General features: G+C 47.5%; 8 protein-coding genes and 1 long non-coding RNA gene across 12 annotated transcripts; 4 read left to right on the top strand and 5 right to left on the bottom strand.

Moving 5' to 3' along the window:
- Positions 1 to 10875: 10875 nt before the first annotated feature.
- Caly (calcyon neuron specific vesicular protein) lies at positions 10876 to 24293 on the bottom strand. 2 transcript variants are annotated; one of them, XM_048455313.3, is made up of 6 exons: positions 24149 to 24293; positions 15788 to 15946; positions 14142 to 14255; positions 13154 to 13267; positions 11299 to 11661; positions 10876 to 11028 (listed from the first exon to the last, which is right to left on the bottom strand). In XM_048455313.3, the coding sequence occupies exons 2-5, from the start codon at positions 15920 to 15922 to the stop codon at positions 11347 to 11349; spliced, it is 678 nt and encodes a 225-aa protein (XP_048311270.3). In that variant the 5' UTR covers positions 15923 to 15946; positions 24149 to 24293; the 3' UTR covers positions 10876 to 11028; positions 11299 to 11346. The 2 variants fall into 2 exon arrangements, with proteins under 2 accessions (XP_048311270.3, XP_048311272.3); XM_048455315.3 differs by lacking the exon at positions 24149 to 24293 and adding an exon at positions 23780 to 23956.
- Positions 11567 to 20708, top strand: LOC148121452 (uncharacterized). The gene is made up of 3 exons (XR_015738410.1): positions 11567 to 11684; positions 19734 to 19812; positions 20493 to 20708. It is a non-coding gene; the product is annotated as an uncharacterized LOC148121452 (long non-coding RNA).
- A 13699-nt stretch (positions 24294 to 37992) lies between the features above and the next one.
- Positions 37993 to 42638, top strand: Prap1 (proline rich acidic protein 1). Its single transcript, XM_048455346.3, has 5 exons — positions 37993 to 38146; positions 39976 to 40042; positions 41182 to 41234; positions 42105 to 42211; positions 42319 to 42638. Exons 1-5 carry the CDS (start codon positions 38139 to 38141, stop codon positions 42540 to 42542), a joined length of 459 nt encoding a protein of 152 aa, XP_048311303.3. The 5' UTR covers positions 37993 to 38138; the 3' UTR covers positions 42543 to 42638.
- Positions 42639 to 45348: 2710 nt separating this feature from the next.
- Positions 45349 to 48050, bottom strand: Fuom (fucose mutarotase). Of its 2 annotated transcripts, none has more exons than XM_085693321.2 (6): positions 47907 to 48050; positions 47227 to 47295; positions 46990 to 47060; positions 46747 to 46845; positions 45779 to 45852; positions 45349 to 45693 (listed from the first exon to the last, which is right to left on the bottom strand). In XM_085693321.2, the coding sequence occupies exons 1-6, from the start codon at positions 47989 to 47991 to the stop codon at positions 45663 to 45665; spliced, it is 429 nt and encodes a 142-aa protein (XP_085549447.1). In that variant the 5' UTR covers positions 47992 to 48050; the 3' UTR covers positions 45349 to 45662. The 2 variants fall into 2 exon arrangements, with proteins under 2 accessions (XP_085549447.1, XP_048311273.1); XM_048455316.2 differs by having other exon boundaries at positions 45349 to 45590; positions 47907 to 48049.
- A 3393-nt stretch (positions 48051 to 51443) lies between these two features.
- On the bottom strand, positions 51444 to 61648 carry Echs1 (enoyl-CoA hydratase, short chain 1). The gene is made up of 8 exons (XM_048455317.3): positions 61488 to 61648; positions 58938 to 59135; positions 58405 to 58532; positions 57605 to 57704; positions 56613 to 56717; positions 55871 to 55990; positions 53537 to 53604; positions 51444 to 51922 (listed from the first exon to the last, which is right to left on the bottom strand). The coding sequence occupies exons 1-8, from the start codon at positions 61573 to 61575 to the stop codon at positions 51857 to 51859; spliced, it is 873 nt and encodes a 290-aa protein (XP_048311274.1). The 5' UTR covers positions 61576 to 61648; the 3' UTR covers positions 51444 to 51856.
- A 6069-nt stretch (positions 61649 to 67717) lies between these two features.
- On the top strand, positions 67718 to 75702 carry Paox (polyamine oxidase). Its single transcript, XM_048455318.3, has 7 exons — positions 67718 to 67925; positions 68363 to 68849; positions 69532 to 69731; positions 71005 to 71257; positions 73993 to 74105; positions 74502 to 74659; positions 75343 to 75702. Exons 1-7 carry the CDS (start codon positions 67769 to 67771, stop codon positions 75484 to 75486), a joined length of 1512 nt encoding a protein of 503 aa, XP_048311275.3. The 5' UTR covers positions 67718 to 67768; the 3' UTR covers positions 75487 to 75702.
- Positions 75703 to 78402: 2700 nt separating this feature from the next.
- Positions 78403 to 92045, top strand: Mtg1 (mitochondrial ribosome associated GTPase 1). 2 transcript variants are annotated; one of them, XM_087908303.1, is made up of 11 exons: positions 78403 to 78561; positions 79129 to 79195; positions 80892 to 80994; positions 84178 to 84258; positions 84706 to 84762; positions 85023 to 85113; positions 85668 to 85729; positions 86130 to 86226; positions 86573 to 86654; positions 91160 to 91272; positions 91590 to 92045. In XM_087908303.1, the coding sequence occupies exons 1-11, from the start codon at positions 78453 to 78455 to the stop codon at positions 91706 to 91708; spliced, it is 981 nt and encodes a 326-aa protein (XP_087764429.1). In that variant the 5' UTR covers positions 78403 to 78452; the 3' UTR covers positions 91709 to 92045. The 2 variants fall into 2 exon arrangements, with proteins under 2 accessions (XP_087764429.1, XP_087764430.1); XM_087908304.1 differs by having other exon boundaries at positions 78561 to 78700.
- A 332-nt stretch (positions 92046 to 92377) lies between these two features.
- On the bottom strand, positions 92378 to 96436 carry Sprn (shadow of prion protein). Its single transcript, XM_048455322.3, has 2 exons — positions 95997 to 96436; positions 92378 to 95109 (listed from the first exon to the last, which is right to left on the bottom strand). Exon 2 carries the CDS (start codon positions 95092 to 95094, stop codon positions 94651 to 94653), a length of 444 nt encoding a protein of 147 aa, XP_048311279.1. The 5' UTR covers positions 95095 to 95109; positions 95997 to 96436; the 3' UTR covers positions 92378 to 94650.
- Positions 96437 to 102942: 6506 nt separating this feature from the next.
- Positions 102943 to 103896, bottom strand: LOC125413491 (olfactory receptor 226-like). The gene has a single exon (XM_048454899.3). The coding sequence runs from the start codon at positions 103876 to 103878 to the stop codon at positions 102943 to 102945; it is 936 nt and encodes a 311-aa protein (XP_048310856.1). The 5' UTR covers positions 103879 to 103896.
- Positions 103897 to 119462: the final 15566 nt, after the last annotated feature.

The following is a 119462-nucleotide window of genomic DNA, read 5'->3' as shown; positions in this document are numbered from 1 at the left end:
TAAGGCCCTGCCCACCTCTCCATTTCTTGGACCTGGGCAGGGAGTTATGGTATGCAGAAAAGCAAGGGCCAATGGGTTACACACATTCACCTTCTCCTGCTTCCTCTATGCTAAACCTCATCAGTGTGGGCCAGCCAATGCAGAGAGGCTTCAGCCCACTGGGGACATGTAATCCGGTTTAATCCTATCAGCAGCCCAACCCCATCTCTGCAGGAACTGGGAGGCCACACACAGTGGGTTTAGCTCAGAACCTGCAGACACTAAGCCCTAAGGGACCTGGGGCTCCTGGGGCTCCAGCACACAGGTCTGGTGCACAGTATGCCTGCTGATAGGCAAGTGTACGGCCTTGCCTACTTCATCTGGATTAGGACTGAATACAAAAGGCAACACTACCGTGACTGAGGTTGAGCTTTATTTAATAAAGCAGAGGCCTCTCTAGTTATCTCTAGTTGAGAGGTCAGCATCAACAGGAAGACCAAACTGAATACAAGTCCTGTCTTGAAAATAAGGACATTTTCAAGGACATTAAAGGGTGACATACTCCTTTAATCCTCGCACTTGGGAGGCAGAGAGAGAGACAGATCTCTGAGGTCCAAGATAGCCTGGTCGAGAGGGTGAGTTCCAAGACAGCCAGGACAACACAGAGAAACACTGTCTTGAAAAAGAAAACAAGGCGATGGTGGCCTCTAGGGCCATAGCCTACAATTCTAAGAATGGCTAAATTGGAGTCATTCAGATAAGAGCTGAATGAAAGGCAGGTATCTTGCTTGTACCCACCCTAGCCAGCCTGTGAAGCCAGATGTTGGGAAAGGTGATTGCAAGGTCAAGTGAGGCCCACTGTCTCAACAGAGGCCTCAGGGCAAGTTCCTTGACTTCAAGAACAGTAAAGTGAGGGCAGAGTGGGAGACCACCCTCAAAAGCTGCTTGGCAATGACAGCAAAGAAAACCTGGGGAGAAGGCAAGGCAAGATGTGTGGTGTGGTCAAGGATTACCTGAGGAGGAGAGATCCCTGCAGATTTGCATGCTAGCTACAACTGCTGGAGATAGATGAGGCCAGTGAGTGGGGGCAAGGACGGAAGCAGGACCATGTCCTGGGTGAAAACAAAGTTTTACATTGTCTTCAAGGGGACACATGAAACTTTGGACAGCCATGGCAGAGGCCTATTCGAGTTGGGCTATAGCAGCTATATGCCCCCCTGGCCTGACCCAAAAGACTTAACCCAAATCTTTGTAACTGAAAACATTGGTCTTTTAGAGCTCGCCAACTTGGAGGGTCGGACCCAGGACTGCTCAGCAAGATGGATCTGGCTTAGGTTCTTCCTGGTTTTCCTAGCAGGGTGTGGAGGCCCAGAGTGAAGGGAGCGCCTAGGATACAGGACGCCTGCAGTAGAGCCCCGCGGGCTGGCAATTGCCAGGCTTTCGCGCCGGCGCTTTTGTCATGCACATGAGGGCTCAGAGGCTGAGAAAGGGTCCCCTTCACTGCTGAGACACACGAAGGGCACTTTTCTTCCCTAGTCTGCGGCTTGGCACATGCCTGCTGCTTCCAAGTGGCCTCTCATTCAAAGGGCCCGGCCCCCATTCTTTGTCCCCCTAGGTGCCCGGCCCGCGGCCCCTGGCAGCTGCTGCGCGTTCAGAGGCTCTATAAAGCCGACTCTGCAGGTGAGCTGCCGGTCAAAGGAGCTTTCAGGCGTCACCAGGGAGCGGACTTCGAGCGTGTCGCCACTCGCAGCGCTGGCACAATGGCAGCTCCACTCAATGGCCACCGCCCCGCCCCTCACGCGCGTGCTGAAGGGCCGAGCCACAGATCGGGAGGAACGCGCCAGCCGGCCGGGTCTCCCGGACTCTCCTACTTATTCTCCAATACCCGCTCCTCCCTCCCCCGCCGCCCGCCCCATCTCTCTTCTCTTCTCTCCCCCCCAACCCCTTCATTTCCCTTGATGGCCTCCCATTCATCCTCCCTCCTCCGCCTCTTCTCTTTTCTCCCTCCCTCCTCTACCCCCTAATTGCCCCTTGGAGGCGGCACCCTCCGCGCCCTGCCCCGCCCCGCTGAGGGTTGCAGTTGTTTCACCTGCTTTTCGCCCAATCCTTTCAGCTTGGTTGAGTTCAACTCAGTAGCTATGCCAGATAGGGCAGACGGCTGGAGGTGGGGGGCTCAAGGCTAGGGAAAGACCTCCTGCACGATTCTCCTCTAGCCCAGCAGGGACCCCAGAATATGCTCCCCTCCTCTTTTTACGATCTTTGGGATGTAAAATTTGTTGGAGTAATGAGGAGATCAAAATCCTAATGGGACCTAAGAAGTTGGGAGCTGTTGTGGAAACCTTAGGGGTTCCTCTAGGAATCAAAGGTCCTGTCCTAAGAACAGAGGTGGTGCCCAGGAAGGGGCCCTTGGGATCAGGGCCTCTTCCCTAACTGATCCTCTTTTATCATCTGCTCCACCGGATGCCTCTCAAGAGGGCAGCCATGAATGTATACCAGGAGATACTAGGTGTGAAACAGAGGTAGACAGGGTTGGGCAAATATTTGTCAAAGTTGCTGTGGACAGTGCAGGCTCAGCGCATGCTAGCTGGAATTTCTGCTCCCTGTCCAGGCTTCTAGGGAAAAGATGGGCAGAGATGGCCAGAAAGGCACACACTACTCACTACGAGTGTCCAGATGCCTATACACCTAGAGCTGGGTGGCAACCATGCAGGTATGGTATGTCTGTCTTGTGTTATGTGGCCACCTAGGATGGAACCTCCTTAGGAAGGTGCATTGTGGTTTGCAGACCTCTTGAAACTAGCCGCTGCGCTTGGACTCTTGTGGGGGAAACCTCAGTACTGGAAGCACTCTTGGGGGTGGTGGGGCTTGCTAACCCTGATATCTCCTTCAGATGCAGTAGGCAGCAAATCCCATCGATCCCCTTTTCCCTGTTCTGTGGTCCATTATTCCTGACAGTTCCCTTTTTATTCCAGGTTCCTTCTCAGGACACCTCCCCACCAAGTCCTGGCTACTGGACTTGTTCCAGGGCACACATGGCTCAGTTCCTCTATAATCTGTCCTCTTGCCATGCCCCTCCTCCGGTCCCGCCTCCAGGCAACAGTGGGCAGGTGCTGGGAGCACAGGCAGAGCACTGTGACACACTTAGCAGCTAGGATGTCCACGCGAGATCTGCCTTTCGAATAGGCTTGCTTTACTCACACAAACCTTCCTCACTATACCATGCTATTATCAAGGTTACAGTAACCTCATGTAAACAGACATCTCATTGAGGTGGGGCAAGTCCAAGAGGGTGTGCTCTATCCTCCAGAAGAGAGCAGAGTAAATAAGATCTGCTATATGCAAGTAGGAATGGAGGACAGTGGTGATCTGCCTCCCAAGCATGTGGACGAAGTCAAAAGACAAGGCTGACCCACTGTGTCTATTCTAGCTTCATCTTGCAAGGTTAGTATTAACCTGCCACCATGTCATGTTGCTCTCACCTGACATCCTGGGGTTCCCAGTCCTAGTATTAAGTGATTAAGCACCTTCTCAGCCCCAGGCTGGTCTCTACCCACAATTCTCAGGCTGTCTGAACAGGGCGTCCTGGCCATGGGTCTGAGCCAGTATAAAGAGAGCCCTGATGGTCCAAGAGCTGTGGGGAAGCCTATTGACCAGTATCTGCATGAGTTACTTCAAAAAAGAAAAGCTTAGACAGAACAATCTCCATATACCCCTCCCCCCTTTTAAATGCAAGACTTTCAAAGATGCCTCATGGCAATGGAGTGGGCCTTGCTTGCCCTGGAAGCCACAGGGCCAGTTGCAGGGTATCAGAGGATGATACAGGCACGATAAGTTAAGGTCTTTGGTCTGGGAGGCAGGACATTCACAGGTTCTATGGGGCATGCTTTCTCAGGTTGGTCCAAAGTTGGAAATGGAGATAGAAACTAGGGAAACTGGCAGCTTTTGGTGAAGTCCTGGTGCCCCTGGGAGCGCTGCTGTGTCCAGGGTTCTCTTCATCCAGGACCTCACAACTGTGGGTGCTTTTTCGAGAAGGCTTTCTTTCAGGAAACAAGAAGCAAACTGAAGGCAGTTCCCACAACCACACGGGTAGATAGGTTAACTTTGCCCACCTTAATGAGGAAGCGAACAGTCCTCACGAGTTACAGTAATGTGAACCCAAAATGACTTTCCAGCTCACCAGAGCTGGATTCTGACCAAGGGGACTGAGACTGGCTTTGTAACTAGGACTTTCTCCTTCAGTAGTGTGTCCTGGCATCCTGGTCTGAATCTCCTCAGAGTCTGACAGGACAGGAAGCCCACCATTCTCTGGTCCAGCTAATGGCCTGCAAGTCCCCTGCACATTGGAACCCGAGGGTGGTCCACTTTGCTTCCTTGCAAGATAGGACATGGCCTCAGCAGCCCAAACACACCTGTGCCTCTGATCTTTATTGACAGGGACATGCCCTGTAGAGAGAGTAACGTATATAGCATTCTGGATGTCCAGGCTTCTGGATGTGTTAGTACCCCAGTGTTTAGAAGTACCATGTACTCTGAGTGGGTACCTGCCTCCAATCTTGGGTATTTGTTTATTGTTTCTCCTTAGTGTTCCTTTCCTTAGTTGGGGAGCTTTGGGAGCACCCATGTTGGCAGATGTCTGCGGTTGCTGCCAATATGTTTCTCTGCCCTTTGCAATGGTCCTTAGACGTGACATCCTGGGCAGGCTCTGAGGATTTCCTGGAAAGAAAATGAAGACACTGGTCCTCAAAAGGGTGTTGCCAGCAGGAAGGTGTGTGTGTGTGTGTGTGTGTGTCTGTATGTGTATTTGTGTGTCCTGCGTCTTCCCTCTGAGACCATGAGCAAGTTCTCCATGTACAAGTTCTCCTTTTGAAGGAGAGTGGGCTATAAGTGGCCAGCTAAGTTCTCTATCTGGCTTGACCCAAAAGTACCTCCCTGAGACTCAGAGATGCCCAGTGAGGCCTGTGCTTCCCTCCAATCCTGTGACTCAATAGATGGTGGCTGAGAAACAGTGTGTGTGTGTGGGGGGGGGGGGGATGTGTCCCAGGAGCAGATCTTTGCTCTGGCCTTGCCTTTTGTTGACTTCTGTGTGTCCAAGGCTAGTCATTGGTCAAAGATACAGATGAAGTCAGAATGATGAACACCAACCTCTCTATTCCCTTAAACCCGTGTTCCTGTTATGAGATGACTTCTGGACTCTGCCAGAGGGTTTAGCCTCGTGCATTGTAACCCTTATACATTGAGAGCCTGCATAGAGCTGGCCACAGCCATACATCCTTTGAAGATAGGAGGGGGTTTGGGGGAGGCTGACTTTGTTCTCAGCTGAGTACTCCTACTGGGTCAGACAGGTCAGGCTTTCTCACACAGAAGCAAGCCTGGCGCGTTCTTTCCAGGTCGTCATTCACTGCCCAGGATCCCTCACTTCTCAACTCTTCTAGCCCAGCAAGTGAGACCTCAGTAAAGGAGCATCACTTCCTAGAGGTCTGGCTGCAGTGCCACCTCCTGGACGTGGATAAAATTGCGCTTCCTCAGTGGGGTGCTTCTGCCTGAACATTCTGTTGTGTTAAGCCTGTGTGTGTATGTCTGTGTCCTTATAACAGCATCAGACAAGGGTGTGAGGAGCAGAAGCAGAGGGGAGACTGCATTAGGCGACAGCTGTGGCCTGGCATGTTCTTGTGTGTAAGCGGAGCTCCTGTAAAGTATGGCTGGGCCGGATTAAGATCAACATGACTAGGAGCCCTCCTGATGCTCCTCACAGGCCAAGCTGAGCTTTCCCAGGGACTCCAGTCCCTGGTCACCGAGATGTCTAGAGCAAGTCCTCCACCCAAAAACCCAACAAGAAGGACCTCCAAGGAGGTATGAGGCATCTTCCAACTTCACAGTCTTCTAGGGCAGCCTAGATGCCATCGGGCTCCACCTGGTCGTTAGACCTGCCTCTCTCTCCAGCAGCCATAGCTTGTGGCAAGGACCTCAGAGGCCACATTCTTGAGTGTTGGCCTCTGCACAGAGCTGGCCTTCCATTTACACCAGGGCCAGAGCAGGCCAGGCACCCAGGACACTGAGGAGCAGATCCCATACTGTGTAGGCAGCATCTGCCATGGCCATAGTTCCACTCCAAAGTGCAGGAGTTCCATGGCCTTCTGGAACTCTGAGCCTGGAACTCAGCACCAAGATATGTCAGGCCTGAAGGAAGAAAGAGGTTTGGCTGCCTCTGTGCTACATACCCAAGCGCAGGCATACTCTAACGTATGGACACACATAGGGAGGTGCTTACCTGCATACACGTACATATATGTACACACACACAAACATGCCCATACATGCCTCTGCAACCCTTCTGGGTAGTCACGGACTAAATGACATTCCTATCCCTGCAGCCAAAGCCTCGTAGCCAGGAGCCAGGAGTCAGACAACAAAAAGGACACAACAAAGGTCTGTCACTTCAAAGGACCAAGATTTTTTTTAAGTCATGAAATAACACATTTGTACACACAATTAGAGGGGGAACATGTAAAACGAGCCATTTTACGCTGCCATTGATCTTTCAAATGGGCTGTGAGAAGCTTTAAGAGGCACTGCCTCTTTCTGTTGGTGACAAGGACACCAATGTGCCCTGTCTCTGCAGCAGAGTCCTGCCTGGCTCTGCCTCTACTCCAGTTGTCACCTCCTCCCAGGGCCATAGTCTGCAGCTCCAGAACCTTGGATTCATGGATCCACTGCACAGCCCTGGACGACCCCCATGTGATTCTGGGTGCACCATACATGGAGCATGTGGAAAGGATGCTGAGGAAGGGACATAGACTTCTCGGACCCACCCCACCCCCTGGAGCCCCACCACACCGAGTTTCTGGAGAGTATCTCTTGCTGCTGGGTCTCGCCAGGCTGCTAGCCACCAGGTTCTCCTGCATGGTCAAGGCCAGCTAATGGGTCATGGTGTACCTTTCTGCTGTTCTGGTAAGGTGAGGGCCAAGACCTCTGCAGTGAGTCCTCCTCTGTCTAGTAGGTTTTTCACAATACAGAGACGGAGGTACTCTCGGCTGAGGCTAACTGTGTCATAATGATGCTCGCATTATCAGACTATAGGCTTGACTCTGGTAGAGCTATTTGAACCCAATATACAGGAGTCAAGGCCTTGTTGGATGTCCCCACACTCTTCAGTCACAGGATCGCCAAGTTCTGTCTAACTGGCTGGGCCTTGCTCATCCTCTATGATGAATGGAGTTTTACCCTGAATGGGAAGGATAGACCAGGCCTTCCTAGTCACACTCTTCCCTGAGGCCGACAGGGAACTTGTCCAGGCAATGGATCTAAGTTTCAGAACTGGTGGGGCCCTTCACTGGGTCTGAAAGACCTTTGAAACTCTGTAAAAAAATACTCTCCAGCCCTAGAAGGGCTGCAGACAGTTCCACCTTCTGATCCATCAGGTGACAGGGGCTACAAAGTGTGTACCCTTAGCGTGCAGAGCCCAAGTGACATCAGGGGCTCAACAGAATTGTTCTGTGGCAAGTGACTCACTATTCACAAGAAGGTCCCAGACCTGGTGCCTGCTTCTGCAGCCACCAACTTACAAAGAAATGAGGTCTCCAGGTCAGGCCCTGAAGGGCTATATAGTTCTTATAGATAACACAGCTGGTCAAGTCAGTCCCTGTCTATCTGCTCTCCAACTGATGACAAGGAGTGAGGTGAGACCCCTATTGCTGGTTTAGGAGATTCTCCTGGGTCCAGAACCATGGTTCTGTGGTATGTTTTGAGTGCAGCCCCGACTATGGCATCAGACCAATTCTCACCATTCAGGAAGCCCCTCGTATGTCCCCAGGACTGCTGTTGCTTTTTGCTCCTCTCCAAAGGTTCCCAATCTCAGGGGAACGTGGACTCACGGAGACTGGAGGAGAGAGGGGCAGGGCATTGGATCACACAATTCCTGGGAGAAGAGTATGTCCCAGTTTTAGCTTTTTTGTGTACAAATGTTCTGCCTACATGTAGGTCTCTGCACGATGTATGCACCTAGTGCCTGCAGAGGTCAGAAGAGGATATCAGATCCCTTGGGACTAGAGTTACAGATGGTTGTGAGACAACATGTGGGTGCTAGGAATAGAACCTGGATCCTATAGAAGAACAGCCAGTGCTCCGAACCATGAAGGTAGCTTTCCAGCCCATGGCTTTAGCTTTTTATGCCTGCATGAAGCCAAGCACTATGGAATCATAGGAGTAGTTACAGGGTGCAGGCTATTTTAGGATCACAAGTGTTGGAAGCGCAAACGTCCTTTGCACACAAATCACCAGGGAAACAAGGAGTGTAAGCATGCAGGATTGCCTTTTCAGTAGAAAATATGTAAAACCTGTTCTTCCATTTGGAAAGCCTAGAACTGGGCGGTGGTTAATAGCCTGATGACCTTCAATATCTGTTGGGCCAGGTAGTATCAATCTTCTAGCACCAGGACCAGAGGTGACTCGTAGTCTAAATGACCATTATATTACCCATATAGCCATAGGCTCCACCAAGCTCCCGCAACCAGGACCAGAAGTGGCTCGTAGTCTAAATGACCATTATATTACCCATATAGCCAAAGGCTTCCCCAAGCTCCCACAACCAGGACCAAAGGTGGCTAAAATAGCCCAAATGATCTCTTTGCTATCTGTGTGACTGAAACCCATGCAGATCCTTCTTTAGACCCTTAAACTAGCACAGGTAGCCTCTCTCTAGAACCCATCTTCTTGGGAGAAATGACATGTACCTTGAGTTGAGTTTTGGTGTAATTATGCTTCCTAATGCACCAGGGATTGTATTACACCAGGAAACTTTCCCCCCCAAATTATACGGTATTGAAATTTGTTGGCAATAAACAGCCTGGCATCAGACTCCTAGAGGTTTGATCCAGGTTGACGAAGTCAGTTTGAATCAAGTTTGCATTCTCACTTCTTTGAGGATCACTGCTGACCTTGACACCTGAAGGGGCCCCTCACACAAGGAATACCATTCAAGTGCCACAGGTAATTGAAAGTCCACAGTGTAGATGCTAAAATCAATGAGGCCTTGTGGTGTGACCTGGGAAGGTCACCCCCAAATCATTCCCCCTAAAGTATCCCATTTGGAGGAAGCTGCCATACTATAACATGGCACCCAAGGTATGAGAGTGTTATAGCCGCTGTGTGAGAATCTGAGTTGTGTGTGGGTAGGGGCAAGTGGGGCCGAGCCTGACTCTCATGGAGGGGTGGCCAGCTTCAGGGGCTGAGCTTCCATCTGCCCTGGCCTCTTTACTTACCTAGGTGGGGTCTGTGCCAAGGTTAAGAATGAAGGATAGGAGTTGGAGAGATGGCTCAGTGGTTAAAAGCACCAGCTGTTCTTCCAGAGGTCCTGAGTTCAATTCCCAGCAACCACATAGTGACTCACAACAATCTATAGTGGGATCAGATGCCCTTTTCTGGCATAAAGGTGTGCATGAAGATAGAGCAGATAAAATAAATAAGTCTTAGAATGAAGGATAAACTGGTATTTTCTCAATGATGAAGGAATTATAAATATGGGAAAGGAGACTGGAATAACTCAGAGGTTATGCATTGAATTGGAGGTGTCACTATGAACCTATGAAGATCTGGGGGGAGGCTTTTTTATGTGCATGTATTTGTGTGTGTAGCCCAGTATCTTCCTCAACTCCCCTCCACATACATACATACATACAAACATACATACATACATACAATTAATCGTCAAGACAGGTTCTCTCCCTGAACATGGAGTCCATTAATTTGGCCAGACTGCCTAACCAACAAGCTCCAGGAATCTTCTTATCTCTGTCTCAAATACTGCTGCACCCCTCCCCCCACCCTTTTTTGATTAGGGGATCAAAGTTAGGATCTCACGCTTGCGTGGCAGTCACTTTACCTGTGCTGTCTCCCCAGGCCCCAGGGAGAATTTTACGTGTGCGTGTGCTTGTGTATGCACAGAAGCAAGAAGACACAGGGTGTGTGTTTCTCTACTGAGCTCCTGGAAGCAACAAACCCAGTGTCCAGATTTTCCAGCATCCAAGTTTTTGAGATCTCCCAATGTCGTGGACATAAGCTCCAGCTCTCATCCAGGTTTTTAGGGTTCTTTCTATTAGAATAGAGGGGCTCCTCCACAGTCTCTGGCCCTGACGTGGGGGCATACCACTCAAGACTAAGAACCCTTTATGCTTCATGCAGATAGCACTGAACCTTCTGCTTAGAGTCTCTGGCCCCCTGAGCAACCCAAGCTCTGTCATGACCCTCATCCCGCAGTGATCCCCTCTCCAGGTGATGAGGGGTCAAAGCCCAAGAAAGAAGTGATCAGAAAAGATGTGCTAGAGTGAGTGACTGAGTCAGAGTCACCTAGAACCGTGGGCTAGTTGTGTGGGGAAGAGGAAGGGACAAGGGACACTGGGCAGCTCCCCTGGAACCTTTAGACAAGGGAGATGTCAATGCTAGAGAAGAGATCAAGGGGGCCCTCCAACTCACAGGAGACTATCACAAAGTCCTGAAAAGTCACATTCCCGACTCAGGCCAGTATTCAGTCCCTTCTTCGTCATTCATGCTGTAGGTGTCTTATCTAGGAAAGAACTCACCGCGAGAGTTTCTAAAACCCAAGAGCCCCTCCCAGTGGAGGACAATCCTATTGCAAGGAGAGGATCCAGAACCAGACCCAGCACCAAGTAGATGATAGCTAGGTGCAGCGGAATACAGGTAGACTCTGGGGCAGACAGAAGTCACCCCAATTCCCCTGAGTGGTTTATTCCATTGTGGCCAGTGGTCCCTAGGCTGGGTTGGAGTGGAGAAGGGTAGGAACTACTTCTCTTCCTCAAAAGCAGGCATCATTAGGTGTCCTCTTGAGTTCAGAGGCTAATGAAAATGCTCACACAAGGCTGCGACCCAAAGAGGAACCAAGGCTCAGGTAGATGTGAATCTTTACTTACAGAAAAGCAACAGAGTCAGAGGCTCACCAGGGGCAGGGGCTTCAGCGGGGTGCTTTGGGGCAGGAGCACAATCACTGGGTGGAGAAGCTTCAGGAGGTGCGCAGATCAAAGAAGCTGGTGGGGGACGCTGTGAAAACAGAAGGGTCAGGGTGAAAGGGACAGAGGGCTGGTGTGCTGGACAGGAAGGCAAGCCCTGCGCGCAGACCTGGAGGTAGCCTCAAGAGAGGGTGCGCAGCTGGAACTGGCGGGAACTGAGGGATGTGGGGAAATGGGGGAAGGGTGGCGTGGGGTCAGGGAAAGGTGGGAGAGATGGGCAAGGTAGGGCAGGGCAGGGCAGGGCAGAGCAAGCCTGTGAACTGCGAGCTAGCCAGTCCTTGTTTGGGCGGAACACACTTACCCCAGTCAGTGGCGGGAGTGTGTGTGTGTGAGGGGGTCGGGACGACAGTCACTGGGGGGGCTGGGACGGCACGCCCTCCGCCTTTTGTGGGTCTTCTTTCTCTCTTATGGTCAAAGGCTTCCCTGATGGCTCTGGGCCCGCTGCTGCCGTTGCAGCTGCAGTGGACACAACCACTGCCGCTGGGGTGGGGCCCTTATGCTCCTCCTTGGAGGCCCGGTAGTTGTTCCCCCAGACAGCGGGCATCTCGGTGCCATGCTTGCGGTTCATCGGGTAGGCGCCGATGGCTGCCAGGATGCTGCGGTGGCGCTCGGGGTCCATCTCCGTGTAGTACATCTCCAGGGTCAACGGGGTGCAGATCTTGTGCTGTAGAGGCGTATTCCGGACCGGTAAGGGGACCGGGGTTCATAGTGAAAGGAGGAGTAAGAGGAGGAGGAGTAAGAGGAGGAGGAGGAGGAGAAAGGCCATAATTAAAAACCCACAAAGGCGACTTTGGCTTCGGGTCAGAGGGTCAGAGCCTGAGGCTCTTTGGAGAAGCGGAGGTGTGGTGTGGGACCTTTGCCCGTGAGGTGTCTCTTAGAACCATGCTGTGTGGGAAAGGCAGAAAGCACAGACTGATGTGGGGACCATGTTTGTAATGCCGGCACTGGAAAGGCTGAGTCAGGAGGATTGAAGTGAATCAGAGGCTAGTGTGGGCTCCATAGTGAATTCCAGAACAGCTGAAGCTAAAACTTTGTCTCTTCTTCCCCCCCACAAAAAAGCCAGCCAGACTTCTGTGCCCCCCCCCCCCACGAACTCCATCCCAGAGACCAGAGGATTAAGAGGAAAAAAAGGAGGCATTACTTCTAAAGTATGAAACACTTTTTAAAAAATGCTATAAATTTTAACTAATTAATGGGGTTGAGATTTTAAAGTAGAAGGAAATATTTGCTAAATATGCAGGAAGCATTAATGCTCATAATACATTTGAAAGCCTCTTGCACCCAGCAGGGGTGGCGCACGCCTTTAATTTCAGCACTTGGGAAGCAGACGCAGGCGGATCTCTGTGAGTTTGAGGCCAGTATGGTCTACAAGAGCTAGTTCCAGGACAGTTAGGGCTGTTACACAGAGAAACCCCGTCTCGAAAAAACAAAACAACCCCCCCCAAAAAATAATAAAAAAGAAAAAAGATAAAAAAAAGGCCTCTCATATGGGCTACATGTCTTTAATCCCAGCACTTAAGAGGTAAGATATTTCTGTGAGTTCCAGGTCAGCCAGGGCTACATAGTCAGATCCTGTCTTAGGAAAAAAACCCAAAAAACAAAAAACAAACAAACCAAAGAAACAAATCTCATGAAGTCTAGGGAAACGACTAAGGGCTAAAGGGCTCAGTAGAGAAACCTGACAAATGCAGGCGGTCTCCTCCCCAGGAGTTGGAGGGCCCCAGGGCACTGAAGAGTGCTAGCACCTCCTACTTCAGTTTAGATTAAAAAAAAAAAAAACCTTCTCTCTTTTCTGTTTTTGAGTTTCGTTTTGTGTGTCTGTGATTGTGCTTGAGTTGACCAGAGAAGGTCTCCTTGAGACAGGGTCTCTCACTGAACCTGGAGCAGGCCTTAGCAACTGTTCTGTTTCTGTCACCCCACAGTGCTGGGGTGCAGGCAGTCACATCTGGCCTTCTCTTTGGGTCCTCATGCTTAGACGGCATGTGCTTTTCCCTACTGGGCCACTTCTGCCGCCCTAAAACAACCTTTGCCTGGAAAGTTTCAAAAGACGGGATCTTGGTATATTCTAGGAAGTAAGGGGATCAATCACACAGGGTCAGCCTTGTCATTTAGAAAAAAACCTAGTGGTGCCCTGGTCCTTGGTCCCTCAGGCTTACCCGAAGCAGGAAGCCATCAGGGCAGGAGAACTGGTCATACCAAATGGCCTTGTACATGATCAGCACACAGCCCATGAGAGCCATGACAAAGGCGATCATCCTTGCAGTCGGCACCTGGCAGAGGGAAAGGAGCAGAACTTAGTGCAGTGAGCTATGGCCGGGCCAGCCTCCCTGAGGGATAGTCCCTAAGAACTGGGGCTAGGCACAGTACCGCTGCCCCACCTACATCTTGTCTCCTTCCTGGAGGTCAGCTCTGGGACCAAAGCTGTTTTTTGCAGACCCAGATTTGCTGGGATTCTGGAAACATCTATGATCAAGTAAACTGCTTTGGCCAGTTAAATTGCATGCAGCCAATTGACCCAGAAGTTGCTATTGGTTTGCCCTGCCCATGTGGCCTACAGAAGTTGGTGGTTGTCACAGCAGGAGGACTGGATGCAGGAAGTTGTGTGTGTGTATATGTGTGTGTGTGTGTGTGTGTGACATCTAGTGAGGTAGGAACATTAGGACCACCCCGGGTGGATACAAACAAAGGCCTCGGCACCTTTGATGGGCACAACCACTGAAGAAACTATGGGAAAGCGCAGGTGTTGCTTCTGAAAATGAAAAAAGCACTAGAAATAGCTAAAAGTGATTATTAAAACCATCATTGACGTGGTTAAAAGAAGACAAAGAGGAGGCATTTTCCAGATAAAAGGTAAAGCTCATATCTGTTCCATAAAAAGCCTGCACAGAGGTAGACAATGACGGGCTGGGAAACAGGTAATTCCCATGGGAAATGTCTCCCGGGAGCTCAGGCTGCTCAGAAGAAGGCTGGGTAAGGAGGGACAGCTAGTGGCCAGCCAGCACGAAAGGCGACATCTGAGTAGGATTGATCCCTTTTGTCCCTAGGAGACCCAAGTGGGACTCAGTCAGGACAAAACAAGACCCGAATTGCTCATCTGGCCTCTCCCCTGCTCTAACTTCCCTCAGGGAGGGATGATATACTTACTTTGCGTCCTTCTTCTGGGTGGCCACAGGCCAGCCTTTGACCCTCCAAGTCTGCAAACTTCTTTGTCTGGTCTGAGGAGGAAAGCTGATATTCTGTCTGTGTTTTGATGAGCACCTAAAGGAAGAGAGGGTCATGACATTGTAGGACAGCTGGCCAGGACCCAGGAGAGCCCTGAACTGAGGGGGTTGGGAGCTGGGGAGACAGCACTGGCTATCTATCTGCACTGTTTGGTGGCCAGTAAGCTGCAGCATCTCAAAGTTGAAGCTAGAAGGTGAACACTGAAGGTCTGATGGCGACCATCGCTGTTCAAGGCCTCGCCAGGCTGTGGACGGAGTTCCTCACTCTACAGCTGCCTTCTGCTCAGGGTGCTGGCTCTCTGGCAGGAACTTCTCCTCCTACTGCTCCATAATCTGCTTCCTCTCCTTCAGGAGGTCTGACCCGACTCCTCTGACAGCTTCCAGAGTCTGGAGTCCCCAGCCACATGGGACTCAGACATGGGCAACTCTAGGCTGTTTGTATTCTTGAGGGGCGAAGGATAGATCTGTCCTCAGCATTCAGTGCTAGAGGAAGTGCAGCTAAAACCGACCCAGATCACTGGGGAGCTGCCCTGGGCACCTGAAGGGTCAGACTAGGCCAGCCTTGGGCTACTTTTTGCTTCTCATTGACGTCTACTGAAAGTCCCCAACCCCCTCAGTCACCTGCCTAAGAAGCCATTTTGGTTTTTTTTTTGTGCCCTAACCTAGAGTCCTGTCCAGAAAAGAATGATGTTCTATTAAGGGTCATTATTGCTGTGATGAAACACCAAGACCAAAAACCAGATGGGGAAGAGTTTACTTGGATTACACTTCCCCATCATTGTTGTCATTGTAGGAAGTCAGCACAGAAACTCAAACAACTGGAACCTGGAGGCAGGAGCTGATGCAGAGGCCACGGAGGAGTGCTGCTTACTGGCTTGCTCCTCATGCTTTCTTATTAGAACCCAGGACCAGAAGCCCAGGGATGGGACCACGCACAATGGGCTTGATCAGCCTCATCAGTTGTGAATTAAGAAAACGCTCTGTAAATCAGGCAGTGGTGGCGCACGCCTTTAATCCCAGCACTCGGGAGGCAGAGGCAGGCTGATCTCTGTGAATTCGAGGCTAACCTGGTCTACAAGAGCTAGCTACAGGACAGGCTCCAAAGCTACAGAGAAAGCCTGTCTCAAAAAAACCAAAATAAATAAATAAATAAATAAATAAATAAATAAATAAATAAAAATGTAGGCTTGCCTACAGCCAGATCTTAGGAAAGCACTTTCTCAGTTGAGGTTTTCTCTTCTCAGTTAACTAAGGCTGATGCCAACGTGACAGAAAACTAGCCAGCACAACTGGTAACTGCAACTTGCTGGTCCTGTTAGATTACATCACAGTCCGAGTGTTTAAATTCCGAGGAATCCAGTGATCAGTTTACCCTGGTTCAGATGGGTAGGGGCTCTGGATGTGAGAGCCCTAAGCGGGAGGTCCCGCTTGCCCACGGTCAGTTTGGATTTCTGCCCAGCTCAGCCTATCCTCAGGGCACTTTGGGGGCAGTAACATTGACATAAACCTTACCCATACCTTTCGTCCCTAGGCAAGCTGAGAAGGCCTGCACTGTCTCAGGCTACTCACCTGGTCAGAGAATGAGGGCTGAAGCTGGCTGACATCTAGGGGGCTGATCAGAGGGACACTGTCCATGGCAGCCCCTTCGTGGCCTCCCATTTCCTTGCCTGACTTCCCAGAGAAGCTGCAGCCCAGCTTCACCATGGCGGTGGCGGTCCTTGTCCCAGCCTAGAAACAGAGTTAGAGTCACCGCTTACCAGTCATGCAATGGACAATCATATAGCTAGTTCTGGAGGAAAGGCCAGGAATGCCCCAAGGCTTCTCATGTAAAATCCAGGGATGTGCTGTAAGAGGTCCAGTTCTTGGTTTCACATTCCCTCCTGGCCCCTCAGCAGTGCAGAATGGTGCCTCTGGCCAGAGAATATTTCAAAATAGAACTGCGATACCATCCTCTGGCCAGCCTGCTCGGGCATGTGCTTGAAGACACATATTCCACCAGAAGGAAAGGATTCAGGGAGTAGGTGGGAGAACTGGACTTAGCAGGAGGCCCAGAGCAATGTGACTCTGTTAACTGTTAATACTTTAAAGCAAAACACAACAAAAATGTCTATCCCATGCAATATGGGACATGTCACTGCTAATTGCCATTGGTTCTCTATGTGAACTTCCAAGGAAGGTGACAAAAGTACATAGTTCTGGTGGTGCAGGAAGACCAGCTCTTTGGGGGACTGAGAGCCCATCCTGCCAGTCAGGCAGCCATTGCAGTCTGGAGGAGGGTGCAATTCCCACTGACTCCAGTAACTCAAGAGTGAACATGTTCAAGGGTAGAGAGATGGCTCAGCAGTTAAGAGTGCTTAATGCTCTTGTGGAGAATCAAGGTTGGACTTCCAGGATCCATATAAAATGCCTTCACAGGCTCCTGTAACTCTGGTTCCAGGGGTATCTGCTGCCCTCTTCTGGCCTCCACAGGTTCTGCATACATGTGGTGCACACACATACACAGATATATAAATGTAAACATAATAAATAACTTTTTAAGAAAAGAAGTATATGCTCTGTAGTGGCATTTTATTTTTATTTTAATAGATAAAGCTTGCCTGAATATCAGAAAAGTAAAACAGCCACATTGGCCAGCCTTACAGAACAGGCAGCAATGACACACACCTTTAATCCCAGTAGGTACAGTATCTTGCCATAGAAACCAGGAGGTAGCAGTGCACACCCTTAATCCCAGAACTAGAGAGGATTATAAAATGGGAAGAGACTCAGTCACGTTCTGAGGTTTCCTGGAGGCAGGGTCGTCATTTTCAGATTGAAGTTGAGGTAAGTGTCAGTGGCTGGCTGTTTTGCTTTCCTGACCTTCAGGTTGAACACCAATTTCTGTTTCTGAGTTTTTATTAATCATGCTTCACACTCTCATCTTGCGGCTGCTCTCAGAGGGGAAGGGACCTCTAAGATGACATATGGAAAGCAAAATATACTATTATTAAAACCATCTTGGAGCTGTGTGTGCTGGTGCTTGCTCTTAATCCTGGCTTTTGGAAGGCAAAGGCAGGAATATCTCTGAGTTTGAGACCAGCCTGCTCTATACAGTGAGTTCCAGGCCAGCTACTGATGCACAGTGAGACCCTATCTCAAAAAATAAAATAAAATACTACAAAACCAAACAACTCCCCCATCTCACATAGAACTTCAATCTCAGACAAAATCATGCCAATATAACCAATTTAAAAAGGAAATACTGCCAATGTGTTGCAAAATTTCCCGAGAAAGAACAAAAGAGCTCTCATCAGCTCCTGAGGCTACCCCCTTGCCTCCCGCCTACAGCTCTCAAGCACATTAGGAGGAAGGAACTCCCAGATCAGTCCCACCCACGGACAGCAGAGACCTTAAGTGAAACTTCAGCAAAACATAGGAAGATCACCAAGGTTGTGTTTATTCTGGGTGTGAAACTTTGAAAGCAATTCCACGAGGCTGGGAGATGGCTCAGCAGGGAAAGTGCTTGCTGTGAGAGTCTGAGGACCTGGTTCAGATCCCAGCACCCACACAGAGCTGGGCCAGTGGCTTGCATCTGTAACCACAGGGCTGGAGGAAATGGAATTTGGTGGCTCAGTCGGTTGCCAGCAGAGCTGAAATGGAGAGCATGAAGCTCCGTGAGAGATCCTGTCTCAAAGCAAGGTACAGACTCACAGAGGAAACACCCAAAGTGAGCTACGTTTATACAGGTGAATGTACCTGAACACACATGCATACATTACACACACACCACACCACACACACACATACCACACACACACACACCACACTGCATACATACATACATACCACACACACACCACATACACACACACCACACACATACCACACACACACCACACACACATACACACCACATACCCTGTACACTCCCCATATACAAACATATACCACACACAGCACACATACATACACTACATACACAACACATATCACATATATACACACGTACACACATATACCACAAACACACTGCATACACCATACACACACACACACACACACACACACACACACACACACACACGCTGGCGCTGGAGAAATGGTTTTTAATAGTTAAGAGCACTTGTTGTTCTTGCAGAAGACTAGCTTCAGTTCCCCAGCACCAGATTGGTGGCTCTAAATTAAACAAAATAAGAAGGGACTGAAGAGATGGCTCAGAAGTTAAAAGTACTTGCTGCTTTTACAGAGGACCTGGGTTCAGTTCCTAGCACCCACGTAGTGACTCACAACCATCCATAATTCCAGTTTGAGAGGATCTGATGTCCTCTTCTGACCTCCATAAGCATGAGGCACACACATGGTACTCAGACATACATTTAGGCAAAGTGCCTATGCAAATAAAATAAAGTTTTTAAAAATAAGAAAAGCTAGCCGGGTGGTTGTGGCACACCCCTTTAATTCCAGCACCCAGAAGGCAGAGGCAGGTGGATCTCTGAGTTTGAGGCCAGCCTGGTTTATAGAGTGAGTTCCAGGACAGCCAGGACTACAAATCTTGTCTCATAAGTAAATGAATGAATGAATGAATAAATAAATAAATAGGCAAGCCACACAGTGGTGATGTATGTCTTTAATCCCAGCACTTGGGATGCAGAGGCAGGCAGAACTCTGAGTTGGAGGCCAGTTTAGTCTACAGAGTGAGTACCAGGGCAGTCAAGGCTACACAGAGAAACCATTTTAAAAAAAGGAAAAAAAGAAAAAAGAAAGAAAAAAGGAAAAGAAAGAAAAAGAGAAAAAGAAGCATTATCTATACATTAACAGCATAAAGAAGAAAAATCATCTGGGCAATTTTATCAGGAGTCTTTATTTGGTAAGATTTGAAGTTCACTCAAAATTTAAAAAATTTGCTTGCAAACTGAGGACAGGGGAAGAAGGAATGTTCCTAAATCCTATGAAGGACACACACACACACACACACACACACACACACACACCCCAAGAGATTAATGAACATAAGTTTTTGTTTTGTTTTGTTTTGTCTTTTGAGACAGGTCTCGCCGCATAGCCCAGGTTGGCTTTGAATTCCTGATCCTCCTGCCTCAGATTCCTGAGTCCAGGATTACAGGTGTGCATCATCACCTTAAATCTGGGTCTTCTGTTTTGGCGACCTTGGAGATGTAGATGGCCTTGACTGATGTGGTGGTTTGCTCAGGAATGGCCTGCATAAGCTCATATATTTGAATGCTTAGTCACTAAGCAGTGTCATAATATAAAGGGATTAGAAGGGTTAGGAGGTGTGACCTTGTTAATGAGAAAGTGTGTCACTGGGGGTGGGCTTTGAGCTCTCTCTCTCTCTCTCTCTCTCTCTCTCTCTCTCTGCCTATGGATCAGGATGTAGCTCTCAGCTACTTTTCTAGTACCATGTCTGCCATGCCAGGCTCCCCTTTATGATGATAACAGACTAAGCCTCTTAACTGTAAGTAAGCCCTCCATTGGTTTATTTTATAAGAGTTGCCTTGGTCATGGTGCTTCTTCACAGCCGTAGAAGAGTGGTTAACCCAGCTGATGAAGTTCCAGAAACTGCGATCCTGAGTACTCAGCCAGCACAGTTTCACCAGGTAAAGAAACCAGAACAGAGATTCAGAGAGTAATACAGATTATTCGCGGATGAAATAGCTTTTGTATTTAAACGCAAAAACAAATCCTCCACATAGAAAGTATAAAAATTCAAAGCGTCCAGGGTCAGTGAGATGGCTCGGTGGGTAAGAACACCTGCTGCCAAGCCTGAAAACCCGAGTTCAATCCCCAGGACTCACATGGTGGAAGGAGAAACTGCCTCGTGCGGGTGTGCTGTGACCTCACCTATGCTGTGACTTAAGGGCACTCACTCACACACAGTCAGTGCGATAAAGACCTTGAAGGGTTCAGCGGTTAAGAGCACTGGCTGCGCTTGCACGGGACCTCTGTTCAGTTCTCAGCACCCACACGGCAGCTCACAGCTATCTGTGACTCCAGGTCCAGGGGCTCCAATGGTCTGTTTTTGAACTCCAAGGGCACCAGAAATACATGTGGCACACACACAAATGTACATGTAAAACATTCATACACACAGAAATTTTTAAAAGTCCAGTTAAATTTGAGTTCTTAGAAAGCAGATATAGTTCTATATGATGGTGGCAAAAATATTTTTGAGAAAAAAAAAAGTGTGTTAAAAATTTTTATTTTTAATGATATGTTTCTATGTGTGTAATTTCTTCTATTATGTTTTGCCTGCACGTATGTCTGTGCCCACTTGCAGAGGTCAGAAGAAGGTGCCACATCCCCCGGAACTGGAGTTTTCTGTGTGTCTGTTCATGCAGCTGTCCTCAGACGTCAGAGGTATCAGATCCTCTGAAGCTGAAGTTACAGGGAGCTGGGAGCTGCTTGGCGTGGATACTCAGAATACAACTTTGATCCTCTCTGCTCTCAACCCCTGAATCATCTCCCCAATCCAGTTTTTTTATTTTTTAATAAAGTTGGGTCTCACTTACAGCCCTCTATAGTTCAAGGCTGGCCTTGAACTTAAGATCATCCTGCCACAACCTCTCCAGGTGTGAGCCAGGAAGGTTCTATTTAAACAGTTTCAAAGCCCAGGACTGAGATGATGGGCAGGTGCTCCATATGGAAGGTCACGGAATAGTGACCGGGGCCCAAGGAACATCTGAAATCCTTTATCAGGTAGGGAAGCCTCCATAGTGCAGATTTGTGGAGGTCTTAATGCTTAAATCCCCTGACTGTATTTGTAGAATTAACAACTTCCAATCACAATTCTAACAAATTTATGAACTTGAAACATCAAAATTGTATGTACAAGGTAGACAGACAGGAACACACAAGATGTCTTGACAAAGGAAGTCTGTCTGCTGGGTGGGTGTCTGCCTTGAACACAGCAGTGTGCACTGGTGGTCTTGATGCCTTGCGGAGAGAAACCCATTTGACACATTCTATCCATTCAGACCTCAGTTAATAGCAGAGAGGCTGGTTGTGTCTTAATAATTAAGGCCACTCGGAGTGAAGCAGATCCCATCACTACAGGCATATCTGAATACACAATATGAGCACACACGGGTGTACACCCAATGCACACATGTTCACAAGAACAATAAAGCACTTCAGAGGCAATGCAGGAGAATATTTCCAACTCCAGGAAGAGAAAGATTTTACCAGCAATGCTCAGATTTCCTTTTATAGAAGAAAATCTCAACAAATTACCTTCCATGTTGAAATAAAAAACCCTTGCCTATCAAGACAAGACCTTCAAACAGGAGAAACAGAAACTCTGAGGGATATTTGCAACACACAAGTGACAACAGGTTGTTATGGGTTAACTGATGACCCCACAAAAAGGACACTGAGTTTTAACTCTTAGTACCTGTGAAAGATTTTATTTGAAACAGTTCTCATCGTTGTAATGGAGTTAAGATAAGGTCATATTAGAAGAGATAGGGGGCGGGTTTATTCCACTGTGGGCATCCCTATAAGAGGGCTTGGACCTCAGAGAAATGCCTTCTGCGTATGGAGGCAGGCTGTAATTATACAGCTGCTACCCAAACACTGCTCAGGACAGCAGAGACTGGAAGGAGAAAAGAAAAACCTTCTCCTTGAAGCTTCATCTAAAGCATGGCTCTGCTGAAATCTGATTATGGACTTCTTGCCTCCAGGATGGTAAAAGTTGGGGTTCGTTTGGACAGTCACCCTTGGAAAGCCAGCTGACCTTTACAGACCTGCAGATGACCACTGCTTCCCCCTCCCTACTGGCTGGGCCCCATAGATGTGACAGGCCCTGAGGAACACAGAGGAGATGGTATTTCAAAGCTGTCCAGTGTTAGGGACAGCTGGGAGCAGAACTTCCCAGGGCAAGAAAGTCGAGAAGAAAGGCTGGATAGGTGGTGAGGGAGGTACGGCTATTTGGAGGAGGACAGGAAGCAGCATCAACACTCCCTCCCCCATCTCAGGCAGACCCTCGAAGACCCTGCTCCCTTTGACGTGTGTTACACCTGTGACCTTCTGCCTGGTCCGGCCTTTACAGAAACCAAGCAGTTGCCAACAAAGAGTCTCTTTAAGAGGTGGATTCGGCCCTAGAGAGGAAGCTGGCTCTACATTAGCCCGAGAATGTGGGCAATCAGATGGTTTGGCGGCAACCTGTTAGGCACTGCGATAGAGACGGAACGGAAATTATTATGAAGAATATAAACGGCGGGCCAGGTGATACGTGGAGGTAAAATAGCCAGGGAGACGGGAATCGACAGAAGATGGCGTCCTCCCCACGCATCCAAGTCTCTACTACGGTCCACAAGACTCCCCTCCCTCCCCACGAGCTCCGCCTTCGGTTGCCACGGTGACACAGCTGCGGGCTATTTACGTCACCGCGGGTTCCCATAGCAACAGAGGCAGCCCCCGCCCCCGCCCCCGAGTTCCATGTCAAGTTTCTAGTCCTCCTTCGCCACAGTCAGAACATCGCCAACGAAGGGTTCTGTGTGGAAAACTCTCCCCTCTTCTCAGCACACAAGAAGAGTCCGCCCTGGATCTTGGGGGGCACCTCTGGGAAGATGGCAGGGATCATAAAGCTTTAGAATTGAGAAGGCGCCCCAACGCCATTCACCGGTCCTTCTCTATCCTACTCTGTCATTTCGTCTCCTGAGGGTTTGCTACTCATTCGCAGTGCCCTCCTGGGGGTGGGGCTGGGCATCTCTGGTCACGATCTGGGGGTTGTGCACCGACAAGATGTTGACGGACAAATAAATGAAAGCGGATGCGGACTCTTAATTGAAAGCCCATAAAAGCTGGGCCAGAGGTCACAAGACTCGCTTTCACGCGCACTCTTTCATGCTGCGTCACGAGAAGTGCACACTGGTGCGGACTCGTGCCCTCCCTCCCCCACCTCACCACCATGGCCCTGCGGCAGAGCCCACCCTGGTCTGCTTGCATCCCAGCCCTATGGGTAGTGGTTTGCCTCTAGTTTTAAGGGTTGTTGTTCTACGGGGCCCAAGCAAAGGGGGACGAAGAGGAGGTGCACGGTTGATTTTGGCTTCCTACACTCACCAGCCACCTGTGGCCCAGCATCCGGAACAGAGCCGCGGCAGGTGGTTTGAGACAAGTGGCTGCCCTATCTCCTACCCTCCTCGAACCTTCAAGCAGCGACCCCCATCATGCCCTCCCATGCGCAGACAGCTAAACACTCAATTCTCTGGTCAACGCCCCTTCTGCTGACCCCTCTCTCCACATCTGGCTGTTTTCCCCTTTTCTTCACCCCGCCCCCACAGACAACCCGAACAGGAGCTAGGATTTGTGCCCCTGGACCAGCTTGACGATGTACAGCTCCCACTGGCTCTTCCGGACCTGCAGAGGTGGAGCCAGACCACAGGGAGGGGGTTTGCAGTCACCTTGGACTGGGTGGGCTGAGGTTCAGCTGTCCCACTGCCTCTGCTACCCCACTATGCCCACGACTGGGAATTCCAGCCTCGTATGAGGTTTGTGCTGGCTGAGCAGCCATAATTCTTTCTAATGTCCAGGCTGCCATTGGCCTGTAGGGGATTCTCGACATACCTGGAGGTCTAGGGACCACTCCACCTCAAGGCAGCAGAGCTTCCCCCAACTGTCCTGAGAGGTCTAATGACCATCCTCCACCTGAGCTAGCAGGGCCAGCCTGACTTCTAGTGGAGGCCTCAGGGAGGAGATGGTTGTGCTCCACCGCTCTGGCAGCCATCAGGTTAGCCAAATTACTCCCACATAGCCTCTCAACCCCTACACCTATATCCTTGCACATACATCCCACACGCGCACACTCGCACACTCTTGCACCCGCCCCCCCCCCCCATCCTCGCACCTCTCACATCCCTGCACCCTTGAACACCCACGCACACATTCTGGCCCCCTAGTCCCCATTCCAAAAGAAGAAACGTGGAAATGGCTCACAGGCAGTTGCTGCAGGACGCAGTCGCGGGAGGACAGGGATGCGGTGTGGATGCGGAGGATGCAGTTCCAGACGCTTCGCCACCAGGCGGGGCTGGCAAGGGGCTGGAGCCTGAGAACGAGGCTGTGGTTGCCATGGAGATGCAGGCTGGAGGAGGGACCACTGTGGCTCAGGTGGCTTCACACCCCCTCCCATAGCAGACCTCTGCACTGTCTCTCATCGGCCACACACCTGACACACACACTTCACATACCCCTGACATACATTTCACATACCTGATACATACTTCACCCCTCCCCGTATGACATACGGCTAAGGCACTTCACATACATTTTTCACCCCTGACACGCACAGCATGTAAAGTCATACACCACGCCAACTCTCGTACTTCATCACTTCACTGCGGGGTACAGACACCAAACCAGAGGAGCCCTGGCTGCTCCTCCAGCAAGGGTTCCCAGGTTTAAGGAGGAGCCAGATCCTTTCCCTGACATCTCACAGTAGAACCTGGGGTCAGGATAGCTGAGGTTGGCTTCTTGCCTAGAGGGTACTTAGCTAGGTGCTGGCGTCTGAATTCCTGGGTTGGAAGCTTTCCCAGGACTGGCTCTGTCTATCTTGGTCACCGTTGTTTGTGGCATGCCAATATGCAGGTGGTACGGACAGACGTTTAGTAGAGTGTTTGCCATGCTTCCCACAGGCCACCTCTAGTGGACATGTGCCTCCAGGTCTTACACTCAGCGTTGCTGGTGAACAGTGATGAGTCACGGCATGGATAGGTGTCTGGGTTGTTCTCCTTTGTGTCTGTTGCGCGAAAAGTAACAACATTCCTGGCCAAGTCTTTGTTAGACCTGTGATTTTTTGTTTGTTTGTTTTTTCGAGGCAGGGTTTCCCTGTAGCTTTGGAACCTGTTCCGGAACTCGCTCTGTAGACCAGGCTGGCCTCGAACTCACAGAGATCCACCTGACTCTGCCTCCCGAGTGCTGGGATTAAAGGCGTGCGCCACCACTGCCCCGCTAGACCTGTGCTTTTATTGCTCTTGAGTAGATGCTGGGAAGTGTGACTGTTGTGAACTGCCAATGTGGATGCTGGCAACTGAATTCTGACTCTCTCCATGAGCATCAAGTTCCATCTCTCCAGGCCCAACACTATTTTACCTTCCTGTCAGCAGCAAAGAGGAGCCCTAGTCACCAGCATTTGTTGTTATCTGGTAATAGATATTGGCACCAGCCTGCCAGATGGCCATAACAAACTACCACGGATGGTTAGTCTTACCATTCTGGAGGCCAAAGCTCCGAGATCCAGGTGCTGGTGCAGGTCCTGCCGATACCCTGCTCCTTGGCTTGTGTAGACAGTGTCTCTGTCAGTGTCTTCGAATTTCTTCTAAATAGGACACCAATCAGACTGAAGTAGGGCCTACCCAAATTACCCCCTTTTAAATTGACTACTTATTCACCCCCACCTTCTCCTCTTCATCTTCCTGTTCCTCTTGCCCTTCTCCTCCTTCTTGAGACAGCATCTCATGCAGCCTTGGTTGCCCTTGAATTCTCTGTAGCCTAGAATGACAATGAATTCCTGGTCTTTTTGACTCTGCTTCTTGAGTGCTGGGATTAGAGATGTGCACCACCGTACCCATTTATGTGGTCCTCAGAAAGGGGCTCAGGGCTCTGTGCATGCTTGGCAAGCACTCTACCAACCGAGCTACATCCTTGTACTGGTCAGCGTTCTCTAAAGGAACAGAACGGAGAGAATGAATGAATACACATGTATATATGTGATCTCTTACATTGTCTTAGAGTATGTGATCCTGGTCGTCCAACAATGACTGTCTCACATTGGAGGCTGAGAAGCCAGTGATTTTTCAATCCATAAGGCTGGATGTCCCAGCAGTCCCAAGTTGGCCCTGGAAGCCTGGAGGATTCCTGAAGAGATGCTGATGTCCAGTCTATGTTGGAATCCAGAAGTTGATGCCAAAGCAATGGGATAAATGAACTTGTCAGTGAGAGTGAGAGAAAACAAGCGAAAGGCAAGCTTCTCTCTTCCATGCCCTTTTATCTGGATTGCCAGCAAGATTTAGGATTTTTCTTCTTGTACTCAGTAGCTTGGGTAATAATCGATCCCAGATGGAGTCAAGTTGACAACAAAGATTATTCATCGTAATTCTCAACTCTTATGCTGGCTAAATTTATGTCAATTTGAGACAAACTATAGTCATCTGAGAGGAGGAAACCTCAACTGAGAAAATGCCTCCATAAGATTGGGCTGTGGCCAGCATGTAGGACATTTTCTTAATTAGTGATTGATTGGAGGTTTGCCCAGCACATTGTGGAATCACCCCTGTGCTGGTGGTCCCGGATTTTAAAAGTAAATAGACTGAGCAAGCCATGTGGAGTAAGCCAGTAAGCAGCACCCCTCCACGGCCTCTGCTTCAGTTCCTGCCTCCAGGTTCCTGTCCTGTTTGAGTTTCTGTCCTGACTTCCTTCTGTGATGGAAGCATAAGTTCAATAAACCCTTTCTGTTGGAGCCTTTGATGAGTCAGTCAATCTGGGTACCAGGAGGGGGGTGCGAGGATTGGGGAAACGGCAGGTGAAAGAAACCAAAGCAGAGACACAGGATAGATCCGGGAGGTCTTTTGGCCAATACCAAACAGCCCAGACTTTATTTCAGAACTTGCTTTTCAGAAAGCAGAACAAAGAGCAGTACAGTCAGTTAACCACCTCCCTGTACTGTCCTTGGGAGAAAGCACAAGCAGGCTCGTTGTCTATCGGGTGAGTCCTGCTAGCAGCAAGCACTTTCCTTTTCTATCTATATGTGCCTTTGGCTGGCATACACCAACCTGTGTCTTAATAGATAATGTATTCCCCCCTCCCCAGTGGGCTCAACCAGAACTTTCTCCCAGCCCTGAAGGAGACTGAAACAAGCAGACTTGAACTCAAAGGATTCATAAGCAGAATAGACTCCAGATGGAAACCGAGTCCTTTGTGGGCCACCACACTTTTCCTCCCCATCTTGTTTCTTGGTCATGGTGTTTCATCACAGCGAGAGAAACCCTAACTAAGACAGCCCTTAACAGCCTTTTAAAAAGATCCTGTCTACAACTACAGTCACACTCTAAATGATTAGAACTTCAGTGTAGGACTTTAGGGGAGACCCAATCCACCAGGCGCAGTGTCCCAACAGGCATGCACGGTGCACTTTGCTCCTTGTACTTATTACCCTGGTGACTGAAGCTTGGCATCTTTTCATGGGACCATTAGTCATTTGTGTGTCTTTAGTGAAAGATCAATTGAGATATTCTAAATGTTTTTCAGTCAGGCTATTTGTCTTCTTGTTATTGAGTTCTTAAGAGTTTTTTTTTTTAAACAGTTTTATTGACCATTGTTAGGCTATGAAAAAAATCTAGAAATAATTTTGGACACAAAAAAATACCCACCAAATAAATAGTAAGTGGGAATGTAGCAACAATATGTAAATTTGATATTTTTTTTCCATAATATGAGGTTAGCAACGTTTCAAAGGGCATGTCTGGTGTCAGGATAGGTTTTGCTCACTGGCAAAAGCCCTTTGAACCTTCAGAGTGCCTGGCAGCTCCATAGGCTCTGGCCAAAAACCTTTGAGATTGTCAAGGGAGGTGTTCTGATGGCAGTCCAGGGCTATGCTGCGCCCCATCCATTTCAGCTGTGAAAGCAATGTCCAGCTCGTAGCCTGCAAGGAAGGCTATGAAGTGATGGAGGGGGCTCAGCTGAAGGGCTCTCTATCGAGTGTGTGTATCTTAGTATTCCTCCATTCAGAGCCACCAGAGGCCTAAAAGCTAACTTCTCTCATAGAGAAAATATTTGCACAGCTTCTGCCCAACCTCAGTCTACAAGTTCAAGACCCCAGGACATGTTTACAGAACAGTTGTGGACCAATCAATCACCCTATCTGCCTTCACACTTACCACCCCTAACTTAGGGGAGGAAACTCTCCAGAGACTTTAAAAATCCCAGTCCTAGAGAAAAGACTGATTATTTGGCTTCCTAAGGAGGGTCTTGTTTTCTGTGTCTGCTGCGTGTGCGTGCATCTCCTCTTCCTCAAGCATTTTTCTTCAGCTGATGCTTCTGTCTGCTGCTATCTGTGATGTTTGAGATCGCTCAGCTGCTATCTGCTATCTGGTGTGCTCAGTTTTTCCTGCCTTTTTTCTTTTGGTTTTTCACGACAGGGTTTTTCTGTATGTCGCCTGGTTGTCCTAGCATTCTCTCTGTAGACTAGGCTGGCCTCCAACTCAGAGATCTGCCTGTCTGTCTTTCTAGTGCTGGGACTAAAGGCATGCACCACCACACTCAGCTGCCTTTCAATTCTTTAACCGACAGACAAGACCCCTAGACCTTTCAGCTGTGACAGTGGTACAAGGGTCATCCTGCCCTCGTTCTTTTCTACTACAGTCATGACGTTGGACATTGGTCTTCGACCAAGTTCTTGGGCTTCAACCCTCTATCCTGGTGAGGGCTTCCTGATCATCAAATGTTGACGGGATATTAATGTTGTTAACTATTAATTATTACGAGCAGCTACTAATGTTGAAAGCAAAGGTGACCCTTTTCCCCAACCGCTGTACTAATTTTGTTTCTGTCTTTTTTACTTCAGCTCTCTGCTTCTGACATCTCGGCAGGGAACTCAAGCTTCTGGATTTTATTTTCTTCGTTTCAGGAGTCAGGAGCTCATCGAAAGCCTTGTCCTTCTCTTCCTTTTATGGATAGATATCTTGCTTGCACAACAATTTTGACCCCTCCAAAAGTTACATTTTTAAGAAACTAAGGATAAAGATGCCTTGGGGGTATAATCTTATCTCCCTTCTGCCTATATAGACCTCTTTTCCTAGGCTCCTGGATGTTGGATTTACAAGTATTCTCTACCATGCTCAGCTCTTTTTCTTCTTTTTTTTCTTATATTTATTTATTTTTATGTAGTTGGAATTTTCTTTGGGCTGCCAACCAGCTCCTAAATAAAGACAGGGAGACTTGCTAATTATGAATGCTCAGTCTTAACTTAGGCTTGTCCCACTAGCTCTTTTAACTTAATTTAACCTATTTCTATTCATCTACATTCTGCCTTGGAACTTTTTACCTTTCTTTCATTCTGTAAGTCCACCTTTCCTACTTTCTCTATGTATGTCTGACTGGCCCTTGGTGTCTCCCTGTCATCTCCTTTTCTTTCTTCTTTTTCAAGCTTAAATTCCTCCTCCTACTTACTCTCCCTGCCCGGAATTTCCACCTAGACCTCCTCCCTCACTATTGGTCATTCAGCTTTTTATTAGAACATTCAGGTGCCTTAGGTAGACAAGGCAGAACAGCAACACATCTTTACGTAGCCAAATGCAACACATTTTTACATAGTTAAACAAATATTCCACAACATTTATTTATTTATTTGTTATTTTATTACCGTGTAGTCCCAGCTGTTCTAGAACTTGCTATGTAGTGCTAATCCCACCAATCAAGAATAAGATCACCACCACAGTTTAAAGTTAATTTGAAGCAAACTTAAGTTCAGTATTGGCCAGGTGGATGGGCTCGGGCCAGGTCCATACCCAGATTTCTGGGAAATGGCCCCAAATCAACTTTTGCAGAGATTAAAGTATTTCCCATCAGACCTAATCAAGGGCAAGCATACTTCCGACTGTATCTCCAGCCTATATCCAATCAGGGGCAAGTGTACATCCTGGCATATTTCCTGCCTATGAAACTCCTGCCCACATATGATCAAGCACATTGGGTGCAGGTGGGTCAAACAAACTTCTTAGGGGAGTGAAAAGCACAAAGCTTGTTATCTCCCATAAACGATAGCCTCCAGCATTTCAGGAACTATCTGTCCTTGGGCAAGGGGCTTGCAGATCAGAGGCATTTTTGTTTCATGGCTCTCGAAGGCATAGTCATTAAAACTTAAAAATGTAACTTTGGCTCTTACAGTAGGCCAGGCTGGCCTCAAACTCAGATCCACCTGTCTCTGTCTCCCCAGTGCTGGGTTTAAAGGCGTGTACCACCATGCCTGACTCTTTATTTTAAAATAACTGGTTGAAAGAGGTGAAAATGCAGCTTGGTGGTAGAAAGCTTGTCTAGAAAGTCTCTAAGTCTATCATAAACAAGTTGATGAAGACTGCACGCATTCAGATACAAGCATCACATTTTATATGTACGTACACTGTGTAATGATCACCGGAGTCATACGAACTAATGCATAATCCCTGCCCACATTGCTCATTGGCTCCCCCATCATAATAGTTCATCTTTCCCCTTGTAGTTAATGGCTTTGACAATACCCTCCTATCCCACAACCCTGACAAGCACCCTTCCACTATCTCCCTGAGTTCAACATTCTCCATTCCAAATTAAATTATGCTTTTCTTGGATGCCTCTTCTGGAGCCTTTGTTATTTAATTTGGTACAATGTTCTTGAGATTCATCCCTGAAGCTCCTGCACACAGAGTGGAGGGAAAGTAGGTGATGTCGTCTTGCTCCCAGTCTAAGGTGAGCTCTGCTAGTCTTTCACCACGAAGTTCCATGTTTTCAGCATATGAATATGCACACCTGTAATCCCAGTACTCAGGAAGTTGATCAACGAAGATCGTGAGTTTAAGGCCAGTCTGGGTTACATAGCAAGACACTGTCTCAAACAACAACAACAACAACAACAACAAAATCAAACACAAATAAGTACATGAGAAAGATGCTTGTTTGTCTATTTATTGGGGGAAGGTTTTTTATTTTATTAGGTTTAGAAAGTTCTATTTCTAGCCCCCTCAATGTTAAGGATTGAACATATAGCCTAGTTCTAGTTAAATGTTTTTTTTCTTTAAAAAAATTACTTTTAAATTTATGTGTGTATATATGTGTGCATATATGTATTCACATATGTAGGTAGCCATGGAGGCCAAAAGAGTGTATTAGATCTCCTAAAGATGGAATTACCAGGAGTCACAGGTGAGTGTTTGCTGCCCAGGATGGATGCAGGGAACTGAATTCTGGTCCTGTGAAAGAGCTATATATTCTCTTAACTTCTGAGTCGTTTCTCAACCCCTCCCCCACTGTAAGCATAAATGAATACTGGGTTTTGTCAAATGCTTTGTGCCTATTAAAATAAGCACATGCTCTTTGTCCTTCATCTACAGTATAGAACATCAATTTTGATTTTTAAATACTAGCCCAACTTTACATTCTTGGGATCAATTCATGTGTATTTTGCTTGCTAATATTTTATTTGTGGAGGATTATTGGCCTATAGTTTTCATTTTCAGAAAACCTTTGATTTTAGCATCAAAGTGTTTTCATTTCTTTTCTAATGCGATGACCAAACACCATGACCAAGGCAACTCAGAAAATGTCTAATCTGGAGCTTGTGGTTTTAGAGGGTCAGAGTCAATGGCCATCAATGGTGGGGAGCACAGCAGAAGGCAGGCATGGTACTGGAGCCTTGCTGAGAGCTTACATCTTGATCCACAAGCCTGAGGTGTGCACACATGCACACACACACACACACACACACACACACACGGGGGGGGGGGTGTCAGGTGTCCTGTGTTGTGTGAATCAGTGGAAGAAAGAGGTCGCTCCAAGATGAATTCTTTAGGTCTGTGTGGCAGCAGGAAGGAACAGCCTCTGATGGACTGAACATCAAACCGTCATTCAAAGGCATATTTACCGATTGCCACACAAAGTTGTTTTTTGTGTAAACAAGTTCCTCTTACCGAAGTCCCTGGTCTAATCCATATGTTTTTCTGAAGGAAAACACTATGTACCATTTGCAGTGCCCAACCATTCAAGAGCCTCAGGTGTGCCAGAAGTGTCTTGTGACCAAAGGCTGTAAAGGCTGTAAAGCTCCCTCAGAAAAACAATTCTATAAACCATGGAAAACAATCACTGTTTTCACCATGATCTCTTCAGAGTACATCTAGAAAACAACTATTCATTCTAATGTTTACCTTAGATACAGCGACTCTGATGGATCCCTACAACATTTCTCCCTTTTGCTTAAGCTATAGTTAGAGTGAGATTATACAGCCACACTGTGAAGACAGCCTTTTCTCTTTTGTGTTGTCTCATGGTCTTATGTAAAGAGGCCAGAAAACATTTTAAAGCCAGTAAAGTTATCACAGCAAAAACAACTAAAAAAGTCGCTAGAATCAGGAATCTATTACAATGATTTATAGGATTAAATGAAGCTATGGTATCTGTAAGACTTTCCATAACATTCTCCCCAGATACATCAGGCAATTTATTTGAAAAAGTTTCCTTATTTCTTGTTGTAAATCATAAAACATTTGAGAGTAGGGTGACTCAACAAATGCATTTTAATCTTTTCTCAATCATATTTGCTTTCATTAAAACATTAAAGGTGCAATATAATAAGATGTAATATTCCAAGTACATTTTAGTTTAATTTGTTCATTTAAAGTCTCTAACTGATCCCCCAAAAGTAACACAGCCTGTTTCAAGTCAGTTATTTCATTAATTATCTTATTATCTGTTTTATTTTGGTGGGCCCAGTCTATTTTATTCTGATGCCAGTCTCTAAAATTTCAGCAATTTGAATTTCCTCATGAAGGGCCAATCTAGCTATTGCAACAGTAGCAGTCAATGCAATAATTCCCATAACAACAATAATAGATCCAGTCATCTGACAGGTTCTTCTTAATATTCTTTCAGCAAGTTTCTGGGTTAGAATCAGCACAGATGAGTCTGCCATGGCCTCAGCAGCTTCACCGGCATCCAGACTGCTGCCCTTGGCTATAAAAAATATATAAACACCCAATAACACACTAACATTGATACACATATGAAGAGTACAGCATTCACAAGTGATACTATAGTTATTAGGGCTCCATTGTGTAGGCCCTTTTAATAATATATAAAGTAATGGTACACATGCTGCAAAGGTGTGACTTTGATTTAATCTAAAGGACAAAGTATACTTACCGTCATTAACGTTTATCCACCCTTCCACTCATTAAGAGGGCACTTGCTAATTTCCAATTAGTCTGCCATATTGAACATAGCACCTGACATCTCAACTCCATGTCACTGGATACGTTCATCAACAGTAGAGCTAATTTTTCTAGTTTCATTCATTCTAACTATGCCATTACCATTTGAATTCTGAGTGAGAATATTTTCCTCAAGGGAAGCATAAGGCTCCAATCAATGATTTCTCCTTAGGAGATAGTAACAAGTTCCCTAGGGTTTTCACTTTTGCATTGTTGCCAATGTATTTAGTTAGAGTCCTTGTTGGTAATCCATGTCTTTCAAAATGTCAGATTTATGGAACTAATAGCATTAATCTACTGTCCTCTAAAACCAGATGCATGAAACAACTAAAATTTATTATAAAAATCTCAGGTAGTATAAACTATAAATAACCAAATTTGAAAAATTATATTTATACACTGAGTTCTATTACCCGTATAAATAGGAATTCCTTGCACCTCTACAGTATGATTTATAATTTCCTTGCCCTCTTCTTCAGGCATAGAAGGCCATTTGTGGTCATAAGGACCAGGTAGATGCTGGTGGACCAGAAGAGCAGCAAGCAGGTGGCAGTTGAAGTTCAAGATGGCAGCCAACCAGGAGGAAAATCCCTGATGGGTAAATCTAGGATACTGCCTCTAATGTAGTGTGTTTATACATGGAAATATTCCATTCCACTGGCATTTTTACCTTGAATTATTATGAAGATGATTTCTTCCTAAGATGTACTGTCTAACTGATAATAATAATGTTAGTTTAAATAGAGTTTTGATGATTAAAAATATAAACAAGGAAGTGTCATATAGCTAGAACATATGAGTTTCTATTGAGTTGTGTAGACTGTGGCTTAGGTTAATGATTAAGAAACACGATTGAGTTCCAATAGCTCAACTAGTTTAAATTCTTCTAATGTTAATGTTGGGAGATGTGTTCAAAGGTTTTGGAGTGCATCGCAGCTGAAACGAAGCTTTGACAATAACTTAAAATTAGACTAAGATATTTTGTCACATATCTTTGAGGTGAAAAACCCAAGACAATCTAAAGTTTTAGAAAGACACATAGTTGAGTGGGAACTCTTTAAGGTCAGAGAACAAGAGCGAAGAGCCCAATTATCATTAGCTGACGTGCCTTTCTTGCTAGGATTAGTTGATGACCAAAGGTGATGATTAATTTCTTTACCCATTTCTGCTCTCAATCTCCTGATATAAAAAACTATTGATGAGTGGGTATGCATCCTAAAGATTTAAAGTAGAACTGACTGATTGTTTTTCATGTATAAAAGTTCAGGTTTGTGATTCTTTTAAGCTTCCTTACTTTCAATATAAGTAATAAAGTGATTGGTCCTTTCTTTGTAACCACAAAACACAGTCTGCCAATAAAAAAAAATCTTTCTTGCTCACACTCTGTTAATCTACAGCAAGTTGCTTGGGGATGAATGTACATAGGTTCTTGGGATAATTTGTTTTTCACCTGTAATACGTAAAATGTTTAATCAAGTTATGGGAAATGGAAAGCATGTTGTTTCTTACGTGTATTCATTGAAATCATTCACTTGAAAAATAGAATGTAACCACACTGTAATTTTTATATGGCCTGGAAGATTTTGCTGGGGTATATAAGCTGTAAGGGAAAGGATAAAGATAGAATTAGAAGGAGTTAGCAGGAAAACATCAAGAATGAGAGAATTAGGAGGAGAACATCAAGAGAGAAGAAATACATCAAGAGAGATAGAAGGGACATTTCTGGATAGAGATGAAGGAGAAAGGAGAATAAAGAAGAACAAAGAAAGAAGCCATCAAGAGCATGTGCGAGTGTCTTTCCACTAAGCCCCGCAGACTAAAAAAGTCACAGCGCACGGACTCCGTGAATTTCCCTTTGAGCCCTGCACTGCTGGAGGTTGGCCCCAGGCAGCAAAAGGTAGCCAAGAGGATGCAATGACCACAACAGGAATATCTCTGTCTCCTCAACTTACTCCTTTGTTAATTGGAGGATTATGAATATAAGCCCAATACGCATGTTTAGTCCCTGTTACCTGGACAGTTACCACAGACAGCATACCAAAGAGCAGAGCTGTAGATTCAAAGGTTTCCTAACGAGCCAAATTACTGCATCTCCTTCAGTCAGTTTCTTAAGCTGTCCCCATGTAGAAAAATCAGCTGTCTGCTTTAAGGACTTTCTCTATCTCCTTCTTCCACAGCTTTCCATCTCCTGCAGAAACATAAGCATACCCTTGGCCCCATCTTAACACCTTTTCTGGTTGTCATTCTGCTGTCAAAGCATCCGTGTAGTATACAAGTTGACTCCATTCAGCAACTTTTTTATGGTTCAATGATTTTTAGTAACTGTTGTCCCTGTTTCATTACAATTCAACAATTGGTAACTGTTGTCTCTGTTTCATTAGAATTCAACAATTTAGAGTTAGTAAAGCATTATGTAAAAACGTTATCTCTGGGAGTCCTCATATCCCCCTCTTGTTTTATAAGCATCTCTTTAGAGTGTGAATGATTAGATATTTTAACAATTGCTTGTCCTATAGGATTATATGGTATTCCTGTAATGTGCTTTATGGTATGACACGTAAAAACTGTCTCACTTTACTGAAAACATAAGCAGGGGCATTATCAGTTTTTAAAAAATATTTATTTATTTTGTATATAATATCCTGTCTACATGTATGCCTGCAGGCCAGAAGAGGGCATCAGATCTCATTACAGATGGTTGTGAGCCATCATGTGGTTGCTGGGAATTGAACTCAGGACCTTTGGAAGAGCAGTCAGTACTCTTAACCTCTGAGCCATCTCTCCAGCACGCATTATCAGTTTTAATTTTTATCAGTATGTCCATTATATCCCATTGTATCTAATAAATGTATAATTATACAATCAGCTTTTTCAGAACTTAAGGCAAATGTCCATTGAAATCCAGAGTATGTATTAATAGTATAATGCATATATTTTAATTTTAAAAATTTTGTTATGTGTAATACATTCATTTGTCAAGCTTTATTTTTTGAACGTCCTTAGGATTATTTCCTGTAGGTAAAGGAGTTTGATTATATAAAGAACAAGTAGGACAGTTTTTAAAATAATTTTTTAGCTTGTTGTCAGGTTATGAAATAATTTTTAAGCCTTTACTATTAACATGGTGCTTTAAATGAAATTTTGAAGCTTTTAATACATTTTTATTAATACTTGATCAATCTCTTTATTTCCTTTTGTTAATGGCTCAGGCAATCCAGCATGATTGCCTGAATGGGAGTAACATAAAGTGGACAATCCCTTTCCCAGACTGCCTGCTGTAGTTCTATAAATAATAAAGTTAATTCTGAAGTATCAGGAGTAAGTTCAGCAGTTTCTGTATGTAATACAACTCCTTCTGCATATTGAGAATCAGTAATTGTATTAAGATATCCATTTGGGCATCAAATGTCAGGTGTTCTGTGTTGTGTGGGTTGGCTGAAGAACTGTCACTCCAAGATGAACTCCTTAGGTCTGTGCAGTGACAGGGAGGGACAGTCTCTGATGAACTGAGCCTCAAACAGCCGTTCAAAGGCATATTATTGGTTATCACACACAGTTGCTTTTTTGGATAAACAAGTTCCTCATACCAAAGTCCCTGATCTAATCTACTCGTCTTTTCTGAATGAAAACATCGCATCCACACCACTTTAGTCCTTCCTGTGTACCATTTGCAGTGCCCAACTATCCAAGAGTCTCGGGTGTATCAGAGTGTCTTATGGTCAAAGCCATACAAAGGCTGTAAAACTCCCTCAGAAAAACAATTCCATAAACCATGGAAAATAATCACTGTTTTCACCATGATTTCTTCAGAGTACATCTAGAAAACAACTATTCATTCTAATGTTTACCCTAGATACAGTGACTCTGCTGGATCCCTATAACAGAGAGAAAGATGGGGGGAGGGAGGGAGAAAGGGAGAGAGGAAGGAGAGAGATAACTGAGAACGGCATGGGCATTATAAGCCTCAAATTCTACCCCCAGTGACAAAGCCACACCTCCTAATCCTCCCCAAACAGTTCCACCAACTGGGGCCAAAGTATTGCAATATGCAAGTCTGTGCAGGGGATATTCTCATTGAAATCATTGACACAAGGTAACCTTGGATTCACAGAGGGAGTGTTGGACCACAGTAGGATGGTGTACGTCTTCTTTCAATGCTGCTGCCTGTCCCCATTACTCTAAGGAGGATTGCTATAGCTGTATTTCTGGTCCTATGTATTTCAGTACTTTCCCAATGTTGTGTTTTTGAATTTCTACAGTCTGGGGCTTCCTTAGTTTGGGGTCTCCTGGAAGCTCTGGCTATCTGCAGTGACTGCCTATCCCCGCCAGGGGGAGATCAGCTCCCTGAGCCCTGACGGTAGTTGCCTCTCTGAAAGTGATGTGCTCATTTATCTAGGGTTTGCCTCCCCAAAGTGCAGCTGTTTCTTGGAGTGACAGCTGCTCTATCCTGAAGTCCTAAAGGAAAGGGTGGGGCCAAGAAGCCTTGAAGAGCCTGGTGTTTTATGATCTTTACTCTATCCTATAGAATCCCACCTTGGGCCAGCTCTGGGGGCACTCTGGTATTGTGGTTGTTGGTCTGAAGCTTAGCCCCATAGGGGGTTGAGGGGTAACAGAGCCAAGTGCCTATGTATGCAGACGACTTCGGCTATGATGACCAGAGGGAAGAGGAGCTAGTGGTCCTGTGGTGGGTGGTTCAGTGCTAAAATGGGCAGATCATGGTAGAACTGGCAGGAAAGAGGTCAAAAGTCTCCTGGTGGCTCAGTCTGTGCTCACTGCTCAAGTCATATGGTGGGGCAGGATTGCCTACCACCCAGTAGGATTGCTGGCCCCTGACCTCTGGTCAGACACACCCATGTAGGAGCAATAAAACCCTAAGCAGCCAGGGTTGGGAGAAAGAGGATCGGACACCTGGAGACTGGGATCTGCAGCTTCTCCACTCGCCTAGAGCTCCTCAGCACCGAGAGGGAGCGCCAGTCATGAAGAGGTGATGCCGTGGCCCCGGGGCTCTAACTTTCTTACCCTTAAAAGTTGGCAGTGGGGCACTGGCCAGGGTGGGCCTGCCTGTGTGGTTAGGGTCACACTGGGTCTGAGTTCAGGAGTTCTGGCTTAGAGATAAGCCCTGGGGGTTAGTCTATCCCATTTGAAGCCTGATTCCAGCCAGGGGAGTATCTTAGGGGAAGAAGGGAAGAAAGGAGGGATGGGAGAGAAACCCCCCTTTTACTGCAAAACACCCACTCTGGGGTCTGCAATCCAGGGTTTATCTCTAAGAGCAGCCCGAGTGGCCTTCAGATAGGCCTGAGGGTGAGTTGTCCCATGGGGTCCCTGAGCCAGGAGACCATTAAATCCCAAGGACCCCTATGAAGAGGCAACAATTCCAGGCTGTGATGGCCCAAAAGAAAGGGGACAGTGGCAGGGGAGGGGAGGGGGGGGAATATGGAGCAGGCCTTTGAGGGCTGTGGGAGTAGAGGCAGGAATCAGACAACCTGAGAGTTGGTCACCCCGGATCTAGGGTTTGACTCTAGGACCCCTGTAGGACATGAATCCTCACGGAGGCGGAGGACAGAGAGGACAAAGGCTAGGGTGAGGTTCTCCATGTTCATCTCTCTGCCCAGCATAAGAATAGGTCTCTGTCTAGCAGTTCTGAAGTGAGGCAGGGCTACTCAGCCCTATCTGGCCAGATCCTCACTGCTGTCCTTTATCCCTATCACAAAGTGCTGAACTGCAGAGAGAGGAAAAGTTTTCTCTTCTCTTCTCTTCTCTTCTCTTCTCTTCTCTTCTCTTCTCTTCTCTTCTCTTCTCTTCTCTCCTCTCCTCTCCTCTCCTCTCCTCTCCTCTCCCCTCCCCTCCCCTCCCCTCCCCCTCCCCTCCCCTCCCCTCCCCTCCTCTCCTCTTCTCTCTTCTCCTCTCCTATTCCCTCCCTTCCCCTTCCTTTCCTTCCCCTTTCCTTCCCCCACTCCTTTCCCTTCTTTTTCTTATCTTTCTTTTATTTCTCTTTAGAGGTAGGGTTTCTCTGTGTAGTCCTGGCTATCCTGGAACTCACTCTGTAGACAGGTTGGTCTTGAACTCACAGAGATCTCCCTGCCTCTGCCTCCCAAGTGTTGGGATTAAAGGCGTGTGCTACCACTGCCTGGCCGAGAGGTTTCTTTGAGGCTTTAGTACACATAAACACAGACACAGACACAGACACAGACACACACACACACACATACACACACACACCACACACATGCATGTATACATATGCATACCATATAACACAAACACATGCATACTTCATACAAATGAATACCTTTCTACAACTACATGTTCAGAAATGCCTGCCATTCCTTCTGTTTGTATGATGGGGCTGGAGCTACTGGCCACTGAGAGCCCACTAGTTACCCTATCCCCAGTACCATGGGTCATGGTCTCAGGAGTACTGTGATATGTATGGTATTGTGCTAGGGCCTCCATCCATTCTGACAATGTTGTCATGCATACGTGTATGCAGGCTCTCATGTATGTCTGTGTATGGCCTCTGGAATCCTCAGCACTGACTGCCCGTCACATATGATCTGCCTAGGGCATGTGGTGTCTTGGCCACAGGTGGAGAACTTGGCATCGAGACAAAGAGCAGGCATGCCCTGAGCATCCTGTTTGCTTATTCTGCCTGCCTTTCCTGTGAAATCAGAATCAAGAGCTAATGGATCGACAGGGACCTCCCCTTGATCGCTCTGTCCAAGACACATGCCACCAGCCCCAGCAGGTCTTGACTGGAGCATCAGGAGCTGAGGTGACTCTTCACCACCTCACATTCCCTCTCTGGTCCCCCAGGTTTCTCCTGGCCACCTGTATGGTGGCTGTGCTGCTACAGGAGGCCGGTGCAATCCCAGCACGTCAGGTATGCGGGGGCTCCTCTACCTGGCCCCATCCCTGTCTGCCCACCTCTGCCCCAGTTAGCGGGGAATATTGGAAAGAACCTCTTTTCCTCTACCCCATGCTGGGCAAGGAGAGGGGAGGCAGGGCAGAGGCCATGTGGCGAATGTGGTAGCAACATCATGTGAGCACTGAGGAGGGGCCTCAGGAAGAGAAGGGCATGGGCCCTTCTAGGCTCTAGTGGGCAAATCTCCATGACACCCAGGTTACCAGGTGAGGATATGGGCTTCCATAATATCCAGGTGACCTGAAGCACATGAGTCTCCATCATACCCACATAAACACATGGGGATGTGAGCCTCCATGACACCCAGGTGACCCCAGGATGAGTGAACATGGTCCTCCATGGCACCCTTGTTACCAGGCGGGGACGTGAGTTCCCATGACACTCAGGTGACCCCAGGATGGGAGGGTATGGGCTTCATGACACAGATGATTACAGGTGAGGACATGGATGTCCAAACCATCTAGGAAGACCCTGTGTGAGGTGGATCTTCTCCACACTGACCCTGGCATACTCACTGAGGGCATGGTCTAGCCTGGTGACAGAGGGCCCAGTAGGAAATGAACTGAGCTTGCCCTGTGCCAAGGCCACTCGGCCTGCACACATGGCAGCGAAAGAGGCTGAGGGAGGCCCACCCTTCACAGCCAACCACAGCTTCTTGGAGCTGGGCGCTTCCCCAAGGTCGCCCTTTGCCTCAGTTCTTGCCTGATACTTTGTCTCATAAGGTGTTAAATTCAGAGGAGCCAACTACCTTCTGGGCCACTAGCCAGGTCGGGGAGGGGCAAGCAAGGCCTTAATTGGTGCAAAAGTCCAGGGTGTAGTGAGGGTGCAGAGTCCAAAGTGAGTTCCAGGTACCCGCTGAAGGATTCTCCTTTCTTCAGGCCAGGTTTTCAGGTACACTGGCCACTTAGGGACAGGCTGGTGTTCTAAATCCCCTACCTGCAACCCTAATATCCACAATGACCCTTATCCCTCAGAGTTAAACACTGGTGGAGTGGAAGCCCTGCCTGTGGGTGGGCCTCAGAGTGGCCTCTCCCTGGGTGTCCTCCAACCTAGAACTACTAACTGGGAAAATCCCCACCCATGACTTACTCTCCTAGGTCCCTGTCAAGACCAAAGGCAAACATGTGATCCTTGAGCAGGAAACAGAGAAGTAAGTGCCCCAGAAGGCAAGTGTGGGCTGATGCTCTGGGGGATGGAGAACATGGCAGTTCAGAAGCTTCTAGAAGGAGGTCATACTCAAACCCCACAGATCCCTCCTCAGGAGTTCCCTCCCAGGAGCCCCAGGTCATCTCCCAGGGACCCCTGTGATGAAGGAGGGTCATCTGTCTATATGTTACTTTCATTGGTTAATAAAGAAACTGCCTTGGCCCTTTGATAGGACAGAAAATTAGGTAGGCAGAGTAAACAGAACAGAATGCTGGGAGGAAGAAGGCAGTGAGGCAATTGCCATGCTTCTCCTGCCCAAGATGGATGTGGGTTAGAACCCTCCCGGTAAACCACGACCTCGTGGTGCCACACACATTATTAGATACGGGTTAGTTAAGATGTGAGAGTTAGCCAATAAGAGGCTACAGATAATGGGCCAAGCAGTGTTTAAAAGAATACAATTTGTGTGTTGTTATTTCGGGTGTAAAGCTAGCCGTGTGCGAGCCGGGCGGGAATGCAGCCCGCCGCTCCTTTTACAACCTGGCCACCTCCCAGACTCAGCTCTCCCTGAAGCCTCCGACGGACTAACTTTTAGAACAGCATATTACATTACCTTCCTTGCCCTTGAGGACCCTGCCCAGGGAAGGCTCTGACCCCCTCAGACCTGACCCTTGCACCTACTGCATTAGAGACACTGGGGCGCAAAGCCATGTACTTGTACCAGGTCTTACAGGGCAGTTGATGAAGTGGGTGGGTATGGAGTGGCTTCTAGGCCCGGCAGCTGCCCGGGGACAGAGAGCGTCTTCTAAAGTGGGGCTAGCCATGTCTAACTCTTCCCACCTGTGTGTGAATTTCACCTTACTCATGCTGGCAGGGCGTTGGGTACCAAAGCCGTGGAGGCCCCGGAGAAGGACAACCAGTTGGGGACACTGCTGCTTGTGACCAAGCAGAAGCTTGCTGCCGCTGAGGAAAAGCGTCCAGGTCAGAGTGTGACCAAGGCCACATCATGGGGTCCAATTGTACAGGAGGTTAGTGGGGAGGAACTTGTGAGGGAGACTGAGGCCACACCTACTTCTGCTTCTTCCCAGATGCCATGACCTTGGTGGAGATTGAAGAAAAAGACATCCTGAGCCGTTTTCGGAACCCTCTTCCTGGCCCAGAACCGGACCTTGACAGCCTCCTCCATCCGAAGTATGAGGAGGTCCAGTATGAAGCGGTGCCCCGGATGTTGCCCAAGATACATCGTCAGGTGCTCCAGGGGCCAGAGGAGGACCTTGACCACATCTTCCACTCTCTGGAGGACTCCAGCTAACCCTAACCACTCTCCCTCTCCTGTCATGAAGCCCAGGCTGTTATGACCACTGACTCCCCACAGTAAGCAAAAATAAATACCTGCAAACAGGGTGAAGCCATGAGTATCTTTAAGACCAGCAATCCTGGGGCACAACAGGTATGTCCAGGAGGAAGAGGTACCACTGCCCTACCTATGGCTCATCGAAAGCTTCCTAGGCACAAGGGCTAGCTGACCCTCAGCTCATGGACCATTCTCCTCCTTAGGTCCATCTTTCCACAGGTAGGGTTGAAGTGGTAAGCATGTCAAGAGTCAAGCATGGGGACTAGTTAGCAGCAGCAGACTCAGCAGGGAAACGAACCTTCACCCATGAGGGCTGAGAAAGGACGTGTTTGATGAAAGGGTGGGAGGTTGGGTGGGACTCCGGATGGTGAGTGTGCAGGTACATAGGCACATGGTTTCACATGTGTATAGGTACACAGGCACAAATGCTAAGCTAAATGTGCAGACACGTAGGTACACGCATGAATAGGTATGTAGTTACAAAGATGCTTATAGGTGGTGCACAGGTGTATAGTTACACAGGCACACAGGTACAGTGGTGGACAGGTACATAGATTCATGTATACACAGGTATAGAGGTGTGTAGCTACGCATGTGCATGGGTGCATAGGCAGATAGATACACAGGTAAACAGGTGGACACACATGTAGGTGCTCAGAAGAGTGAGTCAGAGCTCATACTTCCTGTCCTAGTTTTCTGGGCAGCACCTGGATCTTTCTGGGGTGCCTGTCCTCATGGCCTTGCTCAGGCCTAAGCACCTAAGATGAACTACCTCACACGTGGCATATAGGTACTGGGGTAACTACCAATCCTACCCTTGCAGTGGGAGGCACTAGGAGTCACAGAGCCACACATTTGCCAGCTCCAGTAGCTCAGGCAGAACAGACAGCTCTCCATCCCAATGCACCCAAACCCTATGCAGCTGTGTAGGTTATCTATCAATCTCACGCACCCTAGAGTTCCACGGATGTCTCATGTCCTTAGGACACGAGTGGGAGGAGTGAGGGTTCATGTGCACCCAGACCTCTAAGCCCCACGAAGCAGGAGCCAAAGCTCCATCTCAGCGATGAATCAGGGGTCTTTGTATTACTTGAGACTACTGCCCCCACATTGCAGAGGAGTACATATTGTAGATGAATCTAGGCCCCACATCACAGTCGAGTCCAGGGTCCTGAAGATGAATAACATCGCTCTGACAGTGACCTCAAGGCCAGCCCTCATCGCCAAGTGCTCTTCCTGCCATCCTAATAAGAATCTGAATCTAAATGAATCTATTTACGGTCCCTACTCAGCGGAGCAGAGGTGCCCAAATCCTATCCAGGTCCCAGGTAGAACCAAATCCCACATAAGGACACCCAAGTGCTCTCCTTTCTTTCTTTCTTTTTTAAATATTTATTTATTCATTTATTTATTATGAATACAATATTCTGTCTGTGTGTATGTCTGCAGGCCAGAAGAGGGCACCAGACCTCATTACAGATGGTTGTGAGCCACCATGTGGTTGCCGGGAATTGAACTCAGGATCTTTGGAAGACCAGGCAATGCTCTTAACCTCTGAGCCATCTCTCCAGCCCCCTCTCCTTTCTTTCTTTATTGCTTCTGGCCCCTAGCCTAATCTAGAGATTCAGGTGCAGGTGGTCAGGAAGCAGTGCCCAGCGAGTCTCTGCTCAGGGCCCGTGAGGTCAGACCCATGGTCAAGATTTGAGCTGTCCTGCCTTCACATCTCTGAATCTAAGCAGAGGACCTGCAGATGCTGGGGTTCCAAGAGCTCGGTGTTTTATTGGGACCAAAAGTATCGACTAACCCAGGGCAGTGCTATGGTCAGGTTTCTTTCTAGCTTTGCCTGAGCCAGGAACCTCTATGGGCATTTCCTCCTAAAGGGGAACGAGGACTGGAGATAGCTCAAAAGTTACCAGTGCTTGGGCATCATCGGGACCGTCTCCTCACCTGCTCAACTTTTGGTTGTTTGCAGCTTTTGGCCAGTACAGACAAAGCTGCTATGAACATTCCCCACTAGCCTGCAGACATGTGGTGCAGACACATCCAGGTTTTCATAAAGCAAACTGTTTCAGGCCCTTCTAAGTTCCTCCCCTCCAACCTTGCTATTTCTGTCTGCGATTCTGAGCCCCAATTGATCCTTTACCATCAGGGACAATTGAAGATTCAAAGTTAGGAGCAGCCAGGTCGCATCTGAGTTCCTGGACTTAACAGCTGCTCAGGCATAGGTAGTGGGTGCTCAACCTGCCAAGTATAGGCATGGTGGGCTCCAGTCCACACCCAGACCTCTCTGACCTTGAACCAGGGAGGTCAGCATTACCCTTCCTAGCAGCTGAGCGGTCATCTCTGCGTGTCAGCATCCTTCCATCTGAAGTGTCCAGTCCAACTCTGCCATTTTGCCCTCTGGCCTAGAGTTCAGAGACTGGCCCTAGTCACGAGTCACTGTGTGTTGCAACCCAAGTGAGGAATTCAGAAACTCCCAATTCCCACAAGCATCGTGTGCAGCCACCTCCAGACCCCTGCTGTGCAGCCCACCAACATCAACTACCAGCTTAGCCCTTCGTCTAGACCCAGGCCACAGTCACAGCCCCAACTCAGCTCTCAGGTTCCTACCCAGGCCTAGCTCCTGTCCAGCTCCCAGCCCTCAAGCAACCTCCAAGCTTCATATCCCATATGGATTTTCCACCTGAGGACTCAAAAAAGATGGGTGGGTAGTGGGTGCTTATTTGGAAGCTAATGACCTCCCTGGAACTCACCACAAGACAAGTTCATGAGTACAAAACCTTTAAATATTGGCAGTGACTTCTCGCCCCACCCCCTCAATTTCACACATCAGGGGAGGGGGGAAATCTCTGTCAGGGTCAGCAGAGTTTCTCAAGATCTGGGGTCCAGGTCTGAGTGTGCCAAAGCCAAAGGGTGGCCTGCTGATTGGGTTCCGGTGGTCTCTATGAGGGTCCGAGGTCAAGCGTTCCCTTCTTGAGGATGATGTTTCCGTAGAGTGCCATCTCCCTGCCGGAGGGTCAGGGTGCTGAAACTCTAACTTTGCCCCTTTCCACTTCTATCCCTCCTGCTCAACAATGTTCAGGAACTCTGCAGCATAAGTCCCTCCTGTCTTCCTGGGCAGAGCAGAGGTGGAGGCAGTTCCCGGGGCCTGGATAAGGACTTGCCCAAGTCACCTGGACGCGGTAGAAACTCACCCGGTTGCGACAACAGCAAAAGCTTTTTTTGCACGTTCATAAAATTCAAATCTCTCTATCTTCATCAGAGCTTTCTGGAAGACAAAATGGCCCGGCTGGAGGGACCTTGCCTGAGAAGTCCTCCGGGTGGACTCCTGAGTTGAGTACCCCACCAGGAAGTAGCTAGGAGGTGGCAGCAATGGAACCCTGCTCTCCGAGGTTCTATTCCTTTGGTTCTCCTGATGCTGGGGTCTCAGGGAACTGGGGACAAGGGGCATCTTTCATATCCCCGTCTGAGCCTGTGATGGACAAGGTGCCTGCTGGATGTGGACTCAGCTCACCAAGCCTCTGGAAAGTGGTTCTCAGTCTTCCCAAAGCTGTGATCCTTTACTACAGTCCCTCATGAGTGGTGACCCCCAACCATAAAATTATTTTCGCTGCTACTTCATAATTGTAATTTTGTTACTATTATGAACCCTAATGTGAATATCTGTGCTTTCCTATGGTCTTTTTGGGGTTGCAAGCCACAGGTTGAGAACTGCTATTCTAGATCCTCTAAACTGCCCTGGAAGTCCCCTGCCCGGGACAGGAGTCCTCAGGTTGGTCCTGCTCAAGCCTGCCAACAGCTCCTTTAGGAGAATGGGTGTGTCCTCTACCAGTTAGGGATGTGTGCTGTGTGATATTCAGATCTTAGCAGGAATGAAGTGACAAAGAGTAAGATTTGGGGTGAAGGTGCACATCCATAGAAGTCCAGAGGGGGGTCCACCAGGCAGCCCACAATCCTCTAGTTCAAATGGGACCCAACTCCCAAGCAGACAGGTCAGGATTCTGGGAGGAGGAGGAAGCAGAAGAGGCTTGAGTGGAGAGGGAGGAGGCTCAAAGGGAGGTGGCCACAGGGCTCAGATACACCTCTGGCATCTGCAACCCCATGATTCACTCTTCCCGAGCCTCCAGGAGACAGAGGGGCCCATTCTTGGGGGTGCACTCACCTTGCAGCCAGCTTTTAGCAGAAGGGATTCATAAAGGTTCCATATTGGGGTCTGCAGGCCCCTCTCCTTGTCACTGGGCACTAGCTCCATCACAGCAGCCTGGGGAGACAGGGGTCAGCTCTGTGGTCCTAGGCACCTCCAGGGTTCCCCTGAGAGAGGAGGCCCTTTAGGGGTGTAAGGTCATATGAAGTATGGCAAAGGGGAAACTGAGGCCCAGTTCAGTGCATAGCTTTTGCTCCTTACCGGGCTTTCCACATAGGTATCCAGGGGCAGCAGCTTCAGCACAGCCTTCAGGAGCTGTGGGATGGCCAGGCCTAGGAGGACACAGAGCTGGGGTCAGGCCTCTGTTCTCATCATGACCTGTAACCCCGCCTGTCTCAAACTTTCATTTTGGGCCACAGTAAGCAACCAGTTAACAGGAATGAGGGGCCAGGACAGAGAGGGCACAGAACCAGGACCGGGTCTATCCACAGTGCTCACCATCTGCTCGGATCTCTACGGGCCCACACTGGCAGATGGAGGAAGTTGGGAAGTTTGCATCTGCAAGAACTGAAAGGAGAGAAGGGGGAAACGGATTCTAGGTGGTGTGGTTCTCCCTCCCAGGTGATCACCTCACGTATCGCAAAGCACAAAGACACATATCCTTGTTCATTATCAACACAGTCCACCATCTGGGATGTCCACATGCCCGGTCAGTATAGCCTTGCCACTCCAGTTAGTGGGGACAGGTCACTCCATTAGTCCCCTTCATAGCAGCAGAAAAAAAGACACTATATAAACGAGGCAATGAAACCAGTATCTGGGAGGAGGAACCAATACTCTCACCCCAGCCTTTGGCGGCCCTGTCTTGCCCTAGGGCACCAGGCCAGGGCCAGAGAATCCAGCAGACCTCAGGGCAGCCTGGAAGACTACGTGGGAGGTCTGGGAACTATCTTGCTGCAGAACTTGGAACCTGGTTTGCCCTTTCCAGAATTCTGCGGCCTGAGCCAAAGGTAGGCCTCGGTTCAGCTTTTCTCCGAAGCAACTGGATGCTTCCTGCTCTGAAGAGCAAGGTGACGTGGTGTTCCAGGCATTCCTGGACCCTGCCGGTCAAGGGCTCCCCGTGCAGAACGCACCACGGCTAGACGCCACGCTGTCGGCTTGGCTTTCTACAAGCTCACCTATCTCGTCTCCGTGACCCATGCGAGCAAGCGCGAATAGCAGCTCCGGCGACAGCACCTTCGGGATGCCCTTGAGCGCAACCATGGCCGCAGAACTAACTAGGGGAGTTGGGGGCGGGGCGGTGCCACACGGATGGGGCGGTGCCAGAGGAGAGGTGGATCCAACCGCTGGATAGCTGTGTCAAGCCCCGGGGTAACGACGCAAAACTCTGAGGCCTGGCTGATTGTGGGAAAGTTCAGAAAGCAAATCCATGTGGGAAGGATAAAAATGCCAGAGAGGCACCTCTGGTGCCCCACTCTGATATGGCCACTGCTGCCCAACTTGGTGGCAGTGATGGGTGAAGGGTGAGAGGTAACCTTTCTGCTTCAGTTTGGAGGCAAACCAGTATAGAGACAAAACCAAATCAAAATCCCCAAATAGTACTGGGGTCAGAAACCAAATAGTTTAAAGAAGCTGAGAGCTACATCAGGGTTTGGGGGAGCTCCTTTTGGGGACAATCTGCATATGCCCCATTGTCTTGAACTCTCTGAAGCCAAGGGTATGGTGGGTTCCTGTCCTGCCAGGGTGGAATCAGTGAACTTAGCACACCCATACACCCCCCCCCACACACACACACAGAGAGAGAGAGAGAGAGAGAGAGAGAGAGAGAGAGAGAATCTCCCACTGAACATCTTAAACACTTTCAGTTTTCAGAACAAATAACTGAGGTGTATGCTCAGTACATGGAGAAAATTAAACCAATGAGAGGTTGGAGAGATGGCTCAGTCGCTAAGAGCATGGGTTGCTCTTCCATAGGACTGGGGTTTGGTGGCTCACAACTATTTATAACTCCAATTCCAAGGGATTTATTGGCCTCTTCTGGCCTCTGAGTCATCAGGCACACAGGTGGTACACAGACATAATTGCAGGGACAACATTCATACATATTTTTAAAGTTAAAAACAGTTAACTAATGAACCAATTAACTCAGTTTCAAGGTTTCTCCTATTGAGTGGTCACCTCCTTGGCTTGTGCATTCTAGACTGTGGGCCAATCAATGGCTAACACACACTTCCCTGAGTGCCCAGGTTTAATAAGTGAACATTAGGACTGGAGAGATGGTTCAATGGCTAAGAGCACCAGCTGCCCTTCCTGGACCTAGGTTTAATCCCCAACATCACAACTATCTGAAACCCCAGTCCCAGGGAATCCAATGTACTCTTCTTGGGGGAGAGTGGGCTTTGCCAGGAGAAAGGCCCTGAGACTTGGGTTCCAGAATAGGGAGCTTTGGTTGAGACAGTGTGGAGTGATCACACCAGTTACCACGGTCTGGGCTGTGCATTAACTTCATAAAACAAACTTTGAACACCTGGATATAATGCATGTCTTAATCTAGAGTTCAGATAGACCTCAACTCTCACCCCTCCAACCCCTTGTTTGTTTGTGTCAGGATTTCACTATGTAGCCCCAGCTGGCCAGAAACTTGCTACACAGACCAGAGTGGCTTTGAACTCAGCAATCTGCTGGTCTTGCCCCACAGCGCTGGCCGGGACTAAAGACCTCCACGTCTAGGTGCATTTTATGCAGATGCCCTGAGGCTCAGAACTGGAGCGTGCTCCCGTGTAGATGCAGATCTCCAGTCTCACGCTGACAGGTGCTGGAGAGCAGCCTTGATGTTATATTGCCACAGCAAATAGACAGCCATTTCCCCACACTGAAGCTCTGGGCATAGCAAATGTTAGGGCTAGTGCAGAAGGCCATTGCCCTACTATCTGTCCATCTTAGCCCAGACGGTGATAACCTGACCTGGCTGGGGATGGTGGCATACCACTGTAGTCACAGTTGTCACGAAGGCTGGAACAGGACTATCCACAGCTCAAGACAAATATATATTGAGCAATATATTAAGATGGCTTCAAAAAAACCTATTACATTACTGTGAGAATGGCATATCCCCACATCAGCACAACACATCAAGCTTCTCCTGTTTGTTTTCTTCAAGACAGAGTTTCTCTGTGTAGCCCCAGTTGTCCTGGAACTCAGTCTGTAGACCAGGCTGGCCTCGAACTCACAGAGATGCACCTGCCTTTGCCTCCTGAGTGCTGGGATTAAAGGTGTGTGCGACCATCGCCCAGCAAACAGGCTTTAAACAAATGTACCACAGCATCAATGAACTCAGACGATGTTTGCCTTAGTTTAGGCTTCAACATGCTTCAACTTAAAGGCTTGTTGTTCTGGCCTCTGTAGTTCTAGAGGCTAGAAGTTGAAGCAAGGCAGATTTGCTGTCTGGTGAAGACAGACTTCCTGGCTCCTTGTGCCTTCTCATTTCATCTTCACAGGGAAGGGGTTGCAGGCACTCCCTTGGGGCCTTACAGACCCTCTTAAGAGCCCCACTGACCTAGCATTCTAAGCCCACCTCTTTTAGGGTTTCAACACAGGAGCTCGGCAGGGGATGCTGCTCATTGCCTTGTGCAAGTGAAATAAACACAAAAGAACAAATACTCTTAATTCCACTCATGAGGAACCTGGAGTCATCACATTCTCACAGAAAGTAAAAATGCTGGTGTAATGGTCTGTCCTGTCCCTTTAAGAGACAAGCACTGTCCCCTCCTTCTGCCCTCTCCCTTCTACCTGCTGAGGCAGGCAGATCTTCCTTCTGCTTCCAGCCTGTGAGTCTTTCCTCTCTCTCCAGAAGAGGCAGCTTCAGCCTCTCCCCTTCTTTCCACCTCTCCCCTTCCCGTTTTTCTTTCTCTCTCTCTCTCTCTCTCTCTCTCTCTCTCTCTCTCTCTCTCTCTCTCTCTGCGTCTCTCCCTCTCCTCTTTCCCCTTTCCTTCCACAACCCACTAAATAAATATCCAACATCACTCTGCATGGTCTGCCTATCTGTCTTGGTATCTTACCCACCATGTGGCTCCCTGTCTGGGACCATAGCTCCTTGTGGTCTGCTGCAGCCACTCGCCAACCTGCGGTATTTTATTTTTACCATAACAGCTGGTGCCAGGGGCTGGGGGGTGGGATACAAAGTTAGTGTCTAATGGAGACAGTTTTAGCTTGGGAAAATGAAGTTCTGGAAACTAATGGTGGGATGGCTGCACACGGATTTAAAAGTGCTTGACAGTGTACTCAGATGTGGTTAAGATGGTGAAGTTAAGGGGGCTGGAAAAATGGCTCAGCACTGGCTGCTCTTCCAGAGGTCCTGAGTTCAATTCCAAGAACCCATATGGTGGCTCACAACCATCTGTAATGAGATCTGGAACCCTCTTCTGGCCTGCAGGTGTACATGCAGACAGAACACTGTATACATAATAAATAAATAAATCTTAAAAAAAAGAGGGTGAAGTTAAAAACACACAAATAGCCACCAGGTGGTGGTGGCACACACCTTTAATCCCAGCACACAGGAGGCTGAGGCAGGCGGATCTCTGTGAGTTCAAGGCCTATTCTATATTGTAAGTCCCAGGCAGCCAGGGCTACACAGTGAGATGCCATCTATAAGAAAATAACAGCAATACGAATTAGAAAATACATTCATTCTCCAGAGACAACTACAGGTGAGCTGAAACTGAACTGACGTAGTCGCTTTACTTGAATTATTGTGCACTTGGAATCAGCAGACAGGGCAGGGTCACTTCCCACTTGAAGCCACATCCTGAGCTGTGCACTGTTGACAGCGCACAGGGGTATGTATGGGTGGTCCAAGCATGTACCTGCCTCTGAAGTGAAGTAAAAAATATAAACAATAAATCAAGACTCCTTGAACATTTCCCAGATTTCTGATTTAGACTGTGAGAGATTGACTTCCACTGGGGAACGTTGCAGGCCGCACCACGGGTACCTGAGCTGCAGTCACAGCTCTGAAGACTTTGGTAGGAACTGTGGCCTACACTACCCTTTAGGACAATTTATTCGCCTCTCAATTGACAGGCTAAGCTTTCCTCTCCAAGGTGGCACAAGGCTCAGCTGCCAGTTCTCAGTGGTCTTTGAAGTTGGCCTTCCTTTTCTCCACAAATGCAGCCATTCCTTCTCTCCGGTCATCCTGGAAGGAAAAGGAAGAAGGGAGGTGAAGTCTGCATCTTCTTATTGGGCCCCTTGGATGACTGCTGCCTGCATCTCCAAGGTTCTCCTATGTCCTCCTCCTTGCCTGCTTGCCAAGCTCACTGACAGGGCAGTGATTCTGCAATGGGCCCACCTGCAGCCCATGAAAGATATTCTTCACACACAGTGCTGTGCTGGGGTCAGGGGGGTGTATACCACACAGAACACAGTCCCTCAGGAGCCATGACAAGAGCACCAGTAAACTCATGTCCATAGCACCTCTGGATTGGGCAGGGCGTGAGCTGGGACTCACATAGCTGGGGAGCAGCAACAGAACTCTACTTTATACCTGCCTCTTCCTTAGCCTGTGGACACACGATGTGCACACATTTTCACTTCTTCCTCAGGGGCCTGAACCATTTCAAATCTTTTTTTAATTTTTAAGTGTGTGTGTGTGTGTGTGTGTGTGTGTGTGTGTGTCTGTGCGTGTGTGCATGCAGACAAGTGCAGGTGCAGGACAGAGATCAAAGGTGTGATATTCTGGAGCTGGAGTGGCAGGTGATGGTGAGCCATCTGATGTGCATGCTGGGAAGTGAACGCAGGTGCTCTGGAAGAACAGAACATGCTCTTAAGTGCTAAGCCAACTCCCCAGCTTCTTAAATGCATGCATGTGTGTGTGTGTGTGTGTGTGTGTGTGTGTGTGCGCGCGCACGTGTGTTAATAAAACACTTAGCACTGGGACAGTGGTGTAATGAATAGTGCATCTGATAATCAGAAGATTCTTGATTCTTTCTTTTTTATTTTTGGTTTTTTGAGACAGAGTTTCTCTGTGTAACAGTCCTAGCTGTCCTAGATCTAGTTCTTGTAGACCAGGCTGGCCTTGAATCCACCTGCCTCTGCCTCCCGAGTGCTGGGATTAAAGGCCTGCGCCACCACCACCCAGTTGATCAGAAGATTCTTTAAAACACCTAGACATGACCTTCTGATAAGAGGTGAACTGTAGCCAAGTGTGGTGCCACACTCCTTTAATCTCAGCATTCAGGAGGCTGGGGCAGGCAGAGCTCTGTGAGTTCAAGACCAGTTTGGTTTATATAGTGAGCTGCAGGTCAGCCAAGACTACATAATGAGACCCCGTCTCAAAAATAAGCAAACAAACAAAAAAATAAATAAATAAAAACTAGGGGGTGGTGGTGGTGGACAGCAGTTAAAAGCACTGCTACTCTTGAAATGGGATCTGGATTTGGTTCCCAACACTTTTATGGTGGTTCACAACAGTCTCTAACTTCAGTTTAAGGTATCTAGTGCCCTTGTCTGGTTTCTGCATGCACCAGACATGCATACAGTATATTTACACACATGTAGGGAAAACGTTTATACATATAGGATAAGCAATATTTAGAGATGGTTTCTCTGTGGCAAAGGCTGGTCTCAAACTCCTGGACTCAAGCAATTCTCTTTGTCCCCTGGCTCCTACTGTGCCCAGCTATGAACTCCACTTTAATACAGAAGCTGCTATTCAGTGGTGTAATGCAAGGGCTGCTTTGCAGAGCTACATTCTCCACCGCTTCTGTAACACAAATGAACTGGAATCCTAAGCAGAATACTTGGTACTCACAGTGGCAAAGGTTGAATAGAAGAGCTTCTTCTCCAGCTTATTCCCTTCTGTTAAGGTCATTTCGAATGCTGAAAAGGAAGTCCTGAAGTCACAAACTGAAATGCTGAGTGTGGGGGTACCCATGCCGGACTGTGACCCGTAGAAAGGGCTACGGGCTGTGTGGCCTCCACTTAGCTCTCCTCACTTTTCAAGTGCACCACCCATGTTGAGGTAGCCACGGGAACAAACAGCTCTCCTAAGCCTCCCTAACACCTTAGCGGCGTCCAGAGTTCTCAGAAGGCAGAAGCACCAGAACTGAACAAAGGACAAACAGCAGACTCTGTCCAGCTATGAGGACCCGAGGTAGCTGATAAAATGGAGCACAGAAGCCCAGGAAGCATGAAAAGCAGAAGAGGATGGCTAGGCTGCAGGGACAGCACCTGCCCAGGCCTTCGGTGCCAGCACAGGACTCGAATGCTCCCTGCGTGCTCCACACACAGCTGCCTCTTTAAACATCAGTGCATCTGATCATGGCTAGCAGCAACCCTGAAGGGCTGCTGTCCCCTCTCTCTGGAGGCAGCAACAACCTTTCTAGGTCACATCTTTTGCCCCCAAGCTGATACTACAGAGCAGAGACCCAGTGCCATTCCAAATGCTGAGATAAGCTATTACATTAAGACTCCATTCCTGGGGTTGGAGAGATAATGCAGTGGCTAAGAGCACTTGAACTCTTGTAGAGAGCTGGGGTTCCCTTCCTGGAACCCACAGGGAGGCAAGTGCACAACTGCCTGTAACTCCACTTCCAAGAGGTCCCTTGTCCTCCACTGCACCATGCAAACATGATGTTCATACCCATACACAGTCAAACACTCTCACACACAAAATAATAATCAATAAAATCTTTAAAATAACCACAAAAACTCAGGTCGTTGTACCTATTTGCTGGGAATCCCACAAACCCTTGGAACTCAGGCTCTGAGAGATCTGCTGGCCTCTGTGACAGTGAACATTATGTTTAGAGGAGAAATTTACTGCACTAGGCTTGTAAAAACAAATTGCTTTTTATCTTATACAAGCCATGAGGAAGTTGCTCCTACCCTGAATGCACCCTGTCAGGTGGCCTGAGATGGACCACTTCCTGGTGCAGTTGGACTAGTCTTAAAAACTTGCTGTTTGCTGCAAAAATATTTCACTGCTTCACAGGCTAACTGCTAAGTTCTGCTTTTGTATGAAATGCTTGCTTGCTTGGAAGGCTGAGATACCTGTCTGTTACAAAATCAGGCCTTACCTAGAGAATTCTCTCAGGTTCGGTCCTGGAAACTCTCTTTTTAATAAAAAGTCTCTAATTTACAAAAACCAAAACTTGAGTCAGACTGGTGACTCTCTGAACAACCCTAGAGCCACAAAAGCCTCCACACATACCCACACACATATACACACATGTATATAATCTCACACACATGCTAATAAATAACGTAAATATATTTTTTAAAAAAGACTCCAAGCTTGGTGTAGTGATATATGTCTACAATCCACTGAGGCAGGTGGATCCAGAGTCTGAGGACAGCTTCAGTTATAGAGTGAGACCTTGCCTCAAATTCCAAACAAAGGGCTCTGCCAGAGGGCTTGGTGGATAAAGGCCATCATTGCCAAGCCTCACAACAACTGGAGTTCAGTCTCTGGAGCCCAAATGGTGGCAGAGACAACTGACTCATGTTAGTCCCTGACCTCCGCATGTGCACCGTGGGATGACCTCCTTAATAAATCAAAACGTGAAATAAAGAGGTAAATAAATGAGTACATCTAAAGAGAAGAAGAAAAGGACGAGGCAGCTCTGAGGAAGGCCGGTCAGGCCAGCTTCACAAGCTGAAGGAACTGATGAAGATTCTTCATGTGAGCTGGGCTACTGCAGACAGCAGCTACAGCCCCTTTATATACCAGAGCATAGGTGAGGAGGGACCCGTTCAATCCAGGCCCCAGAGACAACTTTCCCTTGAACCAGTGACTTCCTGTGGCTCCATTCTTGGTCTTCCCTCTCTACCTGACGCTGCATTGCCAGTAAGTCCCAGGCCTGGCCCCCAGTCTTGGGTCCTGGTAAAAAAGATACTCAGAGTATCTTGACAGAGATTTGAATGACCAAAACCTGGAACACTATGGCAAACTGCAATCCTGAGAACTTTCCCATTGCTGCCTGGGACAAGGTGGGAAAGGTGGAACCACCCAGCTTCATCTATGCGGTTCTGAGGACCCTCCCACTTGCTGCCTGGGACAAGGTAGGGGTGATTTGGGACCTCATAGCTTCATCTGTGCAGTTCTGAGGAACCCTCCCACTCGCTCTTCTCAGCAGACTCTTACCTGCGTTCACAGATTCTTTCGCCATGGCTACTATAATTTTGGAATTGCTGGCGATTTTTTCTGCACATTTGATTGTCTCTTCAACCAGTGTTTCAACAGGAAAAATCTTGCTTACAAGACCTAAAATATGAAAAGTATGACTAGTACCCAGAAACATCATCGTCTACTTCCTTTGGAGCCCAGTGACACTGAGAGGCCAGTTCTCTGAGTCCTAAACAAGGGACAGTTATCCCTAGCAGAAGGTGACTGTGGTCTCCACTGCCAGGTTCCAGTTCCTGAATTCTTAAGTTGCTCAGGTCATGCTCTCTATGGAATCAAATGGCACAGAGAACTTGAGGTCTATGGTCACTGCCAAGGGCAGGGAAAAGACTGGCCTTTAAGGGCCTTTGAAAGGCAGTGGGAAGAGAAGCTATTATTTCTTTTTCTTTTTGGTTTTTCGAGTCAGGGTTTCTCTGTAACTTTGGAGCCTGTCCTGGAACTAGCTCTTGTAGACCAGGCTGGTCTCGAACTCACAGAGATCCTCCTGCTTCTGCCTCCCTAGTGCTGGGATTAAAGGTGCGCACCACTACCGCCTGGCGAAGTTATTATTTCTAACCTGAACATATGTTGCCACTCTCTTGTGCATAACATATTTCAAGATATAAAACTCAATGCCAGAATCTTAGGGCTCCAATGCCAGGTACCCATGGGGACACCAGATGTAGCCCAAGCCTTCCCCAGCTCACAGCATCAGATACCCCACCTGCTTGCTTGGCATCCTGGGCTGAAATGCGGTCACCAGTGAGGACCATCTCCATTGCTAATGACTTGCCAACTGCACGAGTGAGTCTCTGAGTGCCCCCTGCACCTATAGGGAGAGATTTGTGGTCTCAGCTGGCTCTTCGTCATGAGCCACTGAGAAGAAACCCAGGTCTGGGATGTAGCTCAGTGACAGATGGTTTAGCATGCACGAGATCCTGGGTTCTTTCTCAGAATCAAAAAGAAAGAAAAATCACATTGGCTCTTTCCCCACAGCCCTGGAAGGTTCTAGGTTTCCCTGAAAACATGTGCTGGACCAAATCCCAGTATCTGACTCCTTCTCTGCAGACCTGAACAAATATACTGAACTCACAAACCAGAATCTCAGAACAAGCCTGGTCAAGTCCAGAGAGCAGTGGATGCCTCCTCTGAGCGTGGCCTCTTCCCTCGGGGCTCAAATCCATTCTCTTTGAGCGTTCACCTTCTACCAGGTCTAACAGGTAGCCCCTGGAGAGCAATGGGATTGTTTTCTCACAACATCTCAAGGCTTTCCCAGGCAGTGAGGACTTTTCTACAGTCTGATATGAACTCAGGAAGGTCATCTGACCTGCTACGCCAGTGACATAGGAGTGGACAGAGCCAGAGTCATATGGGACGGAGTTTTTGATGCAAGCCCATGGCTAATCACCTCTCTCCCAAGCTTCGGGTATACAAAACTCTTAAAGGTATATGAATCATGAGCAGAAAGAACCGCTGTGGCTAAAAGCCAGGGTCAACTCTGTGTGATATTGTCAGATTTAGGATGTGTATACTCATAAGAGCTAGACACGTCTGAGGCTCGCAGACTGTGCTGAGCTTCATGGGCTCTGTCCTTCAGGCGCTGGTTGGCAGGGAGAAAACTGAGCAGACAAGAGTCATCCATCTGGGGCCTGTGGTTGGACGCAAGTCATGGGGCTGAGTCTCAGGCTTGCCTTGTTACAGCGGACACATTCTCACCTGGGATGGTCCCCAGCAGGATTTCTGGCTGTCCAAACTGGGCTTTCTCACCGGCATAGATGATATCACACATCATGGCAAGTTCACAGCCCCCACCAAGCTGAAAAAAAAAAGTTCAAAAAAGCAGGTGGATTTTACCAGAGGAACCAAGGCAGAAAGTCACTCTACTGGCTTAAATAACTTTTCTAAAACCATGAAACGGTCAGATAGCAGCAAATGTTAAGCTAACAGAACAAAACTAGATTAAAGTGGTAGAATAAATAGAAGACATATTTCTATTATTATATCTTATTGATAATATATCAATAAGAGATATTGTTTAGCAGGGACTTGTAGACTTTTATAAAAAGGGCCAGGCAATAAATATTTTTGGCTTTGTGGTGAATAACTCAGCATAGTACAGTTGACTCAAAAAAAAATCAGCTAGAGAGGACAGGGGCATGAATGCGTGTGGTTGACCAATTCCTAGGGATGGGTTTCATTAAATAATCAGCATGTGTAATAAATCACACGGTTTTTCCATGGGCTAAACTAGCCCTGCATTTCTCAATGGCCTAGAGAAGCAGGAACCCTAGTGGGCATAGAGTACTCACACATGTAGTATTGCACTCTGCAGCAATTAAATAGAAACAGAAAAGCTCATTAACACATCTGCGAATTAGTCAATGAGCCTCCATCAAACCAAGCAGTTACCGAAAGACACCGTGGGCCTTTCAGAGACACAGGTCTTTGCTCTACTTTACTTGCACAAGCACAGCTCCGTCCGCCTGGCACAGGAGACCCCTGGGACTAACACTTACAGCATAACCATTGACAGCTGCAATGACCGGCTTCTTGACCCGGGTGATCTGGTCCCAGTGGCTCAGGAACTTGCTGGAGTAACAGTCCTGGAGTGTCCGGCTCTGCATTTCCTTGATGTCCGCTCCAGCTAGAGGCAGAAGTGAGGCTTCAATTACCAGACATCAGAGAATTTCTCAGTCCTGTATTCTGATGCACCAGCCCTGGGGGCATTTCCCATAACAGTGGGAACAGCTGATACATGGACTAATTAATAACTCACCAAGCTGTCTGTTATGAGCAGGTAACATTGGGGGCTGTGGTGGGCAATGGATGCTAGATATACTCAGAGGAAAATGGGCTTATGCCAGTTAATTCAGTAAGGACCTGAGCGCACCAGAGTGCTCAATACACAGAAATGCTCTTCCACCCAGTTTACTTTATATGGAGTATATCCTAAGCCACCCCTCCCATCACAGAGAAACTGGTCCACTTTGCTGCTTGCCACAGGCCACAGCATTCCCCTACCCTCTACCACCATGGCTGCCCAGCACACCTGCAAATGCCTTCTCCCCACCAGTGAGCACAATGGCCCCCACAGCAGGATCCTCTTCAAAGGTCTCCAGCGCTTGGTTGAGCTCCTCCATCAGGCCATTGCAAAGGGCATTCAGCGCTTTGGGGCGGTTTAACTGGATCAGCCCCACACTGTTATTCTTTCCTTTTTTTTCTGTGACGATGTACTGAAAATTAGCACCTAGGTCAAGAGGACAAAAGAGGATTGCCATCATAAAGATATTGAAGGCACTGTGGTGGCTAATCTCGGTTGTCAACTCGACCACATCTGGAATCAACTAGAACCCAAGCAGCATTGGAGGTGAGAAGACCCACCCCTAAATCTGGGCCACACCTCCTGGTGGCAGCCGACATAAAAGGACATGGAAGAGAGCTTTGGTTTTTTGCTTTCTGGCCCTCACTCTCAATGACAAGCTCATCCAATCAATTCTTACGGCTTTCCTTCTGCAGTGAACCTATTTCTTTGGAATTCCAATGTACACTGAAGACCCTCAGCTCTCTAGGACTTCCCTGGGCTCCAAAACCAGATTGGGTCTGCTAAAATATGCAGTCTCTTGGGCTGAAGGCCTACTGAATCCTAAGTCTTTTGCTCAGGAGACAGCCATTGTTGGACTGCGCAGACTATCACCTGTAAGCCACTCGAATATTCCCCTTTAATAAATATGTATATTATATATTAGTACATATAATACATATTCATTCTATCACTTCTCCTCTTTCACTGAACCCTGACCGATACAGGTATAGACAGGGAACTCTGTATCATCCCTACCACACCAGCCTCAGCTCTGTCTATGGTCTACCCAGGTATGGTGGCAGTGGCACGTCTTTAATCCTAGCACTCACGGGGCAGATGCAGGTGTATCTTTCTGAGTTCCAGCCTAGCCTGATCTAGTTCCAGGCCAACCAGAGAGCTACATAGTAAGATCCTGTCTCAAAACAAACAAACAAACAAACAAACAAAAGCAACAAACAAAAAAACCAGTAATAACAAAAGAGAAATCCCTTGCACAGAACACAGTCCCCTACCCCCACCCCCCATATGCCAGCAGTTTCCAGACCGTGACACCGGGTGAGAGCAGGACAGAGCCCAGGCCCTACTGGAGCAGTAAGCCTAGCAGGACAGAAGTGGATGCAAAGCACCATTAGGTGACTTGGAGGAACAGCCAATTCAGACTTGGGCGGGGTGTGCAGTCCCTGGATTTACAGGGAGGAAGATTAGCTTGTTAGTGAGGGTCCATGTTCTGGGTGTTTTGTTCCTTAACACAGTGCTTGTCTTGCGAATTCGGGGTAACTTAAGTGTGAGGTGCACTGTTGAAGGGTAGGATGCCTGCCATTCAGGGGAGCCAGGACATGTTGAGGTGCAGAAGTCAAGGCATGGCCAAGAATTTCTGGTAACACAAGAGCACTAGATGAATGTAGTGGTGTATTATTTGTAGTTTGATAAATGAAGCTTGCCTGAAGACCAGAGCAAAGCTAAAGCCACTAGAGGTCAGGCAATGGTGACACACACTTTTAATCCCAGGATTTGGGAGAGAGTCAGAAGGGTCTCTGTGAGTTCAAGGCCAAGATCAGTGCAGAAACAAATCCAGGTGGTGTTGGCTCACACCTTTAATCCTAGCCCTAGGGAGTCACACACCTTTAATCCTAGAATTAAAGGGACTATAAAAAGGGAGGAGACAGAGGCTTAGTCTGCTCTATCTACTGCCGCCCAGTCTTGGTAGATGTAAGATTTCTCTAGAGGCTTGACTGCTTTTTCTGATTTTTGGATTGGACCTCAATTTCTGTCTCTTGGTTTTTATTATTCATGTTACAGAGGGCTGCAGAAGAGTCCAGCCAAGGAGTGAGAAGGGAGGAACTACCAGCTGGCTGGGGAGGAAAGTGGGTGTGTCAGTATGGGTTGCGCTGATTGGACGGCGTGAAGGACAGGGCTCGGGAGAGGGCAGTGGACCGAGGGGGGACTGGACAGGAGGCATTGTAGACAAACTTTTCCCAATACTCTGGCTGTCTTGCTTAACCTACCTTCACATTGTCTTAAAACTACCTAAATGCACATGGGTTTCACAACCAACATACATGCTCCCAACAGGCCGCTAGTTAAAGTTCTAGGTTGAGAAGCTGCCAATACACCCGGGGCCCTCTCATCAGGCACGGCTTCTAGGTGCCAAGTTCGGGTTGGACTTATAAAGTGAGACTAAGGTCAGATTGGGGGGTGGGGTATGTAACTGGGTAGGGGTCAGGCGAGCAGTGGAGGTGAGCGCTCCGAAGGAGGATGGGAGGAGCTTCCAGCTAGAAATCTGGGTTTAGGTGTGGGGGATGAGTACTCGAATCAAGGGTCTAGGTATTTCAGAGTCAAGCGCTGGTATTGCACGCTTGTGGAAGTGGAAGTCAGACAAAAAAATCTGGAGTCAGGAGCAAAGTTCCAGGATCAAGTGAGGGTGCATGCAGGCTGGGGTTTAGAAACCAGCCGAAGGCTGCGGGTGGAGAGTTCACCCAAAGTGGGGTGACAGACTCCGCCGGTGTCCCCACTCACCCGAGGCGAAGCGCCGTAGTTCTGGGCAGCGGACCGAGGACAACAGCGAGCTGCTGGCTCGGGGAAGCAGAACACGCAGAGCAGCCATGGTGTACACAAACTAGCCTGGCGGCAGAATCGTCCCGCCTGCAGAATCGCTCCGCCCCAGATCCCAGGCTAGACAAGGCGGAAGCCGGAAGCCGAAGGGACTGACGGGTGACCTGGGCAGGGTGATGCAGTGGGCGGGGCGGGGTGGGAAGGATGGTCGCTGGCGAAGGGCTGAAGTTCCTTGAGTTGTCTGCTAATTGCACCGCGTTGGTGGTGTGCCATGGCTGGTGCACAGTACCAGGGTACAGGCTGGAAGAGGCAACTGTGCCTTTTCTCCTGCGCTGGCCGTGTGCTGTCGGTTTTGATCGCTGGAAGGCGCTACTGTAGATGTAGTCATAGAGCGTAAAGAGGAGAGGCGTTTTGTTTAGCTTTGCGACAGGGTCTCAATACATAGCTTTTTGGCTGTCTCTTGCTCTCACAGAGATACGTCTGCTTCTGTCTCTCAAGTGCTGGTATTAAAGGCATGCGCAACCACACCCCGCTCGAGAGGCAGCTAACTAGCTTCATAACATTAGGTTTTTACAAGATGAGACGATTTCCATATATTTAAAAGAAAACCGAGGTTTTGCTCATGTAGATAATCTTGAATTATAACTTTGAAATGTTTAGCAAGTATTAATCCGGCCTTTATTTGTATTCTTGCCCTAGTCCTGCAAACACTAGATTAGAGATAAATGACAGTACCTACAGATAAAAACAAAATTTATAATTTAAAGAAGACAATTCAAACCAAAATGAAGTCAGCAAACTTTATTTCAAGACTAAGGTAGAATATAAACAGAAACAGATCACCAACAAACCTTTGCTGATGAGGGGCTCTGTATTATTAGAATAGGCTACAGTGACAGTAGTTCAAAAATGAAATGGCTCAAACACAGGGTTTATCCAACTTAGGGCTGGTGGTGAGGTCAGGTGACTACTATTCTCTGAGTTTAGGAACAAAAGAAGAAGCAACTGAAGAGTGAGACTATTGTATTTGTCAGCGTTCTCTAGAGGAGTAGAACTGATAGGATATATGTGTGTGTATATATATGTGTGTGTGTATGTATATATATATATGTGTGTGTGTATATATATGTATATATATATGTGTGTGTATGTATATATATGTATATACACACATATGTACGCACACACATATATGATTAGAGTGACTTACAAGCCGTGGTCCAGTTAGTACAACAATGGCTGTCTCCTAATGAAAAGTTCAAGAATCCAATAATTGTTCAGTCCACAAGACTAGAGGGCTCAGCTGGCCTTCAGCATAGTCAGAATCCAGAAGAAGTAGGTTCTAACATCAGGGAAGGAACGCCTCAGCAGCGGGATATATGAACTGGCCAGTGAGAACGAGGGTGAGCAGGCAACAAGCAAAAGTTTTCTTCTATGTAGGCCGCCACGGGAGGGTGTGGCCCAGATTTAGGGTTGTCTTCCTACTTCAAATGGTCCAATCAAGAAAAATCTCTCACAGATGTGCCCTGTGATGTAGTCACATTGGCAAACAAGAATAGCCGCCACAGGTGTCAACTGGACTTCACGAAAAACTTCCGTTTTAGAGAAAACCATCAAGACTGGAGACACAAGACACAAGAAGGATAAGAGAAAAATTCTCTGCAAGTCTTACATCTGGTAAAGGTCTTGTGCCTAGAATTTATAACATCCCATGCCAACCCAATAGTAAGAGGTAACTAAACTACAAAGAACAAAGGACAAACATGCTTTTCTTCGAGAAAGATGTAATGTCTGAGGGACATGAGAAGATACTCAACATCAATACTCTTTAGAGAAATACAAATCAAACCCACTTCTTACCTGTAAGGCTGGCTGTAATAAAGGCTGTCCACAGTGAGTGTGGGCAAGCATGCTGAAGAGTTGGAGCCTTCGACACTGGTGGTGTTGGGGGAATTTTTCTGGAGTAAATCTCGGACACCAATGGAGGCAGAGGAAAGGAGATGTCGCCAGTGGTTGAAGTCAGGACAGCTCCTGAAAGGCTTCAAGCTGGGTCTAGTTTGTATTCTCATTTTATACTCTAAGATCACAAGGTGGGTGGGCAGACAAGCGAGGTTTTCCTGATGCCTATGTGGCAGTCAGCAGGTTGTCAAGGGGAATGACCCATTGTTAACAGTTGTTTCTCTAGGTCATTCTGTTACGAGAGCAATTGAAGTCATGATGTCAAATAGGCAATACTAGTAATGCTTTGAGTAAATCACTAAATAAATTAATACATCTTTAATAATTGATATTTCCTACTTTATTTGACTTCAGTGGTGGGTGTACAAATTGGTGTGGTCACTTGGCCTTTGTGAGGTGTGTGTATACATGTTGGAGATTGAACTCTGGCCTTGCACTACACAGTCACAGCCCCCAGCCCTAAGAATGGCCATTTTGGAAAACAGCTTGCCATTGTCTCAAAAGTTAAGACAGGGTTTTCTACATAACCCTTGCTGGCCTGGAACTTGTCTATGTTATGAGGGTGGATTTTTCTCTCCCTCCTGCCAGCTCCACAGGGAGATGTTATTAATTATAATAGCTCGGTTGGTAGCTTAGGCTTGTTATTAACTAGCTCTTACAACTTAAATTAACCCATTTATTACTTTTACTCTGTACTGCCCATGTTGTTTTTTCCTCTGTTTGTCTGGCGACTCTGTCTTCTTTTTTCCAGCCTCCTCTGTGCCTGGAAATCCTACCTAGCCATTGGCCACTCAGCTTTTTATTAAACCAATCATAGTGACATTTCTTCACACCGTGCAGAGAAATATTTCACAGCAATTTTTGTCTCACAAATGCTGGCATTAAAAGCATATGGTATGGCACCACACCGGGCTAATGGGTGCCTTTCAACATGTTAGAATATACTGTGGGGACTGAAGGTATAGCTCAATGGTATCATTCTTGCCTAGCATGCACAAAGGCTCAAATCCCACCCTCAGTATGACATAGATATGATGAAAAGGGGTGAGTACTGATATACAATGGAATGTGGGAAAACCTTGAATGCATCACGATCAGCGACAGCCACACACAACGACCTCATCCTGTCTCTTTATATGAAACCATCCGGAACAGGGTGATGGAAATATTTTGAACATGGTGGTGGCTGCACAACTGGGTCAGTATGCTGAAAGCCGCAGGCTCATATGCACCATGTGGGTGAAGGGCACACAAATTCTATATCGATAAGGCTTTCTTTAAAACAAAAATGAACAAGCCTAATTTGGTTAAGTCACACGGGAGGTATCTGTGGTGTCAAACATGGCCCTCCTGCCTTCAGACAAGCAAGTGACTGTATCTGCCTGAGCATGTGACTACCCCAGCTGCAGGACAGCCTTTTGATTCACATCGTGGTGCTCCATCTAGTGGACAAGAAACACTACTGTCCTTGCCCTGCACCTCTGGAGGCCCCATGTGTTACTACCAGACATTTCCTTGAACATCTCCACGTCAATTTTCCTGTATCCCAAAGAAATTAAAGTAGGAATTGGTAAGTGAAAGTAGATGTATCTGCAGACTCTGCCTCTCCTTTAGCAGGGTTACAATTGTACAGGAAAGGTCAGGCATGTGGGGCACACAATAATACCACAAGGGAAGTTCAGGAAGGAGGGGTCAGGAGTTCAAGACCAGTCTTGCCTACATAGCAAGTTTGAGGCCATCCTGGACTATATAAGCCCCCCACCCTTTATTCCCTCCCAAACAAAAAAAAATTATAGAAAAGAAGAAAGAGAAGCCTGAAAACATACACACTAACTGAGACAGGTTAAGCTATTCAGTCTGTGATTGACGGGAAGGGCACCTGGGTCCCAGGCTGTTCCCTGTTAACACAAGATCTTTTATTTATCTTCCAACAGCTTCAGACATATAGATGTTGTGTCTTGAATATCAATCCCCCTCTTTCCCACTCCTTCAAGCATTTTCAACACATTCCCCCTCCCTTTCATGACCCTGCCTCCATTTTGTAATCTGCCATGTTCAACTACCTGTTAGAATGCTGATAGATCTTGGCTTGATCTTGTAGGGGTTGCTGCAGCATGTTCCTGAATACAGAGTCCATGTCATGTCCAGAAGACAGTATTTCATAGCTCCTCTCTCCATCCTCCGGTTCTTACATTTTTTTTATTTTTAAATTTTTAATTAGCTTTTAATTTTTGTAAGTATCTATACCATGTATGCATGGGTGCCCAGAGGCTGGAAGGGAGAGTTGCATTCCTGAATCTAGAGTTACAGGTGCTTGTGAACCACCTAATGTGGGTGCTGGGCTGGGGACTGAACTCCAGTCCTCTGCGAGCACAATGTGTGATCTCTCCACCCAGAGCTCTTGTATTCTTTCCCACCCTTATCCTTGATGTGCCCTGAGCCTTGGGGGTGGGGTGGAGGCTACAGATGCCCCACTCACTGTTGTCACTTACTCTTAGCACTTGGGCTAAGAGTTGTGAGTCTCTGCATCCATTGCTGTCAACTGCAGAAGAATCTCTGACTAAGGTTGAGAGTCGCACTAACCTGTGGGTAAAATCATAAACATAAGTCAGGTGGTGGCGGCACACACCTTTAATCCCAGCATTCAGGAGACCGAGGCAGGCAGATCTCTGAGTTTGAGATCAGCCTGGTCTACAGAATGAGTTTCAGGGCAGTCAGGGCTACACAGAGAAACCCTGTCTCAAAAAACAAAAACAGAACAAAACAAAACAAAAAACCCCAAACCAATCAACCAACTAACCAAACAAACAAAAATCCCAAACACTAAAACAAACAAACAAACAAACAAACAAACACCCAACCAAAACCAAACCAAACCAAAACCAGAAAACCCAAACATAAACCAACATTTAGAAGGTAGTTTGACAACTTGACAATTTAGCAAAAGTGTAGTAGGTCCCTCCTTTCCATCAGGGCCTACGGCCTTCTAAATTTTTGGTCTGGTTTACTGTAACAAGCATGAATTCCCTCCTTCAGAGCAGGTCTTTAATTCAGTTGTTTATCTTTATAACCTTTGTGCTCCTGCTGGGTCAGTGGGCACATCTTACTTGGCAGGCCAGAACTGCAGTATGTGGGAACTGACACTGTAATACCATTGTGACTTATCTCCGGCAGCAGCAAGCAGAGAGACTTTTGGCACTGTAAAAACTGGCCAGCAGGAAGGACGTTTTTGTGTCAGATCCAGCTTTGCTTTCTGTGTCCCATGAAGCCAAGTTGTTAACAGAAGTTTTAAGACTGGGTAGAGAAAGATGGTGGGGCCTGGTAGAGTTCTTTGTCTCTCGGTCCATTTCTTTGATAGATGTAGGGTAGGATGTATTTGGTATCTTTTCTTTGGAAGTCAGCTTCAGCACCCAACTCCCGCGATCCTGTTAAACACACTAACTTTGCAAGTAAACAAGGGTGATGTTCTGATCTTTAGACTGGTATAGGATCGGGACTTCCATCCGTGTCAGAGCCATCGCCCCTTCCCCCAGCACGTTTTATTTACCCATAGCACATCTACTTGCTCTGAGTGGGTGGATCGAGTGAATGGGGCAAAGACATTTTTGTCCCTCAGCCTGTGAATGCTGCTCTAGCAGAGCTTGACCAAAAGCAATGTTCTCAGCTTACAGGATCCCTCCCTGTCTTCACGCTTTGAGGAAGCACGGGGGAGGGGGGGGGTCCAGGACTATACATCTACTAAGTAGGCTCCATTGTGAGCCCATCCTCCAGTGGAAAGGGGACTAGAGCTATGGCGCACTCTCTCCTTATACAAGCCAGGAAGGATGCCTCGGGAAGGATGCCTCTGGAAGACCAACTGCGTCGGTGGGGATGCAGGCTCACATTGCCCAATGGTAGCCACACCCACACCCCACTTAAGGAGACCGTGGGCGGGCCCAAACAGGTGGGGAACAACTCAGACCACCTGGAGCTTGAGCGCATCCGGGAGGCCGGAGCCTACGTGGATGACACAGTGCTGACACAGTGCAGGCCGCCGGACATCCACCTCCCTGCCCCCTCGGGTCTAGTTCCGAAAGTTCAGACGGACTGTCCCGACCTCGCCTACCTTCCGTGTGGCCCCTTGGGCTCCCCATAGGCCCCGCCCCTCGCCCCACCTCCAGTTCCACGCACTCTCTTTCGCTTCTTTCCTACCCAGCTCCACCTTCTTCCCCGCCTCTGGCCCCGCCCCGCCCGCCTCCGCTTGGGTAGCCTTAGGCCACCGGTCGGTGGAGGACCCTGAGCAAGCTATGGCGTCCGGAGGTCCGCGGGTGCTGGTGGTGGGCGGCGGCATCGCGGGGCTGGGCGCTGCACAGAGACTCTGCCGCCACCCTGCTGCTCCACACCTGCGGGTCCTGGAGGCCACCGCCGGCGCCGGGGGCCGCATCCGCTCGGAACGCCACTTCGGTAACCGTCCCTTGGGCCCCTTGACCGACCTCAGACCCTATCCGACTCAGACTGATCCAGGAAGCCTTTCCGGGCCCCTCGGGGAAAGAAACACACACCCACGTTCACCGGGCCCCGAAACTCAACTGCCCAAAGTTAGAGTACATTCCAGGGAAGGCAACCTAGGGCCCTGCAGTTTTCTTGCTCTGCCCTGGGGGGTTCCTCTCGGTTTCTCCTTAAGTGGCCCCCGAAGCCGGTACAGGCCGGCTTGTTCGTCCCCTAAGCCTGGTCTAACCAATTGGTTCCTTTGGGAACCACTTGACCCTGAGGGTCAGGTCCTGATATACAATGGGTTCGTGTGATTCTCAAGATGTTCTCGAGAATGTGCATGGGAAAAAGGGTGGGGCTGGTTTTTATGGGGAGGGAGCTTCCAGGTAGCTTTTCCTGTGCCTTCCTAGGTGGTGTAGTGGAGCTGGGTGCACACTGGATCCATGGGCCCTCCCAAGGAAATCCTGTTTTCCAGCTGGCTGCGGAGTTCGGGCTCCTGGGGGAGAAAGAATTATCAGAGGAGAACCAGCTGGTGGAGACCGGAGGGCACGTGGCCCTGCCCTCCATGAGCTGTACCAGCTCAGGAGCATCTGTGAGCCTGGAGCTGGTGACAGAGATGGCCAGTCTGTTCTATGGACTGATAGACCAAACCCGAGAGTTCCTGAATTCACCTGAGACCCCGATGGCCAGTGTTGGAGAGTTTCTCAAGAAGGAGCTAAGGCAGCAGGTGGCTAGCTGGACTGAGGACGAGGACACTAAGAAGCTCAAGCTGGCTATCCTGAACACCTTCTTCAACATAGAGTGTTGCGTGAGTGGTACCCACAGCATGGACCTGGTGGCCCTTGCACCGTTCGGGGAGTATACCGTGCTGCCGGGACTGGATTGCACCTTTGCTGGGTATGGGCCACAGCCTTGCCCGCTCTGCCCATCTTGTCTGTGCAGAGGCACGAGACTGCAGGAAGGAGGGCAAAAGGGGACAGAGGAGGCCCGGAGTGGGCAGGTGAGGGCACTGCCCTCCCCGTTCAGAGAAATTGGTTGCTTTTTCCTCCTGGTTTTGTTCGTTTAAGCAAGAATGTTTCTAGGAAATTAAGAGGGAAATGTCTCGATTGTCAATCTCTTCTGATTTCCTGGGGCCGCTCATGTGCCAGGTGTTACACAAGGGGCTTCAGGTGCAAAGGAGCCAGGCAGGTTCCTCCCCTAGGGCAGCTAGGGCTGTGCCTGTTGCTAGGCTCACAGACCATTTGGCAGGGTTGCCCTTATCACCGAATCAAGCCCAAGGCTTCTGTTCAGCTGGTAGGCATTTGTGATTCAGGAAGTGCACAAACATGGGGCTGGTGTGGTAGTGGGGGGCTCTAACACTCATGTGCCCTAGTGTTGTGACCCTCCTTAACATTCCTTAAGGTGAATGTTAATGGTCCTGTGTTTTAAGGGGTTGCCCACTTCCAGACTCTGCCCGGCCTCTTTCTGGCTTTTGAATGATGCTCTCATTGAGGGTGGGGGCATCTTGGATGGCTTATTTCTGCCAGGGTTACTCTTCCAGGGCCTGGTTCATCATACGTCAATTTTTGTTCCTCTTCAGTGGTTACCAAGGACTTACCAACCGCATACTGGCTTCCTTGCCCAAGGATTCGATGGTTTTTAACAAGCCGGTGAAGACCATTTGCTGGAATGGGTCTTTCCAGGACGCTGCTTTTCCAGGGGAGATCTTCCCTGTGTTGGTGGAGTGTGAAGATGGCACCCGCCTGCCCGCCCATCATGTCATCGTCACCGTGCCCTTAGGTAGAACTCACTGGCTGTATCCCTGTCTCAGGCACCAGCGGCCTCTGGCTTTTCTTGTTCTCCCTTGACTCTGGGTATTTGCTGAGCTGCTGAGCTGGCGTTTTCATTCTAAGGATGGAAGAACTCTTAGCATCTTTTGTAGCGGTTTAGCCCTTCCGCCTCAGCCTCCTGAGTGCTGGAGTTCCAGGCATGAGCTGCCGTGCCTGGCTAATCTTTTCTTGTATAGAGATGTCATTATTAATAAATGCTGGCGGAAGTTTAGTAGTTCTCGCTTCCATTTCACATGGTGTCTACACGTGAATTTGAAAGTGCTTATGTGGCTTCATTTTCATAGACTGAGGAGTGGTTTGTTCTGGAAGATCTAGACAGAATGACTCTGCTTCTCTCCCCAGGCCCACTGTGTTTGGGGAAATTGTCCCTGTCATGTGCCTGGTTGTGGCCTTGCTGGCATCCTGTTGCCTTGATTTCCTCCGTTTCTTTTTTAAGTTTTAATTTTTATTTTGAGACAGGTCTCACTGGGTAGCTCTGAATGGCCTGGTACTCACTGTGTAAACCAGGCTGGTGTCAAACTCAGAGATCCATCTGCTTCTGCCTGCCAAGTGCTGCGATTAAAGACCTTGTCTTTCCTTCCTTACTGGCTTCAAGGAAATGTTCTCTCCTCTGGTTTGACTTTTTTTGTTTGTCTGACTGTGTGCTTTTTTTTTTTTTCTATTTAGACTCATCTAAGTGTTTTCAGTGGCAGAGTGCTTACATCTGTGAGGTTCAATTTATAGCACAGTAAATGACAAAACAAGACGTCTGGGTGAAATTTGATGACTTCTGCAGACTGACCCTGAGCAGTGTGACTGGCAGTTAGAAGTAGAAGGTCAGGAGTGTGATGTCCCCACAGAGTCCTGTTTAACCATCTCTCTGTGACGAGGGGGTCTGTAGTATTCCTCCAGTATGGTAGCAGTCAACCTTGGTCCTGATGGTCCAGCCTTTGGAATTTATCTCCAGGGACCCAAATCAAAGTATGAGATGTTTAAAAGCCCCTTGTACAATCAGGCCTTGTACAATCTGTTGAAGTAGATTCTAGCTAAAACCTAACTTTATTTTTTGCTTTTTAAAGCAGGGTCTTTCAATGTAGCTCTTGCTGTCCTGGAACTCACTATGTAGATCAGGCTGGCCTTGAACTCACAGGGATCCTCCTGCCTCTGCCTCTGTCTCCTGATTACTGGATTAAATGCATATACCACAAGACCTATCTTAAGTCACATCCAATTCTGAATTGCAGGTTTTCTCAAAGAACATCAAGATACCTTCTTTGAGCCACCACTGCCTGACAAAAAGACAGAAGCCATCAGAAAAATAGGCTTTGGTACCAACAACAAAATCTTTTTGGAGTTTGAGGAGCCCTTCTGGGAGCCCGACTGCCAGTTCATCCAGGTGGTATGGGAGGACACATCACCCCTACAGGACACAGCCCTCTCACTCCAAGACACCTGGTTCAAGAAGCTCATTGGCTTTTTGGTTCTGCCTCCTTTTGAGTATGTATGCATCAAGGAACTTTTGGGAAGCTCTCTCCTGCTCACTAGTAGCTTAGTCTGTTGGAGGACCCAACTGTGTGTGGCTCATTGCCAGTGTTTCTGAGGTTTAATTGGGAGGAGGGACATGCAGTGTTGGTTATGTATCTCAGCCTGGCTTCCCGAGAGACAAATGGAGGCCCAGAATGTAATCTTGGACTCCTTGGAATGTCCACTCTAAAAAATGTATTGAAATTCTGTAGGAGTTGTGATTTGTAGATACAAAGAAATTTGCAATATGGATCTGTCTATGCCTGGGGAAATGAACTTAAATGGGAGCAAAAGACCCTTCTACATAATGGAAGCAGAGACCCACTGTGGTGGTATTTTGTTTGTGCTTTAACAAACAAAGTCTGACTAGATTAGCCAGTAGAGCATGAGACTTAATCTCAGGGTCGTGGGTTCATGCTCCACATTGGGCACCAGATGTAGCATGAATTGGGTAAATGCTAAAAGATCAGAGAATCAGAGCAGCCAGCTACTAGTTCTTACCTCTACCAAATCCTCAGACCGAATGGGCAAATCTCCTTCTAAGAATCCTCAGACTGAATGCTCTGAGCTCCTGTCTCTTTCTGCCTTATATTCCTCTCTCCACCCAGCCATATCCTTTCCTGTCTCCACCTTCCTAGTGTTAGGATTAAAGGCATGTGACTCCCAAGTACTGGGATTAAAGGTGTGAGACATCACCTTCTGGCTCTGTTTCTCTTTGAGACTGGATCAGTCTAGTGTAGACCAGGGTGGTCTTGAACTAACAGAGATCTCTCTGCCTCTGCTTCCTGAGTGCTGGGATTAAAGGTGTGTGCTACCACTGCCTGGCCTCTGTGGCTAACTAGTATGGGTAGCTCCACACTCTGATCTACAGGCAAGCTTTATTTGTTAAGGCACAAACAAAATATCGCCACAGTCCACAGTTAGCCAGGCATGGTGATTACTCTTGTAATCCTAATACTAATTAGGCTGAGTCAGGAAGAACATGAATTTGAGGCTAGTCTGGGCCATATAGTGAAATCCTGTCTAGAAAAGATCAACAGACAGACAGGACCCACAGACGAAGGTCTTAACTATGGCTCAGCCATCCTATCACGCTGTGTGCATGGGTAGGTACTAATTCAGGAAGAACTACCATGCATAGTGTAGGATGGGAACTGACTTGACAGCATCAGAACACACTGAACTAATGTCGCGTGGAGGAAGAAGTCCACATTCCACTTAGAGACCTGGCAGGAAAGGGCCGTGTTCTTAGCCTAAAAGACTAGGGTCAGTGTCTGCAGGAACCCACAGCTGCAGAACAGCCTTCCCCCTGGGAGGGAGGGAGGGAGGGAGGGAGGGAGGGAGGGAGGGAGGGAGGAAGGGAGGGAGTCATTTCACAGAAGTGTTTGGACTGGCTGCCCACTAGTGCTGAAAAACTACATTTTCTGAAATATTACATGAATATTATTCTCTTTTGCTGTTTTTGAAAGATTTGTTATGTGTGTGGATGTTTTCTCTGCATGCATGTTTGTGTACCATATGTGTGCAGAGCTTGAGGGGGCCAATAGAGGGCGCCAAAACACCTGGAGCTGGGGTTAGAGTCAGTTGTTAGCCACCATGTGGGTGCTGGGAACTGAACCCTGGTCCTCTGGAAGAGAAGCCGGTGTTCCTTTACCATTGAGCTTTCTCTCCCATTCCATTATTCCTTTTTTTAAGCTCCATATCTGTGTAGATAATGATCAATATAAGCGAATGCAGAAGCAGCAGAGGCTACTGTGCCTTCTATTAGTCCAAATAGCAATAAGCATTGAAGACAAGCTGAACTCTGCCACCTTTACAATTCACCGTTTGAGAAAATATGCCCCCCCCCCCGTGTATGTATGTATATATGTGTGTATGCTTACTGACTGTGTGTGGAGGCCAGCGGTTGACATCAGAGATCTTTCTCTGTCACTCTCTACCCTGTTTTTCAAGACCGGATCTCACTGAGCCTATAGCTCGGTCACTGGCTTTTACCTCTCCATAATGTGTCATTCAGAAAATGTTGGTTCATGTAGTAATGTCAAAAGTTAAATATCAATATCACCGCTGATACCTGAAGACTTGTCAGCGTGAAGCTGTTACACTAATTGGTGACATATACAATTTTGCTGAAATTCTGGATTTTGCTTGAGAGCTTACATTTCATTGTTACCATCATATACGGTGCACGTTTTTTTTTTTTTTTTTTCTGAGAAAATATCTCCTCAGTTTCATGGTTGGCTAGGTGTCCTTGTAGGTAAAGAAGTGGGTGAAGGAGGTGCTAGGTGAGTTTCCCCAGGCTCAGAGCACCCGAAAAGTTCTATATGCCTCTTACCATTTCTTCACACAGACAGAAAAATACACCCACGGGCCAAAATTTAATAAAATCAGTAACTTTTAATATTTCATCAAGGACCTTATCAAGTGAAATCAGCACTCCCCCCCCCCCACGCCCCAAAATGCACGTGGTGGTAAAGAGAATGGAGCCCACTGGTGTGGCGTGTTGAGGCGTCCATTCTCTGAGGGACAACTTACCTGCTCTTCTCTTGCACACTGGTACAAGTGACGAAGTGGAAGCAGCACGTGCTGCCTTAGTGTTGTGAACACAGCTGAGAGCCTGGGGAGCCCTGGGGGGCTGTTCCGGGTGGTGTTGGCCCTGGCATAGTTGGGCTGTGGCCAGCAGATTCGTTGTCTTTCTCTGCACACAGGTCTTCACATGTGCTCTGTGGGTTTATTGCTGGGCTCGAGTCGGAGTTTATGGAGACTCTGTCGGATGAAGAAGTGCTTCTGTCTCTAACCCAAGTACTCCGGAGAGTGACAGGTGCGCCCCAGTTATGTGTTCTTTTTGGTCAGCCTCTGAACAGGAAGTAAACTCAGAACAGAGAGAAGAATGAATTCTGCTTTGTACAGTTGTAAGACAGCCTGCTTCCTGGGCAGTGGGCTAGTAACGGTTTGCAAACACTTCCTAATTTTATTTTCTAAAATCTTCCTCCCAAAACACTTGCAGCTGTTCCATGTCAGGTGCCTTCAGGTAGGGAAACTGAGACTCAGTCCGCTTTCAGGAGGCATCTCAGGGTGTTGCTTATGGGCACCAGCTGTCCCTGTGCGGTGCTGGCAGAATAGCTGAGATAGGATGCTTAGGAAAACACACACTGGCGTGGTTTTCTTCCAGGTTAGTGAGAATTCTGGGTTAATATGCTGTATCTCTGTGTTTCAGGAAACCCACAATTGCCAGCAGCCAGGAGCGTGCTGAGGTCTCGTTGGCACAGTGCCCCATACACCCGAGGTTCCTATAGCTATGTGGCTGTTGGCAGCACTGGCGATGACCTAGATCTACTGGCTCAGCCCCTCCCTGCTGATGAAACTGGTACCCAGGTATAGTGGCCTGCCTTGGTGTGAGGCACTGGGGAATCCTGCTGCTAACTAAGGTCTAAAGGTGATGTGGTATGAGTGATGGGTGAGGCAGGGATCTCAAAGACTCAGCCATTTTCTTTTGGAAAATGGGAGTACGTTCAAGTTGAATGTGCTGGCATACACTCATAATCTCAGCACTCAGGAGGCAGAGGCAGGAGGATTATTTCAAGTCCACAGCCAGCCTGGTCTATAGAACAAGTCATGGGCTAGCCAAGGCTAGTAAGACTATGTCTCAGCAAACTCAAACTCAAATGGAAAGCCTAGTCCACTGTCCCCTAACTTACTGAGTATGCCTCCATGCAGAGATCTCGGTGCGTATCTTCAAGACAGCTACCCAGTACCACTGTTCAGTTTTCCAGGCGTCTCATGGTCCCTGTCAGCTTGCTCACTGTCACGTCACTTTGAATTGTAGGCAGTGACTTCTCACCACTGCATGGTGCATTCGGTTTAGCCCCACTCTCCCGTGGTAGTTCAGCAGCTTCAGGGCCTTACCAGCCGGGCATCATTGGTCCTCACACCTGCCTGGCATGGGCAGTTACGTCTTCAGCACGTCTGCAGATGAATGGGCGGGGGCTCTGTTTTCTGTGGATGTCATCACAGCTGCCCCACTTGCATCCCTGTTTGGATCTGGTCTTTTCCTGCAGCTCCAGATACTCTTCGCTGGGGAAGCCACCCATCGGACATTTTATTCCACCACACACGGGGCCCTCCTGTCCGGCTGGAGGGAAGCTGATCGCCTCCTTGGTCTGTGGGACTCACAGGTGCAGCAGCCCCGGCCCAGGCTGTGAGTGTCTGCTGCTCTGCTCTATCAGGCGGGCTGACCAAACTCCCCTGTCTATTGGATACATGATTTTCAGTTTAGCTTTTGAGGTTTTGGGATCTTACTGGTAGCTTTAATTTTGGGAAAGTGGTCTCGTTTTTCCTATCTGTTGTTGGAGTCTGGGTTGGTCTGATCATGGAGGCCTCAGTGCGTTGTTGTACACATAAAGCAGCTAATACCGTAACCCCTGTGTCTAGAGTCCTTCTCATACTGCATCCACTTCTCATCCTGTTCCCACCCAAGTCCAGATCTTGTCTGCCCCTTTTATCCCCAGCTCATGGCTTTCCCCTCTGGGTTCTTTGGGCCTTAGGGTCTGGGGTTACCTTCTGTACTGTTTTTGAAGGTGTTCCCATTGCTGTTGTCCAGGACCACAGTATGGCTAGTGAACCTCCCTTTGATCATTAATGGGTCCATGTCAGGTACCCTAGAGGGGCAGGCTGGATGAACGCGCAGAACTGAGAAGACTGGGTAAGGTAGGGTGAGGTATCCTATCCTGACCTGGCTTGGGGGTTTTTGGAGGTGAAGGAAAAAAAAAAGGTTTAAAGATTATTGAGGGAGCAGGTTGGCCAAACTCAGGGAGGGTACTGGGGACACAGAATATGGAGATACGGTTAGGAAGGGTGTTAGGGAGTCGGGAGTATTGGGGGTAGATATGGGGAGTGTCTTGGGGAGCTAGGCAATGTCAGGTAGGACTCTTGGATACTTTGCAGCCTGTCTCACTGCATCCTCCCAGCAGCTCCAGAGGACAGGTCTGTTGCTTCTGCTTACAGAGAAGACAGAACACTTAGACTTATTAACTCCTCATGCTGCATCTGCCCCAAGAGCTTGCACACCTCTGCATGGTGGAGCTGGAGAGGTTGGTGCAGCCACTGGGGTGGTGCTCCAGAGGGAGCTATAGGAGCTTGCGGAGACTCTTGCCCCTCCCTTGCACAGCATGGCACTGTCACTGGCCCCAGGCTTCAGAAGGGCTGAGTGCATCAGTCAGGCTTCCACTTCCAAAATAGCTCTAGGCTTGCTTGTCTGTGCACAGTCCAGTCCAGCTCTCTGCTCGGCTCCTCGACCTTCAGATCTTTAAGGCCTGCCATTCCTCCACACTCCAGTCTGTCAGGAAGCGTGTTACATCATCAAGAACGCTTCCTGCTTTCTGTCACCAAACTGTCCTTCATGGGATACCATGGGAAAAAAAAGCCAGACTCCAGTAATTTTTTTTACTTTAGTCAACAGCTGAGAACTGTGAAAGACTACAGATCCTTTGAGGGCAAAGGTCTTTACTGTTGACCCTCAGGGAGGCACTCCCGTTTTCAGAGACAGATCCAGGTGACTTTGTGGGAGAAACAGGCTTGCCAAGGAGAGAGGCCGGGAGGATTCGAGCTGCTGGGGATAGACTACGTCATGGTGGAGAATTGGCCTGACATGCCTAGAGCTTTAAATTTAGGATGTGGACACATTTTCCCCTCTTTTTCTTTTGATACAGCATTTTACTTGGTAGTCCAGGCTGGCCTTGAACTTTCTATTCTGCCTCAATCTCATAAGTGCTGAAGTTAGAGGTGTGTGTGGGGGGGGATGGGGCAGTACCGGGGATTAAACCCAAGACATCCTGCATTCGCAACAACCTTTATAACATCGTTACATGTCAGCCGTTTTATTTTGAGATATAGTCTCTTTTAGGGTAGCGCCCTCCATCATTAGCTGGAATCACAGGCCTGTTCCACAGGAGCAGCTACATTTACATCTAGTCTTGCATTAATGAAGAACACTTCACTTCCGTTGTACAAATGGAGCTGTAGTCAGGACTTAGAACAGTTACATTAAACTGGCTCACTTGAAAAGAAAATGAAGGCATTACAGACAGAAAGTAAAACACTTGAAAGTTCTAAGAAAGGCCCAAGAACTGATGGGGACAACTACATTTCATTACATTGATTTATGTGAGGGAACAATAAGACTTTATTTTTTTTAGGCAGAGTCTTGTGTAGCCCAGGCTGACCTTGAACTTGTGACCTCTGACTTCCATCTCTCCCTGGCTAGTCATACCTGGCTGAGACTTTTAATTTCAAGTTTTCTTTTTAGTGTTTGTAAGGACATGCTCCAAAGTGAGATATTGTCTCAAAGGAAAAAAATAAAAAGTGTGTCCAGATTCCTAGGCTTCTCAGGCCAGTTTCCCACCGCAGAGGAACCCATCCCTACTGCCAGCAGCTCAAATCCTCCTGGCTTTTCAAAATCCTAGAGTTTTGTGCATGCTGGACAAGCTGTCATCCTCCATGCTATAGCCTCAAGCCGGAAACATTTGGAATGCAGTGTAAAGTCTCCAGATTGGGACTGAAGTGATGGCTTGGAGGTTAAAAATGCTTGCTGCTATTACAGAGAACTGAAGTTCGGTTCCCAGCACCCAAACGACTCAAAACCACCTGTAATTCAAGGTCCGGAGGATCCGCTGTCTTCTGGCCTCTGGGGTTACCTGCATATGTGTGGTATACACAGACACTTCAAATAAATATAAACAAATACAATTAAGTCTTGTTTTTCGGGTCTCACCACGTAGCTCTGGCTGACCTGGAATCCACTATGTAGAGCAAGCTGCTCTTAAATGCAGAGAGACCTTTGCCTGCCTCTTCCTCTCCCGTGCCGGGATAAAAGGTGTGCGCCCCCACAACCGATATAAAAACAAATACTGCAAAAATGCAATAAGGTCTCTAAAAAAAAAAAAAAATCTTCAAATTACTCACAAGAACTTCGTCTAACCTCGGGAATCCTGAGAATGGGGCGTCACCGGGCCGCGAAGATCACCCCGGTCCCGCCCACTCAGGGTTAAAATTCAAGCGCGTGCGCAATCGCGCTCGGAACCCTAGAGCGCCGGAACTCCTGAGAGCAGATCCAGGCTCTCTCGGTGTCGGTCCGTCAGGGAGCGCTTCCGACACCTGCGCTAGCGGCGCTATGAGGCTTTGGCCGCAGGCATGGGGTGCCGTGGGTTCCGCTTGGCGCGAGTGCTTTCCTCTGCAAGGTCACGAAGTGGCACGCTGGTTTCCCGGCCACATGGCCAAGGGTGAGACCAGAGGGAGGCGCGGGCGGCCCGGGCGCCGGCCCTGGAGGCTCCTTTGGTTGCCTTCCTGGGCTCGGGTTGGAGAGTTGTTCCATCCTTGATGCTTTCAGTCGCACTGAGTGGTGAAGGCACATGCAAGCCGGTACGCCGGAGTAATATCTGAGTTTAGAGGTCACAACCTGGCCCCAGACATACACCTGGCAAGTGCGTCGCTGGGCTGCTGGTTGCTGTGGTCTTGCTGCCGCTGCCATGCGAGGTGGTAGTGTGGCAGGAAGGCGCCAGGAGTGTGACCGGGAGGGAGGCAGTTGCGGGGCGGAGCCTCAATTTTTTTTTTCTCTTTTGGTTAATGGGTTGAAGTCATTAACTCAGCAAAGTATCAAGGGCCTCCAGATCAATACCCAAGACCCTCATATGTGAAGTGTTCTGCTCAGACCCATTCAGGGCACCCCAAAGCTCATAATGCTGCCTCCTTTAGCCCTGTGTGCCCTGCTGTATTCTCAGATGTATTTCCTTAAGATCACTTAAATCTGCCTCCATGAGCTGTTCCCTTAGTGCCCTTCTACCTTCCAGGACTAAAGAAGATGCAGAGCAGTCTGAAGCAAGTGGATTGTGTTATCGAGGTTCATGACGCCCGGATATCCTTTCATGCTGTAGGAGGGCACTTCTGCTAGGCTGTAGAGGCAGCAGGAAGCTTTCCTGCTCTCGCTCGGTCTCCTTTGGACAATCTAGTCTGTTTTGCCTCTGGTCCAGTCATATGTCTCCAACTGCCGACAGCTTCTTTTGTAGCTGGCGCCTAAAGCGTTGTTTTCCCACTCATTACACATCAGGATTCCTGGGAGGCTTTTGCACTAATCTCTAGCTCTCCTGTTTAGATCAGAATTGCAGGGGTGGGGGTCGAGGCTGTGGGCTTTTATCTTTAAGTTTCCATCTGATACATTATTTGTCTCAGCCTCTGGCTGGTTCACTTTGATATTTTTAGGGGTAAGTTATGAAACCTGAGATTAAATGGTCTTGCCAACCTGGGCGTTCCTCCTGTCCTTAAGTGAGAATTGATTGGTAAGTCGTCATGTCCATTGACACTTGTGTCTCAGACCATTTTGTTGCATTTAAGGTGTGTTTAGTTTCTGTGATGCAGTTATTGTCATGTGGGTTCTTCCTCATCCTACTTATTCAGCCTGAGAAGAGCCTGGGGATGCCAGACCAATAGGCCCAGGCCCCCAGAACAGCTGGTGGTGGGTGTGGGGACCTGCTGCTACTGGTGGGAGTCTCTGGAAACAGGAATGGAGAATGAGGGACTGTTTCAGCTTTCAGAGTTGGAACTTTAGCAATAGTACATCTGGTGTATTTGTTTTAGGCTATAAATCCTATTAATTCACTTAATGTCACATACTGCCAGGTGTGATATTATTATTATTATTATTATTATTATTATTATTATTATTACTATTGTTACCATTTTGAGACAGGGTTTTGTATTATAGCCTTGACTGGCCTGGGCCCACTATGTAGACCAGGATGGCCTGGAACTCACATAGATCTGCTTGCTGGGATTAAAGGTGTGCACTTCCAATCCTGTCTATGTTTGATTATTAAAAAGGTAAAACATTGTTATTTTTCAGCATCTATGATGAAAGGACTGTTCTCTTTTAGTCTCTGGAGCTAAAATTTAGCTGCATCTAGGATGTGGAAGCAGTTCTGTGCTGGATATTGGTTTCTGTAGCATTTTAGGAGAGGAGCCTGGAGACTTGGGTTTGTGAATGAACTAATCACCTGTGAGAGAAGGACCATTTGGGTGGAGAAAGCAGCTTCCCCGGGTGCCCAGATGGGGCAGGTGGAGGCCTTGGGACGCTTGTACTAGACCTTCCCAGGAAGGAAAGGGGCAGAGTGTAAAGGTAAGAAGCCCCATCTTGCCCATGTTAATGTCACATGTTGTAGCCCCATGTCAGCCTGGGGTAGCTGAGAATAGCTGGAAGTGGCATCTTCAGGAGCCAGAATGGGTGGTGTGCATGGTAATTTAGTTAGCGCTTCTTAGGAATCTCATTTTCTTAAATGTTCAGGTCATTTCATTTTAAACTTAAATTCCTTGGCTTCTAATCAGTGAATTTTCTTAGAATTTTGATTTTATTCTTCCCACCATCTGTTTGGGAAGTCAGGTGACAGTGGCCTGCCTGATCAGCTTCTAACACTCTTCATAAGCCACAAGGGCAGCATCAGGGCAGGAAGATGGGTTGTATGGTTCTACTTGCTCTGAGATGGGGCTTCTTTGGCTTTAGCTCCTGGCCGAATAACCACTGGTAAAGCTTGGTAGGGATTTTGCCTTAACATCAGCACATCCCACTTTCAGGTCGAAACCCTCTGTTCCAAGAGCTACTTGGTCTGAAGCCTCATTTGCTTGTCCTTAACAAAATGGACTTGGCGGATCTTACAGAGCAGCAGGTGAGTGCCTCCGCACAGATGCCAGCAGCAGTGTGATAGAGCCACTGACACCTGGGTAGGCTCTGCTTTAAAACAACTCCTGGCTTTGCAGGAGGCATCATCTGGCTTGGCTTCTCGGCAACAGCTATTCCCCTCAGACATGAACTTACGGCCCAAATGCTCAAGATGGACACACCTCCTGTGGGGAGTGGGCTTGTGTGCTGCGGGAGCCCTGGTGACCACTGAAGCTGCTTTGTGCCCCAAGTCTTTCTGATGGATGCTCTGCCTCCTATATCCCACACGATAGCCTTTGGCCACATGTGACTACCAAAGCAAAGAGACAGATTACATTTTACTTAGCTAATAAGTTGGGAGATCCACAAGGCTAATGCTTGTAGCGCTGGCCATTAGGGTGTAGCCCAGAGTTCGCTTGTGGTGGCTGCAGTACCCCCAGCTGACTGTACTCAGCATGACTCCAGGTTTTCTGCTGCTAGTTGCTTTCTGCATACCCTGTGATCCAGAAACTGGAAGGGCTCAGTGTGGGACTGGGATGTGAAAATTTCAAAGTACCTAACAGTCTCTCTAAAGCAGTGGTTCACAAACATTCCTGATGCTGGGACCTTTCAATACAATTCCTCATGTTGTGACCCCCAACCATAACATTTTTTTTCATTGCTACTTTGTAACCATAATGCTACTGTTATGAATCATAATGCAAATATCTGTGTTTTCTGATGATCTTAGGTGTCCCCTATGAAAGGGTTGATCAACTTCTGAAGGGATTGTGGCACCATAGGTTAAGAACCACTGCTCAAAAACCAGACAGATTTGGGTCCCAGGGCAGTTTATTTTCTACGTGGCCTAGAAGTAGGCAGTGATGGAAGGAAATATTATTTTAAGTCTTGACTCTAATTTAATGGGTATGTTGTCAAATTCTTTGGGAAGACAGATGTCAGGATCTTAAATGCAAACCAGTGTTTTAAAAGTTGTTAATGATACAGACATTTTTCCTTTTCTGAAGAGCAACACAACTTATACGGAAGGTCAGGATGTCCAAGGTAGTGGATGTCTATTGGCAGCACCTGCCGCAAGGCCTGGGGAACTTATCACGTGCTCCGCTTGCTGAACAAGCTTCTGGGCTTTTGGTGTCTTCAGGTGCCTTCCCCTGTTTTTATTGAGACTTGATCTGTTAGAGATAGTGTCTGTGCTTCAAATGCTAACCTTTACAGACTGGTGGTGGACACTGCCCTCTACTGGGCAGGCGTAGGAAGTGAGACGAGTGCAGGCTTCTGAAGGACCTGGGATTCCACCCCCCTCTGCCTCCCCCACTCCCAGCGCATACCAGGGGGACATCTGAGTGAATCTTCGCAGAGATCAGTATGTCTCTGTCTTGACTAGTAACTTTTTATCCCCCATCAAAGATATATTTTCTGTATATAAGTATTTTGCCTGTATGTGAAACACATGTGTACCTGGTGTGCACAGGGGCCAAAAGAGGGTGTTGGATCCCTTGGAATTGGAGTAGTGGATTGTGTGGGTGCTGGAAACCAAACTTGCAAGAGCAGCAAATGCCCTTAACTTTCCACCATCGTTCCAGCCCCAGGCAGTATCTTAATTATACGATACATAGTATGGTAACAACCGAAAATAACAAAAGCTGACTGCATCCATGAATAACTTTTTGTTTATTTAAGCATTGATTATATTTTGTGGTCAGTAATGACTAAGCACAATGCTGATTTTCAACATGTATTGACAAATGTGAATATAAATAAAATATGTATACTGATTATACTAAATATTAAGCCTAGTGACTTTGTCAGCTTTAGTTTACTTGTGGGCTTATGGTACTACCTATTCTCTATAATCAGATTGGGTTCAATACTATTGCAGTTTAAAATGAACTCTCATGCTTGGCGTGGTGGCACATCTTTTATCCTAAAATGTGGGAGACAGAAGTAGGCCTATCTCTTTGAGTTCTAGGACCGCTTGGTCTACATAGTAAATTCCAGGCCAGCCAAGGCTACATAGTGAAAGTCTGTCCCAATTTCCCCTCCTCCCCGAAAGGGGAGGTATGATAGAGCCCATGGAAGCGGTGGGATTCCTCAGCGAAGCTCAGTGCTGCGACTTCAGAGTGACTTGGTTCAGTCCCATCTTCCGAAGCATGGAAGTCCCTGTGAGCAGGCTGTGTCCCCCGTCTGCACCCTGGCAGAGCCTGAGGCACACAAACAGCACAGCTATGTCTGCCCTGGGGCTCTGCCCCTTTGCTCTGCAAGAGTCTCTTTAGAGCCCCTTGTCCTCGGAGTTGCGGCCCTGCATTGTGCTTGCTGCCACCCACTTCGTGTTGCCCTGCTCCTAGAGTTGAAGCTGTCGCTGAGCAGACGTCCTTATGTTTTTATTTATTTTTGAGGCTGTCTCACTCTGTAGTCCTTGCTGGTCTGGAACTTGCTGTATCGAGACAAGGGTGGCCTCAAACTCACAGAGATCCACCTGTGTCTGCCTGCTGAGTGCCGCAATTAAAGGAAAGTGGCACCAGGGCTAACCAGATCCTTTTTAAAAAACTTTTTTTTACATTTATTACTTATTAATGCTGCGTGTGTGGATATGTATGTTTCATGGCATGCGTTTGGGGATCCTGGGGGGTGTCGGTTCTTTTTTCTATTGTATAGGTCTCTGGAATGGAACTCATGTTGGCATCCAGTACCTTACCAGCTGAACTGTCTCACTGTCCCCAAGCTCAGATTCTTGAGTTTTAGTATTACACCTTCTTTTTCTCTCTCTTCCCTCCTTTTCTTCCTCCTCTCTCTGTGTATATATATGTGTGTATGTATGTATTTGTTGTTTGTTAATCTTCATTCTATTTATGTGGGCGTTTTGCCTGCATCTATGTCTCTGCCTGTGGGAGGCAGAAGATGATCTTAATCACCTGGGACTGGAGTTATGCCATGTGCTGGGAGTCAAACCTGGTCCTTTGGAAGAGTTGTCAGTGCTCTTAACTGAGCTGTCTCTCTAGTGATGATATGTACACACACAAGCAAACACACATACCTACCTACCTGTTTGCATGCACTCGCAAGCACATACATATTTTAAAAATCTTATTTTAGATAGGGTCTTTCTGTGTAGTTTAAAGGTTTGTACCACCATGCCTGGCATATGATTCATATTTTAATTTAGTATTTAAGATAGAAATGTCTCTTTCAGAGAATTGTCCAACACTTAGAAGGAAAAGGCCTGAAGAATGTCATTTTTACAAACTGTATCAAGGATGAAAACATCAAGCTGGTGAGCCTCTGTACATGATGGTTGATAAATAATGGGGATAAAATCCTGGAATTGGCTTTAGCTGCCTGGGGGTGCAGGGTCTCCTGGGCTGCGTGTCTCTGGTGTGGATGCTCGCCTGTGTGAGTTCTGAGGGAGTATTCTGGGCTTATAAGTAATAAGAGCCTCTTGCAGAACCCAGTAACTTATTTTCCCAGTTGTTTTGATGGAACCCCATGAGTTTATGTGTGCACCATCTAGTAAGTAGTTACAGTTGCTGTAGAGTCGTCCCCCCCCACCCCCAGGTAGCCACCCTGCTATTTCATGGTGTGTGTGTGGTCAGTGAGGTATATATGAGATCTTGACCCTCCTAATCAAGGGGTAAGTGTAAAGACAGGGTCCCTGATCCTGTTAGTTGGAAGTGGGTCAGTGAGGGATGTATGATCAGAAGATGTGGCTTGTTTGTTGCAGATTATCCCAGAAGTCACGGAACTGATCAAGTGCAGCTACCGCTACCATCGAGCAGAGGTTGGTTGGATGTAGAGCTGGGGGTGGGTATGTGGAGTTACCCAGTCCCTTCCTGCCTGTCCATTCTGAACCTTCTTTAATACAGAGGACTGGGCTGTGTCCCAGCCAGGACCCAGGCTTTATTTTTACTTTCTTTTAATGCAAAAGGATGGGCCAACTCTGTTGGTCAGCATGGGGCCTTTGTGTTGATGTTCCCTTCTCCTGGGCTGTGAGTTTCACAGTGTAGGTGGGATGAAGTTGAAACTCTTCTGCCTCCCCAGAATCTGGAGTACTGCATCATGGTGGTCGGTGTCCCTAATGTAGGCAAATCCTCTCTCATCAACTCCCTGAGACGACAGCACCTCAGGACAGGTAGGCAGTCATTGGTGTACTGACTTCCACTCTTAGAAGGCAGTGTGGGAGAGCATAGCCAGCCCTCTGTTGCTTGGAGGCATTCCTTCCATAGCTCGTGTCCTGTTTGCTGAAAGGACAGTTAATGGTCTGAAGGAGGTCTATGTAGCCAACAGCCACTTATTACACAGTGTGTTCTTACCAAGTTTTCATGTGCTCTTGGTTTTTATGCATTTTGAACTTTGGGATAAATTTATATCCATTTCATTTTTCATACCAACAGTACAGTGTTTATTTAAGAATGTATACAAATCCAGATGTGTTGGTACACGCCTTTAATCCCAGCACTTGGGAGGCAGAGGCAGAGGCAGGTGGCTCTCTGATTTTGAGGTCAGCGTGATCCGCAGAGAGACGTCCAGGACAGCCAGGTTACAACAAAAAAAAGTGTGGTGGCACACACTTTTAATCCCAGCACTTGGGAGAGGCAGGGGGATTTCTGTGAATTCAAGGCCAGGACGGTCTATATAGCAAGTTTTAGACTAACCAAGGCCACAGTAGTGATTCTGTCTTTTCAGGAAAGGCTGCCAGAGTGGGCGGTGAGCCAGGAATCACCAGAGCTGTGACGACCAGAATCCAGGTAGGGCCTTTGATTGCTAAGCCCAAAGCTCTGCCCAGAGCTTTGCTGGCCCTACGGAGCCTGGTACCTCTGAGTGCAGCAACGGCTCTGCTTCTGACCTCCATCCTTTCCCTCCCCTCCTGTTAGGGTCAGTGCTGCTATATTCTGTGTAGGTCTGTCAGGGAGGCAGCCTTTTTACCTCACCTGCCAGAGCCACACTCATGTATTCCCTTTTACTTTCCATGAACCTTGGGCTTTTATTTGTCCTTCAACTTAAGCAGAAATTATACCCAATGGGGACCCTAAACCTTGGTGCAGAAGACAGCTTATGTGGTAGGTTCTTCCAGAGGCCTGCTGCAGTCTCTGGCAATGGTTTGACTGCTGGGCAAGCTGCCTGCTTCATCCACCTTTTGCTTCACAGGTATGTGAGCGTCCACTGATGTTCTTGTTGGATACTCCTGGGGTGCTGGCTCCTCGGATTGAAAGTGTGGAGACAGGCCTGAAGCTGGCCCTGTGTGGTGAGCCCCTGCTAGGGATGGGTGTGCCCCTGCTCCACTGCTGACTTTGACTGTCCCCTAGGCGGGTGGAGTCATTACTTCCTCCACCCTTCCTGCTACCAGATGCTTCTCATGGCTTTGAGAGGGAGACTAGTCCACAGCATACGTGTGCTGGCTGTCATTCTGCTCTGTAACGGGGGTGGCAACAAGTCACATACCCAAAGCAAGAAGGCCATAACTGTGAGCCATCCTGCAGGGAGGTTCCTTAGTAGCTTGAGGTTTTCTGCCTTCAACTGGGAGACATTTGGGCTCGATGGAGCACAGGTGTCCACTGTTTTTGGGCTAGCCTTAGCTGCTTATCTTCCAGGAACTGTGTTGGACCATCTTGTCGGGGAAGAGACCATGGCCGATTACCTCCTTTACACCCTCAACAGGCATGGGCTATTTGGGTGAGTAGCAGTGGTTGTGGGGGCTGCTGCAGCTCATCTTATCTAGGTATGGTTTTAAAAGTAAGTCATTAAAGAATTATATAATCTTACATTATTACAAGTGTGTGATTTGGTAAGTTTTGAAATATGACCATATCATATTGTCTTACAAGATGGTGGACATTCTGCTGGGTGTGGTGATACATGTCCCAAATCCCAGTACTTGTGAGGCTGAGATAGGATCATAAGTTTGAGACCAGCCTTGGCTACATAGTAAGACCTGGTTCACTTTGTCTCTTCCTTAATCCCTGTGGGCGGCGGGACGGTGGGGGGAAGTAGATAAACATTATGTCAATGAAATTGTCCTCTAGTGGGCTTGATTGTTCTGAGTTATCAGTGCCCTGCATTCCTTTTGTTGCCTGAACTCATTGTGCATCACCCAGACATCCTGCCCTTGGTTTATCTGTTCACCCTGGTGGACATGGAGCATGTGTAGTTCTTGGCTGTCACAATCAAAGCTTCTGGAAACATTCATGCACAGTCTTTATGTGATGTAAGTTTCTACTTCTCTTGGGTAAAACCCAGGAGAATGTCTTGGCCACTTTTTACAGGTGAGCTTTAGCTTCCTACAGAACTGCCGAGCTGGTTTTCCGGGCAGTTTTACTGTGCCATACACCACCTAGCAGAGAATGGGGCTCCAGGCTGTTCTGAATCCTCTTTACACATGTGGCCAGTCTTTTATTTTATTATTGATGGATTTAATTATTTTATTTACTGTTTATGAATTTTGCCTGCATGCATGTTTGTGCACCACATGCATGCGGTGCCCATGGAGGAAGGCATCAGGTTTCCTAGAACTGGCATTAAAGATAGTTGTGAGTAGTCATATGCATGCTGGGATTCTAACCCAGGTCCTCTGCAAGAGCTACAAGTGCTCTTAGCCACTGGGCCATTTCTCAGCCCTGGCCAGTTTTAATTTTAACCTCACAGGTTGCAGTGTTTGATGTATAGTCCTACTAGGTGATGCTGACATCTTTTCCTGTGTCCATTGGCCATCAGTGTGTCTTCTCTGGGAAAATGTCTGTTCAAATCTTTTTCTCATTTAAAAATTTTATTTTAGGTCTATGGGTGTTTTGCCTGCATATATCTCTGTGCACTATTGCATGAGTGGTGTCCATGGAAGCCAGGAAAGGGTGTCCACTCCCCTGAAACTGGTGTTTCTGATGGCTGTGAGCCGTCATGTGGACACTGGGAATTGAACACTGGTTCTCTGGAAAAGCAATAAGTGCTCATAACCACTCAACCATTGCTCCAGAACCCCTTCCTTTTTTGGTTTTGTTTTTTGAGACAGGGTCTCTCTACATAGTCCTGGCTGTCCTGAAACTCACTACATATACCAGACTGGCCTCAAACACACAAAGATCTGCTTGCCTCTACCTCCTGCATGCTGAGATTAAAGGCGTGCTTCACCATCTTCATCCTCTTTCTTTTGTTCTTTTTGTGCTGGAATTGAACCTGGGATTGAATACAATAAGCACCCGCTCTACTGCTGAGCTATGTCCCGGTCCATTTTCTTATTTTTATTTTATTTTTTGTTTTTTGAGACAGGGTTTCTCTGTAGTTTTGGAGCCTGTCCTGGAACTAGCTTTTGTAGACCAGGCTGGCCTCGAACTCACAGAGATCCACCTGCCTCTGCCTCCCAAGTGCTGGGATTAAAGGCATGCGCCATCACCGCCTGGCCCATTTTCTTATTTTTAAGTTGCACTTCTTTACCTATTCTGAGGGACAAGTCTAGGCCTTGTCTTTTTCCGTTAACACTGTGCTTTAGGAGGTAGTTTTGGAAGTCTGATTTAGTACCTAGATACTTTATAATAGTGGTACTTCATATCTAGAAATATGCCTAGCCTGAAGTCATAGAAATTTGCTTTCTTCTTGCAGAGTGACAGCTTAGATTTTACTCTTAGCTATATGGCCCTCTTCTGACGTGTATTAGCATTTGCTTTGGGTATGGCGCAACTGTGAAGTTCTTATTTTGCACACAGATGACCAGTTGTCCAGGAACATTTGTTGAAGACTTTTCCCAACTAATTGTTTTTCTGCCTTTGCTGAGAATCCATGTCGTCTCTCTGTCTGTCTGTGGACTCTTCTGTCCTGTTCTGTCTTGGTGGACCTCAGCTTCATTCTTCTTTGAAGTTGTTTTGTCTGTTTTATTTCCTCCATGTTCACATAGGAACTTTACACATTTCTCAGCTTCTACAAAGACCTATTTTTAGAGGTGAAGTACTCAGCGGTAAAACAATGGTCTGGCAGTTGCAAGGCCATAGGTTCAATCCTTAACACTACCAAAAAATCAAAACCAAACAAAGGTGAACATTGCTTTCCTTGGTAATGCCAATTCCATTAAATTTATTTGTCAGTTTGGAGAAAACTTGACAAATATCATAACACTATTGGGTATTGACTGCATCTCATGAAGATAGTGACTGCATCCGTCTATTTAGCTCATTTTTAGTTTTCAGCAGACAGATCTTTTACATCTTTCATGCATGCTTTCATGTTCTCATATATGGCATTGTTATTAATTTTAATATTGTAATTGGTATTGATAGTTTATGAAAATAGTTGAATATTGTGATTGAGTCCTAGAATTCACTTGATTTTTTTTTTAACCTAGATAATCATGTTATTTACCAATAAGGACTTTTTTCTTTTCTTTGAAGATTTGGGTTCTTTTCCTTTTTATTGCCTCTCCATCTTAGTGTTGAGTGAAGTGATGAACACGGGCTTCCTCTTGTCTCTGTATTCGCAGAAGAGTGTAGGCTCCTACCCTCCGGTAGGATGCTAGCTGGGGTGTTTCACAGATGTCTTCCCAGGGTGAGGATGTCAGTCTGACTGGAGGTGTATTGCTTTTATTTATGAAAGGGTCAGGTTAGTTAGTGTTCTCTATTTTCTTTATTTTGCCAAGACCTGTTCTTTTGCCTCTGCTGCCTTAGTGCTGGGATCACAGCAGGCCTCACCACACCTGGCTTGGGTTCCTTGCTTCTTCCCTCCCTGGCATCTTTCACACGCAGAGCAAGGACTCTGATATTGGACAGTGCTCCAGACTTTAGTTCCTTTGAGACGGTCTCACCATGTAACACAGGCTGTTCTCAAACTTGTGCTCCTCCTGCCCCAGTCCTAGGAATGACTGCAGGTGTTCACCATGCCCAGCTACAACTTCACTGATTTCTGATCCGTCTTCACGCTGTCCTCATCTCTGTGTTGCCAGTTACCTGTGCATCTGTGTTGTGACTAAGGAGAGCTTCTACACTTCCAGCCATTACTGGACCTGCTACTTCCCATTGGCGTTTGCAGCTCCAGTTTTCTGTACTTGGAGGATGCTGCTAGGACGCTACCACTGTGGAGTCCTATCTAGCTTGTTACCTGTGACTTTTTGTGAACGGGGCCCCCAGAGCATCTCAGCTGTCACCCTGCAACATCCAGGTCCCATTTATCTCACTCTCCCTTGTGTCCACCATCATCATATGCTACCTTTGCGTGTTCTATGAACCCCAGAGACACTGCTGTTATCGCTTGCTGTGTAGATAGTTGTCATTATAAGAAGAGAGAGCCTTGCATACTGAGCTAGCATGTTACATACACATGTTGGCTGTCTTTGTGGAAACCCAATGACGTTTCTACTTGTGTTTTTCTGAACATGAGAGGTTTTCTTTAATATTTACTGTTGTGAAGGTCAGCACCAAATTTCCAAATGACTGAATTTCACCTGTTTCTTGGTGCACAGAGGCCAACATGACCTCTCACCTCTATGCTGGTGCAGGTATCTGTGACCTCTCACCTCTGTGGTGGTGCAGGTGGCTGTGACCTCTCACCTCTGTGGTGGTGCAGGTGGCTGTGATCTCTCACCTCTGTGGTGGGGCAGGTATCTGTGACCTCTCACCTCTGTGGTGGGGCAGGTGATTGTGACCTCTTACCTCTGTGATGGGGCAGGTGTCTGATTCACTAGTGACCAGGCCCCTGTGCACTGCTCAAGGTACTTTATCTCTGGTCTGCATTTGTAGTGTCTGTTAGCCTCTTCTCTGAGTGATGTCTGTCTGTCTCTCGTCCATTGTTCCCCAGAGCTTTCCCCTAGTGAAGTGTACTTCAGGCCTTTTTCACAAGGGCTTTGTCATACTTCGTGTTCAGTACGCAGTTATACGGACTGACGTGCTATTGTGCTTACCGTTTACATCCGGTCATTGATGGGTCAGCGCAAGTTGGCTGACCTCAGTTTTGGTCTGTTCTGCTTTGAAGGCCTGGTCACTTTTGACTGGGTGCCAGTCAGAAATTTGAATTTGACCTTGCTGGGCAATAAGCCTTTACTTTCCTGTAAGAATTTCTGAGCCTTATTCTGGATCAGTAAGTTGCCTGAAAGCAGTCTGGTCCTCTCAAGAGCCCGGGAGCTGGCTCCTCTGAGGTGTGGGTGAGTGGGAATCGTCCTCAGGGTGGAGCCTCACGGATGCCTGAGCTGCGCTGTGGGCTTGCAGGTACGTGCAGCACTATGGCCTGGCCAGCGCCTGTGACCACATAGAGCAGGTGCTGAAGAGTGTGGCTGTGAAGCTGGGGAAGACGCGGAAAGTGAAAGTGCTCACCGGCACTGGTGAGTGAGGCTGCGCTGATGGCATGGGACCCGTGGCCCTTTCTGCAGGACGGAGGGAGACACAGAAGGAAACCTGTAGGCAGCTGTCCTGGTATCAGAGCATGGGAAGGGGAACTGTGGGAATTTCTAGGGAGGGAGGACTTTGTAGTATCGGCTTCCGAGGGTGGTCCTAACTCTGAACAGTGCTGGGTGGATGTGGTGCCTGTGTTCTTTCTGAACATGCCCTGTTCCTCAGGTTTCATGATGGTGCCTCTAGTGGTCTCTTAGGGCTGGGCTGCCCTTAGAGGCCCCTTTCTCATCTGACCCTCTGTCCTTAGGTAATGTCAATGTTATCCAGCCTGATTACGCCATGGCAGCCCAAGACTTCCTCCGGACCTTCCGCAAAGGGCTACTGGGCCAAGTGATGCTGGACCATGATTTTTTGCCTGCTTGTTGATGACGTGGAACCCTGAACTGGCTGGCTGGAGTATAGCCCCCTGCATGGAACTGCAGCTGGAGTGTTTAGTTCTCGGGACTGTTCCCAGTCCACAGGCTCTATGTGTTGGTACCCAAGACTCAGCCCCTAACTCCAAAGGGCACTTTGTTCTCTTATCAGCCTGATTAGTCCTGGTTACAACCATGGGGTCCCAGGAATCCTAAATATGTGGTTTAGTCAGGAGGTTTTCTCTCAGTCTCAAGGAGAGGTTAATGCTATCTCAGAGGAGTCAAAGCTATAATCTGTAATTTAAAAAATTGAGTCAAAAAGACCACTTTAAAAAAAAATCTTTCTCTGGCTGTCTCTCATTTAATTTAACTTCTTCTTCTTTTTTTTTTTTTTTATTTTGAGACAAGGTTTCATTATGTGATTCGGGCTGGTCTCAAATACACATTTCTCCTGCCCCAGCCTCTGGAGTGCTGGAATTATACAGGTGTGTTCCACCAGGTGAAAGGCCCATTTTCTGATAGCTTTTTTTTTTTTTTTATTATTGTGCACTTAGTACTTTAATCCCATTAGTTAAATCCCCTCCCACCAATGAATGCTGGGGATTGGTAGATTAGGGACCGGGGCTCCTAATTCAGAATCTCAAGCGTCTTGAAGTCTTTTTGCAATGAGGAAAAAGCTTGCTACCAGCAGAGGCCTTTATTTCACAATGAACTCTTCACTGATACATGTGTGCACAGATAGCAACAGGAGGTTTGGAATAGAAAAGCCCAGGAATGTCCTCTCCCCTGTACTTCCAAAGCCTGTACCTCAGGAGACCATCTGCTGTAGGCTCACCTTTGCACAGGCGAGAGGAACACTGGGAGGGGATCACATCTGGCCACTGGAACCATGGCGCCTGCAGGGTATGGTACAGAAGGGGTCCCAGCATGGTTGACCTCCGTATACCCATAGGCATCTAAAGGATGTTGCTGCCAGCAGCTTGCTGTCTAGAAAGGAAAAGGGAAGGGCTGGTTGATACAGACAGGAGGTGCTGTTGGACCAGCTGGGCTACACCTGCTCAGTAGTTCTGGTTTTTTCTGTCTAGTATTGACCTGGCCTTCCTGTAGTTGCTGGAACTAGTGCTTGCACGCTCAGCTGGCTCTCTGCTTCTTGTGGATAGCTGATAACAGGGGCTAGCCTTCCACTGTTGCCCCTTATTGTGACTGCAGAATGGTAAGCCTCCTGAGATTCTCCCTCAGCGTCTTACGGTTCCTGCTGGCGGAGAAGGTATTCAAAGATGCGTGGCTGTGCCACGTGCTAAACACCCTGGAGAAGTCATAATGGTATGCGAAATAATAGTTCAAAGGAGATGTTTCCATTATGTCCAGAACCAACACATGGTACTCTGGGGCACAGAGGTCGGATCCACATAGCCCATCCTCATAGGTGTTTGACAAGCTGAAGGGGCTCTAGTGGCTCTTTCTATACCAGACTCGATGGTTCCTGCCTTTGAGGCCCTGAGTGGGCTTGGCCCTTAGCTTGCTGGTCTTGGGATTGAGCTTGGTCTGTAAGAGACAGGCTGGCTGTGCCTAAGAGCACCGGCAGTGTAGATAGAGGATGCAGGGAGCTGCATCCTGCAACTTGTTGGTCAAGAAAATGCCTGGCTAGGGTCCTGCCAATAGCCTTGAAACCTGTACACTAACCAGAAATTTGCCAGGCTAGCATTGTGCATACTGACTGAGTCCAGAGACCAGTCACTCCACGGAGCAAGGATGTGCTGGTGGGCAGCAGGGAGCCAGGCTGCCCAAAGGTAGATCCAGATGAGGACTGCAGGGCATATCTCTGAGACCACCCTGGACATCAGCTCTGTCCTCAGGATGGATATGAATGGTCAGAAAACTTTCAGTAGTGTTTGCCCAAACTCACAACCTACTGAGTCTGGTTTTGCTGTGTTTGTTATCTTTTCTCTGGCAGCAGTGGGCCTGAAGAACTGTTGCCTTCTCCAATGTGCAGGCTGCCAGCTGCCAGTTGTAGCATATTCTCTTACCCTCCTGCTCCATCTGTTTCCAAAGGAGGGGGTCTCCCAATACAAGATGTTGCTGTCCACTGGCATTATGGGAATCTTGCAGTTTGGGTCATGTACAAAGACGACTCCAGCAGGATTGATACTGTGTCCAAGTGACCCTCGCTGTGAACCTAAAGTTCACAGGAAATGGAATGTGTCTGAATTGGAACCCCTACCCTCAGTGAATCTTAGAGACAGTTGAGTAGTCCTTATGGCCAAGTGGTTCCAAGTGGGGAACACTTTTGACAGGTCTCTTAGGCAGCCTGTGGGAAAGACACATACTATCTTGGCCTTGGCAGCATGTTCAAGGAGGACAACAGTGGCTGTCCTGGGATGAGTATTTTCTGCTCTGGATGTTCCTGAGCTGTGACATCATTAGGACCTGCTCTGGGCAGGTGATTAGCACCTGACATTTCTCACACTGCAGTCCAAGTGAATGTTCTCTTCATCAAATTTGTGAAGTCCAGAGGCACATGGTCCATTTCTTCTGCTTCCACGGGAGGCCCAAGGTCTTTTGGGCTTTAGTGGCAGAACCAGACAGGCCCACCTGAGGATGGCCTCTTCCTGGTGGTCAGCATTATTCATGTTCTTACGTCCAGGGCAAGCAGACAGGCATGGCCCAGTACTTCCTCTGGGGCGGCTCTGGAGAGTGGAGGGCAGCCTGCCTCTCTGGTGGCGGAGCTGTTCCTGCCAGGTTGGAAGATTGGGAGACTGGGATGGGCAAGAAAGTAGACAGTGTCCACAAATTGCAAGAGAGCTTGTGGGTCCAGAATGCCCAGGTTGTTACTTGGGCTGGGGAACCATAGTCAGTAAAAGGAAGTGACCCTTTGAGCTGGAAAACCCTAGGATGGTCCCTCGGGCCCCTGCTGACCAGGCAAGGAACCAGATCTGGGATGGAGTTCAGCCCCATCTAGGGCCAAAGCAATTCTAAAGCACCAAGGGTGCCACCTAGAAGCAGGCAGATACGTGGGCTGGGAGTGGACCCAGAGCCCGAAGTCCAGGCCCAGTAGCTGTAGACTCCTCGATCAGTTCCGTTGCCTCCAGTTGCCCCGTTCTCATCGTCCTCCAGGCCTAACTCTCCAGGCCCCGAGGTCCTCCTCCAGCCAGAGCCGGTGGCAAGACCCGCAGCCACACCTGCTGCAGCCCCTGCGGCTGCCCCTGCAGCCGCCACACGCATAGAGGAGCCATAGCGAGGTGCCGGCCGTACGCGCACTCTCGATGCCCCACGCGCGCCTCCGCGTACCCCGCGGGCGCTGCCTCGAGCTCCTCCGCGACCGCCCTTGGCCGAACAGCTGTCACAGAGGAAAGCCGCAGCCAGCAGCAGAGCCCAGCACGTGGCAGCAGTCCAGTTCATCCTACTGGGCAGAATCTACAAGAAGAGGATGGAAGGGGCTTCAGCTTCTGATAAGGGGCGGCGCTTGGTTTAGAGCCTGGGCAAGGGGGTATTATGGCCCGGGAATAGGCCCATCCCATCCGGTCCTGAGAACACCGACATCAGCCTGAAGGCAGAACGATCCACTGATTTTGTAGTAATTTGATAGAGGGCTCCAGGCATTTTGGAGGACAGTGGGCTCAGAGCTGGGGAAGGGACTCTTAATCTCCAGCATCAGGACTTTGGTTTGGGATTCTTGCTATGTAACCAGGTAAAGATGGGGTGGGGTGATGGGGCTCAACAGCAGGGCGACCGTTTTACTGTTGTGGTAGGGTGGAGATGGGGTTTGCTGAGCTTCCTCAGTGGGGCTCAGGCCTTGGGGGCGGGGGCACAAATTTCTCCCCACCCCCAGCCCTGCACACGGGTCTCTGGAAGGACTGGGGATGGATTAGTGACGCTAGCTTGGAATCGAGAGCCCTCAACACACTCATTTTAGGGTTAGGATGGACGGCCTTGTGACTTGCTCTGGTATCCTAGATCTCCTGATGAGTCTTTCAGACAGAGGCTGCGGCTGCACGCACTGCTGCTGCTGCTGGTGCGGGAGCAGAAGCCAGACCCGCGATTCCTTCAGCGCAAACAACCAGTGCTGGGCGAAACGCCCAGCAGGCCCGGACTCTAAGTAAGTCTTTCCCTTCCCCGCCCCAGCTCCACCCTTCCCGGGTTTGCTCAGGTCAGCTGTCCGGGCAGGTCACTGATCAGGATGGGTTTGGACTGGCTGTGGACCAGCAGTCTGGGTGGCGGCTCCATCCTTCTCAGGTCCTCTCTCCCCGCCCCCAACTTCCTCCCTCCCAGACTCACTGGGTTCATCAACCTCCCCGACTTACTGGTCACAGGCCAAGGTCGGAACAGCGGAACAGCGCATAGGGGCCGTGGCCCCAAGAGGAAAGGTGAGGGCGAGGACCCTCTTCCTGAAGCAGAGCTCACGACTGGATTTTGCTGAAGCCTCCGCCCGAACATTAGGGGCGGGCTGCCTTGGAAGCTCAGCCCCGGGAGACGCAAAGGGAGGAGGTGCGGCAGGCTCAGAAAGGCACAGCCCCAGCCCTTCTGTTGCCCGGCCCCCATCCTAGCTGCGCTGCAATTGCTTCCTCCCACCTCATCTCCCCCATCCTCCAGCCCTGCCCAATCTCTCATTTCCTTATGTCCACTAGCCCTACCACCCACGACATCCAGTGCGTTCTCGTCCCTGTCGGTTCAGCATCTTTGCTCATGACCTCTCCCTCTCTGGTTTTCTGTTATCTGCCCATCTCATGAATTTCCTATTACCTTTCCCATTCCTCTGATGTAATCCCAGCCACACCTATCCCTCTTCTCCAGCCGAAAGGACCACTGTGATGTCTTTCTAGGTGTGTAGGGTTCCCGGCAAGCATTGGAATGTGCCGAGCACCCTGGCAGATGGCCCTCCAGGCAGGGATACACAGTTATGAGTATTCCAACAGCGCTAGAATCCCTGCTGATCTGAACCTTTCCTGGCCCTTCGAGAGCCAGCCCTCCTTTGTTTTCAAGCTGACTTTTGCTGTGCCCTCCCTGCCTTTGTAGGGTAAGTGTAATTAATCTCAGCTCCAGACAGCCATGAGAGTCTTCATGTGCCCTCGACTTGCTTCCCAAGGCCCAAGATGACAGTCTGAGCTGCTGGGTCAGCTCTGTCCTGGCTGAGGCTTAGTATGGAGCCTCCTGGGAATCTGAGATGGACCCAATGGGTAGGGGCAGGACCTGGAGAGGAAGGGAAGTGGTCCTGGTAATCTGGGCTCAGCAATACCTGGTTAGTGTATGGAGCTCCTCCCATTGAAGCTAGTGTGACTCTGAACTTCCCTTCATGTGCAGTTGAAAGGCCGTTAGACCAGAGGCTGGCCGATGTTCCCCTTTTAGCTCAGGCAGGGAGAGCTTCCCAGTGTTCCTTCCTTCCCCTACTACATGTTAAAATGTGAAGGACAAACACTATTTGTTAGACAATCAAGGCCATCTGCAGCACACAAGAACATGGCCAAGGTATAAAACCAGAAAAAAAGAGAGGTTTGAGGACCCAGAAGAAGACTTAAAGCACACACACACACACACACGCACGCACACACACACGCACACACACACACGCACACACACGCGCGCACACACGCACACACACGCACACACACACACACACACACACACACACACACACACACGCTCATAATGACCAGAGCGGACGATGTTGATAATTAAGAAAAGGATGCTGTAAAGCAGAAATAAAATAGAATAAAGTGGGAATAAAATGAAAGAAATTTTTAGATCAAAACATTTTGTTCCCCTCAAAAGAAGAGAGGGGTTGAGTTTACAAAGGTATCCTATAAAAGATGAAGAATGTGAGAGGAAAGGTCACCAGCCCAGGGGTACAGTTTTGGGTTCTGACATTTGAGGGTTGTTCCAAAGATGAGAGTAGAGAAGAAAGAGGGTCAGAGACACAGTAGGACACACAGAGGAGAGGCAGCTTCCCACTGGACTAGACTGCAGGATGTGCACAGAGGCAAGAACAGCATTTAGGACTTGATATTTGAATAGACACGGAAGCTCTTAAAATATCAGCAAAAAAAATCCTACTGGGCATAGAAAGTGTTATCACAGAGTCAGAATCTGCCAACACATGCTCCTACTTGTGGAGTAAGGAAGAAAATGACCTTAATTGTTTCAGAAGAGGAAGACAAAGCATTTGATTTCAGTCAACACCCCTCTACATTGGTGGGGGAGCCCAGAAAACTAGTCACGCAAGTGAATTATTTACCTGAGAAAGGCTGTCTTAAACCCTGCAGCAAATATGTATCATCTAGAGCCTTTAGGCATGAACTACCGTGTTTGTACTGGGCATAGAACCTAGAGCCTCAGGCATGAGCCACCATGTGTGGTTATATGAACTTTGTTCATATGAAACAAGCACTTCACAAAAAGAGCGCATCCCTTGCCCTAAACTGGTTGTGCTGATCGAAAAAGTATAGAAAAGTTAAACAAACAAACAATACATCAGGGGAGGGGCTGGAGAGATGACTCAGTGGTTAAAAATGTTTTACTCTCTCAAAGACAACCAGGATTGGTTTCCAGCACCCACATTAGGCGACTCACAACTACCTGTGAATCTAGTTCCAGGGTGACAGGTGCACATAAACTTACACAGGCACATACACATAAAAATTCACTATAGGAGCTGGAGCGATAGCTCAGTGGTTCGGAACATTTGCTGCTCAACCATGGAGACCAGATCTTAGACCCCAGAACCCACGTCAGGCAGCTTACAATCTCCTGTAACTCCAGCTCTGAGAGATCTGACATCTTCTCCTGGCCTCCTTGGGCTTTTGTACACATCTGTGTACATGTATGTGTACATCCATGCATACACGTACACAGATGGACATACATACGTACACATACCACAAACAAGTCATCCTAAGGAAAGTGGGAAAATGGACTGATTTTAAAATAGAGGACAGGAGTCTGTCCTTTCAGGGGTCAGTCACATGGAGAGTAGAGAAAGATGTTGACCTAGGCTGACTTGCTCTTCTGTGGCCATTTGGGCTGGCTAATATCACCTGGCGCGAATGGCTGTGTCCTGTATGTCTTCATTTTATTATCTTGGTGGTGTTTGCACAGTGACCAGAGCTTTTCTCAGCTGCCCTGTGTCCTAGGACAGGGCAGACTGCAAACTTTCTGCCAGCTGGTCCTAATTGCCTGCATCTTCAAATGCCTGGTTGTGGGGTAGGGAAGTCCTTTGGGGATGCAGCCTTTTGAACAGGGTGTGATTTCCTCCAACGCCCATGATTTCCCACAATTCAGTTCCCTATATAACGGCATGCAAGTGCTTCTACCTCATCTGGGAACTCTTGCTGCTGCTTCCTTGACTGAAGACTCCAACCCATAAGTAACTGCCACTTCTCCCTTTAACTTAAAGTGACTCTCTACCGTGTAGAACTCCAATTCAGCCTTTCCTCTGTAGCTAGACCAGCTTTCCAGGTTGACATTCCATGGCCCAGGCCAACCTTCCTTGGAATTCTTGGAGATAGGATAATGCCAAGACCCCTTGACTCCTACCGCTGCATCATGTTGCACACGCTGCTTGGGCCCTGCAGTCCCCGATCGGAATTAGACTGCAGTTCTGTTTGGTCCCGACAGTGTTCATCGGTGCTGGACTCCTTCTTTCTCCATTCCCCTACTTCTGCTTCTGGGAGTCCTCCCAGCGTGGAGATGGTCTTTCTCCATGCGTTGGTCCCTAAATTACTGCTCTTAGACAACTCCATACTGAAACTCCAGTGCCTACCTGCTGACCTCTACCAAGGGTGGTTGTTTCTCAGCTGTCCTTTCCTATCCCTAGAGGCACCAGTTACAGGGGTGCGGCTAGTTCATCTTCTCAGGGCACTGCTAAGAACATCATCCATTTTTTGACTCACATGCTCTTGGAAGATTCCATTTCTTGCCTGGAACTCACTATTTAGACCAGAATAACCTCAAATTTATAGAGATCCATTTGCTTCTGTCTCTCAGGTTCTGGGATTAAAGGTGTGCCACCTTGTCCATTCTGGCCTATGAATTTTAATGCCACCACAAGAGTCAGATCTGTTCAGCACTTGTCAGCCCTCTCCAGGATGTCTTTTAGAGGTACTTGTTAGAAGTTGAGTTGTCCTATTTGTATGTTGAATCCTAATCCCAAGTACCACAGAATGTGGTTATTATAACAGGATCTTTACAGAAGTAACAGGTGCACAATCCAAGGATATTAGGCCATTGTACAGAGGCAGGGGGACCACTGTGTAAGGGCATGGGAGGTATAGCATCCTTACAGCAAGAAAAGGGGCCTCAGAAAGCCCCAGTTAAAGCCCCAGTTATTAAGATAAAATGAAAAATAATTTCTGTTGTTTAAACCACTTTGTTTATGGCATTTTTAAAAATTGTACCAGTGAGCTAATAAAGAATCCAAGAGATTCTGAAGATGACAAGGAAAGACCTGGAACACCCAAGATAACTTCTAGAAGACCAAGAAAGAGGGGCTCATGCAAGATACTAAAGCCTGGGCTGGAGAGCTGGCTCAGCAGTTAGCAGCATTTGCTGCTCTTGCAGAGGACCTTGCTTCAGTTCCCAGCACTCATGTACTGGCTCACAGCCATCTCTATCCACAGTTCCAGGGGATCTAGTGCCCTCTTCTGGCCTCTATGGGCACCAAGCACTCACATGGTGCATACTAATACATGCAGGCAAAGCACTCATACACATAAAATAAAAGTAAATCGATCTTAAAGGTATTAGGGATCTGCATACGGCAGCAGAAAGGTACAGCTCAATTTGAGTAAGGGACAGACGGACAGTTCAGGAGACCCAGGCCACCACTCATGGACAGATGGACAGTTCAGGAGAACCAGGGCACCACTCATGGACAGACAGACAGACAGTTCAGGAGTCCCAGGGCACTCATGGACAGACAGACCAGTGCAGGAAAATCACACTCATGGACTCCTTGCCCATTGTGTCTCTTCATCTATATCCCTTGCGAGTCTTCTTTTATGCCATCTGTGTGTGTATTCATGAGTGTGCAGGTACACATGCATATGCAAGTGCACATGTGTGTGGGTGCATGTGGAGGCCAGAAAAACCTCAGGCTTTTGTTCTTCGGGGCAACCATCTTGTGTTTTTGGGACAGGGTCGTTCATTGTCCTGGAACTTGTCAAATAGGCTGAGCTGGCTGACTTGTGAGCCCTAGGCACGTGCCTGTCTCTACTTTCCCAGCAGCAAGACTACAAGCATGTAGTACCCTGCCTGACCCTGTTTATTCAATGTGGGTTTTGGGGATTAAATTCATGTGTTTATGTCTGTAAGGCAAGCGCCTTACTAAGCACCTTCATCAGTCCTGGTGTGGTTCTTTTAATAAGCTGGCACGCATAAGCAAGTGTTCCCCAGAGTTTAGCGAGCTCCTCTAGCAAATTAGAAGATCCCACATAAGAGATTATGCGAAACTCATGGATAGCTGTTTTGCGAGAAATAAAGGCAAACTCCTTGGGCTCGGAGCTGGCTTCTGAATTAGGCCAGACTGTCTGGGCATACAGCTAAGATCTGTGGGAACTGAGCTACCTCCAAGCAGTCAGTGTCAGAATCGAACTGAATCAGAAGACCCTACCTTGTATGAGCTGCAGAAATGCTTGATTGATAAATGGGGACACGACCCGACACGTTTGGTCCCAGGTGTGCTTTGTGATGATGATGACTGTGAAAAGTGAGATTTTTTCTCACACAAAGAACAGAATGAAAATTCTAGAATGAACAAAATGAAACCAAGCACCCAGAATATTAGATATAGTAGGAGAGAGACTCGGGAACCCCAAAGACTGGAAGAAAAATGTCCAGAAAAGGGAGTATACAGCTCAGAATGTGAGGAGGCAGAGGGGCTATAGTAAGAAAATTTGACACACATGCAATTTTGGAGCAAACAAAGAGGAGAATAAGGCAGATGCAGCATGTAAGGAAGTTATGCCTGATATGTTTTAAGAAACTGATGGCAATGCGAACCATGAGTTCTGGAAGCATCACACACCCAAAGGTGCAAATACAAAGAGAGATACACACCGAAGGCAGCTGCAAATCAAACAAGAACAGCTCAAAGATTATAGAACAAGTTATCCGCAAAGTATAAAAATGGTTGACAGCAGAGTTCTCAATAGAAAGCAGTTGTTGTGGCAGAAGTATGGTCTGTGCAGTCTCTGCCTGGATCCCAGGCAGAAGGGTGGTCAGGAGTAGAGAGTAGACTAAATTCAGCACCGAAAGTGTGCCTCACACAGATTCCGAAAGGAAGGTGATGTGACTGTATTAAATCCAAGCAGAACTCAAGCTTTAAGTGTTGAGGCAGACAGATGTGCTGGAGACAGAGGGGTGCTCCCTCGTGACGAAGGGTTACATTTATGAAAGTGACAACACAATCCTAAATATAAATCAAGGTGCATTTATATTTAGCCTTGATGTGACTTCAGAAGTACAAGGTAAAACAGTAAGACTCAGGCCATAACTGCAACATAGAACATTTACACAGACTTGAAGAATCTGTTAAATTCTCCCAAAGATACATATGAAGTTCATCATTCTAGGTGGCTGCCATGAAGGAAAAGAACAACCACAAAGCCAAGAAAGAACTTGGCCTGGCTAACAATGACAACCGCCAGGAAGGGAAATGCTTGCTTTACTGTGTCTGCCTCATGCCCCACAAAAGAAAGAAAAGGCAGGCACGCGCAATCCATTTACCCACCAGACGTACCGAGCTTTGTGCAAGAAGATGCAATAAGCCATCCTTGTTTCTGAGAAAAGGGAGCATCGGCATGTTCAGTAAAGCTGTCTGGACTTCCAACTGACCAGGAGCTGAGACCTCATGTGATAAAGACCAATCCCAGAGCCTCAGAAGTGGGGTGTTCAAGGCTGGTCAAGGAAAGGACATAAAGTCCAGATCCTAGATGATCAGGGAAGCGACAGGAGACAGGCAGCTCCCTTTGGGTTCTGCACTGAGATTTTTCAGAACAAAGGACTTGCCTGGGCTGCTAACAAGAACAGCTATCCATGGGTCAGGCTGAGTTTTCTAGACGAGTCTGTAGGTCTTGGTTACCACTTTTTGTTGTTGTTTGTTGCTGGATGATGGTCACATTGTGTCCTTGGGTACTCTGAACTGTGGGAAAGGACGGACATGTTTTCCCTGATGAGCATAGCCTTGACTGACTGGTGGGCGTGTCTTGGGGCAGAGCAGAGGGACCCGCAGTTCCAGCAGGACCCAGCAGCTGGCATTCAGGAGAACCTGGGGGTCTGGAGGAGCTTGGTAAGTGCCTCCCTGATGTCACGGTTCCTCAGGCAGTAGATTATAGGGTTCAGCAGGGGAGTCACTACCGAGTAGATCACAGATACCAGCTTGTTGAGGTCGAAGGAGCTTATGGCATGAGGCCGGGCATACATGAAGGTGGTGGTGGTGTAGAAGATTAAGACCACCACCAAGTGGGAGGCACACGTGGAGAAAGCCTTCCTGCGGCCTGCTCCTCCTGGGATCCTCAGGACAGTGGCAAGGATGCGGGCGTAGGAGATGAAAGTCACTGTCAGAGAGGTTGCCAGGACAGCCAGGGCTGCCACAAAGTCCAGCATCTCGATGGCCGCAGTGTCTGAGCAGGACAGTTGCAGCAGAGGTGAGACATCGCAGAAGAAGTGGTTAAGGGCATTGGGGCCACAGAACCTGAGGCGGGAGATGAGAGCCGTGGACACAAAGGAGGCCAAGAAGCCCCCAAGCCAGGCACTGAGAGCCAGATGCAGACACAGCCTTGAGTCCATAATGACTGGGTAGTGCAGTGGGCGGCAGATGGCCACGTACCGGTCACAGGCCATGGTAGTCAGTAAGAAGCATTCAGAGGAGCCCAGCGACAGAAAAAGGAACAGCTGGGTGAGGCACCCTGAGAAGGAGATGGCTTTTGCCCCTGCCAGGAGGCCAGCCAGCAATTTGGGCACTGTGACTGTGGTGTAGAGGGTTTCCAGCACAGACAGATTGGCCAGGAAGAAGTACATGGGAATGTGTAGCTGCCGGCTAGCACTGATGGTGCCCACAATGACCACGTTCTCTACGACAGTCACCACATAGATGGTCAGGAACAACCCAAAGAGCAGCCCTTGTAGGTGGCGCAGCTCTGGGAAACCCAGAAGAATGAACTCTGTCACCAATGTGTTGCTGCGGTTGTTCATGGCCCTTTCTGGCTGGGAGGCCGCTTCTGAGCACCTTGGAACAGCGGGGACTCAAGTGCCCTGTGTGATGGCCCGGGCCAATGTTCCATTGGTCAAAGCTGTTGGAGGCTCTGCAACCCCTGCTGGGGTCTCGAAGGCAAGGGCTGCCGCACTGTCCCAGGACCAAGGGACAACTCTGAGGAGGCTCCCAGGGCTGATCAGCCTTGTTGGCAGGGAGAGGTCAGACAAGTAGGACTCTCACTGCGTATGTTCAGGATCTGCTGCGGTACTTACCTGTCATATTCAGCATGAAGCTCACTTTCACGTTTACCAAGAACTAACAGCTGAGCGATGGCTTGGGGTCCATGAACATCAGTGTGAGTGGAAACACCTCTCTTACAGTTTTGTGAATATGTGCCGCCCTCCCTGACCCGATACACAAGTACACACTTTACAGGTGTGCACACACGCTCCCTTCAGGTATGTGCATGCATATACATGCATGCACGCATGTTCACACATGCTTATACCATGTAACATGCACACATACAGTTCCAAGAAAGCTTACTTTGCCTTGAATGCTGTTCATAGGTGACAGGGCCTGAATTTTGTCTGAAGACTCAGCTACCTTGCCCAGTTGATGCTGTTTTCAGCGGCCAGGGGATCCCTCAGGCCCCAGGAAGGTCAGACTGAAAGCTGTGACTACAGCTGACCTAGTCACAGGACCACCAAATGGAGAGGAGAACAGAGCAGAGCATTGCAGAGGAGATGGCTCACCCTGCTTTGTAATGGTGTCTCCCTTCCTTTCTTCTCCTCTCCCGGAGACAGTCTCTGTAGCCCAGGCCGGCAGCAAACTCAGTATCTTCCTGCACCAGCCTCCTGAGTACTGGGGCTACAGGTGTGTGAGTCCGTCTGACTTCACCCCCACAATTGTTGCTCTAACATGGCCCAGACTCTGCTTAGCCAGAATTCATTTTTTTCTCCAAGGAGCAAACTTACTGTTGGAGATTGAGTGGAAGGCGCTGTCACTAATCTTCAAGGGAAATAAGCAGTTTGGGACTTTGTGGGGATAGCTCTTCAGCTATGTGTCTGAGAGGAGATGGGGTGACCTGAATCAGAAGTCAGTCTGGGATCCCCTTGTAGTAGTACTTTATGGTTTCCTTGGCCCATCTTGGGAGGGGTGCAGCCCAGGTCCCTCGGTCGCATCTGGCACCAGGCTCTCTGGTTCTGGACAGGTGGCGGCGGAGGTTGGTGGACGAGCACAGTCCGAGGCACACTCCGCAAGCAGCGCTCGCCACAGTTGGTTCTTACCTCCCGGGTTGGGCAGTTGGCTCTTCTGGTGAGGTGAATTCCCTGGCACCTGGCGGTGGTCCCTGGTGAGAGCTGAAGCTGTTAGTCTGCACTGGAGCCTGGAGTCTGAGGGAGGCGCTACTGCTCAAGATCTGTGGGACTCCTGATTGGTGGATGAGCTGAGTAGGGGGAGGAGCCCAAGGTCTGTCTCCAGGCTCCGTTCAGACCTCGGAAAGAGAGTGGGTCAGTCAAACAAGAAGGGGTACTGCTTTCAAGCTGATGGTGGAAACCTGTCAGCCTGATTCTACACATGCTGGTGACGGGGTACCTGAGCACCGTCTAAGCCAGGCTGCCTGGGACAGGGTGGTGCCGCCCCTGCCTCTGGGCTGGGGCCTTTCCAGTTCCCTGATCTGGCATGTGTACTGGCCGGGCTTGTGGCAGCAGTTGAGGGGTTCCTGGAAGGTGTTGTTTTCCCTGAGCCCTTTGTCTCAAGGTCTCATCGAGCCAGGCAGGGTCCCTGCAGCGTCTCTGCGTGTCTCTCACTGCAGGTGTGGAAGTTCTTCTCATCTCTCAGGACCTGCCGCTTTGGGCCTCCTTGATCGTTATACACTCCTCAGTGGCCTTGCTCTCCGCAGTCCTGAAGACTGTAATTGTTCTCAGGACAATTTGTTGGGTTCTGTGGAGATTCCTGTGGACCCAAGGGGCACTGTGCTCAGCTGGGAAGCCTTCCTTCTCCTCAGTACCAGGCTTCCCACAGGGTAGTCTACCCCAGAGAAGTCTGAGAATCAAGGCCCTTTCCCGTCAGATTTCAGCATGCCCCTTTCATTGTATTCAACTCAATCATTCATTTTATGAAGCGATAGGAAGAACACTCAACACAAGAGGAGTAAAGTACAAAGTGACCCAAGCTCCCAGCCGCAGACCCCCGCCCCTCAGAGGGGAGCTCACTGCTTAGCATAGCTGACCTGTTGACAGCACTTTGTTGAGTGCCAGTGGGTGCTGCTTTGTGTTGTCTTCCAGTTCCTGCTTTTCCATACCAAGATTCCTGTCCTTTTGTTGTGAAGGCCTCACTTCACTTTACCTAGTATGTTGTCCGAGGTATGACCATCATACGTTTGGGTTGTTTCCAGGCTGTTACCGTTGGGGACAGCACTAGCTGGCATTCCAGCGCATAGATCCTGTTTGCCGTCTGAATGTTGCTCTTGGATCCAATCTGAGTTGAACTTTGTCTGAAGTCTTGCTAAGAAAATAATGCCAGAGTCTTTTCTCAAAGTGACCACATTTGTAGTAGTGACCACATTAGACCACACATATACAATTGGTCCTTGACCTGGTAGCATGGCCAAATTCTGAATCTTTGTCCAGTCAGTGGGTATGAAGTATCTCATTGTTTTGGGACTGGAGAGCTGGCCCAATGGTTAAGAGCACTTGCTGCTCCTTCAGAGGACCTGGGTTCAATTCCCAGCACCTACACAGTGGATCACAAAAGTAACTCCAGTTCCAGGAAATCAAATGCCCACAACTGACCTCCCTGGGAACCAGGCACACATGTTGTGCATACACATACATGAAGGAAAGAAACTCTTATATGTAAAATAAAGCTAAGAAAGCTGGATGCCTCAAAAGTCAAAGTAGTTCCACAATAGTTGTTTCTCTCTCTCTCTCTCTCTCTCTCTCTCTCTCTCTCTCTGTGTGTGTGTGTGTGTGTGTGTGTGTGTAAACTGGTAGTTAGTTTACAAGGCAGGGTGCCTTAGTAGTCCCAGTTTGGTTCTGGAAGCTCAAAAGGTTCCTGGAGAGCCGCTGGTTCCTATGTCACGATAACAGCTTGGACGATACTGTTTTGACTTCTGCTGTCAGTGAAGGACTCAGCAGTAGCAACAACAGGGCAAACCAACTTGTGGCAAGAGAGAAGATCAAGCAAGTGAAAAGCAAGATGCTCTTCTTCTGCCCCACCCTTTTAATCTGGGCCAGGATGTGGCTCCCAAAATAGAAGTGGGCATTTCCGTATCAATCAAGGCTATCAGGACAGTTTTGAGGTGACTCTCCTACTCAGGTGATTCTAATTTCTGACAAACTGACATTTAAAACAGCCATAGTATTGGCATTGAAGGTCAATATTGCCTTGGAATTGAATATTTAGCACGGTTTGGGAAGGGGCTGTTGATGGCAGCTTTTTCCTGGGTTAAAACATTCTATCCTGCAATCAAGCTCTTTAAGACAGGAAATGAAGAACTCAAAATAGCTTCAGGAAGTCCCTGAAACTGACAGATTTACTAGGTCCCTCCCTCCCTAAGAGTATGAGGGAAAGTAAAGACTGCTGAGAGACTCAGACAAACCAAACTGTTAAGAGGACTGTTAGACAAGCCAGGGAGCCTAGAAGTGTAGACCAGCAGAGCGACCTGAAGGCATCAGAAAGCAGCTAAACGGCTTAGGTCAGTCTGTGTGGAAGAGACTCAGACAACTGTGCTACCTGGAAAGGAGTCTCCAGCCTGCCGAGCTGCTTGCAGGCTGTACACTGTGCTCCATGTTTCCAGCTTTTGTGAGCTGTCACTCACGCTGTAATGGGCCTTGGTGATGAAGCTGTCTTTGAGTAATTTCCGTTCCTCTAAGTAACCATTCCCCCATATTCCTGTAAGTAATTCCAATAAAATCCATTGGTTTATCAAGTTGGACTTTGGTCTATTATGGGCTCCCTTTCTCAAGCAAACAGACATATGCATTGCATCTCCCCAGGAAAAGTCTGTCACGCAAGATCTGCACAAAATCCCAGCATAGATGGGGGAGGGGTTCATGAAGTTCATCTGCATCTCAGGAACTAATGACAGTTGATTGCTTCTGGGGATAGGAGAGTTAGTTTTCTTCAGCGATGCAGGCTCCGAGGGACTATTCATGCTCTAGTGATTGTTCTGCACCCATGCACACACAGACAACATTCAACTGATTCAGTGGGTATTACAAAAGCACACAAAGTTGCGAGGGAAAAGTGGTCGGGGGAGGATAGGAGAGGAAGCAGAGAGGAGGGAATGTGGGGTGGATTTCATTCTCACTGGCAAAGATCACAAAGACTGAATGTGAACGGATGGAAAATTAGATGCAGTGCAATGAAGAGTCCAAAATAAGCAGAAGCAACTGTACTCAAGTCTGCAAAAATAGAAGTCAGGGAAAACTCAGCCAGAAGAGTTAAAGAACACAACTACATATTAGTAAATGGAGAAATCCTTCAAGAAGATAAAGCAAATATTTCCTCTGAACATTGGAACACCAAATGTTAATCGGGTTTCATAAAGTGAATATCATTGGACCTAAGGGACAAATAATCCAAGATGCAATAATGGTAATGGCTTCAATACTAATGTCATCAGTAGATAGAGTTCGTGGGCAAAAATGTCAATAAAGAAACCACATAATTGAACTGTACCACCCACCAAAAGGATGTAAGAGGCATCTAGAGAATGTTCCTCCCAACAGCTGTGAATATTCATTCTTCTAAGCAGCTCATTTGTCATGATTGTTTTTGTTTGTGCCTTTATTAGAAAGTCTTTATGCCTACATTGATTAAAAAAGATAACTTGTCTGGACAGCATAATTGTGTTTGCAGGCGCTCACACTCAGTACTTGAGCTATAGCCACTCACTCTTTTCCCATTTTTAGAATTTCTGCTGAGGGGCCTGGTAGCATTCTGATGGGCTTGCCATTGTAAGCTGGCATTATCTTGAAGCTTTTCACACTATTTCTTTGTTTTGTAGTCTTAGCATCTTAACTATGACATAGAGAGTTCTTTTTTGTCATATCTATTCATGATTTGAAATGTCTCCTATACTTGAATGTCTATATCTTACTCTAAATTTTGAAAAATTTATTCTATCACTTTACTGAATAAGTTTCTATGTCAATTATTATTATTATTATTATTATTTTCTTTTTCAAGGCAAGTTTCTTTGTATAACTGCCCTTGCACTCACAAAGATTTGCCTTTCTCTGTTTCCCAAGTGCTGGGATTAAAGGCATGCACCGCCATGCCTGCTTATAGTTGTTGTTGTCATTATTATTAGTAATAAAAATACTAATTTCATCCCCCAAGTCTGGGGTTATAGGCAAAGGTCACTATACCTAGCTTATGTGGGCCTGAAGATTGAGCCTGGGCTTTATACATGCTACGGAAGCACTTTGATCCTTGAGCTACATTCTCAGTTCATATTTCAGCAGTTCGAACATTTTTAGGTTTGGTCTCTTGAGCATGTCTTAGAGTTCCTGAAAGTTATGTTAATGTTTACTTTCTTAAAAATTTTAAATTTTAATTTTTAATGTGTGTGGGCTCACTGGTGTGTGTGCCTACAAAACTTGTGGAGATCAGAGGAAACCTTGTGGGAGTCAGTTATCTCCTTCCACCATGTGGATACATTTCTGGAATTGAGCTCAGATAATCAGGCTTGGTGGAAGGTACCTTTACTTTCTGAACAATTTCAGAAACGCTATTTTTTCTTTGTCATTATCTTTTTCCTTTTGTCATTCATTTGAATATAATATTTCTTTGGCTTTAATCTCAGTATCTAGCTTAGGTATGATTTCTATTTCTGTGAAGAGACACTATGACTCTTATGACTTCTTTTATTGTTCTATTAAAAAATAAAACTCAGGAGTTAAGTATTATAGAAATAAACCTGAGAGACCCATGGGGCAGCAAGGGAGAAAGAATCACCCCTTCTCTTATCCACCTTCCCCAAATATCTCCTTAGGCCCCTCCTTCTTCCTCCTGTGTGTCTAGCTTCTCAGTGTGCCAGAAAACTCAATGATTTACTCCATCCAGCTTAGTGTGAACTCCACTTTTCGAATCAAGGTCCAACTTTATTGGCAGTCTTGGAGTGGCAACACAAACAAATCTCCCCCAACATTCCCCCCTTTTGTTTAAAAAAGGGGAAGGGCTTTAACTTTAACATTGTAAAACTTTATGCAATAAGAAATATCTTTACAATGTCCAGTCCATTAGTATTTTGCAAATTCAAAGAAAATACTACATTATATATCCTATCTTGGTGAATCCAAAGTTTTGTACCTGATTTACTTTCTATCATAACTTTGGAAAACTGTAATTATATCTAATCTTCAACCCCATCAGAGACCTAAGAATGATATAGCATTACCTGAGTAAACAGAAAGTGCAGAGCAAGCAACTTCCAAAATTCAGAAACAACAGAGATATCTGGCTGCCTGGACAGTAACCCCAAGGTTCCTCGGCAACATTGGGGCATCCACCTTTAGCCTATGGGCATAGAATATCTGACAGACTTTTCTGTAAAGCAGGCATTCTGAAGGACTTCCCTACTTTGTCTTGGCAAAGTTTAGCAGTTGTCTTCTTTTGTGTCCTGTTTGTCTAATTTGAACAACATTCTTTCCACAGTAGAGGCAAGGACAGTTTCTTTGCCCCATGGCTGACTTTGTGACAAATGAAAGTAAATTTCATATGGAGGTTCTTTGATGACCATCATCCTTTTTTTTTTTGAAGTAAATCGATGCTGCCAGGAGTAGATGTGTCTCACTGTCATAAAAGTCTTGTTATTAAAATTTTTTTTGTTTGTTTTTTGAGACAGAAGTTCTCTCTGAAACAGTCCTGGCTGTCCTGGAACTCACTCTGTAGACCAAGTTGGCCTTGAACTCATGGAGATTCACCTGTGTCTGCCTCCTGAGTACTGGGATTAAAGGCATGTGTCACCCCTGTCTGAATTTATTAAAAAATTTAAAATGCCACATTCTGTAGGTCTCTGAAGTGCTTGAAGACCATCTATCTACTTAAAATATATCTGTTTGACTTTGAAACCTTGAAAACATACCTAACATGACTAAAAGTTTGATGTAGATGATTATTAACCTGTCTTTCTTTATTATCCTTAATAGCTTTCAAGGACTAGAAATTTACATTACATTTTAAAATGGGAAGTATAGGTACAATATTATAAGAAAGAATAGAAACACAAACATATACAGTATAACAAAATAACCTCAAATTTATATCAATGTACAAAAATATCTCAAAAAGTAGAAACATACACACACACTCATACATAGATATACAGAATAACAAAAACAACCTTAAATATGTATCAATATAAAAAATCTAAACCAATGTAAACTATTTGAGATGGGTAGTTGCTTTTTTAGTTTGAAAGTAGATTCAATATTCTACCATTTAATCCTATCATTTTTATATTTCCCCCTTTTCTTTTAAGAACAAGATCCCTAAATTTAATCTCCTTTGATTAGTTTCTTCCATGACTAAGACCAATAACAACTTGCAATCCACCCACTTAAATGGTGACAAACATCCACTTAATAACCAAAAGCCACCCACCCCACCTCTTAAGAATGTGTGCATCATGTTTCTAAAATTACTTCTTGTTGTCTGGGAGTTATGGCATCTTTAGGGAACCTTGAAAGACTTGAGATAAAGATCAAGTCCTGGGAAAGCTAACTATTGTCCAGCCTTGGTGTGATAGGAAAGTGCAAGGCTTATCTGAAGTCCTGGCAGGAGTAGTCTATGATCCTGGTCCATCTTAGCTAACCACCTTGAAATTGTCTTGAGCAGTTTGTAGTCCAAAGCTGATTTTTGGGTGGTATTTTTTTTTTTAGCTTAGGGGCATTACCACAATCTAGGTGGAATCATCATTGTGGGCCTCCATCATCCATTTGGAGATTTCAAAAGTCACTTTATAAATGGTCAACAGTTCCCTGCAAAAAACTTAACATTTTAAATGTCATAGTAGCAGATCTTAAGAAGAGGTTAAGCAGATAAGGAGAGGTTAAAGGATCACAATCTATTAAATACACCTGGGATACACAAGCTTAATTCCTAATTACTTGCTTCAGACTTAAACCTGAAATCATATAAAGGAAGATAGATGAAGCTTAGTTATAGAATTAGTTAGTATTCTTATATGACCATCAATATCATGACAGAAAGCCTAATTAAATATATGTACATATAAATCTCATAAATTGTGAAATAATATTTATACCTTAAGAAAAGTTTTAAAGAGTCAAAATAAAACCAAAGGATGATGAGATTAGTGACAATAGAATAGTCCCTTACTTTTGGTTTTCATTTATTTTATACCAGGTGGCTTTTCTGACATGAGACAGAGACTTTGGATTTTCCTTTAACAAACGTGCTTGAGTTTAGAGAAGGAGAGAGAGTCATGCTCTAACTCCAAAGTTTGATTGAGTTGGGCCTACAAAAAGACCATTTGTCTTATATGTCTGTAGAGAACAGCAGAAACAAACATTTGGGAAGATATATGATTTTTTTTCTGTTGGAAATACATTATACCATCAAGCTAATTTACTCTTTTTCTTAGGACATTTTATTTGGATGATTTGTTCTCTTCTTCAGATGTCTTATTTGTCCCGTGGTCTTTAGATTCTTTAGTTGGATGCTTTTATTCTGCTGGAAAGACAAAAAAAAAAAAACAACAAAAAAAAACTCTGTCCCAACCCTAACTTTTGATAGTTTCCCTTTTGGCAAGTTATGTGTGATCTAGTGAAAGACATTTGTTAGTCTTATAAGTTAAATTAGATGGAAAGGCTACGCAGTTTGATGAACTATTGCCTTTCCTAATCAAGAGGTCTTTCCTGTTGGAATCTAATCTTGCTCAATCATGATAGCAAGCTTTTCTTCTCCTGTGGAAACAAAAGCAAAGTCTCTTTCCCAATGTAACACATATCCTGATTTCCATTCTGAGGTTAACACATCTTTAAAGTATACAGGCTGATTTAATTCAGCAGTTTTTTTCTACTCTCCACTATCTTTCCTGTCACTCCTTTCTTACTGACATTTGAAAAGTTTAAAGATAACAAAGTATTGTGCAATTTATCTCTGGGGATTTTTCTTATCATTCCTTTCTGTTTATTAAGCATATCTTTTAAAGTGTGATTAGATCTTTCTATAATTGCTTGTCTTGTAAGATTGTGTGGTATATCTGTAATATACTTTATATTGTAACATGCAAAAAACTGTTTCATTTTACTGGATACATATGCTGGAGCATTGTCAGTCTCAATTTGTACAGGTATCCCCATGATGGCCATATGTTCTAATAAATGTGCAATTACACAATCAGCCTTTTCAGAACTCAGAGCAGGTGCCCATTGAAATCCTGAGTCAGTATCCATGATATGATGCACATACTTTAATTTTCCAAACTCCACAAGGTGAAACACATCCATTTGCCAAATTTTATTTCTTTGAGTAACCTTTGGGTTACTTCCTGTAGGTAGTGGAGTTTGGTTTCACAAAGAACAAGTAAGATACTTTCCTTACAATTTTCTTGGCTTGTCAAGTGATAGAAAAATATTTTTTTCACACTTTTGCTGCTAACATGGTATTTCTTAAGAAATTCCGAGGCTTCTAACACATTTCCTACTAATAGCTGATCAATTTCATCATTACCTTGTGCTAAAGGGCCTGGTAGACCTGTATGGGATCTGATATGTGTTATGTACAAGGGATGATTTCTATTTCTGATTATTTCTTGTAATAGAATAAAAAACAAAGTAAAATTTGGATCATCTGGAATAGGTTCAGTGGTTTCAATATGTAAAACAACTCGTTCTATATATTGAGAGTCAGTAGCTATATTAAGAAGTTAAGGAATATCTAGTAATATTAAGCAAATAGCAATAATTCTGACTTTTGAAAAGAATTAAAAGGTCTTTGAGCCATTTTACTCAAATTTCCTGACTTATAACATGTCTTTCCTCATTTATTTGACAGTCTAGGAGTGGCAACAAAAACAAATCTCCTACAACACATCACTATAGCAGCTCTTATAAAGGAAAGCATCTGGGGATAGCTTATAGTTTAGAGGTTTGCTCCATTGTTACCATGGTGTGGTGGCATGCAGGCAGATATGGTGCTGGAGAAGGAGCTGAGAGTTCTACAGCTTGATCCTCAGGCAGCAGGAAGTGAACTGAGACATACTTCCTCCAACAAAAATGCCACACCTTCTAATAGTGTCACTCCCTATGAGCCTACAGGGGCTCAATTGCATCCAAACTATCACAGTTCTCAGTGCTCTTTCTTTTGCTTAATGTAATTCATTGCTGATCTTTCCACTCTGACTTGCTGGGTTTTTCATCATTTTAACATTTCTGCTTAATTTTTTATTTTTAAAAATTATCTATCTATCTATCTATCTACCTACCTATCTATCATCTTTCTATCAATTATCTATCTATCTATCTATCTATCTATCTATCTATCTATCTATCTATCTATCTATCTATCTATCTATCTTTTTGAGATAGGATCTCTCTACAGAGTCCTGTCTGTCCTGGAACTTGCTATGTAGACCAGGCTTGCCTGTACTCACCTGTCTTTGTCTTCAAAGTGCTGGGATTAAAAGTGTGTAACACCATGCCCATTTTGATTTTTTCTCCTTCATCTGTTTGTTTGAAATCTTCTTATAGATCATTGAACTAACCAGGGCCAGGGGTCCATCAAGCCCAACTTCCATTTTAGCTCCTTATGTAGTTGTTATGGGAACACCTGCCAGACACAGGGGTCAGAAACAAGTATCTGTCAAAAGGGACAAAGGATGACCCAGTGCCACCTCGGTTTTTTGAGCGTGGCATCCCATCTGCCTACAAGGTTAGTGGAATTCAAACTATCTGCTTTATATGCATACACTCTGATTTGGAGAACTTTGGCTCACAAGGTGTAATAGCTTGAGTTGTCACCTTGACAACCTGGGAAGAGAGAACCTCAGCTGAAATATTGCATTGCAGACTTGGCTTGAGCTTGCCTGCGCAGCCGAGCCTAGGCTAGTGCTCCGCTAGGGCCTTTTCCTGGTCTTTGTAGGATTTCAAGGCCTCCATAGGGTTGTGGGGTCCATCCTGTTGCAGTCATCTCCTAGGTAGAAGTCATGGCTCAGCGGAGTGGTCACTAACCTTTCTGAGTAAATTTGGGGTGCCAGGACCTGTTATCCCAAGATACTGTCTTTTCCAGCTCTGAACCTGTCTACAGACTTGCAGGAATGGCACAGGCTCTCATCTTGCCTCCCACTCCAGGGTTCCCACAAAGCCTATTGGCTTTAGTGAAAGCAAGCTGACTCCTCTTCTGAGGTTTACTGTGAGCCTTGAGGCCTATGGCTTGCAGACATTCTTCTTAACTCTAAAATGGCCATCTTATCATAGAACTTGGCACGGGTTCAGGACAAGCCTTGTTATAATGCCTTGTGGCAGATGTCTCTCTCTCTCTCTCTCTCTCACACACACACACACACACACACACACACACATACACACACACACACACAAACACCCACACCACTGAAGGGTGTTTATTTGTACTTTTTTTTTTTACTGTTCTTTGCAAAAACAAAGCCAGTACAGGGTAGATCCCTTGGTATTTTGTTCCTGATCCCTGGGATTGAGATTTGGGGAGGACTTCTACCTCATTTTATTGAGAATGGGATTCCAAGAGTAGGGTCTCCTGTGAGTGCCAGTCTCATTGTCCCCCAGGTTTCCTTTATGTGAGAATGGTTATGTTAGTGGAGAGCTATGGACTTAATTCTAAACTAAATAATTCAACTGTCACAAGGGAAGGTGTAAGAGCACCAATAACAGGAAAATCAGAGTTTCCCACGGCCAGTGGGTCCTTAAGCCATCGAAGTGCCTGCAACATAGTCCCTGGAACATCTTGTGAAAGGCTGGGTGAGTCATGAGGAAAGAACTTAGGGTATGTGTGCGGCATAAATCCTGAAAGTTGACGGGAAAAATAAACCAAGGCCAACACCCAAAGTTCTGAGCTGTCTGTGCTGAGAAACCTTCCTTCTGCGTCTTCATCCTTGAGGCGCCAGTGATGTCATCATGGTGGGAGATAGCATATGCAGCCTAACAGAAGGCAGCCCTGTGTTTCCCCAGACCAGGCAGCTCCTGTTGTTGGTGCCAATTGATGGGGCCTTGGAGAGATTTTGCAACTATTTTTTTAATGAGCTACCAATTAGGGCGTCCAGGGTCCTGTGTAGAGGTTGCATCCCCAGGGCAGTGAGACTTTTGATTGCGGTTCATTGAGGTCTACATATCTCCTGAACAGCTGCCAAGCACTCGATGTCCTGGGATCTCAGAGCTGTAGGGAAGAAATGGACTGCAGTGGCAAGGGCATTCACACTACCTCCAAGGTCCAACTGCATGCAGCTTAGCCCCTGCCACTGAGATCCAGACACCATGTGATCAAACCCATACAACTCTGTGGCTGTAAGCCTCATGCTCATTCCAGGTACCCTAAGGGAGTTCCAGAGGTATGGGCCTTGTGGGAGGGGCGGCTCTATATTGGTGCTCCCAGAACTCAGAGTTGGGCCATGTCCCATGTCACATCATGGTCATCAGGGGCAGCTCCTTGCCTGGATCACATGAGCGGAGGTGTTCTCTCCTCAGAGGAGTAGCCCCGTGTGGACGAGGAAAACTTGTCTGGACTGCTGCGTGTTGCAACAGCCTTTCTAGAAGGTTGTAGGGGTGCTAGAAGAGGGACAACTCACAAGTTGTTTCCCAGCCTGCATGGGTATGCAAGATGTCACTGCCCTGCTTACACAGAGGAAACTGAGGCACAGAAAATCTTCCAGTGGCACCCAGAATCTGGTGGGCAGGTAAACTGCACCCTATGTGCATAGATCTGGCCACTGCTCCACAGATGTGTGGGCACCTGGCCTGGATTTCAGTGCCAGCAGAGAGCCAATGTGGGCGAGAAGTGTGGTACAGCCCAAGGGTAGGAGTCCACCCTCGGGGTTCCTCTAAGCCTCCAGGGCCTGGCTCTTGCCAGCTATGTAATTGGCAAACGTGTCCTCACAGGCCTGAATTGGGGAGATGCAGAAATAGCCTAGCTCAGGAAACTCCTTCTGCCAGGGCCAGGGCTGGCCTGGCTCTTACGGGCAGGTAGCAGTACCTGCCACCTCATCAGATGCTTTTGTTGGCTGGGCTGGAGAGGATCACAGCAGCCTCTGCGTGGGTTCTGGCTGACTGCTGGAAGAGCTTGGTACAGACAGTATCTGCTCAGTCCTGGTCCCTGGAAGTGCTATGTGGCTGCTGTTTGAAGTGAGGCTGGAACCCACGGAGCAGAGCATCAAGGCTTAGCTGCTCCCTCTCATGGTCCTTCATGTACCAGGTCTGACCTGAGTGGAGCTAGGAGTGGTCACTCTCCAGTGACCATAGCCAGGACTGCTTGAGCAGGGTAGTCTTGTGCCCCTGCGGCTAGGCAGTCTGCCAAAGGTTATACTCAAATGCCAAGTAGGGAGTACATCCCAGTATCTTCATTGGTAGGCCAAATCTGCTGTTGGTCACAGCAATGGGTGACCAAGACAGAAGGAGGAATTTAACTGCTCCTTAGATGTCCAGACTGGCTTGTGACAATAGCAGGTGAGCAGCAGTGTTGAGCTTACAGGAAATCCCAGTACAAGTCAGAGGTCAGCTAGGCTGGAACTGCTCTCTGTGCCCTTGGCCTGGGTGTATTTGTGCCCAGACTGTTTGGCATTGCTAATGCTGACCTTTCTATACTCCAGGATTGGGGGGCATGCTGAAGACCTGGCTGACTGATCCTGCATCTCTTACTTCCATAGGGGCTGAGGCCATCCTTGAGCTAACTTGAACAAGGGAGTTCTTATGCGTGCAGGCCCATCCCTGACCCCTCAGGAATCAGGCCACTTTAGTGTATATGGGTAGTCATATTACCTCTGGCCCACATGCACTGTGCATTAGGTGATGGCCCCCACTCTGGCTGGGGACCAAGATCTGCAGCTTCAAACTTGTCTTCTGAGCCTCAGGGAACACCTACCAGCTGCAGCTGTGTCGGATGATGACTGGGCTGACTCTAAAATCTGGGTGTCCTTCTGGCACAGGTAAGTAACCCTCCCTCATCAACATGTGGCTCTAGGGTGGGAGGGAAAGGAGGAGACCTGAGACCTATTGTTATATGAAGGATATAGGAAGAAATAGGAGGCTGTAGTGCAATGTCACACTGAAGAGTGTCACCTTCAGGTGGAGCAGGGGTTGTCAGTGTCTTTTTTTTTTTTTGCCCTTGCATTATGATTGGTAACTGTGAAAAACATTTTTCTAAATGAGAAGCTTGTATGAGTTTGGACTAAGAGAGGATGACAGTGTCATGGAGGTCAAGGCTGCCTCCCGGAGCAGGTCAGATGCCACTGGCAGGATGGAGGTACCCGTGGACCTGCTGGAGTCTTGTTCAGGGAGGCAACTGGGAATTCTCTCAAATTAAGCATCTGGAACAGGCCTAAGGTAGTCCATGCTGTTTTGGTTGCAGACTTGGACTGATTAAGGACAGCTGTGAATCTGGGGACAGGACTGCAGGCAAGGCACCCAAGGCACCTTCAGGTCTTCTGGGTGAGGGACTGCTGGTTTGTGAACAGTAAGAGGTTAAGTACTGGGATGTAGAGCGCGGTGGTCCAGGAGGTGGGGCAGAGGTCAGAAGGGCAGCTTAGGTAAATGCATGTGAGTGTGCTTGTCTGTATAGTGTGCGTTTGTGAATGGCTAGGATGGGGGAGAAATGCCAGGAAGATGCCTCTGGGCTCTGTGCCAGAAGATCGGTCAGCCCGGGAACAACTGGCTCTGGGAAGGAGTTAGGGGAATGTGCTGATCCCCTGGGATTTTTGGGCTGCAGGACCCATTAAACACCCATTTTACCCACCAGCACGTATCCACGCACACTGTAGCACCCAGGTCCTACCCAGGTCCTACCCAGGTCCTACCCAGGTCCTACCCATCAGCTTCTGGCTAGGAGAGGTGAGAGTGACAGGTCAAAAATGATTTATTTATGTTATTCATTTAAGTGTGTGTGTGTGTGTGTGTGTGTGTGTTTATGTGTGTGTTTATGCGTGTGTGTATGTGTGTTCATGAGTCAGTTTTCTCGTTCCACCATGTGGGTCCTGGTGATTGAACTCATGTCGTCAGGCTTGGCAGCAGGTGCCTGTACCCACTGAGCCATTTCCCAGGCTCAGAGTGACAGCCCTTTAAATACAAATTTTGGAAAACCTTTCTCAGCTAACAGTTTGAGGTTGGAGCCTGAAGCAAGGAGGAGCTAGAGGAGAAGGAGGAAAAGAAGAGGAGACGGTTGTTTATGGGCTCTACTACTGAAGGTGCTGTTCTCTGTACGGGGCATTTCCACGGTGCTGTAGGTGCGGTGCTGTAGGTGCGTTCTCCAGGGGCCTCGTCTGTTGGATGGAAACGCTGAAGATCCAGGCATTCACGACTTCACTTTTGGAAACCCAGTAGTTCTTGTCTTTTTTAGGTTCCTTGACTCTGGACTTAGGGCTTCT

The sequence above is a fragment of the Myodes glareolus genome, chromosome 7 (assembly GCF_982192425.1).
Source record: "Myodes glareolus chromosome 7, mMyoGla1.1, whole genome shotgun sequence".
Taxonomy (NCBI): domain Eukaryota; kingdom Metazoa; phylum Chordata; class Mammalia; order Rodentia; family Cricetidae; genus Myodes; species Myodes glareolus.
Note: the sequence above shows the minus strand (reverse complement) of the source record. Positions and strands in the feature narration are given on the sequence as shown.

Bases quoted from the DNA above. Each gene is read 5' to 3' on its own strand.
- Caly (XM_048455313.3), bottom strand. From the start codon at position 15,922: ATGGTGAAGCTGGGCTGCAGCTTCTCTGGGAAGTCAGGCAAGGAAATG. The intron at 14,256-15,787 runs GTGAGTAGCCTG...CTCTTCCTTTAG, and splicing joins AGCCCTCATTCTCTGACCAG to GTGCTCATCAAAACACAGAC. The intron at 13,268-14,141 runs GTAAGTATATCA...TCCCTCTGCCAG, and splicing joins ACCCAGAAGAAGGACGCAAA to GTGCCGACTGCAAGGATGAT.
- Prap1 (XM_048455346.3), top strand. The intron at 40,043-41,181 runs GTATGCGGGGGC...TTACTCTCCTAG, and splicing joins GTGCAATCCCAGCACGTCAG to GTCCCTGTCAAGACCAAAGG. The intron at 42,212-42,318 runs GTCAGAGTGTGA...GCTTCTTCCCAG, and splicing joins CGCTGAGGAAAAGCGTCCAG to ATGCCATGACCTTGGTGGAG.
- Sprn (XM_048455322.3), bottom strand. From the start codon at position 95,094: ATGAACTGGACTGCTGCCACGTGCTGGGCTCTGCTGCTGGCTGCGGCT.
- Echs1 (XM_048455317.3), bottom strand. From the start codon at position 61,575: ATGGCTGCTCTGCGTGTTCTGCTTCCCCGAGCCAGCAGCTCGCTGTTG. The intron at 56,718-57,604 runs GTGAGAATGTGT...CTCTCCCTATAG, and splicing joins CCTGCTGGGGACCATCCCAG to GTGCAGGGGGCACTCAGAGA. The intron at 53,605-55,870 runs GTAAGAGTCTGC...CTTCCTTTTCAG, and splicing joins GAAAGAATCTGTGAACGCAG to CATTCGAAATGACCTTAACA.
- Mtg1 (XM_087908303.1), top strand. From the start codon at position 78,453: ATGAGGCTTTGGCCGCAGGCATGGGGTGCCGTGGGTTCCGCTTGGCGC. The intron at 85,114-85,667 runs GTAGGCAGTCAT...CTGTCTTTTCAG, and splicing joins ACGACAGCACCTCAGGACAG to GAAAGGCTGCCAGAGTGGGC. The intron at 85,730-86,129 runs GTAGGGCCTTTG...TTTGCTTCACAG, and splicing joins CTGTGACGACCAGAATCCAG to GTATGTGAGCGTCCACTGAT.
- Fuom (XM_048455316.2), bottom strand. From the start codon at position 47,991: ATGGTTGCGCTCAAGGGCATCCCGAAGGTGCTGTCGCCGGAGCTGCTA. The intron at 47,061-47,226 runs GTGAGCACTGTG...GTGTCCTCCTAG, and splicing joins CGTAGAGATCCGAGCAGATG to GCCTGGCCATCCCACAGCTC. The intron at 45,591-45,778 runs GTGAGTTTCTAC...ACCCTCCGGCAG, and splicing joins TTTGCTGTTGTCGCAACCGG to GGAGATGGCACTCTACGGAA.
- LOC125413491 (XM_048454899.3), bottom strand. From the start codon at position 103,878: ATGAACAACCGCAGCAACACATTGGTGACAGAGTTCATTCTTCTGGGT.
- Paox (XM_048455318.3), top strand. From the start codon at position 67,769: ATGGCGTCCGGAGGTCCGCGGGTGCTGGTGGTGGGCGGCGGCATCGCG. The intron at 68,850-69,531 runs GTATGGGCCACA...GTTCCTCTTCAG, and splicing joins CTGGATTGCACCTTTGCTGG to TGGTTACCAAGGACTTACCA. The intron at 69,732-71,004 runs GTAGAACTCACT...TCTGAATTGCAG, and splicing joins CATCGTCACCGTGCCCTTAG to GTTTTCTCAAAGAACATCAA.